Source organism: Muntiacus reevesi, chromosome 8 (genome assembly GCF_963930625.1).
Source record: "Muntiacus reevesi chromosome 8, mMunRee1.1, whole genome shotgun sequence".
NCBI lineage: Eukaryota > Metazoa > Chordata > Mammalia > Artiodactyla > Cervidae > Muntiacus > Muntiacus reevesi.
In genome coordinates, this window is record NC_089256.1 from 19774084 (window position 1) to 19918262 (window position 144179).

Consider the following 144179-nt stretch of genomic DNA (forward strand, 5'->3'; position numbering starts at 1 on the left):
TATCGAAAAAAAGTGAGAGAATTTCAGAAAAACATCTACTTCTGCTTTATTGACTACGCCAAAGCCTTTGACTGTGTGGATCACAACAAACTGTGGAAAATTCTGAAAGAGATGTGAATACCAGACCACCTGATCTGCCTCCTGAGAAATCTGTATGCAGGTCAAGAAGCAACAGTTAGAACTGAACATGGAACAACAGACTGGTTCCAAATAGGGAAAGGAATACATCAAGGTTGTATACTGTCACCCTGCTTATTCTACTTATATGCAGAGTACATCATGAGAAATGCTGGGCTGGAGGAAGCACAAGCTGGAATCAAGATTGCCAGGAGAAATATCAATAACCTCAGATATGCAGATGATACCACTCTTATGGCAGAAAGCGAAGGAGAACTGAAGAGCCTCTTGATGAAAAGTCAAAGAAGAGAATGGAAAAGTTCGCTTAAAGCTCAATATTCAGAAAACTAAGATCATGGCATCTGGTCCCATCACTTCATGGCAAATAAGTGTGGAGATAGTGGAAACAGTGGCTGACTTTATTTTTGGGGGGCTCCAATATCACTGCAGATGGTAACAGCAGCCATGAAATTAAAAGACGCTTGCTCCTTGGAAGAAAAGTTATGAGCAACCTAGACAGCATATTGAAAAGCAGAGACATTACTTTGCCAACAAAGGTCTGTATAGTCAAAGCTATGGTTTTTCCAGTAGTCATGTACGGATGTGAGAGTTGGACTATAAAGAAAACTGAGCACTGAAGAATTGATGCTTTTGAACTGTGGTGTTGGAGAAGGCTCTTGAGAGTCCCTTGGACAGCAAGGAGATCCAACCAGTCCATCCTAAAGGAAAGCAGTCCCAAATATTCATTGGAAAGACTGATGCTGAAGCTGAAACTCCAATACTTTGGCTATCTGATGAGAAGAACTGACTCATTTGAAAAGAGCCTGATGCTGGGAAAGATTCAGGGCAGGAGGAGAAGGGGATGACAGAGGATGAGACGGTTGGATGGCATCACCGACTCAATGCACATGAATTTGAGTAAGCTCTGGGAGCTGGTGATGGACAGAAGCCTGACATGCTGCAGTCCATGGGGTCGCAAAGTGTCAGACACGACTGAGTGACTGAATGAACTGAACTGATTAATTGAAGTAGAGTTGATTTACAGTGTTGTGTTAATTTCTGCTGTACAGCAAAATTATACATATATATACATATATAGGTATATACATATACATATAACATATACACATATACAATATATATACACATATACATATAACATATACACATATACATATACACACACATATATACACATATACATATATATAGTTGTTGTTTAGTTGCTCAGTCTCTGCCTTTTTGCAACCCCATGGACTGTAGCCTGCCAGGCTCCTCCATCTATGGGATTTTCTGGGCAAGAATACTGGAGTAGGTTGCCATTTCCTTCTCCAGGGGATCTTCCTGACCCAGGGATTGAACCTCTGTCTCCTGCATCTCCTGAATTGCAGGTAGACTCTTTATTGCTGAGACACTGGGGAAGTCCTATATACTTAAAAAAAAAAAAATCTCATCCAGAAACACTCTCAGAAACACACCCTGAATAATGTTTAACCAAATGTCTGAGCCAAGGGATGCTTTATTGTATGTTGACACATAAAATCAGCCATCACACCACACTTCCTTCTCACTATCCTTCTTGTTCACTGAAGGTTTGAACACTTAGTTCTTTCTTATTATCTGGGAAACTGTAGAAAAGATATTTTTACATTTTTGTACAGAGTTTCTTGAACAAATTTCACTGAAATTTGGGACCTGTGCTAAAGATCAATGCTTGGAAGATGAAGGGTGATGAGAAAGTGAAAGACTTTCCTGAGAGAGCTGCCTCCCTGGAGGGGTGTGTTTATTTCAAGGTGGGGTGAGAATTGGGACATTTGCTTGTCCCTGGGTTCTAAGGTTGGAGACATTCACTTCCTCTCCTCCTTGGAGTCATTTATTTACATTCCAAAGAAAGAATTCAGGACACATTCCAAGGTGAGTTTATTTCCCTAGGGAGTGACAAAGATCTTCTCCTTAACCATTTTTATTCAGACTCCTGCACCAGATTCTAGATCCATCTGTGCCCTTCTAGGAGCCAGTTTTGGCAAGCAACTTGCTAAGTTATTTTAACCAGAAGCCCCCCGCCTTGACATACGATCAGATTCCTCATCTTCCACTGTCCCCCAGATAATGCCTGATCATCCCAGACTGCCTTCAGCAAGAGTCTGAGAGGTTAATTTATTCAGAGCTCCCCTGGCCCCTGATGCTTCCTTTTAGTCATTATCCCTCCACTGCCTGTACCTGCTCCTTGGCTGTGACCCCCAATTGCCCGTGCTGTACTCGGAGTTGAGCCTGGTACTGAGATCTCCCTTTTTGTAATAGTTCTGAATAAAATCTGTCTTACCACTTTCCTGTCCAGGTCTTTGTTTTTCTTACAGAGGAGATGAGTTTTAGTTTTATTTTTCAAGAAAGGAAGAGGGCTACAATACAAGCCATCTCATTTAACTGCTTAGATGCGTATTTCCATTTGCAACTGCGGGATGTATTTAGAGACATCTGATGTAGCATTCTTTGTATCACCCCAAGGGCAAGGATTGGAATGTGAGGAGAGTGTGGTTATGATAGGTGAGTAAAATTAATTTGTTCTTTCTCTGAAAACTCTTATCTCCCACCAACTTAATATGAGCAAATATAGATACTGAACACTTCACATTGTCTTCATCTCTGCCCTAGGTTCTTGCTGATTCAACACTCACATCAAATCCTTACACAAAGGCTTCTTAGTGCTTTCTTTTCTTCACTGTTCACATGCAAGGTTTTCTGTGTCACCTCAGCTACTTGCTTCTTTGGCCATTTCTAAGACCTCTGAAAATTTAATTCTAAGCATATTCCTTTCAAACACCACACTTCTTATCTTTACTTGCTTGAGTGCTATGTCCACAATGCTGAGTCTATACTGGGACCATCCATTTATTTGTCCTCCTTTTTCACTGAGCATTACTCTTTTTTAAAAACCCAGTTTAGAGTTCTTGGTCCTTAGCCATAATTACTCCCTTGTGAACACCCTCAGCTCTTGGCCCTTCTTGGCTTTGCTTGGCAAAACTCCAGCCTTGGCTAAAGTAAATTTTCTGACTCTAACACCTGCTTCCAAGCAACCAAATGTGTGAGAAACAATTGTCAGCAGTGACAACTGGTCCCGCTTTGAATTCATGACATAACCTCACTAAATCCCTCAACGCTACCCAGCTACCCTGTTACTTCCTCTGGTCAATTCTTTCTCTCACATCCAGAGAGAACTATTTCATACTTTCGCCTCCCTCCTTGAAACTGCTGATATCTTTATGCATCAGTCAGTTTTTACTGTATAACAAGCGAGTACAAAGTCCCCATGGCACGCAGCAGTAAGAATCTGTGATTGCACCTACCAATCTCTGGATCAGCTTGGTTGCTCATTCCATGCGTCTCTTTTTGTTCCAGAGGACCAGGAAACATTTTTTTCATAACAATGGAAGAAGCAAAGAGATCAGGTCCAGCTGGGCAAGGTCATTTCAATGTTCTGTTCACCTCACATTCACTCAAGTTGCATTGGCCAAAGTAAGTCACAATGTGATGGGAAAGTCTATTCCTCAGATAAGGGGGCTCCCCTGGGGGCTGAGATGGTAAAGAATCCACCTGCCAATGTGGGAGACTCAGGTTTGATCCCTGGGTCAGGAAGATTCCCCGGAGAAGGGAATGGCTACCCACTCTAGAAATTCCACGGACAGAGGAGCCTGGCAGGCTACAGCCCATGGGCTCACAAAGAGTCAGACATGACTGAGGACTAACACACACACTCCTCAGATGGAGCTGTTGGGGGAAGTAAATATTTGCTGAAGGATAATCACTCCCAGTTGATGATCTTGCTTTGTTTCACAGAACAATCAGAAGAGAACTGCCTTGTATTTTCCCCAGTGAGTTGCCAGCCCAGCAGTAGCCTCTGCCTGACTCATGCCCTTGGCCTTCTTTCTTGTGATAAAGGGTCTGCTGTGTCTAAACCCAGCCTCTCCAAGATGCCCTGGATCCTCCCTCTTCTGGCTATGATGGGTGGCTTCCCTGCACCATCAATTTTTCCTTTTCTCCTGGATCATCCCCAACAGCAGACATGCTGACTGGCTCCCACACCAAAACATTGTCCTTCTTTGATTTGTTTCATCCCACTCTTGTCTCCAGCTCAACTTGCTGATCTTTATAGCAAAACTCCTCAAAAGAGTTGCCAAAATTACAGTCCTCACTGTCTCACTTTCTGATTCCAACAAGCTTTTATCTTCCATGTTAAGATTATGGTGGTCAAGGTCACCAACAACCACCATCTTCTCAAATCTAATGGACTCTTGCAGCCTTCACCTTGCTGGACCAGTTGGTGGGATTTGGTACATTGCTTACTTCCTCCTCATTTGGTTTCCATGAGGCTCCCTTCTCAACCTCCTGCTTTACTAACTCCTCTTTCCATGGTGTTTCTTATTTGTTGTTTACAATTCTTCTCTTTTTGTGATGTCTAAATGTTGGTTCATTTTGGACTAAGCTTTTGATTTCCTTCTGTGTCTACAATTGCTCCCTAGGTAGTTCACATTTCACATAGTCTTGTGGCTTTAAAAGACATGTATAAGCTGATTGTTCCACATTTTTATATTTGTCCTTGACTTTCCCCCTAAGCTTCAGACTTGTTATCCAATTTATTACCTGGCATCTCTCTTAGATATTGAATAGACACCTAAATCTACCAATCAGTACTAGATTTTTCCCTAAGCCCACTGCTTCCCATTTAAGTAAGTGATGCCACCTAGAGTCAGGTCATCTGGTTTTGGTTCTCCTCTTTACATCTTTACATCTTTCTTCCATTGTATTGTTGGAAATATCTTTCAACTCTATCTGGAGTCCACCTATTGTGACCACCGCTGTGATTGAAAGAATAATGACCTCTCTTCAAAGATGTCCGTGCTCTAATCTCCAGAACACATGGACACCACCTTACATGGCAACAGGGACTGTGTAAATGTGATTAAATTTGCAGACCCTGGATGGAAGATTATTTTAGATTACCTGGCAACCCAATCTAGCCATGTGAGCCCTTACAATTGGAAGAGGGAGGTAAAAGGGGGTAAGAAAGATGTGATGTGAGAAAGACTTAACCACAGTTGCTGGCTTTGAAAATGAAGAAAGGCCATGAGCTGAAATATGTAGCAGCTTCTAGAAGTTGGGCACAGCCCTCATTTAATAGCCTGAAGGAAACAGAGACCTTGGTTCTTTAGCCACAAGGAAGTAAATTCTGACGACTTAATTGAATAGGAAATAATTTCTTCACTAGAGCCTGCAGAGAGGAATGAAATGCTGCTCATACCTTGGTATTAGCATCATTAGACTATATAGGACTTCTGACCTAAGGGACAGTGAGGTAATAAATTAGTGTAGTTTTAAGGCACTAAGTTTATGGTAACTTGTCACAGAAGCAGTAGAAAACTAATGTGACCTCTCCTAGAAATATATCCAGAGAAAAACATGATCAGAAAAGATATTAATATACACACCTCAATGTTCACTGCAGCACTGTTTATAATAGCCAAGACATGGGAGCAACCTAAATGCCCACCAACAGGAGAATGAGTAAAGAAGATGTGGTGTGTTGTGCGTGTTCAGTCACGTCTGACTCTTTTGTGACCTTATGGGTTGTAACCTGCCAGGTTCCTTTGTCCATGGGATTTCCCAGGCAAGAACACCCGAGTGGGTTGCCATTTCCAACAATAGAATATTATTCAGCCATTAGAAAGAATGAAATAATGCCATTTGCAGCAACATGGATAGACCTGAAGATGATCATACTAAGTGAAGGAAGTCAGATAGAGAAGAAGAAATATCATATGACATCCCTTACATGTGGAATCTAAAAAGGAATAATACAAATGAACTTATTTACAAAACAGAAAGAGACCCACAGACTTAGAAACTGAACTTAATTACGGTTGCCAGGGATAGTTATGGAGCTCGGGATGGACATGTACACACAGCCATATTTAAAACGAATAACCAACAAGGACCTACTGTCTAGCACAGGGAACTCTGATCAATGTTATGTGACGGCCTGGGTGGGAGGGAGTCTGGGGGAGAATGGATGCATGTTCGGGTATGGCTGAGTCCCTTTGCAGTTCACCTGAAACCATCCCAGCATTGTTAATTGGCCATACCTCAGTACAAAATAAAAAGTTAAAAAAAAAAAAAAAAGAAAACTGGAACTTTCCAGGAGTCTGGTAGTTGAGACTCTGAGTTTCCAATGCAGGGAATACAGGTTCGATTCCTTGATTGGGGAACTAAGACTGCGCATGATGTGCAGTGCAGCCAAATAAAAAAAAGAAAGAAAACTGATACAACCTCTGTTGCTATCACCCTATCAAAGGCACCACCACCCAGTTGCTTCCACTTTGCAAAATAACCAAAGTAATATTTTAAAACAGAAACCAGGTCATGCCATTATCTTGCTCCAAAGCCATTCTTCTGCTCTAAAATCTTCTCAACACATTTAGGAAAAATCCAAATTGTTTGTCATGACATACACATCTCTACATATCTGATGCTGTGTAACTTAAGAGTCTTGAATTCTTTCATGCTTCTTCTTTCTCATTTTGCTCCAAACACACTCAACCTGCAATATTTAAAACAGACCAGGATCATCCCTGCCTCAGAGATTTTATCCTTGCAGTAACTTTTCTTTTAAATCCTTGCTCTTTTCCCAGGTATTCACCAGGTCTGTCCCTGCATTTTATCCGGTTCAGTGCCAAGAAGGCACCTGCCTGGGCAGGACTCTTGCTTGGTCAGATCTGTAATCATCCCATCTTCCACTCCTGCCACCTCTGTTTCTTCACCTGTTATATTCTTTTTGACAGCATTTGTTGATATTCAAAATGAGTTTTATAGTCTCATTCCTTTGCTGGTTTATTGCTTGTCTCTGCCACTAGAAAATAAACTTCACAAGGGGTCACAAAAGTTTGTCTTGCATGTTGCTGTTTTGTGCTTTGCTGGATAGAACACTTCTGGCACATAATAAGGGCTCAGCATATTTTTGTGATGACTTAGAAGGGTGGCATGGCGGGGTGGGAGGAAGCTTCAAGAGAAGGTATATGTTTATACTTATGGCTGATTCATGTTGTGCAGCAGAAACTAACACAACATTGCAAAGCAGTTATACTCTAATAAAGATAAAATAAAACAAATAAACAAAAAAGAAAAAAAAAACCTTAAAAAGAGTAAAGGGCAGATTGCAGCTAGAGCATCTGAGGCTTTGATTCAGTGAATTCATCTCATCTGCACCTCAAATGCTCAGAGAGGGAATGAAGACAGAAGCTCTCAACTTCTACATGATTACTTCTTTACCAGGCAGATCGGCATGTCAGTGGGCTCACTGGGTGAAGGGTCTCTGAAGAGCTTGGAAGGCAGTGGGGCTGGACTGGGCTAGCATGTTGCTTGTGTCTCAAAACAGATTCAGAGCCCAAGGGGAAAGGCAAACAGGCAGAGTATCTGATGTGTCTGATCAGCTGTTGTTTCAGAATTTGGGGACTCAGAGTTGCAAGACGTTATAGTATTTTGCTTGCTTCTTTAGTTTTCTGCTGAATGTACATAGTTTTTGAATATAATGATGACAGGAAGAAGGTTCTCTTCTCCTGTAGCAGAATGATCTGCTACCATGCTGTTACAGCCTGCGGGAGAGATCACAGAGCATGACCTACCAACTAAGTCACACATCTAGCATCTCTCATTTTTGATGACATTACTGAAGTGCTGAGATATCAGAACATGTGATATTGAAAAAAGGCTCACTCATAGAACAACTTCTTCATCTACAGAGATTAGTCCTTGGGTCCACCTGACCCACAGAGCTCCTCCAAATCACCGTGTGCTTCCTCCCACCCATGTTTTAGGACCCAGCTGACACAGCAGGACTCAAGCTTCTGTAGCTCCTTCTTTTACATCATGAGTCTTCTAATAGTTTTGACCAAGTGTTTCTTTTTTTCTTTTTAACTATGATTCAAAAATAGAAATTTCCATTTTTAAAATTAGAAGATATTTTGTTCTGGTCAAGTTCCTCTGCTGGTACCCATTTCCGGGATGAAGTAACATTTTGGAGTGCAGGTTAACTTTAGAATTTCCATCTGTAGCAACCTACAGCTTAGGAGTCACATGGAGCTGCACAGGAACCATGCTCTGTGATGGCTAATGACACATCCTCTCATTCACTAAAGCTTACTCTGTGCCAAGCTCTGTGCGAATAATAGCACTTTATAATCATTGTCCTTCCTCCCCAGGTCTCCTTTGATCCAGTCCAGCTTCTCTCCCCAGCACAGCAGGGAAACGGCTCATGGCAAGGTCACCAATGACCCCCATCTTGTCGAGATCCAAGAGATTCACATGGGTCCCCTCACAGGTCCTCTTGGTGGTGTTCGATCCAGTTGACCACTTCATTCTCCTGAAACTCTTTCTTCTCTGGTTTCCAAAATGATTCATTCTCTTGATTTCCACCTCCCTCAAATTGCCTTCGTTAATGCTGATTTTTACCAGATGACATGTTGGTGAACTCCTGGTGGTTGGCCTTCCTTCTTCCTTCACTTGAATTTTCCCCTTAGGTGGTTTGTTATGGTCCTATGACTTTTAAGTCCATCTAAATGCTAATGACTTCCAAGTTTATGTTCATCCCTGATTTCTTCCTTGAGCTCTAGTCTCATATATGCAACTGCCCCCTTGACATCTCTATTTCAATATCTTTTAGACTTCTAGACCAAAAAATCTGAAACAGAACTTTTGATCCCTCATTATAATAAGAAAAAACAAAACAAAACTAGAAGTAATCCTTGATTCTTCCCTTTCCATTACTGACACATCCAAATCCATCATCAGCTCCTGCCAGATCTACCTCCATAACGTACTTCCCCAAACTATCTACTGGGTTTGTCCCCACAGGTCCCATGCCGGTCCAACCACTTAATGGTTTCTTGGAGTTGATGAAGTCACAATGAATTAGAAATCATCACTATCTTTGAAGAAGTTGCAGATGAATAAATGAATGATCATAATAGTGTTTAGTAAGGGCTGTTTGTCATGGGCAAACACAGGGAATCTTCTTGGGCATATATTAAATCAGGTACGTCTTGGACTCTATTGCATGAGTCTAATAGGATGAGAAACGCTGGGCTGGAAGAAGCACAAGCTGGAATCAAGATTGCTGGGAGAAATATCAACAACCTCAGATATGCAGATGACACCACCCTTATGGCAGAAAGTGAAGAGGAACTAAAAAGCCTCTTGATGAAAGTGAAAGAGGAGAGTGAAAAAGTTGGCTTAAAGCTCAACATTCAGAAAACTAAGATCATGGCATCTGGTTCCATCACTTCATGGGAAATAGATGGGGAGACAGTGGAAACAGTGTCAGACTTTATTTTGGGGGTCTCCAAAATCACTGCAGATGGTGACTGCAGCCATGAAATTAAAAGATGCTTACTCCTTGAAAGGAAAGTTATGACCAACCTAGATAGCATATTAAAAAGCAGAGACATTACTTTGCCAACAAAGGTTCGTCTGGTCAAGGCTATGGTTTTTCCAGTGGTCATGTATGGATGTGAGAGTTGGACGGTGAAGAAAGCTGAGAACCAAAAAATTGATGCTTTTGAACTGTGGTGTTGGAGAAGACTCTTGAGAGTCCCTTGGACTGCAAGGAGATCCAACCAGTCCATCCTGAAAGAGGTAAGTCCCGGGTGTTCATTGGGAAGACTGATGCTGAAGCTGAAACTCCGATACTTTGGTCACCTCATGCGAAGAGTTGACTCATTGGAAAAGACCCTGATGCTGGGAGGGATTGGGGGCAAGGAGCAGAAGGGGACGACAGAGGAGGAGATGGCTGGATGGCATCACTGACTCGATGGCATGAGTTTGAGTAAACTCCAGGAGTTTGTGATGGACAGGAAGGTCTGGCGTGCTGCGATTCATGGGGTCACGAAGAGTCGGACACGACTGAGCGACTGAACTGAACTGAACTGAACTGAATAGGAGAATGTTAGATAATCAGAGATGAGAACCAGAACAAAGGGTATTTGCAGTCTTCATCCTAAAGGCATCAACTTCCCGTAGATTCTTCAGCTACAAAATGGTACAAAAAGTGTAGCATGCGCTTCACCAAGTGAACTAGAGTAGAGACTACTCAATCTAAATTTTTCTTGAGCACTTATATTGTATGCCTAATGCTGGGCTAAGGCAAGGTCAGAAAAATGCTCCTCTGATCTCTTCTAGGTCTGTCTTGTATGAATATTTACCTCCTAGTGCAGCACTGGTAAAAATATGGCATATGGCACCCATGGTGTCTGTTGCATCACTAAGGGAAGGTGTTCTTTTTCATCTTTGCATATGGTACCCGTGGCTCCAGGCAGACACTACCAGCCAATAGGAGTTGGTGTTGGAAACTAAACCCATTTGCTATTTGTTTGCTTCAGGTCTCTGCGTATAGGAAATTTAGGGGGTCTATTAGTGTCTGCTGTTTCGAGGGAAGAGAAATTGGGGGATAGGGAGTGACATCAGAGAGCCTGTCCTCTTGGGCTTAGATCCTGGTAAGTCAAGACTCCTACCTCTTTTGTTTTCCTTTCTAAGTTTATAACTTCTCTGTTTTCATACTATGTTTTGAGAGTAAAAAATTCAGTGTGCTTACCCCTGAAAAGAAAAATTATTGGAAGACAGGCTTTGATTTGCTTGATGAGCTCACACATTTGTTGGTGTCTTGTTCATCTTTCTATTCCAAGCTCCCTCCTGTCACAGCACCTGAGACATGAGAAGTGTTCAGAGAATGTGAGCTGGATGAACGACTGAGTTGATAGGAGGCCAGAGTCTGGAGCCTCCCCATTTGGTGAAATAACCGATGACCAGTCAAGGAGGAAGACTCTGAGCACAATGACTCCTCTGTGGGAACCAACATGTATTCATTCAATAAATATTTATCCTTTACTTTTCCATTTATTAGAAATAAATAGATTATTTATTTCATCTGATTATAGTTCCTTTACAATGTTGTGTCTGTTTCTGCTGTATAGCAAAGTGAGTCAGTGATGTGTATATGTATATCCCCTCTTTTTTGTATTTCTTTTCCATTTAGATCACTACAGAGCACTGAGTACAGTTCCCTGGCTTGAAACTCAATATTAAAAAGACTAAGATCATGGCATCAGGTCTTACCACTTTATGGCAAACAGAAGGGGAAAAAGTGGAAACAGTGGCAGATTTTATTTTCCTGGGCACCAAAATCACTGTGGATGGTGACTGAAACCATGAAATTAAAAGACACTTGCTCCTTGGAAGGAAAGCTATGACAAACCTAGGCAGCATATTAAAAAGCAGAGATATCACAACAACAAGTGTATATATGTCAATCCCAGTATCCCAATTTATCCCATCCTCCTTCTTCCCTTGGTATCCATACATTTCCCCCTCTACATCTGTGTCCCTATTTCTGCTTTGCAGATAAGTTCATCTGTATCATTTTTATAGATTCCACATATAAGCAATATTGTATGAATAAAGGTTAATCCTTTAGACTAGCAGCAGGATCCCCAGTCCCTTGGAACTTCCAGTCCAGTTGGGGAGACAGACAAACAAACACATAATTATAAACTGATTAATCAGGAAGGATGCAGCTTCGACGGTTCCAGAATTGGCTGGTGCGGAGGTGGGTGGGGCTCTGCACTCAGTCACTCACCCTGCCATCCTCCAAGCCATGTCACAGGTGCCCGGCGGGAAGAGCCCAGGGGCGCAGTGAGCAGGTGCTCAGTAGAGGCCCTGGATTCTGAATGTGAACTCCATGAGTGAGAGACCTGCTCTCTAACAGGCTCTGTTGGCACAGCCAGCGGTGAGAGTTAGTGTGCTTTCTAACACCATGAAAGTTTTATCTGCCCAGGCTTCAGTTCCAAAGAGGCATTACACTAAATATTTAAGAGTGCCCCAAATTAAAAGTGACAGATAGACCCAAAGAAGTCTCCTACTTTGTAATGATAAAAATTAGCATAACTTCTACATCATAAAAATGTACACTTACAGGCTTTATCGGTTTTCATTTTATGGTGGCTTAGCTAAATCTGAGCCTTTAGAGTTGGGGGTTTTTAAAGTTTTGTAAAAATAGTGACTTCATTCTCTTCTTTTTAAAGCTTTAATTTCTTTTCTCCTTCTTATGAAGTGATGGTCTAGCCTCCAAATCCTCCTAAGGCTTTAGAATGCTTATTTGGTTCGATAGGCTTCCTTTCTTGAGGGTTCGTCTCTCTGCAGAATATAAACTTTGAGTTCTAAAATAAAACTCCCAAAATCAAGCAGTTAAAAAAAACTGCTAGAAAATGAAGTAGTTAAAAAAACAGTTAGAACCTGTATTCTCTTTACTAACACATTCCATTAAGTATTTGGAGGATACTGCAAAGAAGACCGCATAAAGCCCTCTCTACCAATATGCACTGGAAGGACTGATGCTAAAGCTGAAGCTCCAATACTTTGGCCACTTGATGTGAAGAGCCAACACATTGGAAAAGGCCCTGATGCTGGGAAAGATTGAGGACAGGAGGCCAAGGGTCGACAGAGGGTGAGATGTTTGGATAGCATCACCGACTCAGTGGACACGAGTAAACTCCGGGAGATGGTGAAGGACAGGGAAGCCTGGCGTGTTGCAGTCCATGGGGTCACAAAGAGTCAGACACAACTTAGTGACTAAAGAACAGCAACTGTCAATAAGGATATTATAGAGACCAAGATGTTTAAAGGTTTTGTGCTAGTAATCCTCCCTTCTCAGACCATAATATTGATTTCAGAAAAGGAAATCAACATTGTTAGTTTTCCACCTGCTGTTGTATAGTCTTCTCTTGTTTTTCCTCCCTGATCTGTGAGGTCTGTGGCTCCTTTCCTGTGTCACTGGCTTTGAACAGTGTTTCCCAAATTTTCCTCTCAGAGTTCTCTTTGCAGAAGAGAAAGATATGTGTCCCTGAGCTTCTGGGGGATAACCCAGAAGGACTTGCCAAAAGCAGAGCATTTTGGGGTAATCTCCTACTTTATTTTATCTTGTTGCATGGCATGCAGGATCTTAGTTTACTGACCAGGGATCAAATTTTTGCCCCTGCAGTGGAAACATGGAGTCTTAACCACTGGACCACCAGGGAAGTCCCTGTAATCTATTATAGTTTCCCATCTACCCTTTTGATTTACATTCTTACCTTATTCCCACTTGTTTTACTACAAAAATGTGTATTTCCCCAAACTTGCAAGTCACATTGATGTTTATGGATATTTTATTGAGCACACGTGCCCTACAGCTGTGTGGGTGGGGGTGGGGGTACTCAGCCCGGATGAGACGCATAGTATCTGGGGATGAGTTTTAGTACCATTGAGCGCTCCATTCAGCAGGGTGAGGCCCAGACCCTGGCTTTCTCTTGTCACCCCAAGAAACTAGCAACAGTTTGCCTGGTAGTTTTTTCATTCTCCTCCTGCATCTCCAAATACCTTATCCTTCCTGAGTCTCCATTGTTACCCCAGTTAGAGGCAGAATCTCCCTTTCCTTCACATCCATGTGGCAAAAGCAAAACAGAACAAAATGAAAGGAGGAGACAGAATTAGATGGCAAATGATAGAACTAGGAAATCCTTATTCGGCAATTATCACTCTAATGAAATCAGGTGAAAGTCATGGGATGAAAAATTACAAGGCTATAGGATAGACACAAAGACTCAGAATAACACTCCTTGGTTATTCATTAATTGCAAGGGGAAACTTCCCTTCACAGCCCTGGCATCTATCAGCATCAGTGTCATGGGAGGAGCTGACATCATGGGCTCTTGCTCTGATGCAATAAGAAGGGCAGAGCATCAAATATTTAGCATTTCAGTTGGATTTATTTTAACCTGAATCTAACATTGGGGACACAGTCAGATTCAATCAGACTGTAGGACAGTCAGCACAACAATTGGCCTGAACTCAAAAAAGATGCTGCAAACAAAAACCAAAAATAAAAACATAGACAAAGGCTCTGTTCTAGGTGAAGGGTGGATAGAGAGGCACAAAGAATAAATACGCTGCATAATCCTTGACAGGGTCTTGAACTCCTGAGACATTTGAATATGGATTATATATTTGATGCTATTATCAGTATTAAATTTCTTGGATGTGACAATGAGAGTCAAGTTATGGGGGAAAATACCCTTTTCTTTAGAAGAAATATTTGGGGGATAAAAGATTTGGGAATGAAATATTATGAAGACTTCAACTTTCTTTTTTTTTTTTTTAAGCTGTTAAGTATTAACCTTATTTATTATTTTTTAGCTTTTTAAAAAATTTTAATTGAAGGATAATTGCTATACAGTTCTGCGCTGGTTTCTGCCATACATCAACATGAATCAGTCACAGGTATACATAGGGCCCCTCCTTCTTGAACCTCCCTCCCACCTCCTACCTCAACTTACTTTCAAGTGATAGATAAATAAGTAGGGGGAGAGAGAGAGCAGGAGAGGGAGAGAGGGAATGCCTATGTTGGAAAGATTTAATTGGTGAAATGGGGTCCAAGGTGTTTGTTGTAATCTTTGACTTTTTCTGTAAGTTTGAAGTATTTCTTGCTTCTGCAGAAAAAAAAAAAATCCACATAGTAATGTCCATCTATAAGTGTCATCTGGCAATTTTAATCTTGTACTCTAGTCGTTTGTGGGTCTTCTATTGTCTCTAATGAAAAGTTGACTTTCCTAGAATAAATACCCAACTTGTACATTCTATAGGCAACTCAGTTCAGTTCAGTTCAGTTCAGTCACTCGGTCGTGTCCAACTCTTTGCAACCCCATGAATCGCAGCACACCAGGCCTCCCTGTCCATCACCAACTCCTGGAGTTTACTCAAACTCATGTCCATCGAGTAGGTGATGCCATCCAGCCATCTCATCCTCTGTCATTCCCTTCTCCTCCTGCCTCCAATCCCTCCCAGTATCAGGGTCTTTTCCAGTGAGTCAACTCTTTGCATCAGGTGGCCAAAGTATTGGAGTTTCAGCTTCAACATCAGTCCTTCCAATGAACACTCAGGACTGATCTCCTTTAGGATGGACTGGTTGAATCTTCTTGCAGTCCAAAGGACTCTCAAGAGTCTTCTCCAACACCACAGTTCAAAAGCATCAATTCTTTGGCACTCTATAGGCAACTACTGAGGCTAATTCATGGCTTTCCACACCATGTGTGTTCAGTACATATCATATCATTTACATGAGTGCAGCACACTAATTCCTTGAAGACTGAATGAACGAATGCAGCTCTCAGCCACCCATCCTAGAGCAGTGCAATAGTCTCTGTTGGAGGGTTATGAAGATCTCATGAGTGCCTCCAGGATGCAAGCCCCACATTTAGGATGCTAGACTTCTTGGCCTTGAAAGCCTGACCTTTATCTATATGAGATGATAGGATGTGTGTGTGTGTGTCTTGTGTGAGGGAGCTGCCCAAATAATTTGAGAGCTTTGCAATAAAAATGCTTTTATAATAGAGCAGGATGGTATGCAAAGTTACAGATGATAAAGTTTTTATGAAGTGATGTTTTAAGGATATAGGGCATGAACAAGAGAAAAGAAGTACACACTGAAGTTACACTTTTCAGATGATATATATATATCTCCAAGGTCTGGGAATGCTGTGCTTTATCTCACTTTCATTTGATTTGGGAAGCCTTGGTTTATCTTCCAGATGGGTCTCAGAATTGGGGAAGAGGGGCTGTAAGCCTTCACATGGCCCTGACTATGTTTTACTGAAGCTGTAATGGATGGAGTCGCAGGTGGAGTGTCTTCACTGAAAGGTCAGGTGGATTTCAGGAGATGCTCCCTTCCCCTGAAGAGGTTGGTCTTTCTTAAGTGTGGTCCCTTCCTGAGGCTTGGATTCTGAGAGACTCCAGATTGATCTGGATGCTGGTGGAGAAGACTGCTGTTACTGAGGCCATGAGGGGAGGGTCAGCACTGTCCAGGGGGTGCACAGGAAGGCAGACTCCCCACCTCTGGTTCAGTCTGACCACCAGCCAGATGGGCAGTTGACTGCCTTCCTAGCTCACCTGTAAAGCCAGCACCCCGCCAAGGTAAGTGCTGTTTCTTCTTGGCGACAGCGTAGTTGGTCTCACTCAGTGACATCACGTCACTCCTATTACAGGACCTCCTCATGGCTTTTTGCAAAAAAATGAGCTCTGGCATCGCCGTGCCCAAGTTTGTCTGGCTTCTTCCCAGGACCAGCTTCCATCACAGGTGCCTCCTTGCTGGCTGTGAATAAGTCTCTCTTTGCTGACAAGGAGGAGGACGCAGCTCCAGTAAGATAGTTTTACCTCCAAATCTTCCCCCGTGATTGTGCAGAGGCAACTGCAGGGGACATAAAAAAGCGACACCATAGCCCCACACTATGTACCACTCTTTGTTCCTGTTTTTCCATTTTGATTCCATTTTGAACTGTTGGTTCTACTTTGGGACATGGAGAGAGTGCTCCCTTCTCTGCCTCCTTTGTAAACATGACGGGGAGGGGCAGATGGACATAATTCCACAAGTCACACTGTTGTCTCTCTCATACTGGGTCCCACTGTGTCCCAATGACTGACCTAGTTGAAAGTTTAAATTTTCCTTTGTATTAACTTGTTTGAACAGGAACTCCGTTTGCATGACTTGAATACCAAAGCAATACAGAAGTGTACACTGACACGTCTCCACTCAACCCACCTCCTGCCCACCCTGAGCCCTCCACTTGCCCTTGATGGTCATTCTCCACCCTCTGCTCTCTGCTCAGCCTGGAGGCTGCCCATGTAGCACACTCATTAGGCTTCTCTGCTCCGTTCAGCCAGCGGGAGATGCTGACACAGTCTCCTGAAAGGGCCCAGGTGGTTAACTTCCTCTGCTGCTTTGTTATTTGTGCCTACACTTAGGTACACCATCTCAACAGTAAGCCCTTTTCTGTTAAACCCATCCGAGTGAACCAAGAGCTTGTGGTCAGACCCAAACTGACTGAAGCAGGAGAGGCAGGGCTCAGAGGGGTCACTTGGCTCTCTCAAAGTCACACAGCTGACTTGTGGAGCAGAGTTCTGACATGAACTGGATGTTTGTGTCCACCCTTATACCTAATTCACATGTTGAAGCCCTAACCTGTGATATGATGGTATTGGGAGGTGGGGCTTTGGGGAGGTGATTATGGTTAGAGGGCTTCCCTGGTTGTTTAGATAGTAAAGAGTCTACCTGCAATGCAGGAGATTCAGGTTCGATTCCTGGGCCAGGAAGATTCCCTGGAGAAGGCAATGGCAACCCACTCCAGTATTCTTGCCTGGAGAATCCCATGGTCAGAGGAGCCTGGCCGGATATCATCCATTGTGTTGCAAAGAGTTGGACATGACAGAGCCAATACACTTTTAAAGTCATAAGACTGAGGCTCTGTGATGGGATTCAGTTCAGTTGCTCAGTCGTGTCTGACTCTTTGTGACCCCATGAACCGCAGCACGCCAGACCTCCCTGTCCATCACCAACTCCCGGAGTCTGCCCAAACCCATGTCCATTGAGTTGGTGATGCCATCCAACCATCTCATCCTCTGTCATCCCCTTCTCCTCCTGCCCTCCATCTTTGCCAGCATCAGGGTCTTTTCAAATGAGTCAGCTCTTCGCATCAAGTGGCCAAAGTATTGGAGTTTCAGCTTCAACATCAGTCCCTCCAATGAACACCCAGGACTGATTTCCTTTAGGATGGACTGGTTGGATCTCCTTGCAGTCTCAAGAGTCTTCTCTAACACCACAGTTCAAAAGCATCAAATCTTTGGCACTCAGTTTTCTTTAGGAAGAGGGAGAGACAAGAGAGTTCTCTCTCCACAGGTGTGCTCTGAGTAAAGGCCATGTGAGGGCTGAGAAGGTGCCTCTGCAAGCCAGGAAGCAGTTCTCACCAGGCACAAATCTGCCTGCACCTGATCTGAGACTTCCAGCCTCCATGCTGTGATGGATCAGTGTCCACTGTTTAAGCCCTCCAGTCTGTGGTGTTTTGTTAAGGTGGCCACAGTGACTAAAACAATCCTGAAAGCCAGGAAGCCCTGTGTGTTTGCCTGACTTAGGAAACTCTGACTTCCTGAGAAGGACATCGGGGTCAACAGGGACTTGGGGTTCAACATGAGATACTCTGGAATCAGGAAGAAGCCTGTGGCCTGTTGGTGGCTCTGTGGATGAGGGCCTCGGCCAGAGGATGCAGGGCAGAGTCCTGGAGGAGGTGGCGATGGGGGAGGTGGATGGGACACTCAGGCAGCTGGCAAGGTGAGGGGGCTGCTCCACACTGAAGGACCGGCTCATGGTTGCACACATTTCTCTTCCTTCCAAGGGAAGGAAGTGTCTTTGACCCCAGCGGGTGGCTGTCCTCTGGCTTCACCTTTGCAAAGCTTCCTCCTCAGCCCTTTGGTCTATAAAGCTTGAGCCCTGGGGAGTCCTCAGTTCTGTAACCTCAAAATGTGCTGCAGGTCCAGCAGAGGCACTAAAAAATGACCTACATTGAGGTCCAGCAAGTGAAAAAGATGTTTTTGCTATATTCAACCCAGGTTCTAATTTATTCATGGTGTGGATGGCCTCTCAGCATGTTGCCATTTGACAGGGCTCCATCAGCTTCACTGGAGAAGGCAATGGCACCCCACTCCAGTACTCTTGCCTAGAAAATCCCATGGATGGAGGAGCCTGGTAGGCTGCAGTCCATGGGGTTGCTAAGAGTCGGACACGACTGAGCGACTTCAATTTCCCTTTTCACTTTCATGCATTGGAGAAGGAAATGGCAACCCACTTCACTGCTCTTGTCTGGAGAATCCCAGGGATGGGGGGAGCCTGGTGGGCTGCCGTCTCTGGGGTCTCACAGAGTCGGACACGACTGAAGCGACTTAGCAGCAGCAGCAGCAGCTTCATAGGAGGGACTGGAAGTCTTTGACCTCTTTGTCTCCCCGCCCCCACCAACTTTCCATTCTCAGTGGCTGATTTACTCTATCAAATAAATGTTACCAATTCGATTTTTCTTCCCAGGAAAGAAAAGAAGAAAAGAAAGGGCTGGATCTGAAAAAATGGGCAGAATATCTCAGAAGGAGATTTTAGAGAGAAAAAAAATTAGCTCACAAATGTAAATAACTGGAAGAGCAATAGAGAAGCAACACTCTCCCCTGGGTAGCCCTGCCACGAGAGGACTATAAGGTGATGAGAGAAGAGCTGGCCTTGTGTTCCTATCTGGGAAGGTTTTTCTTTGAGCTCTAATAAGTTGGATGGCATCACTGATTCAATGGATAGGCACTTGGGCAAACTCCATAGTGAGGGACAGGGAAGTGTGCTACAGTCCATGGGATCATGGAGAGTTGGACACAAGTGAGGGACTGAACAACAACAATGACATCTTTATTTTTATTTATTGGCTGTGCTGGGTCTTCATTAGGTGCCGTGAGCCTGCTTCTTACTGAAGTGGCTCCTCTTGTTTGAAGCACAGGCTCTGGGGCATGTGGGCTTCAGTAGTGCAGCGTGGGGACTCAGTAGTTGCAGCGTGGGGACTCAGTAGTTGCAGCGTGGGGACTCAGTAGTTTTGGCTCCCAGGCACTAGAGCACAGGCTCGGTAGCTGTGGTGAAAGGGCTTAGTTGCTCCTCGGCATGTGGGATCCTTCCGGACCAGGGATTAAACCCTTGTCTCCTGCAATGGCAGGTGGATTCTTCACCACTGAGCCCCCAAGGACAGCCCTCTAGCAACTTCTGACTGTGGAGCTGACTGTGTGGCCTTCTAGCTGCATATAGAAAGCCAAGCTCTATGGGGAGCAAAGCAGGAATAAACTTTAGAAAAGAACAGTCTGGAAGGGAGTCTAGGTGGGGACCAGCTTCCTAAGGTGACCAGCCCACCAACAGCTTCCCTTTCTGCTGGGCCGGGGAGTGGTGCCCTTCCTCCTGAAGTTTTCTACAATGTGGCTCTTAAGAGCCTCATGATTTACGGCCTGAGCTAGCGGGTCACCACAGTGGGGTCTTTAAATCTCCAGCCCTCCACCAGGAGCTGGGAACGGCTGCCCTGGCACCCAGGTTTCCTGAAGCCAGAAGGAAAAAGTGGAGGCAGAGATATACTTTATCATCACCCTTTTCTAAAAGGCAAGAAATAATTATTGAGGCCTTTTTTAAACACATTAATTCCCTTGTCTGAATAGAGATTGAAATTTGTTAACCGATAATTAATGTCTTTTTTACCTTTTAATTAAAAGTTAACTGCCAGTGGAAAGTGCCAAGAAACATTCTCTCGCTGTACACAGGCAATTTATGCTCTCGGGTTTTCCTGACCTGCCGGTTAGTTGGAGGGCCATAAGGTGGCATTTGTATGCAAGTGATTAGGGACTTGGGGAGCTTGAGAAAATAGTTATTTCTTTTATGCAAACTGATGTGAAAGGTAAGGCTGAGACAATTAAAAATGAAGATCATCTCCCGATCCAGTCCCTTCGGCTACAATCCCAGCCCCGCTTGTCTGATTCTGGAGGGGAGAAGGCTTTATTTTGTCTTGCTGGGGCTGACTGCTGAGTCACCACAGATAATAGCTTCCTCCAGTATCTTCCATAAACGGAGGGCAGCTGGCCACCACGCTCTATGGCTCCGCTGGGATGCTGCCTCCTTGTCGCTCTTCTGAGTGTCATGAGCTGTCACAGATGGCATTTAACTACAATTTCCCCAAAGGGCACTTTCTTCCCACCACTGTTTATAGCTTCATGGGTTGTATTCTGTCCAAGGTTGGGGGATGGGGCACAAAGTCCTTACCTAGAAGTAACTTTTTAATTGTATTTGGCACAATCCAAGATTAATTTGCATCCTTGTAGGATTTCTATGTATCATTTATCGAGCTCTTGTAAGGTGCCAAGCATGGTACTAAAACTCTGGGATGTTGGCCTGAACCCTATGAAATTGCAGATATCCAACTCCACTTGCCAAAGCAGGAGATATGGGTTTGATCCCTGGGTCGGGAAGATCCCCTGGAGTAGGAAACAGCAACACACTCTAGTATTCTTTCCTGGGAAACCCCAAGGACAGAGAAGCCCAGCAGGCTATAGCCCATGGAGTGGCAAAAGATTCGGTCGTGATTTAGCAACTAAACAACAACTGAAATTGACCTACAAAACTAGACATTTCCCATGGTTTAATCTAATACTTAATTGCACTTAATTCTCACAATAAGTCTACAGGGAGGTATCATTAAATTGATTTTTTGGATGATGAGGAACCAAGGTTCAGGGAGGTGAGTGTATTTGCTTAATCTTGCAGAACCAGCAGGCTGGCAGAGACTGCTGTCTTATGCTAAATAGCTTGCAGTATTCTGCACCTTATTCTGGGGCTTGGGGACCATATCGGGTGTTTCAAGAAGTTTGGACTAAAATTCAGTGCTTTTCAATAGCATGCAGTGTTGTCCTCTGAGAAGGCATTTAAAACAAAATTTCAGAGTCACAGTGATGGGGGAGGTGTCCCTTTGGCATTTACTGGATGGGCCAGGGGTGCTAAGCATCCTATAAGGAGTGGGGTGGTCCTGACCCACATCAGTCATTCTGTTCCAAGGGCCAGTTGCTTCCTCCATAGGAACATGGGCTGGGGTAAACCCTAGGTTTCTTTGGCAATAGAACCCAATCATTCTGAGTCTTCAAAGGGAGTGTTTCTTTCTGTGCATAGCTGATGAGCTGTCTGAGCACCCCCTTAGGTTGTGCTGGTCCTGTCAGGCCCAGGGTGGGCTCCTGGGGAACATGATTCTGGTATGTGACTGCATCCTAGGCATAGTTAGTTCATCCAGGGGTGGACACCTAGACAGACTGATTCTGGGAAAGCTGAACACATGTACAGACAGAGACCACATGCAGCTGGGACCACTGCACATGAACCTGGGCTTGCAGTGGTCGTCTTCCATCCACATGGGCCTTCAGCAGCCAAGAAGCTCATTTTTTCCCCTTGAAATCCTTCTTTGAAATTAGTCTTGGTATTTGTCTGGAAATAGATCCAGTATTCACCTATTTGTCAAGTGGCTAATTTTAACAAAATGGACAAGCATAATTATAATTGGACAACAATTCAAAGTAAGAGCATGAATATTTTCCACATCAAGTGACTATGATCTGTGGGTGTTTTTCATCTCATTGATTTTATTGTGGGCACTGAGAGCACCTCTTTTCCTTGTATTTCGATTGTTACCTCTTAAGAATCCAGCTTAATTATCTTCAAGGTTTTATCTTCATAAAAGCCACTAAACTGCTTGGAAATAATACTTTCAGCATTATATGTGAAAGAGTTCTATCCTCAGACACTGAAAGGAATGATGACAGCAAAAGACATCTACACGATGCTTCTTTTCTTTTCATAATTATAAGTATTAGATCCCATCATTATGAAAAATAATATACTTAATTTATTTTTAAAAATGGATTGTACCTGTTACATAATGGGAAAGAGATTCTCAGCTCATCAGTCACTGGGGGAAATTCTTTGAGATATGAGAATTTTCTGGAGCTTTTTTTCTGGAGTTGACTTTCAAGGTGAATTGTCAGGATTTCAGATAACTTCCGGTGTTTTGGGACTGAGCCCAGCTCCTGCAGAGGGCCTGGCTTCACTCCAGGTCTTGATGTGGGATATTCATGTCTGAATCTACTTCAATCATGATCCCAAACCTCACCATGGCAGCAACATGTAGGAAACAATAGGGAACCAAGATAGATGGGTCACTTCAATTCTCTGAACCTTATGAGGTTGTTTTTTTTTTTTTGTATTTAAAATGGGTTAATTATGCCTAGATCGAAGTGGGATTAAATGTCATCAAGCAGGTGAATGTGCTTTGGAAATGAAAATAAGACATCTGGCAGCTGAAACCTTGTCAATCTGACCTCTCTGTGATACTGAGAGGTCATCAGCATGTAACCATAGAGCAGAAACACAGGCGTCCATTGCTTGACTTCTGGTTTTCATGCTGATGCTGTCCCTTTGGATTTGTGGGGCTTAAGTCTGAAAAGCAAGCAGATGAGGACAAGGGCAATGCACACAGACTCTGAAGATGAGCAGGCTGGCTGCCGAGGCCCCTGAGCCAAGGCAGAGTCCCACAGTGATGACCTGAGGCTTTGTAGAGGACTGCCCCGCATTGAACCAACACCCGCTGGCTCTGTTCAGTGGGCTGTACTCAGCGGTGGCAAGCCTCACCTTTCTATTCTTGGATGCTACTTACCTAGTGAGGATGTGGTGAGAAGTGAATGAGATTGTGTGTAGGAGAGCTGGTCATTTATTACCTGCTTCCTGGAACAAGCTGCCACTCCCACCCTGGCCCAGGGTAAATCAGGGATGGGGGTGTCAGGCAGCTGTGTGAGTGGGGATGAAATGGTCCCTTTATCTCTCTGGGGGATGTATCAGAGATGTGTCAGCTCCGGAAATGCGCTTTAGTTTTCTTGATTTCTCTATGCGAGTGACCCTAGCTCCTGCCTGGCTCCAATGATAACCACTGACCCATGCCCTGGATGGACACAATGGTTAGTAACTGAAGATGCATTCCTGGGGAGTGTTCTTTGGGTCAGCTCTCAGGCAGCCAGTGCTAATGCCCATGAAATCCCTCCTGGGCAACCCCTTAGCTCAGCCCAGTTCTCATCTGTAAGGATCCTCCACGAATAACAGGACAATCCAGTGTCTCAGAAGCTGCAACTTTTCCTCGTTAGACCAATGTCCAGAATCGCCTCCTTTCTCTACCTGGCTGCCTGTAAAGCAATTTTCCTTCAATTAAAAGATAAATAAATCAAAAAATAGTTTTGCTTTGTAGGCACCTGTTTGCAAAAGCTATTTTTCATCGGATGAATGAAACCTTTTATTCTGGTTAATTTCTTTACGTAATGAAGATGACCTTGCCTTCTGAGATCCAAGTATATGATGGCATTCATGCATTTTTTAAGCTTCCTTCTCCACAATTTTGCCTCAGTCAGAATATCTCATTTATGAGCTTAGTGACCCTGTGGCCACTCTGGTGGAAACATTACCCCCACTCCTGCAGCTGCTTAACGAGAGAATTAAATTTTTCTAAAGACTTTATTTCACTGAATTTAACTGACTGAGATTTTTTTTTTTCTAATTTTTGCTGTATCAGTATTAAGTTCTTTGGTGTGATTCAGTATTTGGAATTATTTAAAGCAAGTGCTTATATTAAATGGAGTGAACTTATCATTTTTAATGCTAATGTTTCACAGTCTTGAAATGATTAAAACGGCAGGAAGGTTTTGCAGAGGTCAAGTGTGAATATCATTTTTGTGTTCATTTTGAAAGATTTTAGCACAATTACCTGTCATCTATTGACATATACATTAGGCCCAGTGAGCGGGCACCATATATAATTCTTCCATGGCCCATTTAAATTGTGTTCAGTTTAGGTGGTACCTCTGGGAATATGTTATGATTGTGCACTTTCTGTCTTCCCTTTTCTCCAGCCCGTACCCTTCAGACAGACAGACAGACAGACAGACAGACAGACAGACACACCCACCCACCCAATATCTTTATTTTGTTGGCTGGACCAGCACAACCCTGGTAAAAGGAATGTACTCTATTGAGTTTTGAGGGGCTGAGACAGTGGGGTCCACAATTTTATACACTCAAGAAGAAAAACCATGATCAAATTTAAAAATTTTACTACCACATAAATTATTCATTTTCTCAAGGGCAAGTAGTTGAATGGTCTGAATACAGGGAATTGAAAGCTATATTGTGGCTGAGTAGCAACAATGAAGTGACCTATTCCCTGGTATTTAATTTCTGGATCACTTGGGGTTTCTCATGGAGACACTGTGTGAGATGCAAGACCCATTTCATCCCGTGTGACTCATGAGGATGTCTCCCAGGTACCCTCGTGACCATGGGCTGATCATGTAGTATTCACAAATCCTCCTAACTTCTCATCCCTGACAGACATTTCCCCGACCCCAGTGAATCTAGGCATGTTATCATATTTTGGACACTCAGCACACAGATTTCCGACTGGGCCAGCTCCCAGCCCCAGGTGAGTCTGCTTTCTCCCACTGCCCCCAGCACTTGTGAGTCAGGCTGTACCTGTAAGCAGACTCTGAGGTGGAGGTTAGAGTCCTCACAGGGTGATGGGATATGACAGGTGTCCTGTTACCACAGCCATGTGGAAATTGTGACTGATGTTTCCCCTGCCACATTGCTAAGCAGAGGATGCTGCAGTCACCAGCTCCTACAGCCACGCCATCGGTGAGCCCTGAGGGGACTCAGGATGAAGATAAACCGGTTGCCAAGCCCTCACCCCTGGCAGTCACCCTGACTGTGCACCCTGAGGGGATTCAAGATGGAGAAAAGCAAGATGCTGGCTCTAGATATTCAAAGTGAAAAGCAAAAAGTGTTAGTTACTCCTTCATGTCTGACTCTTTGCAACCCCCTGGGCTGTAGCCCACCAGGCTCCTCTGTTCATTGAATTTTCCTGGCAAGAATATTGGAGTGGGTTGCCATTCCTTTCTCCAGGGGATTTTCCGGACCCAGGGATCAAATCTGGGTCTCCTGCATTACAGGTGGATTTTTTTTTTTTTAACCATCTGAGCCACCTGGGAATCCCCCTAGATATTTAAGGTGCACATGAAAGGAGTGATCTCCATGAACCTACACTCTTGCATGTTCCCATATATACAAGAGTGCTAAAGTTATCGACCTGAGGTGTTATCTTTACTGAGCAGTCATCTTTTGATGTTCTGACTACCTGGTCTTTGTAGCAAAAACTCCTATTATCCTGGTTTCCCCCGTTACCTCTTCAGAGCAGTCTCTCAGAGCTATCTGAGATGCTGTGTCCCAGGCTTAAATGCTCAGCTTTGCTTGCCATGTAAAACGTAATTCTCAGTTTTTAGGTTGTGCACTATTTTGGGTCCACAGAGCGAAGGCCAGGGTAGGACTGGGGAGGAGGATGTGGGCTGTGACTCCAGCAGACTCACAGGAAGTTTCAGAGCTGGGATGGAGGACCCTGGAGAATTGTCCCGAATTGGGCAAGGGATCCAGGCCTTTGTTGGTTGTGGAGGTGTCATTAGAACAGCACTGTGTCTTTGGGTGAGGCAGCTCCCTTGGGCTGAGGGCAGGCTCCCAGGGGACTGAGGGCAAGGCTGGGTTCATCACCATCATTGACACTCAGAAGCTGGGGAATAAGACTTCAGTACTGGGAGGGCAGTGTTCTGATGGCAGCCACCCGAGCATCTTCCACAGAGAGAGCCTCTGCCGTGGTCCAAGTCTGCCTGGGCTTTCATGATAGAGGACCATGCAGAGGGTGGCTTAAACAGTAGACATTTATCGTCTCACAGTCTAGAGGCTAGAAGTCCAAGGTCAAAGTGCCTGCAGGCTCAGTGCCTCCAGGGACCTCTCTCCTTGGCGTGGAGATGGCCGTCTCCTCCCCATGCCGGCACGTGGTTGTCCCTCTGGATGTGTCTGTGTCCTGATCTCCTCTTCATAAGGACACCAGCCTCATTGGGCCAGGGTCCATCTATATGACTTCATTTTGCCTTCATCATCTCATTAAATGCCCCACCTCCGAAATATGCGGTGGGAGGAAGAGGTGGGTGGGGAGCACAATTTAGACTGTAACACCAGACAAGTGGGCTGGCTCTGCAGAACCACTGATGTGAAATTTCGAGGACAGTGTCTGGAGAGGGAACTGGGGGAGCTCACCTGTGGAGGAAGGAAAGACAGGGGAACTAATTAAGGGCTGAACAAAGCACAACTCCGAGAAAGTTGTCACTGTCGGCCTTAGAGAAAGGGCTCTTTGAACATAAATACCTACTGACCTTTCCAACAAAGAGTGAGCTGTGGGGGGTGGCACACCCGCTCTGGGAGCTTTCCAGGAGGCCTCACCCTAGGTGCTGACTCGCACATTTAATTGGGCGAAAAGGGACTGCAGGTTGTAAGATGACCTTTTCTTCTGTAAGCAGGAGTGACTTAGACCTTGAGAATACTAGTGGCTGCAGGTGAGATTGCGGCAATTGAAACTAGAAGATGAGATGACAGAGGTCCATGGAACCATGGCCGAAGGACTCAATGCGTACCAATCCCATTCCTCTAGAATCTCCCTTTTCTCCTTCTCAGGGAGCCTTTGTAAGGAAAGAGTGACCTCATCAAGGGTCAGGCAGGGTGGAAGTTTGGATAAGTAAACTCACGTTATTTCAAGTGAGACTGAGAGACACAGGGTGGGTGGGAGGGAAGACAAAGCACAGACAACAAACCTGCAAGGCCAGCATGGCAGCCGTGTGACATTTGCTAAAACACTGGAAGACCATGACCAGATATTTCCATTAATCTATTTTTTTTCTTTAAAAAGGCAATAAAACACAGGTCATGAAGGTTTACAACAGATTAGTCATGCCAGCAATTTATTTATTTATATTTGTTTATAGTAAGTCCTTGTTGGTTATCTATTTTATTTTTTTAATTAAACTTCTTATTTATATTGGAGCATAGCCAATTATGGGCTTCCTTGATGGCTCAGACAGTAAAGAATCTACCTACAATGTGGGAGACCCAGGTTTGATCCCTGGGTTGGAAAGATCCCCTGGAGAAGGAAATGGAAACCCACTCTAGTATTCTTGCCTGGGAAATCTCATGGACAGAGGAGCCTGGTGGGCTATGGTCCGTGGGGCTGTAAAAGAACTGGACATGACTTAGGACTAAATAACAACCACAAAAATTCAAGGAGAGACTAAATTTTTGCAAGCAACACACACATGAATGAAGCATCACGATTAAGAAATGCTTCCAGGAGAGGTTTGTCGAATAAGGTTGCATTTCCGCACTTGTAAATACAACAGATCAAAGGCAAGAGGAGAAGGGGATGAGAGAGGATGAAACAGTTGGATAGCATCGCCGACTCAATGGACATGAGTTTGAGCAAGTTCTGGGAGTTGGTGATAGACAGGGAAGCCTGGCGTGCTGCAGTCCATGGGGTCATAAAGAGTTGGACAAGATTGAGCGACAGAACTGACTGAGATACAACCAGGATAACCTCCTGGCTCTGGACCATGTGACATCTAGAGGTTGGAGATAGGTGGACTCTGTAGGAGGGATTGTTAATAAAATTGAAGGCAGCAGGAAACAAGGTGGGCGATCGAAGACTGGAGCGCCCTGGGGCCTCCCATTAAGGTGGAGATGCTCAGACTCTGGGTTTGGGACCTCTAGTCACCAAGGGACCATAGTTGGCTTGTGGTTGGGGAGCAGTAAAGGCAGAAGGAAGGTGGCAAACCAGTCACTGTTGTTGGGCTGGTGAATCGCTCCATCAGAGTGGCACATTTTCTGTCTGTCCTGAAACCTTCCATGGTTAGGGATTAGGACAGAGCTGTGACTGCAGATGGCAGTCACCAAAAGCCATGAAGGATGAAGAGGCAGAGAAGCGAAGGAGGAGAAATGAAAGAGGAGATAGATTTTCTTAAAGTCGTCACACCTCCTGCCATTGTATGCCCATGATGCATTGGGTATGAAAGTCTGATGAAAAGCCTTAGGTCATCAATATATATTCTCCCTATAAATAAGCCCAAAGGAAGATTTGAAAGATTGCCTGGCCCAACTCTGCACCTTCAGGCAGGCCCATGCTTCTAAGAAAATGAAAATAATCTGTCCATATTATATATTTTTTCATAAATTGCAGAACCACATGTCTGTATTTTAATTCAGCAAGGCTGAAGAATTCCTCCAGATCTAATATATGAAGCTGTAGATCTAATTCTCTTGAAGTTCTTTCAAAATTTATTTCCCTGCTCAATATATTTAGTGTATATATTTTTGCTTAAGTTGGCAGATGTGAGGTTTTAATATTTCTATATTACTAGTGCAGGAAATGAGACGCTGAGGAATGTGGAGGCTTGGCCAAGGTCGTAAGGCAAACAATTGCTCATGTCAAGGATTAAAGTTCTAAGCTTCTGTTTCCTGGATCCATCTACCATGTAAGATGGTGTTTGGTTGACCTAAGGAGAGTCATTGGATAAGGATGTGTTGAAGCTATTTAAATAAGATTGTTATTAATACATGCAAGAGTCAGCAATGACTATGCACATCCTAACAGGGGATAGGAGAAGTAGAGGCAGGTTGTAAGAGTGAGCCTGAGAAGTCGGGAAGGAGTGAGTGATGTGTGTGTGTGTGTGTCCTCTCACTGCTTCAAGCAGTGATTCTCAAACTTGACTGCTCATCAGAACCACATTATTGATGTTCAGTCACTCAGTCATGTCCGACTCTTTGTAACCCCATGGACTGCAGCATGCCAGGCTTCCCTGTCCTTCACTATCTCCCTGAATTTGCTCAAACTCATATCCATTGAGTTGGTGATGCCACCCAACCATTGCATCCTCTGTTGCCCCCTTCTGCTGCCTTCAGCCTTTCCTAGCATCAGGGTCTGTTCCGATGAGTCGGCTTTTCACATCAGGTGGCCAAAGTATTGGAGCTTTAGCTTCCGCATCAGTCTTTCCAATGAATATTCAGGGTTGATTTCCTTTAGGATTGACTGGTTTGATCTACTTGCAGTCTGAGGGGCTCTCAAGAGTCTTCTCTAGCACTACAATTTGAAAGCATCAGTTCTTTAGTACTCAGTCTTTTTTTATCGTCCAAGACCATACATTTATCATCTATTACCCTTGTCCTTGGGAAGTCCAAGTCAAGGGTCATGGAGCCTTTGCCATCCATGGTCTTATGGCTGGTTGTATTGGGGTGCCACAGCCCCAAGAGCATAGATGCGGCTGGCTGGGAGTTGTGGTCCAAGAGCCCATCTAGGGACGTGATGGAGGAGCACTCAGTGCCAGGGTGCTCATGGAGCTGGCCAGTGAGCATGATGGAGAGGTATGGGGTGCACCCTCAGATGTGTCCTGTGTCACTCGTGGGCACTGACTTCTCACGGATGGCTTAATTTTCCCTCTGTGGCCACATTCAGCATCTGCCTTGTGTCTTCTTAAACAGACACAACCTCACAACTCATTAACAAGAGATAACTATTTTACTAAAGATGCCCTGGGGAAATGGTGGTGGTGGTGGTGGTGGTTTAGTCGCCAAGTGGTGTCTGACTTTTGCGACCCCATGGACTGTATCCTGCCAGGTTTCTTTGTCCACTGCATTCTCCAGGCAAGAATACTGGAGCGGGTTGCCATTTCCTTCTCCAGCCCTGGGGAAATGAATAGTGTTAAGTTGTGTGCCATGTCCACACAATGAAATTCCCCATAAGGTTCTTCTAGCCATTCCTGGAGAGTCTTCCCCAAGTGCTTGCTAGGTCATCCATGTACTTGGTTGAGTCATCATAACAACATACCGCCGGGTGGGAGGCTTAACCAATAGAAAGTTGTTTTCTCTCAGTTATGGAGCCTGGCAGTCTGAGATCAAGGTGTGGGCAGGGCTTGTGTCTCCTGAGGCCTCTCTCCTTGGCTTGTAGATAGCCATCTTCTCCCTGTGTCCTCATGAAATGAGGACATCTTCTCCCTGTGTCCTCCTCTCTGAAATGGGACCGGGTCTAAATTTCCTCTTCCTATAAGGCGCCAGTCCTGTTGGACTTGAGCCCACCCATATGGTCTCAATTTGCCTTAGTTACCTCTTTCAAGACCCTATCTCCAAGTATAGTCACATTCAGAAGTACAAGAGGTTAGGATCTTAATATATGAATTTTGTGTCTTTGCTTAATTACTAAGTCGTGTCCGACTCTTTGTGACCCCATGGAATGTAACCCGCCAGGCTCCTCTGTCCATGGGATTCTCCAGGCAAGAATACTGGAGTGGGTTGCCATTTCTTCTGCCAGGGGATCTTCCTGACCCAGGGATCAAAACCACATTTCTTACATCTCCTTCATTGACAGGTGGATTCTTTACCACTGTGCCACCTGGGGAGCCATGAATTTTGGGGGGATACAATTCAGCCTTTAACATCATTCATCCTCTCTTTCAGTTCAGTTCAGTTCAGTCACTCAGTCATATCTGACTCTCTGTGACCCCATGAACTGCAGCATGCCGGACCTCCCTGTCCATCACCAATTCCCGGAGTTTACCCAAACTCATGTCCATTGAATCAGTGATGCCATCCAACCATCTCATCCTCTGTTGTCCTCTTCTCCTTCCGCCCTCAATCTTTCCCAGCATCAGGGTCTTTTCCAATGAGTCAGCTCTTTGCATCAGGTGGCCAGAGTATTGGAGTTTCAGCTTCAACATCAGTCCTTCCGATGAACACCCAGGACTGATCTCCTTTAGGATGGACTGGTTGGATCTCCTTGCAGTCCAAGGGACTCTCAAGAGTCTTCTCCAACACTGTAATCCCCTCTCTGGTTTGTCCCTAACAGTTGTAGGTTCTACTCAGTAAAGCCACAGCCCACAGTCGGGGCACCACAAATCCTAGCCCCTCTTCTTGGAAGCTGCAGCAGCGACGTACTCACTGCTTCTCCAACCCCAAGCTCTTGCGCTTCTGTACGTGTGTCTGCACTAGTCAGGGCAGCAGAACACAGGCTGGTTCTCCGTGGCCCTTCTCTTGTCCCCTCTGTCTGAACACAGCCTGCAAACCACGGGACCCGCCAAGACTGCCACTGGGGGAGCTCCCCTCCCCTCCAGGCACCGGGTGCTCAGAATTCCCACCCACTGAGGCGTCCCTGCAGAGGGTGTGGTTCTGCACCTCAAGGGGAGGACGGAGCCCTGCCCTCCCTCCTCCAGTCTGCAGTGCATCAGTGGGCAGCACTGCGGACCTGGTTCTTGACCTTGACCTTCCTCTTCCCAACTCCCCTTCCTAAGCCCTTGGGGAGTCCTAAAAGCAACCTGCTTGGGTTCTCCCATGTGTGAAATTGGGGACAGAATTTTGAGGAGTATGCTGTCAGGATGGACTGGCAGGCACACGCTTTGAGAACTTGAAAAATGCTTCGTGTGGTTAGGATATGTATGTATGTGCTTAATTTATATATTAAATCCATTTATCTTGCTCTGTGAAATAGGAATTATTATAATGAATGTACCAATTTTCCCACTGAAAGGGGACTTTTTATAGACACAATTCCCACGTAAAGTGACCTTAAATGAAGAAGGTGGGTTCACAAGCCTTAGAAAAGACTCCTGCTTCTTTCTTTTTCATAGTCCTGCTCACTGGTGTTCACAGGGCTCAGATGAGGGCTCAGACCCAGGGCTTCTGTGTCAGCCTCCTTGGGCAGCTTGAGCTTGATGGTTCTGAAGTTTCCATCCAGCACTCACACTGCTCATTGTATTTATCTATTCTGTTTTCATCTTGAAATGTGCATTCTGGCTCCAACTCTCTGCAAAAACCATGTACAAGCCTCTTCTTAGATGGAACCCAGAGGGGTTCTGTTTTCTCCATTTACCTCACTTTTATTCTTTGATATGAAGCTCATCAACCCTCTTCTTGGGAACTGGGGAGCTGCCAGCAGGGCCAGGACCAAAGTGGCCCAATCCTGATGCCCAGGGCACACAATTTAAGGGGGCACCAGCTTTCAGGTTTGAGCAAGTGCAGCGCTGGCATTTGCAGAAACCTGAGAGTGAGTGCCTCCTTAAATCTTGTACCTACCCTGCAGTTACCACTTTTTACTTCCTTCTCCAAACTCAGAAAGTAGCTTCTGTGGATCCAGCTGGTGGGGATTCAAACAGTAGGTCACCCAACTATTCCTAGGTCCCCCTAGGGTATCTGCATTTCAGGTCTCTGCTATGGGGCAGATTTGGGGGGACCTCACCCCCAAGCAGTCACTATGGGTCATCCCCAGGCAGTGAGTAAGGATGATAGGGGAAGAACTTGGAGAGGATTAGGGTTTACATGATTGTTGGGGTGGAGAGGATGGGGTGCCTGCTGGGAACAGAAAGTCTGGAGAAGGAGGGCATAGAGGTGGTATGAAAGCCCTCTGGGGTGTCAGGTGAAAGAGGGAGGGACTGTGGAGGGGATGTGGAGAGGTTGCTGAGGTGATGGCTGGATAGAAACCAATGGAAGAGAGTCAGAGACAGGGCTCTGATTAGCATCAATTCCATGAGCAACTGTGGATGGAATGTCTTTGCTCTGGGTGACAGGTGAAGCCCATGGAGCATCTGAGGATCATACTGTGGTACCCAGGTTCTCATTTATTTGTCTACACCAGCTGTTTGGTAGCCATCACTTGGATATGCTTGCAGCTCTGGTGGGTCCTTTGCATGTGAGGAGTTACTCTTATTCTTTGAAGTATTTGCCATAAGGCATTCTTGTTAGCACGCTGAGGCTCCTACTTGAATCTGGACCCAGTTGAAGCCAGCAAGTGGCAGGCAGGTGTCCTGACTAGTGATGGACCAAGGAGACAGGCAGCCGCATGTATCTCAGGTCTGAGGATTGGCTGCATTCCCTTCTGTAACATCTGCCTTGTCAAAGTCAAGGGCCCACACGGATGCTGCTCAGGATCTTAGCAGTTCAGTTCAGTTCAGTTGCTCAGTCATGTCCGACTCTTTGTGACCCCATGGCCTGCAGCACACCAGGCTTTCCTGTCCTTCACTATCTCCCGAAGTTTGCTCAAACTCATGTCCATTGAGTCGGTGATGCCACCCAACCATCTCATCCTCTGTTGTCCCCTTATCCTCCTGTCTTCAATCTTTCCCAGCATCAGGGTCTTTTCCAATGAGTCAGCTCTTTGCATCAGGTGGCCAAAGTATTGGAGCTTCAGCTTAGCAGTCCAGACCTGGGCAAAAGGATCTTCACTGTCAGGCTGGATGGGCAGATTCCAGGGTCAAAGCCAAGTCTTCTCCAGCACTGGTGAGGCTATCACACCCACAGGCATAGCTGGGGAGAGGGGGATGCTCTCCTCTGAGGAGTCACAGTGTGACTCTCCAAGTCCTTGACCCTAACTGCTCACTTCCTCCTGCCAGAGATAAGTACCTGGGGCACAGGCAGGCTGGCAGATTTGGGGTTGGAGAAGGAGGAACAGAAAATGTAACTCTGAAAGCTGAGATTGTGCTACAAAGCGCAGGCGCCTCCCAAGCAAACCTGGGGGTTGTTGGGTGACTGGCATCAAGATTTTCAGAACTGCTCTTCCTTCCAAAAACAAATCTTCTGCTCGCTGACATTGAAAGTGCATTTTCCACATATCTAAATCCTGTACCCCTTGGAATTATGAACAGTGACAAATCTGTGATGATCTCTGTGCTTCCTACTTCGACTATCTTGTCATCTGTCCTTTCTTTCCCTCCTTGGCGGGGCTTGGAGCCCTGACCCAGCCTGCCTTTCTCCTTTGCTCCACTAGGTGGCCCTGGGAGCTCTCAGATATCTGCCAGGCGTTCAGACAGGTGAATGAATCTCATTGGCTCAGAGGAAGCATGATGCCACCCGGCAGCCCTTTTTAAGAGAAAAGCCAGAACGGGGAGCAGCGACCCCTGAGCAGTGCTCTCTGTGTGGCCGGTGGGGATACGGAGCTGCCCGTTGTTACAGCATCATGAGTGAGGTGAGTGGGGCTTCCACTCTGGGAGGGAAACCTGGGAGTGAGATGGGGCAAAGTTACACTCAGAAAATGTGAAGGTTTTCCGAGTGGTGAGAGCACGTCGACCCTGGAGCTATTTACCTGGAAGACTGACTCTGTTCCTATCTGGGTTTGCATGGCAAGTGCAAAAATTGGTTAAGTTGCAACTTTTACAAATTCAAAATGAAAGGGATTCATTGTTTGCTTCTGATTGAATCGTGAGTTGGAAAGTGCTTTGGGATTTAGACCTCAGGAGAGAAGGCTGAGTGAGTGCTTTTAGTCTCTTGCAAAGATTTGTCCTCTTGCGGTGTGTGGGTCTTTACATGTCTTCCTCGATGGGTACCTTTCAGAATGTGAGCAGGCTGGCCATCTGGTGAAAGTCAGCCTCGGAAGAGAAGCAAGGGAAGGTTTGCATTGCTTGGTCCTGTGGAAGCCTTGCCTGTACAAACTACATCTGCAGTTAATCAGAGTAAAACCAGGAGAGAAATGCAAGTCCAATGAACCACGAAAAATCTGTGTGTATGGGTGTGTGGGTCTAACATGGGAGAGACCCTGGGGGAAGAGGGGCTACAGTTTTCAACTGAAAGTCACTGCGCTGCATCTGTTTACGCAGAGGAGAGTTTGTTGGGGGGCAAACTGAATGTTCACTGTATTTTTAAAAAGATTGTATTCTCTGTCTTTCTAAAAAGGCAGATTTGGTATTGTATAGCATCACCTTCTAATTTGCACTTGGTAACCAAGACAAATCCACTTTCATTTCCTTTAGGTTGGCACTTAAATCGTTACTTTTTAGATCTTTTATTTTGTCTGTCTTCTTTTTTTAACAGACGGGTGAACCTTTTTTGGAAATCTACAGTAAAGTTAGCAACTTCAAAAATAAAATGCCTCTTTCCTGCTTTCATATGTTTAATGGGTGACTTTTGATATAAAGGATTGTCTGCAATGCAGGAGACCTGGGTTTGATCCCTGGGTTGGAAAGATCCCCGGAGAAGGGAATGGCAACCCACTCCAGTATTTCTTGCCTGGAAAATCCCATGGACAGAGGAGCCTGGTGGGCTACAGTCTATGGGGTCACAAAGAATCGGACATAACTGAATGACTTACATATATATACATACATATATGTATACATATACAGTAAAATTAGCAACTTCAACAATAAAATGCCTCTTTCCTGGTTTCATTTCCCTGATGGGTGACTTTTGATATAAGCATGACAGGAAGACGGAGCAGGCAAAGCGTTATGAGATTTAGGAATTGGGTTTGGGATGGAGCCAAGGGCAAGGAAGAGGGCAAGTATGAGTGGAAGAGGGGAAGGCAGGGTTATTCCAGTAGCAACAATGGTGACCGCATGGCAGCTCCTGTTTGCCCAGCATCCTTAGAACCAAGCGGGGAGCTAGTTGTCTTATTTGAACTCCCTTACAACCCCGTGAATTAGAAAAGAAATACCATGGACGTGCTAAGTTGCTTCAGTCGTGTCTGACTCTGCGTGACACTATGGACTGCAGCCTTCCAGGCTCCTCTGTCCATGAGATTCTCCAGGCAAGAATTCTGGAGTGGGTTGCCGTGCTCCCCTCCAGGGGATTTTCCCGACTGAAGGTCTTATGTCTCCCTCATTGGCATGGGGGTCCTTCACCACTAGTGCCATCTGGGAATAAGTGGGTGCTGTTATGATTCCCAACTGATGGATGAGGAGACTGAGGCACAGGTCAAGATCAGTTGGCTCAAAGCTACCAGCTCCTGAAGGGTAGAGTCAGGACTTGGGTGGGTCTTGATGTCCAGACGGCACACGGAGTTTCCTGGTCCATGTGAACGATGGGTGCCAGAGAAGGAGAAAGAGGTGGAGGGTGGGGGTGAGGGTGGGGGACGAGGCCAGGAAGCTGGGCCTTCTGGTCCTGAATGCTCACATGAGGGGCTTTCTGCAGACTCAACGGAGATTCCAGAAGCTTCTCTGCACCAGCTCATCTTGCTTGCGAATAGCAGGAACAACTGTGTGGAGTGGGGTTTTTATATACAACTTAATAGGTTCATGTAGAAGGGCTTGGAAACCTGTGCAGCCACGGTCCTCCCTGTGTTCGATCAGGCTGGCTAAAGGGGACTCTTCAGGAGTGGGGAACTTTCCTCTGGTTCTCCCCTCTGGCTGTCACCCCATCTTCAGCAGGGTCTCCTTGCTCAGCATCTGGAGCTTTCTAGAATGCCTCAGCTTGGTGGTGTTCACTTAACTGTGGGTCCTCAGGGAGACAGCAAGTATCCCAGAGCTCACCCATCATTAGGATCACAACCTCATTTCTGCTGAACCTGTAATTAGGGCAGTTCTGCAGCCACGGCCCTGCCCCCCAGCATCCGTCAGATGCCTTGCCGGGCTGGTCCAAGAACTCTGCCTCCTTCCTTTAATGTTGATAAAATCCCACAGCGTCTCACACCTTGACCTCCCTTTGCTGCCACCTGCCTCAATCCAGCTCCCCCACCTTCCTCCTTCCCACGCGGGTTCCCTGCTCGGGTCACGTGCAGCCCCGTCCTCTGCGTGACCAGCTCCCTAGCTCATCTCCCAGTTTCTCGGGAGTGTTCTCTTCGGAGAGTGGGAATTGGTCCTTTGACTCAAACTTAAATCTACTTAACACGTTTAATAAAGTTGAACAGAAGCTCCTTTATGGGTAGAGGACTGGATCTCACCTCCCTTCTCAAGCTTGTCTTTAGTTAGATGAATTTCATGTGGCTCCCCTTTTAATAACTCTCAGGCGGGTGTGGATTTCAAATGATCATTTACTTACCCATGTAACTAATTACCCCAGAGAGCCAAAGCAGTGGATTTTCTCAGACTTTCCTATGACTTTGGGTTTTATTTGAGTCTGATGGGCACCTCATTCCTGCTCCAGATGTTCAGGTTTATCTCCTGCTCTAGAAATTCTGAGGTTCACAGCTGGGCTGGGAGGAGAGGCTACCCAATGGCTAAATGCTCCCTGGAGTGGGCTCTCTGAGTTTTTGCAGCCTTTCATGAGGGGATTGAGCCTACAGCTTGCTTCAAATTGGGTGACTTTAGGACAACACAACATCTTCTTTTTCCCTTTTGACAATGCTTTATGGGGGAAATGGTGTGTGATTGAAAAGAGCAGCTCACGTGTAGCAAGGCAAGTAAAGTCCAAATTTAGGGCAACGTGACAGAGTGGAGGTGGTTGGCGGGGGTGTCTAATTTGCATTTCGGTATTAAAGTGTGTCAGAGGTGCCTAGAGCAATCTACGAGATGAGCTGCAAGATCACTTAGCAGGGATCAAGATGCAGGCTTAGGTACATTTGCTGGATCAGAAATCCTAACCACCACGGCTGAAGTTTACAAAATGCCTTCTCATCTTTCCCCACCGGATTTCCCACACGGGGGAAGAAAAAGGCTCCCTTTGTTTAGTGACCTAATAATACCATTTGAAATAAGTTCCGCCAATGATGACAGTCAGTCCCATTTTCTCATGCAGGTGTCTTTTTAAGTTGCTTTTCAAAAGAACTGATTTAGTAGAGCCAGGAGCAAGAATGTAACGTATAACGGCACATGTTTGGAGAGTGGCTTTGCAAAATGACACGTTCTTTTTGTGAGGCGGTAGGGTGTTCCCCATTGCATAATACATTCTTGATAGCTGTGAATTAGACTTGAAACCCCTTTGGGAAAGTGTTCTCCTGACCCTTTCATGTTGCTGTTCACGGTCTCTTTCCTAGCATCGACTTTGATGGGATGTTGCAATTTGGTGCCAGGTTTCTGGGCTTTTCTCCCATCCAGACATTGGCCACGAAAAAAGGACTGCACTGTCCAGGCCTGGTTTGAAGACAATGAGGAATTAAAAGGGCAAATCTTTAAACCCTCATGTGTATCCCAGGTGGCGCTGGTGGTAAAGAACCTTCCTGTCAATGCAGGAAATGTAAAAGAAGCAGGTTCGAGCCCTGGGTTGGGAAGATCCCCTGGAGAAAGAAATGGTAAACCACTCCAGTATTCTTGCCTGGAAAATTCCATGGACAGAGGAGCCTGGAAGGCTACAGTTCTTGGGGTCACAAAGAGTTGGACCTGACTGGGCAACAGACACACACAGTGTATCCTTAGCACTGAATCAGAAGCTACTTGCCTGGTACACTAAATCTCTGAAGCAAGAAGCAAGCAGTGAACAGCACTGTTTTGGAAAGAGACTGCAAGGGGGACACTATGCCACTTATATCAGGGGTAAAGAGGATGGACGAGACATGGCTTTATTTTTCAAAGGTAGCCATTGGTTTAAAATTTGCATATGACACTGGCTTAGGGTTTACCTAACCAGCATTCAGGGTAATTAATCCTTTGGAGAGAGAAATAGTAAGATGAAACAGGTCTAAAGTGAAAATTAGCATAGTTGTGTGTTCCCTATGATGTAATAGTAAGCTGAAACAGATGCCAATGTGTGAGTAATAGATTTGCAAGGAACTGTATAATTTAGACCAGCTAAGTACAGATATGGGGATACCTGCATAAAATGTGGATTTTGCAACTGGCTCCAAAGGCTTAACAAGAAAAGGCCAAATGAAAATTCAACCTCTTAGGCAATTTTAAGCTCATTTGGGGATGGCCCTGCAACTGAGATACAGGAAGACCCAGCAAGATGCATATGGTTTTGCTAGATCATGGAATGATAGATGTTCTAACTGGGGACATTAGGTCTAGAAAGACTCCAATTACAACTTGGGTCTGAGGCTCAACATTTCCTAAGTAGGAAGAGGCCAGTGAAGCAAGAAAGTGTGTTTGTTGGGCTGATGATGGTAATGGATTGTTCTAAGATTGATTTCCCCAATCCTGCATTTCATTAACGGAGGCTGTGGGATTAAGAAGTCTCCTTGTTTTCCTCTCTTGAATTCTAAGAATGACAGAATACAAGATGTATGATATTTTTTAGAAAGAAAAATTGAATAAATGACTCACAATTAGAGGTTTAGTGGAATAATGTGATCAAGATGAAGAGGAAACATGGGCTTTTGTAATGGAAAGTGCCTTGAATTTATGATGAACACGTTCTCTGCATTATTTTTAAAAATTCTAATTTCTGCTCTCAGAACTCTGTCAGAAGTGTTGTCAGAGGTGGAAGGCATTCACAGCTTGTTTGGGTTCTTTCTGTCCTTGGTTCACTGGGCACACTGGACTATTTGAACATCTGAATAACACGAACCCAAGCTTGGGGCTTTCCATTAATTTAGAATGACTTTCTAGAAAAAGCTTCAGAGTGGGGAATAGAAAGATTTTAGGGGATGCATATGCACAGGTTTATATTGTATTTGATTGATATTTTTATAAAACAGTGCATTAAAGATCATGCTGTTAAAGTACTATCTTAATCTGTCTGGACTGCTGTAATAAAATACCACAGACTGAGTGGCTTATAAAAAATAGAAATTTATTGCTCACAGTGATGGAGGCTGGTAGCCTGAGATCAGGGTGTTGGCATCCTCAGGTGATGGGTCTCTTCTGGGTTGCAGATTTCCCACCGTATCCTTACCTGGTGGAAGGGGCAAGGGAGTCCTCTGGGGTCTTTTTGATAAAGGCACTAATTCCATTTATGGGCTTCCCAGGTGACTCAGCAGTTAAAGAACCCACTTGCAATGCAGGCAAGAATACTGGAGTGGGTTGCCATGGTCCTTAGAGCATCCCTATTATACAGGGGTGTTTAAATGTGGCTATTAAATCCTTGGGCTTCCCAGGTGGCACTAGAGGTAAAGAATCCGCCTGCCAATGCAGGAGACACAGAAGATGTGGGTTCTATCCCTGGGTTGGGACGATCCTCTGGAGAAGGAAATGGCAACCCATTCCAGTATTCTTATCTGGAAAATCCCACGGACAGAGGAGCCTGTCAGGCTATAGTCCATGGGGTTGCAAAGAATCAGACATGGCTTAGCACCTAAACAACAAACTGACAAAATCTCAAAATCTCATTCATGAGGGCTCCAACCTCACAACCTAGTCACCTCCTAATGCCATCACCTTTGGGTGTTATGATCGCAACATTTTGAATTTTGGTGGGGCACAAACATTCAGACCATAGCTAGTATGGGCTGCATTTTATGTATTAGAATTATCCTACCTGGACTGTGAACTTTCTGTTGTCATCCATAGACCCAGATCCTGGTTTGGCACTTGGGGATGTTCAGTTACTGGATGAAATCAGATCAAATGGCTTTTGGGATGTGGATTTATCAGTTATTATAACTAACAGACCAGCACCCTGTTTTCTAACTGTTGAGATTTGTGGTCTGGGTAGATTTGGAGAGAAAAATTTCTCTCTTTTGTTCTTTACCTCCAGGTTTGAAACCTGTGTTTGCCATTTAAATCCTTTCAAATTGGAAATGGGTGCATTGTTATACATGTCAAATAAATGCTTTCATGGCTGGCAAAGAAAATGAGAAAAAACCAGAAGAATCTCAATAGAAAGAACTCTTGACATTTTGGAAAATGTCAAGGAAAATAGGGAGCTGACGAAAGAATGGAGAATTCTAATATCCTTCAGTTTGGGGCTTTTCTCCATTGAAACTATTTTGCTGCAGATAAGGTCTGTGAAATTCAGACAAAAGCGATGATAGCCCAAGGTGGCAGAGCTCACTTCTACCTTGAAGAAGGCCCATTGTATTGAAATAGAAAACCAATTTGACAGTTAGGGGTTAAGGGTGAATAAGAAATAGTCCAAACTGATCTTTAGTAAGTTAGCTCCATATGCCCAATCATAGCCAAACCATAAATTCTGGAATATTGTTGAAGGCACAATATAGAATACAGAAAGCAAGCTGCGTATTTAAATACTATAATTAATACTAAAAATGAAGCCCCAATGTTAATACTAAATAAAATAAATAGTTCAATTATAGTTGCATATTCATACCATAATAGTTAATGGAGTGCCAATGTTAATATTCATTAAAACAAATATTTTAATTATAGTTGTGTGTTTACATTTTTCAGAGTACTTTATATTTGAAATAGGAATATAGGACAATTCATATGCAAAAGACATCAATTCATATTTGCTCTCCTGGAAGCTGAACGCTGAGTTGTGAATCCAGGACACTGTGCAGTCTATGGGGTCTGCATCCGTTTTCCTATATTCCTCACTCATAAACTACTTATCATTCTTCCAGTCTTTGGAATGAAGTGAGGTATAAATAATGAATGGCAAAATACTGTTCATTTGATTTAATATAGGTGCCTTTTGGGTATGGATACATGAATGTATCAGGTGGCACTGTGGTAAAGAATCCTCCTGCCAGTGTAGGAGATGCAAAAGACGCGGGTTCAATCCTGGGTTGGGAAGATCCACTGGGATAGGAAATGGCACTCCACTCCAGTATTCTAGTCTGGAAAAACCCACGGACAGAGGAACCTTGCGGGCTACAGTCCATGGGGTCACAAAGAGTTGGACATGAATGAGCACACACACGAGAATGTTGTATAGCTCATCGTTCTGTGTCTTAAGCCAAACAAGCTTGCCACACCCATCAAAGGTCCAGACCTTAAACCAGCATCTATTTCAGGGCTGTTTTACATGAACAGTGAGTTACCCATTTCAGGCATCAATCTGCTTGAATGTCATTTGTGCCTTGCAAATTGCCCTACATTTATGCTTCAGAATCTCACTGAAATATTTCTCATTCATTCTTGAAAGGGAAACGCATGGCCATATTTATAACATTGTCTGTGGAAAAAGCAATCACCCACTAAATGCCATTATTTTATATTTTACTCTCAAACTGCCACTTTATAAATAAAAGGAAGACAAGGTAGAATCATAAAACAGGAAGGTAATCATCCACAGATTGGAAATGGCCTTACAGGACATCTAAGGGGAAGAAGCCAAAAAGTATGAAATGATGGAACTTTCAAATGGGGCCGTTTTCATACCATAATGGAGCTATAACGGAGAACAGGGGGTCCTTTTCTCTGAGTGGTTTTCCCTCTCCAGTTTGAGGACATTGGTGGGTTTTCCAAGACTGAAATATGTCAAGTCATCCATACCGCAATCTTTCGCCCAATGGCCTGGAATGTCTTCTGCATGTTAGTTTTTTTTAATACTTGTTTATGATGATTTGACAGGTGAGTTTGTATCTGGGTTGACCAGAGACCGTGCTTTTCCAGCTAGTACAATCCAAAGCTGCTGTGGAATGACTCAGCAAAAGAGATGGTCATCTGCCCCCATAATACTACACCTGTGCCATGGCCAAAGTTCTAATGAAGTGGCTAGTTACTTTGCTGTTGTCTTTGGTTATCTATTTTAAATATAGAAGTATGTCCCAAATATAGAAGTCAATCCCAAATTCCCAATTTACTCTTCCTCCAACCCTATCCTCTTGGTAACCATTCAGTTCAGTTCAGTTGCTCAGTCCTGTCTGACTCTTTGTGACTCCTGGAGCTTGCTCAAATTCATGTCCATCGAGTTGGTGATGCCATCCAACCATCTCATCTTCTGTCATCCCCTTTTCCTGCCTTCAATCTTTCTTAGCATCAGAGTCTTTTCCAATGAGTCCGTTCTTCACATCAGGTGGCCAAAGTATTGGAGCTTCAGCTTCAACATCAGTCCTTCCAATGAATATTCAGGACTGATTTCCTTTAGGATTGACTGGTTTGATTTCCTTGCAATCCAAGAGACTCTCAAGAGTCTTCTCAGTAACCATAAACTCATATTATATTTTAATTTTATACAATGCCTGAGAAGAGAACACCAGAGATTGACACTAGACTACTCATTAACATTGATCTTAGCCAGACAGGGAGTAAAGATAAAGAAATAAGTTCTTTCCTATTCTCAAGATCTTTTTTGAAAATTTTTTTAGTCAATCACTTTTCTGTACACCATATGGCTAAGTTCCAATGTTTAAAAACTAATTTATAAATAACACTTATTTTAATTTAAGATTCTTAGGTATCAGTTCAGCTCAGTCATTCAGTCATGTCTGACTCTTTGTGACCCCATGGACTGTGGCACACCAGGCCTCCCTGTCCATCATCAACTCCTGGAGTTTACTCAAACTCATATCCATTGAGTTGGTGATGCCATCCAACCATTTCATCCTCTGTAATCCCCTTCTCCTCCTGCTTTCAATCTTTCCCAGCATCAGGATCTTTTCAGATGAGTCAGCTGTTTGCATCATATGGCCAAAGTACTGGAGTTTCTGCTTCAACATCAGTCCTTCCAATGAACACTCAGGACTGATCTCCTTTAGGATGGACTCGTTGGATCTCCTTGTAGTACAAAGGACTCTCAAGAGTCTTCTCCAACACCACAGTTCAAAAGCATCAATTCTTCTGTGCTCAGTTTTCTTTATAGTCCAACTCTCACATCCATATATGACCACTGGAAAAGCTATAGCTTTAACTAGACAGACCTTTGTTGGCAAAGTAATGTCTCTGCTTTTTAATATGCTGTCTAGGTTGGTCATAGCTTTTCTTCCAAGGAGCAGGTGTCTTTTAATTTCATGGCTGCAATCACCATCTGCAGTGATTTGGGAGCCCCCAAAATTAAAGTCTGCCACTGTTTCCACTGTTTCTTCATCTATTTGCCATGAAGTGATGGGACCGGATGCCATGATCTTAGTTTTCTGAATGTTGAGCTTTAGGCCAACTTTTTCACACTCTTCTTTCATTTTCATCAAGAGGCTCTTTAGTTCTTCACTTTCTGCCATAAGGGTGATGCCATCTGCATATCTGAGGTTATTGATATCTCTCCCAGCAATCTTGGTTCCAGCTTGTGCTTCATTCAACCCAGAGTTTCTAATGATGTACTCTGCATATAAGTTAAGTAAGCAGGGTGACAATATACAGCCTTGATGTACTCCTTTCCCGATTCGGAACCAGTCTGTTGTTCCATGTCCAGTTCTAACTGTTGCTTCGTGACCTATCATTTCCTTATTAAGTAGTATTCACTGTTTCCTTGATGCTCACTCATGGTCTAGTGGTTAGGATTTGGGTCTCCCACTGCTGTGGCCAGGGTTTGATTCCTGATCAAGGAAAACTATTTTCCTGGGCTTCCCAGGTGGCACTAGTGGTAAGGAACCCACCTGCCAGTGCAGGAGACATAAGAAACATGGGCTCAGTCCCTGGGTTGGGAAGATCCTCTGGAGAAGGAAGTGGGCAACCCAGTCCAGTATTCTTGCCTGGAGAATCCTTTGGACAGAGGAGCCTGGTGGGCTACTGTCCAAAGGATTGCAAAGAGTTGGATACGACTGAAGAGACTTAGCATGCACTGCTTAATTATGAGTTGTTAGGAAATTATCACTTTATTTGCTTGAGCATGGCAAGATGGCTAATTGTACATAGGCTTTTCTTTTTCACATTTCCTCATACATGTTTGAGGAGCAAAAGATTCCCTGAGGCCATAAATTGGTCAAATTATGAGCCTGAGAACAACCAATATGGTGGTCTCCTCATTTGGGAGGGTGAGACATCACTAGTAGACAAGTGTTGACACAAACCTGCCTACATCCAAGATGGAGGCACATGTTGAGTCCTCTTTGAGAATCCTCTTATTTCATATGTCTCAAAGAGCTATAGATGGAAATGTAACAAGCAAAACTTCAAACCATTATGCTATATGAACTCCTTCCTGTCACAGTTCAAGCTGGTTTTGAAGTGATTCTGTTCTCTCCCTAGTGAAACTATTGCTATCCTGTCTTTCATTTCTTTGACTTTTCCACCATTAGCTGTTGGTATTCTAATAATAACCATCCACAAGTGTTTAAAGTAACATTCAAAGCTTATCAACTTCTGGGAAACCATCTCTGCAGTCCTCCTGTGGATCCATGACAGAGCAATGGAATGGTGTCCATGGTGACCGTGGGTATCCATCCTCAAGGAGGGTAGGCTTCAAAGATTTTGACAGTGCATTCTCTCAGGAAAAAGGTTGGAGCATGCATTCACAATAATTTGTTACTTACTTATTTTATAATAATTTATCCAGTATTCTTGCCTGAGAAATTCCATGGACAGAGGAGCCTGGTGGGCTACAGTCCTTGGGGTCGCAAGAGTCGGACATGACTGAGTGACTTTCACTTCACTGAATGCATGCTTATGTGCTCATATAGTTAGTGCAGCTATAAAACATACAAAAATAAACCTTAAAATGAACAAGAATATGATGAGATAAACTAGATATTTTGTTAATCATGATGGATGGCTTTATTGACCCTAATCAGGATTTCCAAGTACCATATATACTTGTGAGAGGTAATTGCTGGTGGAAAGTATAAAAATCTTTAATTCAAATAGTGTTGTTAACTGCACTTCTTTTGAGTTGAATTTGTTGACTGTGTTTTTAAGCTCGTGTTGGCACTTGTGAAGACATTGTGATAGAAGAATGGTTAGGTAGCAGTTCCACTGTTTCCTTTTGTTGGCAATATCAATATTATCTTCAATCTGTGAAAATTTTATGTAGGAATTTTTTTTATTCTGGTAGAGAATATATATCATAAAATTTACCATCTTACTTGTTTTCAAGTATATAATTCTGCAGTGTTGTCTATTTACATTATTGTGAAGCAGATCTCCAACTTTCTCATCTTGTAAAACTGAAATTCTACCCTTTAAACATCTCCCCCTTTCCCTTCCTCTCTCCCCTGTTAACCAGCTTTCTGCTTTCTGTCTGAGTGAATTTGACTACTTAAAGCACCACGTAGAAGTGTAATTATACAATGTTTTTTTGTGACAGGCTTGTTTTACATATCATCATGTCCTCAGGTTCCTCTATGTTGTATGGTGACTATGCAGGAATTTTTAAAGACACTTACCCACTATGGGGAGGTTAGGTTGGTTAAAGATAAACTGTATAAATATAAATCCTCTTACCAGAGCACAAGGAGCTGCACTGCAGCACATAGTGATATTCAGAGAGCAATTCAAGAGCAAGGGTGTTGTCGAAAGCAAACTCATGGTTACCAGAGGGGAAAGTGGAGTGAGAGTGATAAATTAGGAGCTTAGGATTAACAGACACACACTACTATATATAAAAGAGGTAAACAACAAGGTCCCATTGTATAGCACAGGGAACCACATTCAATATCTCATAATAATGGAGAGATTCTGAAGCAATATAACAGACACCCCCCCCCACACCCACCGATCCCCGCCCCACACACACATGTAATATATATAGTAGTGGTAAAGAACCTGCTCCTCTCCAGTACTCTTGCCACTCCAGTACTCTTGCTTGGAGGATCCCATGAACAGAGGAGCCTGGCAGGCTACAGTCCATAGGGTTGCAAAGAGTCAAACCTGTCTGAAGCAACTTATGTCTGAATCATTGTTGTACACATGAAACTAACATAACATTGTAAATCAACTATACTTCAATTTGGGCTTCCCTTGTGGCTCAGCTGGTAAAGAATATCCCTGCAATGAGGGAGACGTGGGTTTGATCCCTGGGTTGGGAAGATCCCCTGGAGAAGGGAAAGGCTACCCACTTCAGTATTCTGGCCTGGAGAATTCCATGGACTGTATAGTCCTTGGAGTCACAAACAGTCAGACACAACTGTGCAACTTTCACTTTCACTCTTCAATTTACGTACCCCGATATTCATTGCAACACAATTTACAGTAGCCAGGAAATAGAAGCAACCTAGATGTCCACAGACAAATGAATGGATAAAGAAGATGTGGTGTGTGTGTGTGTGTGTGTATATATATATATATCACTCAGCCAATAAAAGGAACAAATTTGAGTCAGTTGAAGTGAGATGGATGAATGGGTGAAACCAATGCAACATTATAAAGCAATTATCCTCCAACTAAAATTAAAAAACCTATACTTCAATTAAAAAAACAGGATGGGGGAGGGTGAGGTAGTTCTGAACAATCCTTAGTTGTGGGATTCCCACTCTTTCCCACACACAAATGATGATGTTGGTATCAATCCAGGTATTAGTTATTTGACAAAATCTGATTTCCTTCTTACTGAGCTTAGATCCTAAAGTGATATAAATAGACATTCTAGAATTCTCTTCACCATGCATGGTTGTAAGTGTTGAGCACCCTACAACCCCGGAGGGGCTACTCACACCACACTTCATGCCAATGGCATTCTCTGGATTTGCACAGTGCACAACCTGTGCGGCTGAACATGGTGGCTCTGCCTTTCCTGAGGTGCGACCAGCTTGCTTAAAGACTCTGGACCTAGAGAAAGATGATCATTTCTATGGCCTTGCTTAGAATTCAGAGAATTAAAGGAGGCCCTATATTCATTTCATTCCAAATAGTCATTTAAAATAGGGAACTGAGTGCCCCTAGGCTAATTTTATTCAAAATCACAGAGCTTCTTAAGGAAAAGTCAGGCTAGGTTTCACTTACACATTTCCTATCCTATTAAATTTCTCATTTTCTGACATATCCTAGATATAGCCCAGTTTCTTTTATACCTGTCCCAGTTCCATTTAGGACTTGGGCATGAAATATATTAAAAATAATATTGTCCTTTCCCCTCCCCCCCCCCCACCCCGGTCTTGAGTTAAAAAAGAACAACCACAGAAATCTTGAGAAAGTCATTCTTTCCTTCACTGGGGCTTCTACTTTGCTTGTAGAGTTTCAACTTTCCACTCCAACCCCCTCAATCCTCCCACCCCAGTCACACACGAAGCTGGTAAATGTCAGTATTGCTACTCTTGTGCAATATCATGGAGGTCTCTGCCCACAAAGTTTTCTTCTGCGTCACCTGGCAGAGTTTCCCTGACTTTGAGTTTATACCAGTGGCCTTCATTCCTTACCTTACCTCCCTAGCTCTGTTTGAATGTGTAAGACCACTCTGAACTCTCTATAAAAACTCTTAGAAAATATTTGTTCAGGGAACAGAGTCCCTTTCTATGGTCAAAACTACTGCACATACAGGCAGTCCTTGGAGGTATTTTGGGTTCAGTTCCAGACCATCGTGATAAAGCAAAAATCTCAATAAAGCAACTCACAGAAACATTTTTGTTTCCCAGTACATATAAAAGTGATGTTTACACTATACTGTGGTCTATTAAGTATGTAATAGCATTATGACTAGGAAAAATTGCATACCTTAACTAAAAAGGTGTTGGTAAAAAGATGGTAACCATTAACTGAGCCTTCTGAGAGTTGTAATCATTTTGCTATACTCACATCAAGGATGACTGATCACAGATCACCATGACAATATAGTAGCAGTAATAAAAAATTTGAAACATTGTGAGAATTACCAAAATGTGACACAGAGACACAAAGAGAGCAAATGCTGTTGGAAAAAATGATGCCAATAGATTTGCTTTACGCAAGATTGCCACCAACATTCCATTTGTAAAAAGTACGATATTAGCAAAGCATAATAAAACAAGGTATGCCTGTAGTCAGTAACCACTTATCTTGTCAAATTTCTGTCTGCCTTCTAGATTATAAACTTTTAAAAGACAGATATTGTATCTTCTACACTCTTTCATCTCCCCAGCACATACCATTCAACCACACTGATGAAGAATTCATTATACGTTGGACATTATGCTGGGTGAACGGACCCCACTCCTCAAAGAGTTTATAGGCTAGAGGGGGAGATAGGATCACATAAAGTTAACTGGATGAAAGGGGCCATACAGAGTATAGGTCTACTCACTGTATAAACCAAGTGCCGGGGAAGCATTGGTTAAGGTCATCGTGGTGGCCTGGGAAAGGGAAAAAGGACGTGATCAGGAAAACTTCCCCAAAGACAAAAGCAGGGGCTCAATACATATTGGTTGAATAACTGCCTAACTAATGGTTCATCTTAAAAGTCATATATGTTAGAACAGTCATGAAGTCCAATGAATAGATGCACATCCATTAGGATATTGTTCAGTTATCCCTAGGTATCCAAGGAGGATTATTTCCAGGACCACCCTGTGCACAGATGGTTACCAATCCAAAGATTCTCCTTATATAAAGTTCCTTATATAAAATGACTTAATATTTGTATATAAGCTACACATATCCTCCCATGTACTTTATATTATTTCTAGATTACTTATGACACCTAATAAAATGTAAATGCCATGTCAATAGTTATAATATAAATGCTAAGTAAATAGCTGCTGGCATATAGCAAATTGAAGTTTTGCTTTTGGGAACTTTCTGGAATTTTTAAAAAGTATTTAAAACCTGCAGTTGGATGAATCCCAGATTTGGAACTGTTGGATATGAAGGGCTGATAGTAGTTGATTTCTAACTCCTGCTTAGTGATATAAATTGCTTTAAACATGTTGGAATTTTCCCCATCCTTATCAATAACGAGTTAGGTTCTATTGACTTATCGCATCTTCCTTTAAAAGTGTGAAGTGAAAATAAATCTGTTCAGTAATTTAGAAGCAGATTACATGAGGACAGTCAGTAAGATTTTTGCAATTGTGACTAATGTGTGTGTGTTTTTTTTAAGTTCTGTGTTCTAATTGTTAGAAATGCCCACGTAAATTTAGACATTCCTGTAATCTACCTTCCGTGAGGGTATTAGAGTTTGTGCATGGCAGAATATCATTATACACTTTGTATCTGAGCTCCTGGTGACCTTTTATTTTTTGGCCACGTGATGTGGCTTAGTTTCCTAATCAGGGATAGAACATGTGCCCTCTGTGGGGGAAGCATGGAGTTTTAACCACTGGACCGCCAGGGAAGTCCCCCCTAGTAACTTTAACCATTATTATTTTCTTGTCTTTGGAGTTTGTTCAGGGCATGGCTCATGCCTGTATTTATAGCTCAGTTTTCACATATGCACAAATCTTGTCAAAATATCGAGATAATACAGTGGCACATCGCAAATATTATTTCTGGCAATGTTCTATACTTCAGAAAGCTATTTTACTTCTTCTTTGAGATATCCTCTTAAAATAGATAGAGCAATTTGTCAATTTGTATTGCCACCAAATCCTTCCTGCAAGTTCACTGTTATTTTTTCCATCTAGATTTAATCTTTCCCAGCTTCAAAGAGGATTTGGTTAATTTTGGGGGCACTATTTTGTGAATTTCCATGTCATCCTTTTTCTGCTGCATTCTTGCTGAGAACCAGATTTGGCTGATCTACATTTGAGAGCGCCCTCACAGTTGAATTTTGGATGAAGAGTTGGGGTTCTCACCTGAAAAAAAAATGAATGCAGTGTAATGTAGCTGTCGGATTGTGAGCAGCCCCCTGAGGGGACCCCACTCTGCTCCTGTGTCCCTTCAGTGTTACGACCAGGAGACAGGATGAGAGCAGAGGAGTCGAGCAGATCCCCATCAGAAATGAAAAAATCTAACGGCACCCACTCCAGTACTCCTGCCTGGAAAATCCCAAGGACGGAGTAGCCTGGTTGGCTGCAGTCCATGGGGTCGCTAAGAGTCGGACACAACTGAGCAACTTCACTTTCACTTTTTACTTTCATGCATTGGAGAAGGAAATGGCAACCCACTCCAGTGTTCTTGCCTGGAGAATCCCAGGGACGGGGGAGCCTGGTGGGTTGACGTCTATGGGGTCGCACAGAGTCAGACACGACTGAAGTGACTTAGCAACAGCAACAGCGCTCCAGTATTCTTGCCTGGAGAATTCCATGGACAGAAGAGCCTGGCCGGCTACAGTCCATGGGGTCACAAAGAGCGGGAGATGACTGAATGACTAACACTTTCATTTTTAAAAACAAGCCACAGCCCTGTCATCACTTGCTCCCATCCACTTCTGCCATTAACCTCTTTCAAGGTGACCGAAACTCAGAAATGGGAGGCCCAGGTGAGCCTGCGATGGGGCGGTGGGGACAGGACCATGGACACAATTTGGGGGACAGTGAAAAGTAGAAATGTGGTGTTCCATGTTGAAGGTGGTGAAGAGTTTTGAGAGTATGACACCAGTGCGGGCCCTGCTACGGGAGGGACCCTGGCTGAGTTGTTTGGCCACAAGGCTAGCCCCGTAATGTGGGGGCAGGGACGTGCGGACATGGGGGCTGCCTGACTGCTTTTTAGCAAAAAAAATCAAACCAAACCAAACTGAGAGACAGAGTGATAAAATGTAATTCCAATAGTCCTCTGTCATGCCTGGAGCCTTTTACATATAATTTCTCTCCATCCAAGCAGTGCTTTAGGAATGGCCCACGCCTGACCGTGGAAGCAGGTGGCTTGCGGGTCTTACCCAGGAATCAGATGGAGTTTTCAGGCCAGTTCAGAAGAAGCCCACTCAAGGACACGCTTGAACAAGAAATCAGTGATGCTGGCTGACCCCACAGGACCGTTCTGAGGATGGAGTCATAAAGCTGGTTCAAAACACTTGGAAAGCATACATTTTTAAAAGATCATATAAATGCTAAGCTATAACCTCAGTGTGGAAAATTCCCTCAATTAGGATTCCAAATATCTTTACTGAGTGCGGTTGTTGACTCTGATCAATACTCCTAGCTGCCTATTTTGTTCAGAGACTTTTCCTACGCTTAAGCCCTCTGTCCTCACCCTTCTCTCCTTTCTTGTGTGATGTCAGGGGATACAGAGGACAGATGTGTCAAGGGTCAATTAAAGGATGGTGTTTGCACTTGGGAAATAAAAGTTCTCACCATAGTAGGATCTAGGGTTGGTATGTGCAGGCATGAAACAGTTTGGCAGCATCAGTTCAGTTCAGTTCAGTCGCTCAGTCACGTCCAACTTTTTCGCGACCTCATGAACTGAAGCACACCAGGTCTCCCTGTCCATTATCAACTCCCGGAGTCCACCCAAACCCATGTCCATCAAGTCGATGATGCAATCCAGTCATCTCATCCTCTGTCAACCCCTTCTCCTCCTGCCCTCAATCTTTCCCAGTATCAGGGTCTTTTTCAATGAGTCAGCTCTTCACATCATGTGACCAAAGAATTGGAGTTTCAGCTTCAACATCAGTCCTTCCAATGAACACCCAGGACTGACCTCCTTTAGGATGGACTGTTTGGATCGCCTTGCAGTCCAAGGGACTCTCAAGAGTCTTTTCCAACAGCCCATTTCAAAAGCATCAATTGGCAGCATCAGTTTCCTTCTTTTGTAACAGCCCCCTCCCTGGAAGGCAACCTTCAACTCAGTTACATCTGGGCTAGTTTTCCAGCAAATTAAGTTGTTCTGGATTTCTGAGGGACTTGAAAATAAAATTTGCAGCAATATCAGATGTGAAGGAAGTGGAGGCGTTAGACTGAGTTGGTTGGTGCTGCTGGATGGTGGGGGCGGTGTTTTAAATGGAGAGTGAGCTAGAATTTTCAGCTTTCCAGAGGGCAGCTGATCCAATGGTTTATATAGCTTTTTTTCTTTTAGTCATTGTATGTATTCATTTTGTATTGAAGCATAATTGATTTACAATGTTATATTAGTTTCAGGTATGCAACAAAGTGATTCAGTTATATATGTCTTTTTCAGATTCTTTTCCCTTCTAGGTTATTACAAAATACAGAGTTTGCTGTACTATATAGTCAGTTCTTACTGGTTATCTATTTTATATATAGTATAACTTTTCTACCATTTTCTGATCTCTCTTGATTCACTTTTTTTTGTTCATTCTCTTATTTGTATTTTATATCTATGTATATATACTCACAGACTTCCCTGGTGGCTCAGTGGTAAAGAATTTGCCTGCTATTGCAAGAGAAGTGGGATTGGGAAGATCCCCTAGAGGAGGAAATGGCAACCCATTCCAGTATTCTTGCCCAGAGAATCCCATGGACAGAGTAGCCTGGTGAGTTATAGTCCACAGGGTTGCAAAGAATCAGACATGACTGAAGCTATTAAACAGCACCAGCAATATATACTCACACATGCATATGTAAAAATTTATTATTTGTAATTATATTGTTTACTCTATTTTTGCCTGCTTCCTAGATTTTCTTACTGTGCTGTACTAAATCTCTTCAGTCATGTCTGACTCTTTGAGACCCTATGGACCGTAGACTACCAGGCTCCTCTGTCCATGGGATTCTCCAGGCAGGAGTACTGGAGTGGATTGTCATGCCCTCCTCCAGGGAATCTTCCTGAACCAGGGATCAAACCTTCATCTCTAACATCTCCTGCATCGGCAGGCAGGTTCTTTACCACAAGCACCACCTAAGAAGGCCCAGATTTCCTTACTATAGGTCCTCAAATATTCATCCAAACTCACTGAAGTGGGCTAGGATTCAGTTCATTTCTTGAGCCATGATAGCTGATTTAGGACAAAGCCTTGCCCTCTCTTCCCAAAGTACACAACCTCAGTCGTGTATACCATGTTCTGAAACTATATTTGTTTTAGTTGAGTTGGGGGGGAAAAAAAAACCTGGCTGCTTCTTTATTACCAGAAAAGAAAGACTCTAGCTCTTAAAGCCCAGGACAGCCACTCTCAGAGAGGCACGCGGAGTAGTGGATGGGGCTGAATCAGCATCGGTGCTTCCTCATGAGAAGTCAATGCCTGGACACTAAGCTTTGCCTTTCTTACCAAGTGTCCAGGCAAGAGTCTGTGAAGTTAGTTAAACACAGGACAAATAAGTCCTGGACTTAAAATAAGTCAGGACACCCGGACAGAGTGAATTATGGAGAGAGAGCTGTCTGAAGGGTCCCGGAGCCCCGTTCTAGCATCCTGCATACCTGTGGGGTTTCCAAAGGCGGCTGAGTCAGGTTGAGTCGACCCACATGTCCTTTTATTCAACCTCAGACTCAGGGAGAGTCTGCTGATCAGGTAAGAGGCACACGTGTCAAAGGGGCTTCCGTCCACCTTCCTTATTTGATCATATCTACTCTCTTCTTGCATCTTCTCTTTCTAGAAAAAAATAAAAGCAGTGATTTATACCAAACACACAAACACATGCACAGCAGAAGCAGAGGAAGATTCAACTGAAATTCACAATCTAACGACTAGCAGATGAAGGCTGCATAATTTATGGAAAAAAAAGATCATAAATACCAATATTCTGTCTTTGGATTCTCACATAGACATGTGAAATACACGCTTAATTTAGTCATATTTATTTGAATTCTCCATGAAGAGGAAACTGAACAGGTGCAGAAAAAGCCAAGGGAATCCCTTTTTTCAGGGTTCATCTGGCTGCACACGAAGGCTGGGCTTCCTCCTTCCTCAAGTTTTACTGAGCTTCCTCCTTCCTCAAGTTTTGCTGAGCTCCTTGGGTCGCTGCAAGAAAAATACAATGGGGACAAAGAATCAATTGTCTTTCCAAGCCTCTTTTGCATTACTTTGCAGGCTGACTTTTTTTAGGGTTCTCCTCCAGGCAGTGTGAATGCTTTAATCTCATTGAATTCTCACAACTTGATGATGTGTGTGTATTATCATCTTTGGCTTATAGAAGCAGAAATTGAGGCTCAGAGATGTCCCGTGTCATGTACAGGGTCACACAGCTGCTAAGTGAAAGGCTTGCAGAGCCTGGTCAGCCTGAAAACAGGACACTCTTTTCTTTCTTTTTTAAAAATCAATTTTATTAAGGTATATTTTATATACAGTAAAAATTATCCTTTTTAGTTGTATAGTTGGTGAGCCTTGACATGTTTATAATCTTATAACTGAGGTTTAGACTATCCTAAAAAAGAACTTCTGAGGGTGATAGGATAGTTAACATAGATTAACTCCAAACAGTTGGGTTGCAAGTGTTTTGCTTTCTTCCTTGTGTATTTATTTTCTAAGATTTTCGTTATGGCCCTATCTCACTTATATAAGTAGAAAATAGTATTACTGAAAAAGAAAATGGGCATGGAGAAAGTTTTTAAGGGTAGAAAATACTCATTTAAAATATATAGCTCTAGGATAAAGTATAAAGTGAATTTCAATAAAACAAACTGCCAATCCCTGAAAATGAGGGATAGATGGCCTGTCTCACCAGAGCCATGCTAATTGCTTCTATTAACATAAAGGTCAGGATAAAAATGCTCCGAGCTGAATGTAGTATCAGAAGGCAGAAGAATTAGGAAGAATTATAAAGGTTAATGCCTTTGTCATGAAGATCCCATCATTTTCTTTTTAATCAACTTTTTGACTTTCTTTGAAATCCTTCCAGTTGAAGTTCTCTTCTGACCTTTAGGGATTAAATTGGTGGATTTTTTAAATGTTCAGTGTTTGGAGTACTACCAGGAGAATCATAGATGATTTTAAAATGAGCAGTCCTAAGAAATTACATCAATTCTGTTCTGATCACACAATGTTGGTAGGAGGGTCTCTTCTGCTCTTCAGACAAATTCGGGGCCTTTGCTTTAGAAGCGGCCTTTCATGGTGTGCCTTTCATGTCACTGAGAAACCACTGATTTCATGATGGTGGTGGCCCCGAGCACACATCAGCTACCTGTGCTGGCCAACCCAGCTGTTAATCTTACTTCACTGTGTGATCTCCATGTTTCCCCATCACTGTCCATTTAAAATCTGATATTTCATCTAAAAGACTCACAATCTTTCATCAATAAAAAGTTAAACATAATACCATAGAAACACTTCTGTTTCATTCTTTATAAACATGGTCATCAAAAGACATCTTCGAAGGATGGAATGAGAACTCTGGGGCCCTTTCTCCATTTTGCCCTCTCTTCTGTGTGCAGGTTGTCGATTCTGCAAAGAATATTGCAATTATCTGAGCCTTCATGCTCCCTGAGAGTCTTCTAGCCCCCAAACACACAGATTGTCATTTTCCCCCTTATTTATGACCCATTTGAGGATCTTCTTGTCACAATGCTAGCATTTAAGGGGCGCCAGAACCCGTGAGCCACTAGCAATCTGAATATCAGGATGCAGCCACACAAAAGGAAGACAGAGTCTTGGAGAAAAAACAACTTCAGAGCAAAGTCATTACCAGGGGATAGAATGTGTGAAGGAGCACTTGCTGACAAGGGCTTCTAAGCAACTCAGGGGGTGGGGTGGATGCTTCTTTCATTCTTTTGCCAAATCTCTGTAACTTCTTGGTTATTGTTGCTTAGTCACTCAGTTGTGTCTGACTCTTGGAGGCCCCACAGACTGCAGCACATCAGGTTTCCCTGTCCTTCACCATCTCCCAGAGTTTGCTCAAACTCATGTCCATTGAGTCGGTGATGCCATCCAACCATCTCATTCACTGTTACCCACTTTTCCTCCTACCCTCAATCTTTCCCAGCATCAGGGTCTTATCCAATGAGTCACCTCTTTTCATCAGATGGTCAAGTACTAGAGCTTCAGACAAAGTCCAACAGAAGTCAGACATTGGGGACAGAGGGGAAAATGTTAAAAAATGCCTTGAAACACATACTTTCCTTTCCCTTGAGACAGTGATACCATCCACTTGATAATGCCAAGTAATGTCTCTTTTGGAAGACGTTGTCACTGATGGGTGGATGGGGGAGCGGACTTGCTGCATGGCAGGTCCTTAATGTGACAGCAGGAGCCGGAGGTCACCGTCTTTCCTTCTCAGGAGGGAACTTGGTAAGGCGTTTCCCCAGCTCTGCCCAGCTTGTGGGGTCACTGTGACTCATTCTCCCTCTCAAAATGTGGAATTGTCCTTGACCCCCTACTCACTCCAGTGTGAGCTGGGGGACCCTAACCCATGGCGCTGAACTTGGTCATCTTGGGTCCTATCTTCCCCACCATCTGAGATGGTTGGTTTAGTATCTCTCCCTCCTGGCTGTGACCAGCCAAGCTCAGAGCATATCCCCCCTCTCCTGGGGACCCTTAGGGCCTGGCCCACTGCCTGGCCCAAGGAAAGAGGAGTAAATTGTGAGTCCAGGAGCCAGTCATCCCCTGAGTTGCTCACAGCCTCTGTCTGGCTCTGAATCCATGACTTCACTGCTAATAGTTTTGCACAGTGCTGAATATACCTAATTTTTTTTTTTCTGTAAATAATGTTTTATTGGAAAACAGCTGGTGTTTGCATATTGTCTATGGCTACTTCCACATTACAACTGCAGACTTGAGTATTTGCAGCAGAGACCACTTGGCCTGTGACTCTAAAATATTTACTACCCAGCCCTTTAACAAAATTTCAGCGGGTTCTTTCTTTAGGAAGTTATTTTTAGAGCAATTAGGAAGTGTTAATTTAGCTTTCTTTGGAAACTCTCTGGAGCTTCTTATTTTCTTATTGTGGATCTGAGCTTCTGTGTGGTACCATCTTCCTTCTGCATGAAATCTTTTATTTCTTAACTTGGGTGAGACCAAAGTCCTCTTACAGGAATTTTCCTAATGCAGCAGCATGGACAAGCTGACCCCAGGGCTGTGAGGAGCTCACTCACATCCTCTCCTACACTGATGGCTTGATAAGGAGGATGAGAAGAAATGCCTTCAGGAGCCAAAGACTTCTACGGGTCCTTCTGTCCTTTGTCCCCCTTGGATCTGGTGCCATGAGGGTGGTGGTCTTTTCTCCAGTGTTGCCAAAGCAAATTCATGCATGCAGCTCTTTCCAGAATTTTGTGGCACAATGGGTGAGGTGCTTTGGGAGATGGAAGAAGGGAAGGAGAGCTGGAGGACTCTGGGAACCCTGGAGACCCTGGGGATGCCCTGGGACCCTTACTGCTGCAGAAGGCAGTTTGTTCCCCAACCCTAAGGGGTCTTTGAAATTAGTCACCCTCTAGTTGAGTCTTTTGTTGTTCAGTTGCTCAGTTGTGTCTGACTCTTTGTGACCCCATGGACTACAGCACGCCAGGCTTCCCTGTCCTTCACCATCTCCCAGACCTTGCTCAAACTCATGTCTATTGAGTAGGTGATGCCATCCAGTTATCTCATTCTCTGTCATCCCCTTCTCCTCCTGCTTTCAATCTTTCCCATCATCAGGGTCTTTTCTAATGAGTTGGCTCTTCATATCAGGTGGCCAAAATATTGGAGTCATAGCTCATCAAATTAAGGAACAAGCCAAGTTTTTGAAGACAGGTTTATCCACTTAGTGGGTGCAGATTCAGAAAATATTCTTGAACTGTCATTTGTGCCCCTCTGGAATTCATTTCACATTTCATTCTCTCCAGCCTTCTGAAATGAAAAGCAAATGTCTTTTCATGGGAACTTGTGTTTTATCCTAAAGATGAAAGCAATACATACTGGCTGAATGGATTTTCCAAGCAGACATAATCTTTCCAGGGTTCTGGGTCTGCTTTATTGAGGAAGCAGGTTTTAGTGATTCTGGGTCCTATACAACATATGATTGGCATGACTGATTTTATGGGTATCAAAAGCAAAATATGAAAGGCGAGACCCTCCACTGCAGTATTCTAGAAATCATAGAATAAAAACTTGAAAAATGACAGCATGAATCATACCCCACAGTCTTGGCCCTTGAGAGAGCTGTAGAAGAAAAGTTTCAAAGACCATATTAGAATAATTGTATAAATCCATGAAATTACTCAACTTCCTGAGTGTTTTATTTGCTTTAGGGAAACATGGCCAGCACCTGGGAGAGCCACGCAAGAGTGTGGCAAAAGGAAATGTCAGTGGTTCCCATCTGTCTCATCTTTGTGCAAAATGTGTGTATTTTGTTTATCATGACTTCTTGCAGTAGTTTTGATTTTCTAAAATATTGCATTAATATTCGCCTTTTTTCCAGTTTTGTTAAAGTATGTTGTTTAGTTGCTAGGTCATGTCTGACCCTTTGTGACCCCATGGACTATAGCCTGCCAGGCTCCTCTGTCCACAGGATTCTCCAGGCAAGGATCCTGGAGTGAGTTGCCATTTCCTTCTCTAGGTGATCTTTCAGACCCAGATATCAAACCCACATCTCCTGCACTGGCAGGCAGATTCTTTACCACGGAGTACCTGGGAAGCCCTTTTTGGTGTATACTTGACAAATAAAATTGTAACATGATTTAAGTGTACAACGGGAAAATTTGACATACCTGTACACTGTGAAAGGAGTCCCATTATCGGTTTAATTTCAACACCCAGCACCTAAAATTTTTACCTTTCTTTTCTTTTTTTTTTTTTTTTGCTGAGAACTCTTAAGTTTCATTCTCTTAGCAAATTGCAACTTTACAGTAGAGTGTTATTAACCATAGTCACCATGTAACACATTTGATCTTCTAACCTTGCTCATAACTAAGTCTGTACCCTTTTACCAGCTTCTCCCCTTTCCCCCACCCCAGCTCCTGGAAACCACCATTTCACTCTCTGCTCCTATCACCTTGACTTTTTTTTCTCCTTCAGATTCCACACAAACATGATTCCAGGCAGTGTTTGTTCTGATTAACGAGTTTCTTGATGCCATCTTAAATTCTGTGCCCAAGGCAGGTGAACACTTCACTCTCCTTAGCCAGTGACTTGATAAATACTCAAAGAACACAAAGGTTTTGTGATAGATCTCACAAGGAAGAACAGAGGACGTGGGGGCTTGTGATGGTCATGCAGTAGGATTGGGCTTCAGTCTGTTGGTGGTGTTAGGATGACAGCACACTTTCTCTTCCAACCAATGCTGTTGAGATGGGTCTTACTGATGTGTGCATGGCCCCTGTTGTTCAGTCACTTAATTGTGTCTGACTCTTTGCAACCCCATGGACTGCAGCACGCTCTCCTTCACTATCTCCCGGAGCTTGCTCAGATTCATGTCCATTGAATTGATAATGCCTTCTAACCATCTCATCCTCTGTCGCCCCCTTTTCCTCCTGCCCTTAATCTTTCCCAGCATCAGAGTCTTTTCCAACGAGTCTCAACCCTTAGATATAGCAAAAAGTGACTGCACACACTCTGAACTCAAAATACAGGAAGAAGTGGCTCCAGTGCTAGTTATTTACCAGAAAATTGATGTGACTTGTTTCACTAGTGAAGTTTCCAATATGAAAGGACTGTCTGTGAGCTTGCAACTTGGTTGAGAAGACCCACCAGCCAAGTTGATGTGCTGAGTCAGACACCTCTCCTGTGTCACTTCAGGTCCCACCAGGGAGGGCCCTGTGGGTGGGCAGCCAGCGTGGGCTCTGCAGGCTTCAGGCAGGTTTAAGTGATGGTATGTCACCTCCTGCCCATGCCTTGTGTCTCCATCTCCTTCCCAGGGGTGTCCTCCTTTTCCTTGGGCAGACACCATGTTGGAGGCATGGCCCAGATTAGAACCATTGGGAATTAAGCCCTATAGTGCATTCTTGGGCCAGTGAGAGATGGGAACTGATAGATCTTGGGAGTCTGTCCTTGAACAGAGTTCGCGCATCGCTGGAGGGCGCAGCTCGAGGTGTGGGTGCCCCTGGCAGTGCCTACCAGATGCCGTTTCCTTGCATGGCTGTCTGCAAGGAGGACTACCTGTCCTCCCCACTCATTCCTGGAACCTCCCTCCCCAATTAAATTATAGCACAAACAGCTCTTGCCTTGCACTTTGCTTTCTGGAAGCCAAGCTAAGACATGTTCCTTGTCATCTCCCTGTAGCCCTTGGTGTCAGGGGACTGACAGGGAAAATCACTTTAAGAATCATACTTTTGAAAACCAGTCCTGCCTTTTTATGAGTACTTAGTATTATGTTGAATTGTAAGAAGGAACTATATACACTTATTCTTCATTTAGGCTCCTTTTTAAAAAATCATTTAGTTTTAATTGGAGGATAATTGCACTATAGTGTTTTGTTGGCTTCTGCCATACATCAACATGAATCAGCCAGAGGCATACATATGTCCCCGCCTGCTGGTGTGTTGGGTGGAGGTGGGGTGGGCTCAGAAGGATACTAGGGGATATGCAGGCTCAGTGGTTCAAAGGTCAACTAAAGAGCCAGAGCCTCTGGGTTGGAGCTCAGGCTCTGCCACTTCCCAGTTGTGTGACCTTGAGCAAGTCCTCTGTGCTGGGGATACAGTATGTAGAGTGATGCTGATGAGGACCATGGTGGTATCTGCCTGGTTAAGGATGCTGTCATAATTCACTGAGCCTGTAACGCCCAGGACCACTTGGAGCTTGTCTGGCCTCAGCACCCCGAGCCCCAGCCTGACTCAGGCCCCCTCCAGATACTTGGTTCAGGGGAGTTTCAGCTCCCCCCCTAGTGATAAAACAATCACAGGTGATGGCCCTGGAGACCCCTGGAACGGGAACAAGAGCCCTCTTGACCGCTCCCCTCACTGTTCTCAGCCTTATCTTAAAAATGTCGCCAGGTCTGAAAGAATTCTGAAACAAGATGTTTTGGATGACTAGTTCTTTTTTGTAGGGATCATTCTCTGATGCGAGACACAATCTCCTTATGACATCTATCAGCTTCATTTTGCCTCCATCGAATAAGACCTGACACAAAACTCCTATCTTAGAAATTCTTAGAAAACGAACCCCTTTTCTTCCCCAGTGCACATTTCATTTTGGTTTCCTTCAGGTTTCTTAGAGGTGATCTTTTATGGAATGAAGTATTCAGGACATTTGAAAGGTGTCAGTGTTTAAAGTATTTAAAGATAATGGAGCTGGATGTGCACCTCTTTTGCACTTGTATGCCATTGAATTTGCTTTATTCAGCTCTAAAACCCTGTCCTTTTATTCTGTGGAATTTGCCATGTCTTCTGAGGCTTCTATGAACTGTGTGGGGGGAGAATGGAGGGTTTAAACCTTGGAGAGGTTCAACCCCTAACTGGCTACTGTGTCATTTTTGATCCTTCACAATGGTGACCAAATTTCCTTCCTGTGCAGCAAATTTACCAGCTTTCTGTTTAAGAAAAAATGAAACTGAGTAAACACAGGCAAGAATAAAGTGGCATTTTCACTTACAAATCTACTGTATTTAAGAAATGTGTAATTTGGTTTAAATCGAGATGATGATGTGTTACAAGTTGAGTGCGTCAGATAAAAATGCTATGATACAGAGAACGAAATGGGAGAAATTTATTGAAGATCAGTGGATGTTTGGCCAGTACCACAACCTTCTTCTTCCATGGGATCATGGGCAGGTCTGGATTCTGAAAAAATGCTTTAAATTAAATAAGAAGAAGGAACCCATATTTATCTAGGCTTTCCTTCCACTTCCTGCCAGAAAGAGTGGTTTTTCTTCTTGGAATGAAGCAGAGTACTCTCCTGACCCGGGTGGGCATTTGCACTTCTCATTGACTGAGATGGAGTCTGTGTGCACATGGGTGTGTGTGTGTGTTTGTGTGTGGCATGTGTGTGGTGGGATTTGTAATAAATGGAAGGCTTGACTTCTCCTCTCTCTGGAGTTATCATCTGCACCAGGTAGTAAGCATACACAGGGATGGTTAAATTTGTTCACATAAGTCTCTATCATTCATTTGCCATATTTATTTACACTAATCAGAACATGCAAGCAAGATTTTTCCAGATGATCCAGCTTCTGTTAATCAAGGGTTGGCCAAGGGCCTGGGAATTTCTCATGACAACATTGGACAATAATAGGAACTAATAATTTTTTTAAATATTGCTTTAAGCTGAAGTCTTGGACTCAAATATAAATTTTAAGTTCATTCTGATCCTTGATAGGAGTCACCTATATTGATTTTCTCCTTGGTCAGTGCCTGTTTCTCTTTCCAGGATCCCATCAGAGAGTTACATAATGATGACTATTCCTGCAAGGTACTAACCTTGGCAGGAAGTCCAGTCTCCAGTCTTGACTGTACCACCAATTAGCTTCGTGAACTTTGACAAATCAGCTCCCTGCCTGGCCTCTTTTTCTGCACCTGAAAGCTAGAGACTTTACAATCACTTTGTTTTTCTTAACTTGAAGCATGTTTTCTGATGATGACCAGAAAACTAGACTGACAAAAGACTTCTCTCTCCATGGACTAGAACAATTCTGAACAGCATGTTATTTAAAGGTAGTCACTGGATAAGCTTTGAGGAAATATGCTTAAATGCTTGCATGTGCAATACATTGCACATAGCTCCCCAGGCCACCTATTCAGAGAACCTTGCCCAAAGATTCAAGACTAACCATAAGACATTCCTTTTGGTCAACCTGGTAAATTGAAAATACACAAGATAGGCATAAACATGGACAGAAAAGTAACCTAATGATAGGAGAGATTCTGACCATTGACATGAAACTTTTAAAAATTGATTGCCTTTTATTTGAAGATGAGACATTGAACATAGTGATTGGAATAAAAATGTGGCAGTGTAATCATTGACAAAAGTGATAGCTCTGATCTTGCCACAGTTGGGCAAACTCTTTGCTGCTTCCCTGGTGTTTCTGTTGATGCTAAGTTCCATCAGCAGTCTCCTGTCTGCTATCCCTTGTGACTAGTGAACTGAATTCATAGAGCAGTGGATCTGGTTCAGGGAGGCAGTCTGTGACATTTCAAAACATCCTGTCTTGGACTGATCTTTTCCTGGTCTCACAAACATCATGCCTTAACCATCTTGAGCTAAAGTGACATAGAACTTGATATGATGCAAGAAGTATTGGAAACAATGAAAGAGACAAAAAATAATCCTGAAAGTGACTGATAACAATTTCTTTCTTTTTTAATGCCTTTAGCGACAAGGAGCTGGGACGACCAATGGAAAAGATAAGCCATCTGGTGAAAATGGTAAGACCCCATGAATAGTCTAACTACTTACTTATGTCTGTAGCTTTGGGCACATGGCAGGTGTGGATCATAACTTTCAGCCAAATCGGCCACTATCTACGCCTGCACTTTGGTGTAAAGTGGATTTTAGCAATTCAAAGTGGGCACCATGGTCTGGTTTTAAAAAAACAACAACAAAAAACCCTGAGCTAAACGCAGTGGATAAGATCAGTTTCCTTCTCAAAGGAGGACGCCCATTCTGGGCAACATGATAATTACGATGCAAATATAGTTCTCTGCTTTCTTCATTAGGGTGGTGAGAATCACCCGTGTTGTTGTGAGGATAAAATGAGATCAAATGAGAGAAGTGCTTTGAAAACTGTGAAGCGCTCAACTTCACAGGAAAGGAGGTTTAAAACTGGATTTGCTCTCCCTCGTACATAGAGCAGGGTGCTGGTTGGGGGAGGTCCTGGGTCGGTGTCACTGCATGGACTCACAGAAGATAAAAGTAATAACAGAGGGCAGAGCACGTATATTCTCCATTCCAGTCTCCACCTCAGCTTTAAATTGTAGGAAGGATCATTAAATTTTATCGTTGAAACACTGGCAGGCGGAGGAGCTGGGATGTGGCCGGGAAAGGGAAGAGCATGGACTCTGAAGGCAACAGAGCTGGGAAGAAGCCCAGCTCCCCACCTTTAGTGGTTGTAATGGTCACCAGAATAAAAAGCCCAGGGTTGGGGTTGTGGTCCTGGTGAGGTTGAGTTCTGGGTGTTCCTGTATGTGACTCAGTTGTGACTCAGTCACTCAGTTGTGTCTGACTCTTTGTCACCCCATGGACTGTAGCCCACCAGGCTCCTCTGTCCATGGGATGCTCCAGGAAAGAATACTGGAGTGAGTTGCCATTCCCTTCTCCAGGGGATCTTCCCCGACCCTGGGTGTTCCAACATTTCGTTTATTACAAAATGAACTCACCTTTCATGGGAAACTACTCCTTACTTCCTGCTGGATAGAATGTAAGCTGATGCTGCTCATCCAGTTGTAGATAATGTCAATCTCAGATCCTAGCTGTAAAAACTCCTTAGGGCTCTGAAAACCACTTAGGAACCTCCGTTTCGAATCTGAGTGGGGCCTGAGCAACTCTAAAGTTCTAGAATATTTCTTGGTGGGCCACTCATCTGTGGCTGCTGACTCACTCGCCTGTTTTGGGCCTTTGTCCTGGAGAGGGACTGTGTGGTGGTGACCCCTGGGGTGAAAAGTTCGTTGTCTTAGTAAAAAGAGGGACTGGTACCCGGGAATGTCTTGATCAGACCTGGGGGCTTGGGGAGGGTGGGGGAGGAAATGCGCTCTTTCGCAAACCTTTACTGATGCCCACAGCTTTTCCCATTTTCTCTGTGTGGGTGTGGGTTGGTGGGTTTATTAGCAAGGCATTCAGAGAGAAGAGAGGAGCAAAATGAGAACCGCTCAAACAGAGAAGGATGGAAAGTCTCACAAGAGTTTCCTGATTATCTGGGTTCATAGATTCATGTCCATCTTGTCAATGGAGTTAACATCCATGGAACCTGCCAACCTTGGTATCATGGGATTTAGTGTCAAAAGGCTTCTCAGAGATGCCCTCATGAAGCAGTTTTCAACCTTTTGGCTCTCACAACTTCTTTTCATTCTTAAAAATTCTCAAAGACCCCCAAAGAACTTCTGATTTGTTGGCTATATCTACTGATGGTTCTCATATTAGAAATTAAAATGGAGAAATGGTTAAAGGGTTTACTTTTTTGTTCACTAAAACTAAAGTGGCAAACCTAAAATATGTTGACATAGATAACATTTTAAAAATAAAAAGTAATATTTTCCGAGACAGAAAAAAATACTTTTGCAAGACAGTGGGAGAGTTCTGTATTTTTGCAAATAGCTGTAATGTCTGGCTGGCTAGAAGACAGCTGCTTCCACATTCAGTCAGTTGTAATATCATGTGTTGTGTGGCCTCTAGAAAGTTCCACTGTGTACCTATGAGAAGAGGAGATTTTAAAAAAGCAAATAATACCTTGCTGTTGTTGTTTGGTGGTACTAGTGGTAAAGAACCTGCCTGCCAGTGTTGGAGACATAAGAGACGTGGGTTCGGTCCCTGGGTTGGGAAGATCCCCCGTAGAAGGAAATAGCAACCCTCTCCAGTATTCCAGCCTGGAGAATCCTAAGGACAGAAAAGCCTGGCGGGCTACAGTCCATAGGGTGGCAAAGAGTCGGACACAACCGAAGCAACTTCGCGTGCACACACGTTGTTGTTCCGTCCCTCAGTCATGTCTGAATCTTTGTGACCCCACGGCCTGCAGCATGCCAGCCTTCCCTGTCCTCTACTATCTCTTGGAGTTTGCTCAAATTCATGTTCATTGAGGCAGTGATGCTATTTAACCATCTCATCCTCTGCTGCCCTCTTCTTTTCCCTTCAATCATTTCCAGCATCAGGGTCTTTTCCAATGAGTCAGCTGTTCGTATCAGGTAGCCAAAGGATTGGAGCTTCAGCATGAGTCTTTCCAATGAATATTCAAGGTTATTTCCTTTAGGATTGACTGGTCCTATCTGTCTAAGGGATTCTCAAGAGTTTTCTCCAGGACCAAAATTTGCAAGTATCAGATAATATAATACCTTAGTACCATAAAGGTGATTTTGATTTTGTGGGCTCCCTGAAAGGAGGAAAGTCCCCTCAGGGTAACCAGTCCGCTCTTTGAGAATGGCTGCCTTAGGTAACTCATGGCTCACACGGGAGGAGACTGGAATCTGGGTTCTGGCAGAGTGGTGGTCAAGGCAGGACTAGGTCCCTTGTGCTCAATAGCTCTGCAGACTGGCTTTCCCTTGGCATCCACAGGTCCTTCAAAGCAAGTCTATGTGCTCAGTGCTTTGCACCAGAGGGGATTATCAGCTGTTACAGAAGATACTGCTTTCTGGTATTATTAAGTATAAAATTCATTTCCAATAAAAATTGATTCACTCTAGTGAAAAATGCATATGTCTTTTCTGGAAGTGTAAAAGTAAACAAATGAAAAATTCAAGATGCTACAAATAAAGCTTTTCTTTATATAATCCTAGATATTAGAGGATATTCATTTGACAAAGACTATTTGATAGTGAAAGATTATTTTATAGTTAAAAACTCATGGCTCTGTATACATTCAAATTGTTATTAACATATTCTATCTTAATTTCAGATCTAACTGCTCATGTGTGATATACATACATGGTATTTTATTAAAATATTGAATTTGGGGTAAAGTTTTCTAGAAGTAGTCTAAATGTTTTCCTAAAAATCTAAGCTGCCTAGTTCCTTATTTTTAAATATGCAGTATGAGAAGATCATCTTGGAATTTCTGTTTTAACCTAATATTACATCCCATTGAAATTCAATTCATTTTATTCTGTCATCATGGGTATCTCAAGAGATCTTTTATCTTAATGTATATTTCCTGTTAATACAAATGAAGCTGTCTACATGTTTTGAAGAAACAGGGACCCATGAGAGTAGAAATATGAAGTACAGACTATCAAAATGTTATGAGATCGGAATAATAGTCAATTAATTGTAAAATGAGCATCCCAAAATATCATTAGTTGACTACAATTTGAATATTATAAATTTACTTGAGGTCTCCATTTAGCACAAAGCAATGAAGACTATAGGGGGTTTGCTGGTGGCTCAGTCGATAAAGAATCTGCCTGCAATACAGAAGACTGCCTGCAATGAAGGAGACATGGGTTTGATCCTCAGGTTGGGAAGATCCCCTGGAGAAGCAAATGGCAACTCACTCCAGCATTCTGGCCTGGGAAATCCCTTGGACAGAGGAGCCTGGTAGGCCACAGTCCATGGTGTCACAAGACTCAGACATGACTTAGCAACTAAACCACCACCACCAATGAAGACTATAGGGCTATGGGCTTCCCAGGTGGTGCTAATGGTAAAGAATCTGCCTGCCAGTGTGGAAGACATAAGGGATGTGAGTTTGATCCCTGGATCGAGAAGGTCTCTGGGAGCAGGAAATGGCACCCCACTCCAGTATTCTTGCCTGGAAAATTCCATGGGCAGAGGATCCTGGTGGGCTACAGTCCATGGGATGCAAAGAACTGGACACAACTGAACAGCTGAGCACAGACATACACGTAATGAAGACTATAGGAGCGAATTCTGGGTGCCTTGAAATTCTAATCTGGATTACAGGAGACACAAGTCAGATACATTAAACCCCAGTGGGATCTAAATTCTTGAGCTCTGTTGAAATACTGTTAAATATTATCTCAAAAGGGTCATTGGCTAGGAATCTGGATTCTTCTAAGATTTTTTTGTGTCATTGTTGTTGTTGCCGTGGTATTTATTGATGTGAAATTTAACATAAATCCACCCCATACAATACAGAACAACCTTGAACTTGTCCTTATTCTCCAGTACACCAACCTCTGGATACACAACCCAGATGGTCCTCATCTTACCTGCAGTGTGAAGACATTTTTTTTCCCCCAGAAATACTAGAGTTGTATTACTTTTTAATTAAAAAATAAATTCATTAGTATCTTGATAATTCAGAGATTTCCATTCTTATCTGAACGAAGTACCTTTGTGATTGAGTAGTCTTGGCCAAGAACTTCATCTGTTTGCACATAGGACTTCCCTATGTGCGTATGTTAGTGGCTCAGTCATGTCCGACACTTTGTGACCTCATGGATTATAGCCTGCCGGTCTCCATTGTCCATGGGATTTTCCAGGCAAAAATACTGGAGTGGGTAGCCGTTTCTTTCTCCAGGGGATCTTCCTGACCCAGGGGTCAAACGTGGGTCTCCTGCAGTGCAGGCAGATTCTTTACTGTCTGAGCCACGAGGGAAACCCCTATAACTCTCCACTTGAGTGAAACGCCACTTCAGAGCTCCGGTTACAATTCATCTGCTACATTCAATTCAAACATGACACAATCATCTGAATCAGGTTATTCCCCACTAGTCACCAGTTTGCTGTTGTTGTTCAGTCCCTTAGTTGTGTCTGATTCTTTGTGATCCCACGGACTGTGGTACACCAGGCCTCCCTGTCCTCTGCTCTCTCCCAGAGTTTGCTCAAAACCATGTTCATTGAGTTGGTGATGCCATTCAACCATCTCATCCTCTGCCACCCCCTTCTCCTTTTACATTCAATCTTTCCCAGCATCAGGGTCTTTTCCAGTGAGTTGGGTGTTTGCCTCAGGTGGCCAAAATACTAGAGCTTCAGCTTCAGGGTCCTTCTAATGAATATTCAGGGTTGGATACAACCAAAAGGTTTCATTTCGTAAGAATAATTTGGCTGTGTCTCTTGATTTATATCTTGATGTTCATTGTTCAGAGAGACTGTAAGAGTTAAATTTCTTTATTGATGAACAAAAGTGGGAAAATACTGGAAGGAGAGTGGCTGCTGGGTGACTTCCAATCTGAAGGAAAGATTTATGAGTAATAAACTTCTGATGGAGCTTACTTTTAGCGCTTGAGGGCTTACCCAAGCTAGATTGAATTTCTAAAACTGGAATGGATTTCTCTTGACTTAGTGAGCTGTGATATATTTGTTTCCAAAAGTCTGCATTTGGAGGTGAAAGGCATATGGACATACCTGAGTTTGATAAGAGAATCCCCCCACCCAGTCCTGGCTGTAGGTAAATACCCAGAAGGAAGCTATGTTTCTGAAATACCTGTGGGGCTCACCCCAGCTGTCGTCTCTTTGAAATGTGAGTTGTTGTGTTGTGTGCGTGCTTAGTCATGTCCGACTCTTTGTGAGACCACGGACTGTAGCCCACCAGGCTCCTCTGTCCATGGGATTCTCCAGGCAAGAATATTAGAGCAGGTTGCTATTTCCTTCTCCAGGGGATTTTCCTGATCCTGGTATGGAACTCATGTTTCCTGCATTAGCAGGCGGATTCTTGAGTATCTGAGCAAAAATACAGCACCATACTTGGATAGGTACTGCTTCTTTGGAAAAGAGGTCATGGCTTGAGAAGTTTCTAGTAGGTGTGGGATTGTACTAGAAGCATCCAAGATTTAGTTTGCTTTGATATGATTATAGTTACTAACAACGAATAAGGTCAAAGATGGTGGTACTGGGTACTCTCCTTTCCTTGTTTTGAATAAAGTTAAAAATCACAAGTTTATCTCATCTTTGATTTTGAGGGACTACAGACACACACATTGCAATTTTATTTTTCTGTTATCAAGTATGTGGAGAGAGAATCTGCCTGAGAAGGACCTACATTCATAGACATAGAGACAGATAGAGTAGCATTAATTTGAGCCTGATTTTTCAAATAAGAACTAAAATTCAAATATTTATTCCCAAAACAACTTGCATGCTGCCCACACCCACCCCCTTGCTCCAGGGCACCCAGCAGATACCCCATTTTTCTTTTGGTATATTGTTGACCTTTCCATGACCACAAATTGACATGGGCAGATTTTGCCTGGGCTATGTTTCCTCTGTCTCCTTTCCTTGGTTTGTGAAAGTGTGTGGGGCGAGGTCTTGTACACAGGATGGATGATCAGCCTGGAGTAGGGAGAGACAGCTTTGGAACTGGGAACAAAAGGGAGCTGACTGAATGCTCACTACCAAGCTTAAGAGAGAAGGTCAGTTCTGGCAGGAGATGCTGCAGGGCTGGTCTGATTCCTTGGTCCGGGCAGGTTGAGCTGGAAGGCAAGAGGAGGAAATGCAATTTCCAGAAAGGCTATGGAGGGATCATGTGCTGTTACTGCCTATGGCAGAGATGTGACTGGTTCTGCTTCAAATACGGGATGTGATGGTGCCTGAGGCTGGGTGGAGGGTTTTGGACGTTTCAGCAGGCTGCTGTTCGCGGGGATCTGGAAGGCAGGGCTCTGCACATTTCTCCACTACTCTGAGGGTGTAATACGTCAATTCTGCATGAATTTCAAGATGAGTTTAGGTGAAAGCTCAGCGTGCAGAGCCTCTAAGCCCTTTGAAACAGGGAAAATGGTTACTTGGAATGCTGAGCTGCCAGGGTCTCAGAGACGTGCTGGTTAAACTGCATCTGGCTATGGGAAAAACATGTCTCTAAATAATCAATCACTGAGGTGTGCAATGATTCCCAGAACAGAAAGTTCTAAATCTGTTTTCTGTTAGAGCAGTAAAACCTGCAGGAAGCCCTGAATTCACCTGGACTGATGCACTGTGCGTGCTGCCCTGAACGCCGCAGAGCTCTCAGGGTGAAACATCAAATCACTCTGGTCTCCAACAGGGGTCCCTTGGCCCTTTCCTCCTCCTTTTTCTATATTTGAAGTAACCAGAAAAAATTCAAAACAAGAATGGATGAAATATTGTACTAACATGGCTCTCAAATACTATTAACAGGACGTGCCCTTTGTATTATGAGCTCGGAATGCTCTGAAGCTTCTCTATTCCAGAAGGAAGCTATGGATGGATACACAAGGTTGCTTCTGATATTGATCCAGATGGGGAAAGAATGAAATTAAAATTGCTTAGGCCTTTAAACCATCAGGGTATCCACACAGACCTGGTCAATGGGTAATATTGTTCAACAAGTGAATCGATTCTTTGCAAAGGTTATTTTAGGGATTAGGGATGACAGGGAATTTATTACTGCAATCTCAACTGAGTGACTGATTGATTGGTATTCCCCCCCCACCACCCTGCTTCAGGTTGAGTCTTATAATAACTTCAGTGTGCTAGTAAATACCGTGGATAAACACGATGCTTCTAATCCACTGTCTTTGGAGTAAACGTGCTTGAAGCATTGTTAGTAGATGTGGAGCTTTTTACCTACTTCTGGTTCTAGTTATCTACATCTGTGGGTGTTTGTATAGCCTAAAACGCTCTCACACGCAACCAATTCCATGGCAGACTTGGGAAGGGAGATGGGGAGGCTACGTCAGCCCAAGTTCCTTGGGGAGTCAGGAGATAGGCACCAAGGTTGCATAAATCACAGGAAAGATGGCGGGTCATCTGGCCTGCGGTCCAAACGTGCCAGCTTGTCCCCACGTTCACGCTGTCCTGAGTTCTCTCTTGATTAGGGGTCTGGGGTGTAAATGGGCAACTAGGTTGGGCTGTGGTCTGAGTCCATAGCACTGAAGGAGGTTAATAGACTGACATCTTGGCCAAGCTGGAAACCATGGTCTCAACAGCAGTATCATCTCATCAATTTAGTTAACTAGCTTCTGGCACGTAGGTGTGGTCACAGACTATTATAGGGACAGCCTGTTAATTTTCAAAAGTAAAACACTGAAGCAGTATTCTAATTTGTGGGCTTATCTGTATTTCCTTCCTCCTTCCCTCTTGGCTTCCTTTCTTTTTTTTTTGAGATTAAACTTTAGATAGCTTTAGACCAACTGAAAATAGAGTTTGGAGAAGGCCCATGTGTTTTAGTGAAAAAAAAGGAATTTATAAATTATGCTGAAAGAATTCCCACTGAAGATCTTTTGAAGCCTATGAATTATGAGTTGTACCAGGAGAGTGATGATCTGTCTATACTTTGCCCTCATCAGGAGACAGGAATGTTTCTTATTCTGCTTATCAATTATTTGTATGAACATAATACTTCTCAGGTACTTGAATATGTTTTGCTTTCTTAAGCAGGTAATACATTCATAATTTTATGTATAAAATTAATTTGCACAACAAGCAGCTTTTCAGAAGAGAGAATCCACTACAACTGCAGCCTGAGCTCCATGATAAGATGTTGAAATTTGTAGGGTTCCTATCAGAGCGGTGCATCTGTGATTGCAAAGGCATTAGCGAAGCTCACAGCTCATGTTCCTTCTTGGGAGTCAGTGTGTTTAGGCAAGAGAGTGGGCTGAGTTGCCTTCAGGCACTGGACTTCCTCTTAGGCGGGACCTGCTCTCCTGTCCAAGCTGTGCAGAACAAGGAAGTCCCCCATCCCTGTGACAGTCTGCAGGTGTCCTCAGAGCAACCACAGACTCACCCAGACCTGCAGGCAGACATCTCCCTGGTCTCACCTGAAAACTGCGATCCGTGGCTTTAGGGAGAGCCCCAGAGGGTTGTTGTGAGTTTCTGTAAAATCCACGCAACACAATTGGTTTCTTCCAACGTTCTTAATCAGTAATGAGTTGGCGTTTCCAATCAATAATAATTAACTGCCAAGATTTGGCTCAATTTAGACAATTCAGCCAGGAAACGGTACTATTTCACTCCAAGTACAATTTTTATTCTTTCCTAAGTGGGTCTCTCATACTCAGGAAGTGACCACTTTTTATTCACTCTGACAAGCTGAGAACAAATTAGCTCTGAATCCTCTTTAAATTTTTTTTAATTGAAGTAAAACTAGTGTACAATGTTATGTAAGTTACAGGTGTACAAAATAGCAATTCACATTTTAAAGGTTATACTCCATTTATAGCTATTATAAAATATTACCTGTATTCCCTGTGATGTACAGTATATTCTGCAGCTTATTTATACCTAATAGTTTGTACCTTCTCATCCCCTACCCCATGTTGCCCCTCCCCCTTCCCTCATCCCACCAGTAACCACTAGTTTGTTCTCTATATTAGTGACTGTGCTTCTTTTTTGTCACATGTACTAGTTTGTTGTATTTTTTAGATTCTACATAGAAGAGATATTTTACAGTATTTGTATTTCTCTTTCTGACTTAATTTCATTTATCATAACGCCTTCCATGTCCATCCGTGCGTGCCTGAGTGCATGCTTAGTGATGTCTGACTCTTTGCAACCCCATGGACTGTAGCCCACCAGGCTCCTTTGTCCATGGAATTTTCCAGGTGAGAATACTGGAGTGAGTTGCCATTTCCTTCTCCAGGGGATCTTCCCTACCCAGCGTTTGAATCTGAATCTCCTGCATCTCCTGCACTGGTGGGTAGACTCTTTACTGCTTCGCCACCTGGGAAGCCCTCCCAGTCCATTTGTGTTGCTGCAAATGGCAAAATTTCATTTCTTTATACGGCTGAATGGTATTCTTCTGTGTGTGTGTGTGTGTGTGTGTGTGTGTGTGTGTGACATCTTCTTTATCTGGAATCCTTTTTTTAAGAGTGACTTCAGAATGTGATAGTGGATTTTGTTGGCCCTGTGCTAAAACCTCATCTAGAAAACAGGCTGCATCAGTGTGGCTTTGCCTCACTGAGGGCAGGTGCCTTCCACTTCAGAGGCAGACAGGGAGCAGAGACCGCATAGCTGAGTTTGTCTCAAGGTTGGCACATCACCTAGCCCCGGCTCTGGAAGACAAGCCCCTACAAGCTCAACCTTAGCTCTTCTTCAACTGCTGCCTCCTGGCCTCACTTGCTCTCTACCAAGGACCAAGGACAGGGCAAGCTGTATCAGTTGTAGGGTTCAGGGGAAAATTGAGGACCTGGGCTCCTGGGATTTGCCTGGTGGTGCAGTGGATAGGAATTCAACTGCCAATGCAGGGGCGCGGGTTTGGTCCCTGGTTCAGGAAGGTTCCATATGCCTCAGAGCAACTAAGCCCATGAGCCTCACCTACTGAACCTGTGTTCTAGAACCCTGGAGCCACAACTACTGAAGTTTGTGTGCCTAGAGCCCGTGCTCTGCAACAAGAGGAGGCATCGCAATGAGAAGGCCTCTCTAGTTTCACTACAACTCGAGAAAGCCCACGTGTCGCAACGAAGACCCAGCACAGCCAAGAAAGAAAGAAAGAAAACCTGGGCTCCTTGTTAAAAATTATTAAGCAGATCATTCAGTCAAGCCTGGTCACTTCCTAGGGTCCCTGCACATATTGTCTACCGAGTAACTGGCCTGAGTGGTACCACATACAAACTCCTATTTAAAAACAATTCAATATTAACTTCCCTGACAGTCCAGTGGTTAAGATTCTGCACTTCCCCTGCAGGGCTCATGAGTCAGGGAACTAAGATCCCACTTGCCATGCAGCATACCCCCCCACCAAGAAAGTCAATTCATTATGTATTATTCATTTCATAATATCAATACATTTCACCCCCAGCACTTTCTAAACTGCTACCCTGGTTTAAGCAGAGCAGATAGATCATTGGGAACTTTTTAGGCATGAAAATTTGCATCTAAGAACTTTTCCAAGACAGGGGTTTAAAACCTCCCTCTCTTTAAAGTTTTCCTTACTTTTTAATGGCCTTGGCACATATTCCTGGATCCCTTTGTGTGTTGGTTGTGATTTTGTATGATTCCTGGTTTGGGGTCAGACTTGAAGAGGATGGAAGATTGCTGCAGACTTTCTGGCCCGTGGAGGGAGAGTTCTAAGTTCCTCCTCTTGCTTCAGGGCAGCTGAGGCTCCTCAGGCCAACAGCCTTCAGCAGAGGAGGACCTATGAGTTTCCTGGCTTGGACCTTAGGAAACTGGAAGCTTCTGCTTTTTCCCTCTGGGAATGTTTGCTGTGGGATAAGCCAGTTGCCACTTAAGAAGTTCCAGTATATGGGAAGGAAATCCAAAAAAGAGGGGATGTATATGCATGTATAGCTGATTCGCCTGTCTGAACAGCAGAAATATCACTTTGCTGACAAAGGTCCGTATAGTCAAAGCTATGGTTTTTCCGGTAGTCGTGTGCTGATGTAAGAGTTGAACCATAAGGAAGGTTGAGAGCCAAAGAATGGATACTTTTGAACTGTGGTGCTGGCGAAGACTGTTGAGAGTCCCTTGGACTGCAAGGAGCTCAAACCAATCAATCCTTAAGGAAATCAAACCTGAATATTCATTGGAGGACTGATGCTGAAGCCGAAGTTCCAGTACTTTGGCCACCTGATGTGAAAAACTACTCATTGGAAAAGACCCTGACGCTGGGAATGATTGAGGGCAGGCAGAGAAGGGGGCGGCAGAGAATGAGATGGTTCGATGGCATCACTGACTCAATGGATATGAGTTTGAGCAAGCTCTGGAAGTTGGCGATGGACAGGGAAGCCTGGCGTGCTGCAGTCCATGGGGTTGCAAAGTGTTGGACACAACTGAGCGACTAAACAGCAGCAACAAGAAACTAATACAATATTATAAAAGAACTGTGTTCCAATAAAAATTTAAAAAATAAATTAAAAAAGAAGAGCCACTACCTTAAACTGCCATACTGTAAGGAAGTCCAGCTAGTCCACGGGCAGTGGCCTGGAGAGGTGCCCACCCAGTCAGACTCTGCCGGCTCTCCCCTCCCAGATGGCAAGAATGTGGGTGAAGGTTCTTGGGTGACCCCAGCCCTGGGACCATCTGGCTGCACCTGTGGGAGGCTCCATCAAGAGAAGAGAAGCTCAGCCAAGCGTGCTAACCTATCGCACTGGGGGGAGAGAACACTCAGTTCTTGTGCTGAAGCTGCTAATTCGGGGTGATTGGTTCTGCAGGAATAGTTATCTGGGACACAGGTAAATTGCTCCTCTCTGCTAACCCCTTGGTTCCTTCTCCTTCTCTCCACTATTCTTCAAGAACATCCTGGATCGCTTTCTATTCTTTGCTGGCTAGAGTAGGATCGCTTCAGGATGCAGACTTTTGGGTCCTTAACTACCAGAAATGGGATGCTGCAAAGCACTCTGGACTCGAGCTTGGCTGTGCTCATTCGTTCATCCATTCATTCAGGAAATATTTGCTGAGCACCTAGTATGTGCTACCCCTGGGTTGGGAAGATCCCCTGGAGGAGGGCATGGCAACTCACTCCAGTATTCTTGTCTAGGAAAATCCCATGGACAGAGGAGCCTGGCAGGCTATAGTCTTTGGGGTTGCAAAGAGTCAGACATGACTGAAGCAACTTGGCATGCACATACACAGTATATGCTACAGTTGGTCGTCAGAGCTGAGGATGGGAAACTTTAAAAAAGTGATGCTGGGAGAGTGAAGCGGGATGCCCTTAGTGATGAATGTATCAGTCATGATTCTGAGGGGAACCAGAAGACAACTTCCACAGGAGTCGTTTGAAGAAGGTAAACTCCAAAGGACCGTTTGCAAAGGTGCCTGCAATGCCGGAGACCCCAGTTTGATTCCTGGGTCAGGAAGATCCGCTGGAGAAGGGATAGGCTACACACTCCAGTATTCTTGGGCTTCCCTTGTGGCTCAGCTGGTAAATAATCCACCTGCAATGCAGGAGACCTAGGTTTGACCCCTGGGGTGGGAAGATCCCCTGGAGAAGGGAAAGGTTACCCACTCCAGTATTCTGACCTGGAGAATTCCATGGAGTCCATGAAGTCCATGTAGTCCATGGGGTCGCAAAGAGTCAAACCTGACTAAGCAACTTTCATTTTCATGCAGAGTTTAGGGAAACCCACAAAGAACAGTGTAGCATCTCACACTAGGAATAGCAGAACCTGCTTAGAGGCACCAGAAACCAGAGAGGATGCTATGTGGGGAGCAGCCTGACAAGGTCTGTGGACTTCTGTTGAAGGGTACAGCTATGCTTCAGGCTACTTATTTATTTGGCTGCACCGGGTCTTAGTTCTGACACGCAGAATCTTTAGTTGCAGCATGTGGGATCAAGTTCCCCAACCAGGGATCAAACCTGGGCCCCCTGCACTGGGAGCATGGAGTCTTAGCCACTGGACCAGCAGAGAAGTCCCAGACTCAGGCTGTTTTACAGATTTTCATGGTTGCCACATTTCAGCAAATAAAAATTCAGAATACTCAGTTAAATTTCAATGTCAGATAAGCCAATAAAAAAAACAGTGTAAGTATATCCCATGGAATATCTGGGTGCATAGTTATACTAAACTTTTTCTTGTTGTTTATCTGAGATTCAAACTGAACTGAACAGTCTGTGTTTTACCTGACAATCTGAGCAGAGAAGGAGGCAAATGAATACCCAGATCTTGTTTCTTTTGTCTTCTGATCACCTCTAGTACCACCTATGGGGTGAATCCACTAAAGCCACAGCACGATGTTGAGGGAAAGGGTGGGTGGTGAGTCAGGAGGGGCAAGAGGGGAGGACTGTCTTGCTTTTTCCCCTGCATGTCTCCCCCTGGGCTCTTGGCCAGGCCCTGAGTGTTCCTCTCAGCCTCCCTAATTAAAAATGTCAACTGTTAAGACTGTACGTGATGGCAGCTTTACAAAGATGGTGAAGGTGTGATTTTTGAACCCCGATACTGCATTGGTTTCAGGGGAAAAAAAGAAAGAAAAGCAGTGTATCAGTATCATCCTTTTATTTTAACTGCCATGTCATTGGTTGGTTTCATATTTTTTAAAAAAGGAAAACTGTCAGATCTTTTGGGAAAAGTGAAAATGAAAGTCGCTCAGTCCAACTCTTTGTGACCCCATGGACTATACAGTTCGTGGAATTCTCCAGGCCAGAATAATGGAGTGGGTAGCCTATCCCTTCTCCATGGGATCTTCCCAACCCAGGGATTGGACCCAGGTCTCCCACATCGCAGGCAGGTTGATTACCAGCCGAGTCACAAGGGAAGCCCCTTTGGGAAGGAGGACATATTTGACATTCTTGGAGCAATTAGGCTCTCCCTGTAAAGGTTAATGTGTGTTCTGAAGTCAGTTTTAGCCCTCCAGCCCAACTTGGGTGTCATTCAGGAGGTGGCCAGAGATACGGGGTACTTAACTGGGGATGTGGCCAGAGCGGTGGTACAGGTGGACACAGGCTGTGAGCATCTCAACCCCATCTGAAGGGAAACCCTGGTGGATGCAGGCCAGCCGGAAACGGGGGTGGAGGCAAAGCAGGTCAGTTGCCCCCAGAAGTCCGGGTTATTAGAGCAGGAAGGAGAGGGTGGCAGCTTCTGCCTCCTGGGATTTGGGGCCACCAGGGTCCAAACATGGATGGGGCGGTGCAGGCTCCCTTTAAGGAGCTGGCGCTGGAAGCCACACGGGTTTCCAGAAATGCTACTTTCTATGTGTGGAGTCCACTGTGTCTCTGGATAACTCACCCAGCCACCCTGGCCCAGAAAGGTCGGAGATGGGGAGCCACCAGGGTTCCAGGTGTCCCTCCAGGAAGCCTGGACAAGCTGCTATCTGGCCTGGGGCCAGGGCTCTTGATCCGGGATGTACTGTACTTTGCTCTCCCAGCCAGTAATGCAGGGTAGAGATGCTAACTTTTGCTGTCACTGTCTTGGGGAGATGTCAAGGAGCACATCTGCTCTTGGATTCCTGGACCCCAGAGCTTTGAATTCAACTCTGGACTCATGACTGTGAGATCAGCTGCTTAAAAAATATGAGAAATGACCATTTCTTTCCTTTGATGACGTACAAATCAGGAATCGAAATCTTCATCTCTCTGCTACTTCACACAACCAGGGGAACTGTTCTTTGGCAACCACAGTGAAGATAGTCCCCAAAGAGAAGATAATTTGAGCCCCTTTAATATAAGCCAGGCTTTGAAAGTTCAAGAGGGAAGAAGATTAACCCATGCTGTGGGATCATTGAATTTAAAGGGCAATTATTTATAGACTGGGCTTCCCTGGTGGCTCAGATGGTAAAGAATCTGTCTGCAGGGCAGGAGATCTGGGTTCGACCCCTGTGTCAGGAAGATCCCCTGGAGGAGGAAATGACAATCCACTCCAGTATTCTTGCCTGGAGAATCCCATGGACAGAGGAGTCTGTTGGGCTATAGTCCACGGGGTTGCAAAGCACTAACACTTTCACTTTCATTTACAGACTTGACTTTTTCCAGCATTAATGTGACAGAGTATTTACTATTACTCTTCATAGGGTTTGCTACCTATGAGTGAGAAGCCTAATTACTTGCAGATTACTAGATTTAATTCAACAAGACATGAAAAAATTATGTTTTTCTTGAAGACTACCCCTTTCTCTCAAAAAGTGAACCAAGGAGTAGATGCTTCTTGTCAATCCTCTGGTTTTCTTTTGGGTTCTTGCCACAGCTGTGCTGTCCCAGCTGCCACGTTCCTTTTGCCTGTTGGGATCTGAAATTGAATCAACCAACAATCAGCTGAAATATGTATTGATTCCATAGAGCCAGACAGTTGGGGGATGGGCAGGGGAAGGATGGGAAATGGACAGACAATGGACGAGATGGGCTCAGTCACAGTGTTTATGGGAACACTCCTTCCAGTAATTTGTGATTATGTGAAATGAAAGCTTGCTGCTATTTTTGTGCTTGGCTTCTTCAATAGTTCCAAAGCACCGCTTCCTCTCTCTACTCTCCCCCCATCCAGACCCTGAAGATAATTGAAAATTGAACTGCACTCTGGCACTCATTTAGAGAGCGGAGTCTCTCATGTCAGAGAGATGCTTTCGTGGCTTTGGTGCTGATGCGAGGGAAGTCATTCTCCCTTTGGACTCACCCAATCACAATCAGCTCAGACCCAAGCATCCTACATGCAGAACCCACTTCTCACAGCACACTGATTGCTAATTGTGTTCATTGCAGTGAGACGAGGATTCTTGCATCCACCTTTTCTTAGGCTTCAGGGTTTCAGGGTTTCAAGGCAAACATTAACCTTTTGACAGCTTGAATTGATGTGTGCTCACCAAAATTCCATTTTCCACCAGTCCATAAAGACCTTGCTTTTATAGTAAGCTTTAAAAATGGGCTGGGTCGTCAGAAACAGCTCATGAAGATGCCTACTGTAGATGATAATACATTTCTTGGCCACGGAAAGCACTCTAAATGTTCCTACCAGGTAGTCACACTTGATAATTGCTTCCTAGGAATTCTGAAAGGAATAGGGAAATGTTTAGCATCCAATTTTCACTGGATCTACCCTTGGAAGAGCTGACACCTCACTGCCTCCTCTGGAGAGCTTTGTCATGTCTGACTCTTTGCAACCCCATGGACTGTAGCCTGCCAGGCTTCTTTGTCCATAGGATTCTTCAGGCAAGAATACGGGAGTGAGTATGCCATTCCCTTCTCCAGGGGATCTTCCCCACCCAGGGATCGAAGCTGGGTCTCCTGCATTGCAGGCAGATTCTTTATCATCTGAGTCACAAGGAAAGCCCTTTTCCATCTTAGCTGATTGCTTTGAAGGTTGTTTACATTTTAGCCATTCCTCTTACTGCAGGGCCTCTGGGCCTCCTTGCCTGTCTGGTCTGCCCAGAAAACCCCTCTGAGTCTCAGCTTCTTCGTCAAGGGTTGGGGGGAAGGATGAACCCCCAAAAGTTTCTGGTCCTTGTCCTGTGGTTTGGCCATTTGCTGGCGGTTCACTCGTGGTGAATCATTTCACTCTTGGGGTTCCAGTATCCTCTTTGTGGGACATCCATGTCTTCAGACTCTTTCTCTAATCTGGACACTCTCTGATTCTCTCTTTCTCCCGGAACACTACAGAACGCTCGATTTCTCTTGATTTTACTGTCTGTTCACATCAAGGGAATGCTGCCTGTGAGTTCAAAGGAGAAAAGGATGCTATTTCTTGGTGGAGGCAGTAGAGGGGAAAGTAGGTACAATGGACAGAATCAGAATCAGATTCTCACCAGCTGTGAACATGTGATAACAAATAAAGTAACTATTTCCAAAAAATGGGTGAAAACGGAAAAATTCGGCCTTTTATCTGGACAAACTGCATTTCCAAGTAGCTGACTGGCAAACATGGAGAGAGGGCTTATTTCCCTGGATATTTCTGTGGTGTGTATTCAGGCTGATGGTTAGGCTGCCTGGCCGGGGACCGGCCTCCATGCAAGGACAGGTGTAGATGAGTCTGTGCGTGACAGGTGGGGGGCCTCCTAAGGCTGAAACGGGCACACCTGTGCACATAAAGAGGCTGCTGTCAGCTCCCCCCTTACCTCCTAAAACTGAATTGTTATTGTGCTATTGCAGCCAGAAAGTATTCTGATTTTCTTTTGAAACTTTGTAACCCTTTCCCTTCTGGTGCCCTGCGTATTTGGGATGATGGAACCTCAGATTGTCAGCCGGTATCCTCTCTGGTGCCTTGGCAATTGAATATTGAGTTGCAGCTACTTCTGGGAAAATGTCTCATTCGCATTTTCGTTCTTCTTTTAAATATCTTTTTCTTTTGGCCACATTACATGGCATGTGGGATCTTACTTCCCCAACCAGGGATCGAACCTGTGCTCCCTGCAGTGGACATCTTAACCACTAGACCAACAGAGAAGTCCTCACTTGCATTTTCTATGCATCCAGGCCTTGACATCTTAACTGACAGCAAGGCATCATTTAATAAACATTCCAGTTCTTGCTGGGAAAGATTGAAGGTAAAAGGAGAAGGAAGTAGCAGAGGATGAGATGGTTAGATAGCATCACTGACTCAATGGACATAAATCTGAGCAAACTTTAGGAGATAATAAAGGACAGGGGAGCCTGGTGTGCTGTAGTCCGTGGGGTTGCAAAGAGTCAGGCATGACTTAGTGACTGAACAGCAGCAAAATTTGAAATTATGAGCCAGGTTCGTGTCAGGAAGGCTAGCGTAGGATCTTTGAAGACATTATGAGCAAGTTGCAGATAAAATGTTCAGTCTTTTCCTGTTCACACATCTCAGAGGTGAACAAAACAAAGCACATCTTTCCAATTAGGTATCTGGGCTGTAAGCAGCCTGCTGGGTCTCCCTGGCCATTTGCAGCTGGCAAAATAAAAGTCCCTGCTGTGCCAGTCATCAGTTCGGAAATGACTTTAGCGAAAGGTCAGATGCTGTGGCTCTGGGGAGGACTTCCGTTCTCTAACAGACTGACGTTAGACCCTTTCTCCCCGCTAACATCCTATCCAGATGGGTTTCCTTCATCAGGTTCTTGTCACAGGCCTCTATTTAATGCTCCCTTGAGCCGCTGCCCCCCAAAATGGATATTTTATCACTGCTTCCATGCGTGATCTAGACAGTAATGCTTCTACCACCTCTGTTGATGATTAGAATGCTTCAAGGGATGATCGGTCAGTGCGGATCCTTTGAAATACGTTTTGTTAAAACTTTATTTCAAAATTGAACACTTTTCGATCATGCTTCCTGACACTGGAAATTATTTCCTTTTTGGAATTCTTTTTTAAAAAATTAATCAATTAATTTTTAGCTATGCTGATCTTCCCTGCTATGCAGTATTTTCTCTAGCTGCAGAGAGAGGGGCTACTCTCTAGTTGTGGTGCAAGGGCTTCCCAGTGTTGTGGAGCACGGGCTCTAGACCTCGCGGGCTTCAGTAGCTGTGGCACATGGGCTCAGCAAAGTTGCAGCTCCCGGGCCCTAGAGCATAGGCTTGATAGCTGTGGTACCCAGGCTCCGTTATTCTGAGGCATGTGGGATCTTCCCAGACCAGCGATGGAACCTATGTCTCCTGCATTGGCAGGCAGATGCTTTCTCACTGAGCCACCAGGGAAGCCCTAGTTTGGAATTCCTGAAATAAAAATATTCTGCTTCTGGATGGGGGGAGGGGCCAGGTGGTCTGTTTGTGGAAAGTGCTTTCCTGTCCCAGAGCTGCATAAAGGTCCTGGTTAAACACTCACATTGGCTCGTGGGACCAAGCACAGCTCATGTCTGATTTCATCCCAGATGCTCTTCACCTCAACCAGGAGGAGAGGAGCCTGGAGCTTTAGCACTTTTCCACCTACTTGGCAAGCACTTCTCATTCTATTGCTTCTTGGGACTACTTGTCAGAACACCACTACTAAATAATGCTTAAAAGTAAAACCCAGGCTCTACCGTGAACTAGTCCTTGAGAATCTGAGATGCTCTATATGGTTGAGTTACTTCACCCAGAAATCACATCACTTTATCCTTCCTTGGGTGTTCAATTTTGTTCTCTTTTTACAAATATGTGAGTCCATCTTCCTGATAGGGAGCATAACAAAGCCCAGAACTTAAAATGGCATACCTCCAAAACCACTCTTTCCAACAAATCAGCAGGTCCTTGGCTATGGGCTCTCAAGATAGTGTCACTTTAAAAAAACAAGTAGAAGGGATATAGTTTTGCCTAAAACCTACAGAAGGAAGAAAGGCAGGAAGAAAGGAAAGGAGACTGAGGCTGTGGGGTCAGGAGATGGAGTGCATGGAGTTAAACCCTCGGGCCAGCAGTTCCTGGAGCTGAATGCATGTCTTTGATGACACATATATAGACATTTATGACCAGAAGCACACACCTCTGTGAAGAGCTGGTCCCTGTCATTAGGACAGTCAGGAAGCACAAGACGCATGACCAGATGGGGAAATCAAGGCTGATCGCACCTAGGTTTGAGATGGTGAGCAGAAATGGGCATATGTCAGTCTGGCTGCAGCTGGACCCATCAGGATCCAGGCTCTAGTTTGGCTTCACAGACCCCCCCTTTCAAAACTTTGCACCCAAATTCTGAATACACAGTGGATGCATCTGTCCAATACTCTTGTGTGTCTAAGAAAACTTGTAATCCCTGAAAATCCACATGGGAAAACATCTGTCCGCCTGGATTAGAAGTGTAGGGCTGAAGAGCCCAAGTGGGATGTTTCTGGGGAGATAATACAGCCCCTTGCTCAGCTGCTGGCGGAGCGCCAGGAAGGATGCAGACATGCCTGCCACGCTGCTGGAGACAGGCATCTCTAATCAGCCAGTGCCTGGTGCAGAGGGCAAAGGGGAGGAGAGGAGAATCATGGTCCTAAAGCCTGAAACAGCTTCGTTCCTTTCTGGCATCTGCGTGATGATTTTTCAACTGACGTTGCTGTTTGCTCTCCACATTTTTCATAAAGCTTACCTAATTCCATGAGAGCCCTAAGGCTTGTCTTGGCCTTTCTCCTATTCAGTCTTCTTTCTCCTGCACAGAATGGAATGCATTCCATCTGCCTTAATGCCTTCCTTTCCCTTTTAAAGTCAAACTGTCTAGAATGATGGAGCAATGGAAGTTAGATACTCAATGGGCTCAAGTGAGGTTTTTAATATTGTTGTTTTTCAGTCACTAAGACATGTCCGAATCTTGGTGGCCCCATGGACACACCAGGCGTCCCTATCCTACATCATCTCCCAGAGTTTGCTCCAACTCATGTCCTTTGAGTCAATGATGCCTTCTAACCATCTGACCCTCTGTTGCTCCCTTCTCCTCTTGCCCGCAATCTTTCCCAGCATCAGGGTCTTGTCCAGTGAGCTGGCTGTTCACATCAGGTGGCCAAAGTATTGAAGCTTCAGCGTCAGCATCAATCCTTCCAATCAGTATTCAGAGTTGATTTCCTTTAGGATTGACTGGTTTGATTTCCTTGCTGTCCAGGGGACTCTCAAGAGTCTTCTCCAGCATTACAATTCCAAAGCATTAATTCTGTGGTGCTTAGCCTTCTTTATGGTCCAGCTCTCACATCCATACATGAATACTGGGAAAACTGTAGCTCTCACTATATGGACCTTTGTTAGCAAAGTGATGCCTCTGCTTTTAAATATTAGATGAACTAATACTTTGAGGCTTCTTGAACATGTACTGTGATTATGATTGTATTTGACTTTTCTCTCTATTTCAAACTGGGGAACTTTAGAGAATTCTCCATTGTGGTGAAATTTTCAGAGTTTAATCCTTTAAAACTAATATTTTGAAGTTTAAAAGCTGGGGGAAAAGAGACTGAGGAAATTCCTCCCTTCTGAAATGGTAAAACCAGGTAACATAAAAGAAAGGAAAGTACTCAAATTTTTCCAAAACTCTGAAAAGAAGGAAAAAAATGAGCCTGGAATAGAATGGAAGGAGTGAGCTAAACCCTGGTGGGGAAATGCATGCCTAGGAGCCACACCTCACTCAGGTTCATTTCCTAAATTTTAGGGAGTGGAGGGAGGAAGCTGATGCCCCAGGAGGAGAAAAATAATAAATGAGTCAGGGATACCTGAGGGTGATGGTTGTCAAAGGTTACTACATATGCAGGCAATATTTCTGTAGAAATAAAACCTGAGGTTTTAAAAGTATTAAGTGCTATAAGGAAATGGCCATCCATATCAGAAATTGAATGGATGTGTATATCAAAAAAACAAGCGTATAGTTAAGTGAAGCCAAACTATGCACAGGGATGTATATTTGAATTTTTATTATCAGCTTGAAACAAAATGTTTTCAAATGAACTATACACATTATTGTGTATGTGTAAGTAGATAAGGTTTATCTGTTAGAAGCTGAAAGCCTTAAAATAGAAACAGCTTAAACTATACTGTCTATTCCTCACTCTTATAAAAGGATTCTGAAGATAGGTAGCTGATAACAATCAAGATGATTTCAAGGTGCATTAAGCATCTGTATTACTGCTTTGTCATCCTTAGCATAAGACTTATGCTCCAGAATGGCTGCCTGAGCACCAGCCATTGCATCTGCATTCCAGCTAGTAGAAAGCAGATAGTAGTAAGTAAAAATGGCCAAGGGTTAGCTTCTTTCTTTTCTTCCTTTCTTTCACTCTCTTTTTTTGACCCTGCTGCTTAGGATTTTAGTTCCCCCAGCAAGAGTCAAACCTGGGCCTAGCAATGAAAGTGCTGAGTCCTCCCAACTGGACTGCTACAGAATTCCCAGGTTAGCTTTCTTTTAATGAGATTTCTTTCTCCCACATTGTATTGACCAGAACCTAGGTCACCCAATTTCAAGGACCATGGAAACCTTGTTTTGGGTAGTCACGTGCCCAACCCCAAGTCAGGGGTTTTATAACTAAGAAAAAGGGGGTAAATAGAGGCAAGAAATAGACCTGACCACAACACATTTCTGCTGATGGAATTTCTTTAGCCGTTACTTATGTGGCTGGCTTGCATGGAGAGCAGGTCTAAGGTGTCAGATGACTCTTTGGTCCTCCATCTTCCCAGTCATTTCAAAGTCTTCAGAGTGTGAAGGAAGGCAAACAGTGGCTTTTCTGAGTGGTTCACTGTTAAGGAAGTTAGGTGTTAATCCCTGGGAAGGAATTTTCATTTTTTCCACGTGCTCTGAAGTGGAAAGGAACATTTGGTGTGTTATCCACATCTCCCAGAGGTTTCTTACTTACCTACTTTCATTCAAGTTGCTCTCCAGTGCATACTAAAGAATCTTCTATGCAAATGAAACGGAAGTCTGCTATCTGATCCCTAGATGCACAGGATCATCTCTTTCATTACCTAACACTGCTCTCCTCCCATAGCCCCAGGTAAGCCAGGCATGCCTGCAGGAGATAGCAACATGGACCACAGACACCACTCTTGCAAGATTCAGCCGAAACGGGTTTATTATAGGTGATCCATGTATTACAGAATTTCTGGGAGGCAGGGAAACCAGTCCTGGCCGTTCACAGCCAAGGACGATGCACACGGAAACACGCAGGCACAGGGCAAGTTCTTCCAGCAGAAGGTCTTCCAAGAACTGTTGCTGTTGCTTGGTCTGTGGGTCCAGACACAGGACAGGGGGTGTCTGCTGGCTGCCCGGGGAAGCCCTAGTAGGCGTTTCTGCTTCTGGGCCTGCAGAGGGGGCTCTTGCTGTATTTGGTTGCCTCCCTGGTGCTCACCTGTTTTCTCAGACCCCGCCACACTGCACCTGTTTGCACACTGCCTTACATCTGGACTTAGGGCTTCCCACTTGGCACATTGGTAAGAATCTGCCTGTCAAAGCAGGAGACGGAGGTTCGATCCCTGGATCATGAAGATCCCCTGGAGTAGGAAATGGCAACCCACTCCAGTATTCTTGCCTGGAAAATTCCATGGACAGAGAAGCCTGGTGGGCTACAGTCTATGGGGTTGCAAAGAGTCAGACATGACTGCACACGCGTGCATGCACACCTGGACTTAGTGGCTAAACAATAGCAACGATAGCTGGGCAGCAGAATTCTACTCCCAGGACACCTGCGGTGGAGGGAGGAGGTGGCAGGAGGGGTACTGGGGGAGCCAATCTGCAGGCCCCCATCTATTACCACCAGGGAATAACCCTGCATTTGCCTTTGCCTTTTATACATTATGAAGCAGCCAGGTACACTCTCTGGTAAATATCTTGCAAGAGAAACAAGCCTCCATTTATTATTATTCCCATTTCAAACACAGGGGAGGATGCGAATCCCAGAAAGGCAAATCTGACCACACAGAGTCAGTTGGGATTTGAATCTGAGGCTTCTTTAGTGAAGCTGTTTCTCATCTTAACTCATCGGCCTTTCTTTATTTTTATGCTAGGAAATGTAGGCATTCTGGTTAGTGTCACGGGCTGAATTATGTATCCTCCTCAAATGCCTCTGTTGAAGCCCTAAGCCCTGGTGCTTCAGTATGTGACTATATTTAGAAATATGGCCTTTAAAGAGGTAATTAAGGTAAAATGAAGTCATTAGGGTGGGTCTTCATCCAAGTTGTCTGCTGTCCTTATAAGAAGAAACCAGGACACAGATACACAGAGGGATGAGCGTGTGAAGACCTGGGGAGAAGACGGCCATTTGCATGCCAGGCAGAGAGCTCGGAGGACCCAAGCCTGTGGAGACCTTGACCTTGGACTTCCAGCCTCCAAGACTGGGAAGAAATAAATGTCTTCCTCTTAAGCCGCACTGACTGTGGTAGTTTGTTACGGCAGCCCTAAGCAGGCTAATGCAAATAGGAGCTGAGTTTGCCTTTCCAACAGAAAAACTGTTTTCAACAATAGTTATATCTTTTTGTTTTGTTTTGTTTTTCTCTTCCTAGACTTAATGAGTTTGGGGAAATTTTTGATCTCACCAGTGCTTATTCTTTTCTATTGAGTCCCACACATGTGCACTTATTTGATTACCTAAATGCCACAGCTCGGGAGTAATCTTATCTGAGCAAGGTGCATCCAGGTAGGGGTCAGAGAAATAAGATAATGAGATCGAGAGAAAGGAGGGGTGGGGGGAGCTTTGCATTCACCAAAGCCTGAGGTGAGCATTGGAGACTGGGATTCAAAATGCCTCTATTTTAGGACAAAAGAGAATTTCTTTCTCTTGCAAAAAGCTGTGAGGACCAGAAGGGTGCTGACTTGGTAACGGGAAAGTTAGGAGAAATGAGAACCGTGTTTTCATTTGACGCAAGAGGGAACATGGTGAATGCAGAAAGCCCCCCTTGCCGGCTGCCACTAATGCCTGACCTTGCTCATTAATCTCTGCCGCTTAGCAGAGACCTGGAAAATTGCAATTCTCCGCGCCAGCAGCGCTTGTTCAATAAATCCGGAGCCAGCAGGCAGAAGCAAGAAATGGCCCGAAGCTCGGAGCTGGCTTGCCGCATTCCACGCTGCCGCCCAGCAAGGGAGACTGTTTTAACTTGGGAACAACTGGCTGAGGAAGCTGGGGCCTCTTCATGTTCATTTCCAGCTTTTAAAAGAACGTGTTGTCTTTGTTTTTATTAGCGTCTCATGGGATGCTCTGTGCCAGCATTGTGATGAACTACGTATACTAATTTATTTTTATTACTACTTTTTTTCCTCAGGAGGAGCTGACCTTTTCTCTAACACTAGCTGCCTTGTTCTCTGGGTGTATTTTGATCCAAATTTGAGGCTTAAGGGATAAAAATCCCAATTCTTGCTTTTCTTATTTGTGGCTCTGTTTTCCCTGCCTGGAGGGCTGGGATTGGGTCCTCATGAAGGAAGGCACCTAGCTGTCTGCTTCACTCTGGAGCCCTGGTGCTGGAGAGGGTCAGTGGCCATTTCAGAGGCCTCTGGAGCCCAGGTACAGTCCCTGGGTATCAAGGGCAGCCCAACTGACAGATGTTAATTCTTTCCCAGTTAACATTATACTTTGAAAGAAGGTAGGACATTCTAAGAAACTTGGCATTGAAATACCCCATTTGCAAGGCATACTTATGTTAAATGACTGTTATTTCTTGATGGCGTACTAAAATTTAGGTTCTTTTATAGTACACTCTGTGCTTTGCCTCCTAATCAAGGCAAACTCCCACTCAGGACAATTATATCCCAATTTACTGCTTATGTGCAAATTTCTGATCTAGGGGATTAGGCCTTAGGAGGTAATTTGTTTCTATAAAATAAATCCTAAAATATGGAGAGTTATAAATGTGTAAACGAAAGACTTTACATCTGTGTGTGTGTGTATGCGTGTGTGTATATACACAAGCCCCTGTGCTCATGAATTAGTGCCAGTATCTCTAGGCAATGACTTTGCACCATCACAAACTCAGAAATAAATATAAGGGCTCTTCTGATCAAGCGTGGGGGCTCATACATTTTGGAATGAGGCTGAATTTCAAACTTTTAAAATCACACCCGGAGCTGTTGCAGGATCCCTGAATAGCTCTGTTTTGCCCCGGATGACTGCGTGTCTTTTAATTTTGGAAGAACTCATGCTAAGTGAGTGAAGTCTGCCACTTGGATGGGGACTGGGCGGATGAAGAATACTTTTTCAACCAGTGAAGAATAATTTTTCAAAAAGTGTTGTATTTGCCACGCCTCTTGTCTGGGCCAGGGAGTGTGAGGCTAGTTTTGGGGATGGCCTCCCCGTCCCCTTCCTAGAGGCCTTTGCTGTTGTTGAGTTATCTCAGTTGTGTCTGACTCTGTCACCCCATGTACGGTAGTGCACCAGGCTCCTCTGTACATGGGATTTCCCAGGCAAGAACACTGGAGTGGGTTGCTCTTACTCCAGGGGATCTTCCCGACCCAGGGATCGAACCTGATTCTCCTGTGTCTCCTGCATTGGCAGGCGGGTTCTTTCCCTCTGAGCCACCTGGGAGGCCCTACCCAGAGGCCCACCAGGCACATTAAAGCAGCCGCATTCCCTCTCCCACTCAGCACCCTGTTTTATTTGAGGAATTTCTGAAATTCTATTGCTTATCTATACATTTACTTTTTTATTTTCTGTTTCCCCGGAAGAGCAGGGTTTTGTCCTCTGTTCTCTCCCAGCCCCTAGAACAGGGAGAGGCCCGCAGGAGGCCTTCTGGGCCATTTATCAAACGACTGAATTTGGCATATGAATTCTCCTGGAATGCCTGGTAAACAGACACATTTTTTGAACTGGTAGACCGAACCATGTGTTTAGACTTGGGCTGTTTGAGACTTCTTTTTCCTCCCTGGGCAATAGTAACTGGTCCATACAGCTGGCTGTCATCTAGGGATCTGTCTAAGGAATTCAAGGTAACAAGACACCAGGGAATAAAAAGAAGATTTGGAGCAAGACCAGGATTCTGAATCAGCCCATGGCCAGCACTCACCGAGTGCTCTCCAGTGAGGCAGGTTATGGTCTCTGAGCCTTTGTAAAGTGAGGACCATGGACGTTTCCTGCAGCTCTCCTAACTGGTCAAAGAAGCCAGACAAGGCATACAACATGAAGCTACTTTAAAACCTAGCACTGGATGGGAGAGGAGTTTGGGGGATAAAGGACACGTGTACGTATGGCTGAGTCCCTTTGTTGTTCACCTGAAGCTGTCTCAACATTTGTTTGTTAACTGGTTATACCCCAATGCAAAATAAATAGTTTCATTGAAATATTAAGTGGTTATTAACAGGTACATGCTAAGTTGCTTCGTCATGTCCAACTCTGTTTGATCCATGCATTGTAGACCACCAGGCTTCTCTGTCCATGGGATTCTCCAGGCAAGAATACTGGAGTGGGTTGCCACGCCCTCCTCCAGGGGATCTTCCTGACCCAGAGATCAAATCCACATCTCTTATGTCTCTTGCATTGGCAGGCGGATTCTTTAGCCCTAGCATCACCTGGGAAACTCGTTGATAGGTAACAGAAGAAATAATAAAACCTAGAGAGCCCCAAAGTTAGATCGGGTGCTGTTATGTGTTGAATTGTGTCTGACCCCAAATTCAGATGCTGAAGCCCTGCACCCCCAGCCCCCCCACCACACCATCCCTCAGAATGTGGCTGTATTTGGATATAGGCCCTTTATAGAGGTGATTCAGCTAAAATGGCTTAGCAGGTAAAGAATCCACTTGCAATACAGGAGACACAGGAACCTCGGGTTCAATCCCTGGGTTGGGAAGATCCCCTGGAAGAGGAAATGGCAACCCACTCCAGTATTCTTGCCTGGGGAATCCCAGGGATAGAGGAGCCTGGCTGGCTACAGTCCATGGAGTCGCAAAGTCAGACACGACTGAGCGACTAACACACTACTACAGGTTAATACAGCTGCTCACCAAGAAACTTCGATGGGCTGGAGGGCTGATCTGTGTTTTATCAGAATGAATTCACACAAAGGGAATTTTTGTCTCTCAAACCGTTTTCCTATTCGCTGGATTTTCATGACCATATCAGAGGCTTGTAGTATCTATTTGGGATTGTCTTCACCTGGTAGCAGTTCCTTCCTTTTATGTTTATGATTCTCAATTTTCCATTTGCCATCAAATGATCTATAAAAGAAAATCCACTTACGTCTATGAGGGAGAATCCATGTAATGCTTGGTGAAGACTGGTTCTTATTACAATAGCATCTTCTAGAAGGGCTCCCTCAACAATTCTCTGATGGTGTAATAAAATGCAGACAGCGGGGCCATTCCCTGTCTCAGTTTCTGCAAGGAGAAGGCTGTATTTCAGGAAAAGAGTGTGAGAAATGCCTTGTTATTTGTTTCAGTCACTAAGTCGTGTCCTACTCTTTGCGACCCCATGGTCTGTAGCTTGCCAGGCTCTTCTGTCCATCGCATTTTCCAGGCAAAAATACTGGAGTGGGTTGCCATTTCCTCCTCTAGGAGATCTTCCTGACCCAAGGATCAAACCCATGTCTCCTGCATTGGTAGGCGGATTCTTTACTACTCAGCCACCAGGGAAGGTCTAGAGTCATGCAAAGTGTAGGTCTGAATAGAAGGAGGTTCCTTGCTGGTGGGGAGGTCACGGAAGAAGCCTGAGCCGCAGGGAGCATTGGCTCTTCATCAGGCTGGGCCATCAACAGCGCTCTGTGCTGTGCCTCGGTTGTTCGCCGATGTTTCTGCCTAGGGAAAAGAGTATAATTGTTTGGGATGGTTTTACAGCTGTGCCTTTCATTCTAGAGAGGGAAGATGGATGGGAGCACAGACAGACGGGTGTCACAGATAGGTAGATACTGTAGTTGAGACTGCTGCTGCCTTGCCTGGTAGACTGTGAGCCTCACCTCCTCAGACTTGCTCGTGTCTCTGAGACCCGGTGCTCCAGGTAACAGACCTGACAGCATTTGGGTGAAGTCTGAAGGGCTCATGGGGAGTCCTGCTCACACTTCTTGAGCTCCAAGATCAGGAAGGTGGTTTTTCTCTCCTGCCCCAGGGGAGTTGGCAATCAATATCTTTTTCTATCAAACCAGTGGATTGGAATGAGTCATCTGTTGACCATTCTTCTATTCAGCTTCAGAGCTCCTTCCTGGAGGACACACAGAAATGCTAAAATTCTAGGACCCGGAAGAGAAACAAATGATAAGAACTGCACAGTCCCGGGCAGTTTACACGGTGCTTTGGTGAAATGCTGCCCGCTCAGGCTCAAAAGCTACTGTCTGGAGCCGGGTGGGATGTGTGCTGTCCACTCCAGGCAGTGGGACTGTAAATAAAAATGCCAGGTGCAGCCCACCCAGTGCAGATGTGAGCGGCAGATGGTCTTCATGGAGCGGCAGCGGGCAGAGGACATGAGAGGAGGGGTGGCTGGAGGGAGGTCTGGAAATGAGGGTGGCGTCGGTCCCCTGCGTGGCTTGCCCGAATCTACTGTCCCTTCGGGTGGAGCAGTGTGCAGAGCCTGATGCCCCCAGGGCCTCCCAGCCGTGGGGACTGCTGGCACCCTTCTCTTGTACTGTTCTGGGTGTGTATTCACAGGACCCAGAAGTCATCTTTAGGTGGAGGACTCTGTGCCTTGCCCTGCTGAGTGAGGACCATCCCAACACAAGCCAGCAAAGGCCACCTGCCACCCCAAAGACTGGGTGGGGTCTGATGCCCTGGGGCTCCCGCCTGGCTGTGTTTGGTGGTCACGTGGCTGGCCCTGCTGGAAAGCATCCCCTCCGTCTTTGCATTGGGGCCCAAACATCCCTGAGTCTCACCACTGAGCAGATGGCCAGGCGGAGAACCACATGACTGCCCACATCCTCTGCTGACTTAGCAAGTCCTTCCCCACCCCAATGGGTCTCAGTTTAATTTACACCATGGCCTTGAATTTGCTCGTGACTAGCTGGAGCAGCCTTTGACTTTTAATTATTTTTTTTTTTGGCCACGCCACACAGCTTGCAGGATATTGGTTCCCGGACCAGGGGTGGAACCCAAGCCATGGCAGTGAAAGCTGGGAATTCTAACCACTAGGTCACACTGAATTCCCAGGGCAGGCTCTTCAAAAAACAATTTTGCCTCTTCATTTTTGAGATGTGCAAACTGAGGCTCAGAGAAGCTAGGAACCTTCCTGAGGGTCCCAGAGCAGGCAGAGACACCCCCAATCCACCCTTATCTGGACCTATACCCCTGCTTCTGCTGCAGCCTTATTAGAGGTGGGAGGGTCTGGGGACTGGGAGACTGTCAGCCCAACCCCATGGCAGGCTGGAGGTGCTGTCTGCCTGCCTGAGATCTTTCATTATTCCTCTGGACTGGTGCTAGGAACAGGCACTGTTCCGGCACATTTTCCATTCAGGAGAGAAACCTTGCCTCTTTTTCACCATGCTGCTTGGGTCAGTGCCCCATAGAGGCTTTGTCATGCCCCACTGCCCAGACCCCTCCTTAAGAGCACTGGGGTGGAAGAGGGGGCTAGGGACTTCATGCCGCATGGAAATGAGAGGCCTGCACTGGACAGCAGCCTGGCTTATCAGTCAATGGACTCATTTGCAACCAACCATTGGTTACTTGTGGAATGCCTGCTATGTGCTGGGCCCCGTGTGAGCCACGCAAGAAGGATGAAGTCCCCAACCTTAGGGAGCTCAGATGGGATGATGGGCCACCAAACAGGAAGTAGAACAGGGAGTAGAATAAGACAGAGGTCGCCCCATGAAGAGTAGTAATGTGGGGGGAGTGGGTAGGGTGTGCCCCGGAGGGAACCCACTCCTTGCAGGGCCCTTCCTGTCCCCCGCAGGCAAGGCCAAGTTCCTACCTTTGGGTTTCAGCTGATGCTGCTGGTCGGCATCTCTCGTCTGCCCTGGAGTGATGGCAAAGGGAGGTTTCATATAGCCCTCCTGCACCCTTCCACTGTCACCATCACCCAGGTCAAGGGAGGGAGCCTTGGCATCAATGAGGGGATGTCCACTGGGCGCCGGCTGTGGTCCCTCAGTTGCCCTTCTCCATCATTCCCTCACTCCTGCGGAGTGTGGGGTGCTTACAGCGCCTTTTTCGTCTAGCTCCCAGGATGACATGGACCCATTGCCAGGTCCTCACATCATTTGCATTGAACCCTGTGTCCCCAGTTCTAATTGTTTCTTTTCCTCCACAATCTGGGTCCTGGATGCTCTGCACATCCCTGGGCAGCTCAGTGGAAGCCCTAACCATGGCAGATCTCCAAGAAATGCTGGACTCTACAAAGTAAAGACTCCTGAAACATCAGTGGTTTTCTTTTTTAAACACTGGAATATTTTTCAAAGGGGGGAGGAATCTATAAATCACTTTGGCTGAAGATATTAGTCGAAGATATAATTGCGAAATCCATTTTTATGATCCGTCTTTACTGTCTCATTACATATTCCCTAAACATACATAATTTTCCACATCTTCATTCATCATGTGTCAAAAAATAATATTGCTGTTTTCTTCCGTTATTGTAAGAGGGAAAAGACGAACCAGGCCTCTCAAAAGCTTCAGGCTGCAGCAGCATTTTAACTCTGCAAGAGAAAATCTCCCATCTTCTTTTGAGTCAGATCTCATTCTCCCCCTTTGCAATCAGGGTACAGTAGATAACAAGGGTTCCTCTGGGAGGAGAAGCACCTGGGACTCCATATCTTCTGGTGATGATTCTCGGTGCACAAGACACTGCTTCTGCTCCCTGCCGAGGACAGACAAGCTGGAGCCATCACTCGCTGGTTTGATAGATGCTTGCACTCCAGTCACAGGCTCTTGTGATAATCATTTTTGTTTTTGTTTAGTTGCTAAGTCGTGTCCAACTCTTTTGCGACCCCGTAGACTCTAGCCCACCAGGCTCCCCTGTCCATGGGATTTTTCAGAGAATACCAGAGAGGATAGCCAGTCCCTTCTCCAGGGGATCTTCCCAACCCAGGGATGGAATCCACATCTACACTGGCAGGCAGTTTCTTCCCACTGAGCCTCCTGGGAAGCCTGTGATAACCTCAGTGAAATGTTTTTAAAGGATGAACTTGAGCCTCAGGAAACTCCTATCCTTCCTGATGTTTCTGCTCCTTAGAGAATCTCTGAAGAAAGGGACTTGGAATGGGGATTAAAATGTGGATGACTACCCAACACAGTAAGAGACAATCCCACTATTCTCTGTATCATCTGGGATCTCATGGGTTAAAAAATATCACTCCCAAATAATCCGTGGACATCAAGCTGCTCAAAATCTCAGTGGTCAATCTGAGATAGAGGGAAACAATTTTACTGATTTCGGTCATGGACCAATCAGTCCAGTAAGGCTTACAAAGCCAGCATCTTCCCCTCCCAGAAGGAGGTGTGATTGGAGGGCTCCGGGCACAACCTGCTTCATCTCTGAGAAAACTGAGGGGAGACTGCTTAAGGATCTACAAAGGAAAAGTTATTCAAGCAGACACGTCTCTTTCTCTCTCTCTCTCTCGCTTTCTCTCATCTATCTACCTATTCTATCTATTGCTATCTATCTATCTAATCTATGGGCTTCCTAGGTGGCTCAGTGGTAAAGAATCTTCCTGCCAATGCAGGAGACGAAGGTTTGATTCCTGGTTCAGGAAGATGCCCTGGAGGAGGAAATGGCAACCCACTCCAGTATTCTTGCCTGGAGAACTCCATGGATAGAAGAGCCTGGCGGGCTACAGTCCATGGGGTCACAAAGAGTTGGACATGACTGAGTGACTGAACACACACACGTCTATTTAACCTATCATAGTTATTTATCCACATATCTAAACTATCATCTAACATCATCTATCTGTCTATCTATGAGAGAGAGAAAACAGAACAGAGTAAGCAGGAGAGACGGGACCTGTGTCACTTGCACGTGACCCCAGCATCCCTGACTCTCTGTGCTGGGGATACTGACTGAACACTGTCATCCAAGGGCACAAAGTAAGACAGATGGAGAAGGGCTGGACCATGCTCAGGTTAAGTGATGAACTCAGGATGCTGGTGATAAGGTCAAGGAGTAAAGCCCTGGCTGTGCTCCCTGGGTGGGCTTCCTGTCCTGCCTCCTATGCTCCCCGTTCTCCACCCCCAAGCTGGATGTGCTCCACACGCTGTCCTGACCTCTGCTCCAGGTGCAAGCCCAGGATGGCGGGGATGTTCTCAGCCCAGGTGTCAAGTGGGGGTTTCTGCCTCCAGTTCTTTCAGGAGTTAACCCCAGGGCCTTATTTGTTACTTCATCTTAAGCCAGGTAGCTGGATCTCAACCCTAGCTGCATCTGGAAATCACCTGAGAGCCTTTTTTAGAAAGTAAGGCTGTCTGACCCTATGCCCAGGGATGCTGATTACTCTAACTTGGTCTTGTTTGAAGGAGTGCTTCCGCTGTGGCCGTGAAGAGGCACCCTGAGTCTGGGGTGGATCCTCATGTCTCTATTACAAAATAGTGCCTTTGATGATTCTGATGATCAGCTGTCACTAAACTGAAGGAGTATTAACGGATTCTTCTCTTCTGTGACTAGAGGGTTTGTTTATTTATTTTTCTTATATTTGGCTAGAAGTGTACACAGCACAAAGGCAGCCTCAACACAGGTGATCACTTCACCATGGCTCCTATCCTATTTTCAAGGATCTTAACTGTGAATGAGTTCAGCCCCCTGCCACAGCAAACAAATGCGAAGCCTACGTCACTGAAACAAATTGTTAAGATGTGCAAGTCCAGCTTGATTGTGAAGGTCGGATGGTATCATCCACCTGTAACAATGGTAGAAACAGAAGCCCTCATTCAATCAGTAAATCTCAGGTGTGTGTGCATGGAAGCTCAGTGCCTCTGTTAGTTGGAGCTGTTCTGAGCAAGAGCTACCGCTTGGTCTATTATCTGCAGCACTATTTAAATTGTATCTCGGGAGGTTCAAGAAGGCGGGGAACATATGTACACCTATGGCTAATTCATGTTGATAAATGACAGGAATCAAACCAATATTGTAAAGCAATAAGCAATCAATTAAAAATAAATATAATCAAAGATAAAAAAATAAATACAAATCAATAAAAACATAAAAAAGAAAAATTGTATCTACATGAGAAAGCAGAGGAAAATAATAGCACTGTTAGTGTTTTAAATTTTTTTAATTGAAGTACAGTTCTGCGCTTGTTTCGGGGTAAAGTACAAACGCATACACGTATATGTATATTCTTTTTCAGATTCTTTTCCATCATAGGTTATTGCAAGATGTTGAGTAGAGTTCCCTGTGCTATATAGTAGGTCCTTGGCATTTATTTTACATATGGTGGTTTAGTCACTAAGCTGTGTTTGACTCTTGAGACCTCGTGGACTGTAGCCCACCAGGCTTCTCTGTTCATGGGATTTTCCAGGCAAGAATACTGGACTGGGTTGCCATTTCCTTCTCCAGGGGGGTCTTCCAGGCCCAGGGATCAAACTTGGGTCTCCTGTATTGCTGGTGAAGTCTTTATGAATTGAGCTGCCAGGGAAACCCTATCTTATATATAGCAGTCTGTGTAGGTTAATCCTGATGTTAAATGGGGCCCCAAGGAACAAAGGCTGGTACAGAAAGTGTCCACGATGCTGAGACTGCGTTTCTGACTTTCCTTGTCCCTCCCTGGCAGGGGTAGCGATTCGGCAGTCAGAAGACGGTTGCTTCTGAGCTCTGAGGGAGCCCAGGACACGCTCTGCTGGCTGGTACCTTGCAAATTAGGTCTCGTGCTGGGGGAGGTGCCACGTGGCGCTCAGAGCCTGGCTTGATCCAGAGGCGCTGTCTTCCTGCTGGCTGCTCAGTGATCGCCTTCTGTTTGTGCTTTTCTTGCTCCAGATGGGCAGAAGAAGGTTCAAGAGGAATTCGACATCGACATGGACGCGCCAGAGACAGAACGCGCGGCGGTGGCCATCCAGTCTCAGTTCAGAAAATTCCAGAAGAAAAAGGCCGGGTCCCAGTCCTAGCGGGAAAGTCCCTTCCTAGTCTGCCAGGAGACACCAGCTTCAGCCATCATCCATCAAGAAATTGAAAAGGAACAGCGCCCTCAAGAGAAGTCCTCATCACATGATACCCATGTGCACCGCAGTCCCGCAATGCATGCACAGAGACCCGTGATATTTATACCCTTGTAGGAAGGTGTAGACAATGCAGTTGTGAGCAGCTTAATCTCTGTTTATCTCCAGGATCATTCCTCCTGCAACTAATTATTTTCCTTGATGTTGTAATAAAATGGAGTTAAGATGCGTGATTAAAGTGTCTGCCTCTGTCTCCCCTTTTACATTAACTTGGAAAGTTACTGCTGTTAGAAGGGGCTGCAGGCTAGATGCCTATTTTCCTCTCCCTCCAAGAGTCAGAGCTGAAATGCAGTGCCTTCTGTGAGCAGTTTTCCTGCTGAGAATGGGAGATGTGTGCTCAGCTGTGCCCGTCTAGTTTAGAGATGGGCAATGAATTTTCTTCTTACCGTGGGGTTAGAGCCCTGGATCCTGGTGAGTCAAAGAATCAGAGGGCTCCCTGGGGAATTGTGACTCATGCAGAAGAACTTGAAGTGGGAGGGCAATACATCTATTTGGGTGTGTTACCCAGGTTTAGGCAGCAGGCACATTTCAGTGCCCTGGGGGGGATGTCCCCACTACTGAGAGCCATTCCACCACTCACCTGCCTCTCCCCACTCATGTGGGACTCCATGGCCAGCTGATCCCCCGCCCCCCAACTCCTTACACTCCTCAGGTAGTAATTTGCCACCTGTTAAGACTATTTAGCACATCCTGCAAATGGGAGAAGCTGTGAGTTCTCTCACGCCCCATCTCTTCCCCTGCAAACCTTGCAGATGAATTGCTTCCCACACCCAAAGGGTAGGCAGGAAGGAGAGGGCTGTCACATGCAGAGGACACTCCTCCGAGTTGAGAGTCAGGTGTGTATTTGCCTTGGGGCCTCGGGAGGCAGGCGCCTTCAGCCCACAAGTCTGGTGTGGTTTGGACTTTGCCATGTGAGACCCTGATCTGGAAGCTGCATCTCATCTTCATCCCGAGATGCTTGGGGGCAGCACAGGGTACTGCTGTGGGCCAATCGGCTTCTTTCCTTTGCCAGCAATTAACCAAGGATGGAGGCAGAGAGTGGGGAATAGTGGAGAGAGGAGGAACCGTGGTGTGTGTGTGTGTGTGTGTGTGTGTGGGTGTGTGTACATGCTCTCTCACATACGTGCACCTGGGATTGTGTGTGTGTACAAAGTACAACGCATGGTGGGAGCAAGCAGTGGGCAGGGCCATGACACGTAGTTTCTCTGGCATGGCCCCATTCGATGTCCCCAAGTACAAACTGAGAAAGACTGTCTGAAAAACTCATCTGCAAATGTGTTCATTCTCTTGTGTATGCAAATCCCTTTTACTGGACACCTTCTGGGGCTGTTATGGTCCAGGAGACTTGGGCTCCTCTGATGTGTTTCCAACTAGAGAAGCACAAGTTGGGATCATTGTGGCTTGCCCAGCAACTAGCCAGGGCCCTTTGGGGCTCCTGACATCCTGTGGTCTCCACTGAGAGGAGGACAGTGGGTTGAGGGGACCCTCCATAGAAAGTGTCATGGAGACAGTGGATTATGAACGTGACCCTGTCTTCTCTGGAGTCACAGCACGAAGAAAGTTGGGAGCAAAAACAAGTGTTTAAGTCATTCACATGAATTCCCTCTACACCTGTCCTCCCAGCAATCCCACTGCTCCCTCATTCTCTGAATGTTTTACATAAAGGAAGTGGGGTTCCCCCTTACTAGATGAGTCTGGACTTGATGGCCAACACTCTCTCTGGCTCTGAGAAATCTAGAAACAGGACTTCCCTGGTGGCGCACTGAGTAGGAATCCGCTGCCAATGCAGGAGACATGGGTTCCATCCCTGGTCTGGGAAGACCCCACATGCCACAGAGTCACTAAGCCTGTTGTGCCACAACTACTGAGTCCTGCAGGCCCTAGAGCCCAGGAGCCACAACTACGGAGCCCACAGCCTGCAACTACTGATGCCTGCCCATCTAGAGCCTGTGCTTTGCAATAAGAGAAGCCACCTTAATGAGAAGCCTGAGCACCACAACTAGAGAGTAGCTTCCACTCACAGCAACTGGAGAAAAGCCAGTGTAGCAGTGAAGACCCAGCACAGTCAAAAATAAATAAATAAAATGCAATAAAAAAAAAAGAAATCTAGAAACTGGTTTTATAGTGAGGATGCTCCCCCTAGAGGGGATTCTCCATGCACAGTGGGGAGTCCTAGGGAGGGACTCCTGGACCGGAAACACTCCTTCCACACTGACAAAGCCCCTGGAGGCAAAAGGAGGAGGGTGGGGTGATGACTGGAGAGGCCCATCAAGCATTTTGATTCACCTTCTTGGTTCAATCACAGGATGAGGGTGTATGTGACTTTCTATGAGTCACAGGAATGAATTTAATTTACTTCCCAGGTGGATTCATGAGAGTCTGAAATGCCAGTCAACAGCAGTGCTGCTGCTGCTGCTAAGTCACTTCAGTTGTGCCTGACTCTGTGCGACCCCATAGACGGCGTCCCACCAGGCAATGGGGAGACTCCAAAATGCCCCACTCTGTTTGGGAGTTGGGTGCATTAAGCCTATGGCTTCGTAGAGCCAGGGGAAGGAGCAGAGGCTCGTGGCTCCAGCCTCTGGGAACCTTTCTACTCCTGAGGCTGCAGTGTTCACCACAGGGAGGAGGCGGGGGCTATCCCTTCCCAGGCTGTGTCCAAGTGGGGCAACATGTGGTGTCAATTTCATTTCACACATGGTTATTGAACTCCTAGTATATGTATGTACTTGGCACTGTCACGGTGGTGGCAGACTGGTGGGGAGGAGGCAACAATAAGTAGATGGTAAAATGGAGAGATTTGTGCTCCAGTGGACCAGAGGAGAGACAGCTCATTTGAGCTTGGAGAATTACTGAAGCCTTCCTAAGGAATTGCTACTCACAGCAGTCATCTGAAAAATAGTGGGAGCCACTGTATTTACCAGGTAATAGTGTGGGTGGTAGGCGGGTGCAGGAGAGTCAGGGCAAGGCCTAGGAGGAGAAGGGGTTGAGCTCTGCAGACCCAAAGATTCACTGGATTAGTACACCCGAGCCTAGGGGCATGCTGTGTACTCAAACTTGTGCAAGCCAGGAGGCAGGACTTGGAACTAGATTCACATCTGACCTACAGGCCAGCCAAGTGACCACAGAGAAGCTATCTACCTCGAGCAGCTTGTTTCCATACCATCTAGGTGATGATAAAGTCTACTCGGCAAGGTGGATGGGAAAATGTTAGAAATTTAAAATGTTTCCATGTGGGTATCTGATAAGTGAAAGATTATTAATGGTAGTGCACGTGTGCATGCTAAGTCATTTCAGTTGTGTCTGACTCTGTACCACCCTATGAACTGTAGCCCACCAGGCTCCTCTGTCCATGGGATTCTCCAGGCAAGAATACTGGAGTGGGTTGCCATGCCCTCCTCCAGGAGATCTTCCTGATCCAGGGATTGAACCTGTACCTCTTTGCCTCTTGCATTGGCAGATGGGCTCTTTATCACTAGAACCACCTGGGAAGCCAATGGCAGACCATGAAGTAAAGAGTCAGTCTTCGCCTCCATCACCAACACCCTTTTTCCTGACTCAACCTAATTCATGGGACTCTGCTTCTTTGGGTTGTAGCCATTTGGGTAGGTGGTGTGTGCTTGACTCAAGAGGTTCAGTTCAGTTCATTTGCTCAGTCATGTCCAACTCTTTGTGACCCCACAGACTGCAGTATTCCAGGCCTCCCTGTCCATCATCAACTCCCAGAGCTTGCTCAAACTCATGTCCATTGAGTCGGTGATGTCATCCAACCATCTCATCCTCTGTCATCCCCTTCTCCTCCTGCTTTCCATCTTTCCCAGCATCAGGGTCTTTTCCATTAAATCAGTTCTTTGCTTCTGGTGGCCAAAGTACTGGAGTTTCAACTTCAGCATCAGTCTTTCCAGTGAATATTCAGGACTGACTTCTTTTAGGATAGACAGGTCTGATCTCCTTGCTGTCCAAGGAACTCTCAAGAATCTTCCCCAACACCACAGTTCAAAAGTTTAAGACTTGTGAGTCTTAACCAATAGCCATGGACCTGAACCAGTTTAAAAGAAGGAGAGTAAATGCTGAAGCTGGTTAAAGCTGACCCCAAATCTTAAATCTTTTTTTTTTTTGGCAAGAAGCTGCAAAAGTTCATTTGGAGAGAAATGTAATGGGATGCCTATGAGGACCCAAAACCCAAAATGTATGAGCCCACAAGAGATGGAAGGGTAGCTTAGGTTGACTCATTCGTTGAAAAGAGCAGAAAACCATTCTTTGTTCTTATTCAGTCACCAAGTTGTGTCCAACTCTTTGTGACCCCATGGACTGCAGCACACCAGGCTTCCCTGTCCTTCACCATCTCCCAGAGTTTACTCAAACTCATGTACATTGAGTTGGTGATGCTAACCAACCATCTCATCCTCTGTCCAGGGGGCTCTAAGAGTCTTCTTCAGCATCATCGTTTTCTCTAAAAAAAAGACTTACTAAGGTCTCACAGACATCCAAGAATAGAACACCTAAGTTATCTTGAATGCCATGGACAGGCAGAATTACATTGAATTTATGACCACACTGGGGCATAGTGAGGGAAGAATGGATTTCTTTATATTATTGTCTTTATAGCCTTTTATGACTTTCAGTCAAGTCTTACAGTTTTCTTCACATGGGTCTTGCACATTTCTTTTCAATTTCCAGGTAACTCATAGTATTTGTTGTCCATTCAAATACAGTCTTTCCCCACAGTGATCTCTAGTTGGGTTTGCTTTTTTTCTAGGATAACTACTGATTTCTACATATTCAACTTGTTCAGTTCAGTTCAGTCACTCAGCTGTGTCTGACTCTTAGTGACCCCATGGACTGCAACACTCCAGGCTTTCCTGTCTATCACCAACTGCCAGAGTTTACTCAAACTCATGTCCATAGAATCGGTGATGTCATCCAACCATCTCATCCTCTGTCTTCCCCTTCTCCTCCCGCCTTCAATGTTTCCCAGCATCAAGGTCTTTTCCATTGAGTCAGTTCTTCGCATCAGGTGGTGAAAGTATTGGAGTTTCAGCTTCACCATCAGTCCTTCCAAAGAATATTCAGGACTGATTTCCTTTAGGATGGACTGGTTTGATCTCCCTGCAGTCCAAGGGACTCTCAGGAGTCTTCTCCAACACCACAGTTCAAAAGCATCAATTCCTTGGTACTCATCTTTCTTTATAGTCCAACTCTCACATCCATACATGACCACTGGAAAAACCATATCTTTGACTAGATGTACTTTGTCCATCTAGTCCATCTAGACCAAAGTAATGTCTCCACATTTTAATATGCTGTCTAGGTTGGTCATAGCTTTTCTTCCAAGGAGCAAGTGTCTTTTAGTTTTATGGCTGCAGTCAACATCTGCAGTGATTTTGGACCCCCACCCCCTCCCCGCAAAAATCTGTCAAATCATATGTAATATCTGATCATTTTTCAGTGGATTTGTTCAGATTTCCAAGTAGACAGACCTGTCTATCATCTGTAAATAACAATAACTTTCTGTTCTGTGTTTTGAGCTACTTTCTTTATTCTTATCTTGTATTATTTAATCTCTATCCTTGTATTTTGAGGGAGGTGTAGGGATTTTTTCCATCTCAAGTGACAGCAAGAGACCATCTCATGCATGAGGTGAGCATCTCCATAGGTCATGTATGTATATATTAATATACATATATATTTTTCTTTTATATATTCTTGAGAGTCACTTGGACAGCAAGGGGATCAAACCAGTCAGTCCTAAAGGAAATTAGCCCTGAATATCCATTGGAGGACTGATGCTGAAGTTCCAATACTTTGGCCACTGGGTGCAAAGAGCCAACTAATTGGAAAAAACCCTGATGCTGCGAAAGATTGAAGGCAAGAGGAGAAGGGGACGACAGTTGGATAGCATCATCAACTCAGTGCACATGAATTTGAGCAAACTCTGGGAGATAGTGAAGGACAGGGAAGCCTGGTGTGCTGCCGTCTGTGGGGTCACAAAAAGTCAGACAGGACTGAGTGACTGAACAACACAACAACATATATTCTTTTCCATTGTGGTTTATCACAAGATATTGAGTAGAGTTCCCGGGCATACATAGTAGCACCTTGTTGTTATTCATTCTCTATATAATAGTTTGCATCTACTAACCCGAAACTCTCACTCCATCCCCCCATCCCTGCCTTGGCAACCACCAGTCTGTTCTCTAAGCAGGCCTCCTCCTGCTTGCTGTGACCTCACATGGTAGAAAGAAAGTTCTAGTGTCTCTTCTTCTTTTTGTAAGAGCATGGATCCCAGACTTCCCTGGTGGCTCAGTGGTAAAGAAACTGCCCACCAATGCAGGAGACACAGGTTCGATCCCTGATCCGGGAAGATCCCACATGCTGCGGAGCAGCTAAGCCGATGTGCCATGACTATTGAGCCTGTGCTCTAGAGAGCCTGGGAACCACAACTTCTGAGGCCACGTGCCACAGCTACTGAGGCCTGTGTGCACTAGAGCTTGTGCTCCCCAACTGGAGAAACCACTGCAATGAGAAGACTGCACACCACAACGGGAGGGTCGCCCTCGCTCGCCAGAACTAGAGAAAATCCCACATGCGGCAATAAAGACCCAGCGCAACCAAAAGTTAAATAAATAAAAAGTTATTAAAAAAAAAAAACAGCACAGATCCCATCATGGGGTCCACCCTCATGACCTGCTCTAAACGCAGTTACTTCCCAAAGGCCCCATTACATGAGGAGTTAGGGTTTCACCCTATGAATTTTTGGTGGGTCATAAACATTCAGTCTGCAGCATTCATCGTCTCAGGAGCAGAGCTCACCAGTTCTGAAAGCCCTTTACTGCAATCTGAACAGACTGAAGAACTCGCTGGACTGGCTCCACAACTCCGCTGATCGACTGCAGGATTCTGAGGTGTCCTTACCACCTCTGTTTCTTCTCGGCTACTGCTCTGATGTTTTCCTCGTGGCTGTGGCACTGGACTCTACTGCCTGTCACGTTGCCCTTTTCCAAATAGTCTGTCCTTTCGCTAACAGATGCTTAACTGAATATGAGTGAAAGCTGCTCTGCTGGATGTGACCTCCTGGGAGGCAGGGGTCCACAGGGCAGGGATAATGACGGGACTTTATCAGGATTGATGGATAAAACAACCAGAGGCTAGTCAAGAGCACGACACTGAACATGTCCACTTTCTGCTCCTTGCCCTGTGAAATCAGACCTGACGATGGAGATTTCTCTCCTTATTTCCATGTGCCAGTGTTGCAGGGGCTCGCTGACTAAGAGTTTAGAAAGATGCCATCACAAGAGTTGTGATTGCTCACAAAGGGGGAGTGGAAGGAGGTTTCTCTGTTAGTGCTTTTGGGGCTTCAGGCGAGGTTTTTCTTCTTATAGCCCCTCAACTAAAGAGAGCTTCCCAGGTGGCACTACTGGTAAAGAATCCACCTGCTAAAGCAGGAGACATAAAAGACGAGGGTTCGATCTCTGGGTCAGGAAGATCCCCTGGAGAAGGAAATGGCAACCCACTCCAGTATTCTTGCCTGGAGAATCCCATGGACAGAGGAGCCTGGCGGGCTGCAGTCCATGGGGTGGCAAAGAGTTGGACACCACTGAGCGACTGAACAACTAAGGAATCTTTTCCTAGCCCACCTCTGGGATGAACTACACAGGTCCAACAAGATGACTGTCTTGTCCCAAACCAGGTTGTCATTGACATGTGTGATGGACTGCTGCATGGAGACACCTGAATGGAGATGAAAGTACGTTAGTCAGTAAGACTGGGAGGAATCTCCACCTCTGTGTCCCCATATGAACTTCACTGATGCCAGAAACATCACCCTGACCACAGGTCTCCCTCTTCTGCTGCCATGGCCACCCACGTCCTCTGTCCGTCCACTCTGCCCTGGAAGCCACACAGAGGAGCATGGCCAGTTTGAGACAGGAGACTCGTGCTGCACCCTCTAGTGATCTACTGGCCCAAAGGGCTAGATTAAGCTGTTAATTGGGAGGGGACCATGCCACTCTACGCTGGGATCAGCTCATTGTTCCTCCGATTCCTCCACTTTGTGCCCACAGTCCTTTCTCGAGAATGTTCCCCTGTAGCAGCCAGAGCATTCTTTTACAAATGTGGATCTGACCATGTCACCTTGTCTTCCTGCCCCCACACTTGAAAACTTACACTGGCTTCATTGTGTTCTTAGGAGAAAGACAATCTCCTTGATGTGTCTTGGGGAGACCTGCCCTCTCTCCCCCTTGTTTTCTGGATGTTTCAGTTCTTTAAGCATACTTTCCCACCTTCCATGTCAGTGCCCCTTAGTCTTTGCATTCGGTTATCTCCTATCACAAACTTCCTTCGTGGCTCAGATGTTAAAGAATCCGCCTGCATTGCAGGAGACCTGGGTTTTATCCCTAGGTCAGGAAGATCTCCTGGAGAAGGGAATGGCAACACACTCCAGTGTTCGTGCCTGGGAAATTCCAAGGACAGCAGAGCCTGGTGGGCTACAGTCAATGGAGTCACAAAAAGTCACGCATGACTTAGTGACTAACACACACACACACACACACACACACACACCTCCCGTCATGCCTTAGTTCTGAGCTGACACATTCCCTTCTGGAGCGATTGAGATAAAACTAACTGCTGGAAGAGATCAGCCTCCAATGGTGGAGGTCGCACCTGAGGGAAGTTCATTTTTCACTCACTGCAGAGACCGATGCAGGGGTTCTGAGCCAGTCCTCTCCGTGTGGAAGATGGCATCAAAGGTGTGTAATGGGCCAGGTCAGAAGTGACTCACAGAAATTCCTCCAGTCTGAACACAGGCAAGTGGCCACACCTGTTTTCAAGGGAAGCAGGAAATGTGTCCACCCATGTGCTCAGGAGGTGTAGGGTACACACCACCGTTTCTGCTGCAAGCTCCACCCCAGCACCCCCACCCCTCTGTAAGGTCCTACTCTTGAAAGTTCTTATTATAGCTTCAATTTCACATGCATTTTTGTGCTTCTGTGATTGGTGTCTTCACTCAGCTCCGAGGTCAGGGATGTCCATTTAATGGCAGGTCAGCTGCTCAGTAAATATTTGTCAGGAGAGTGAATGAATAAATACGTATTCAAGTTGTGAGCACTCTGAAGAAATCAGCTCCCATTGTATCTGAGGACATGGACATCCACATTTGAGAGACATAAATAAATCTTGTGTCCCCATTCAGTCAACAGCCAAGAAAGACTGATCCTGATTTGGTCAGAATTCAAAATCAGCCCATTTTTTCTTTTTAAAGAGGGTTTTAGAAAGGTGTTTGCTGGATTTTTTAAGTCATTTCAGCTGACAATGGATAGATATACAATTGAATCAGGACAAATGGGCATCAAGACATGTACATTTCTAAGCCACCTCTTTCCTAAAAAAAAAAGCAAACAAATCCCCAAGCCCATGGTGGCCACAAGGACAGCAGGTGTCTGAGCACTGCAAATCCAGGATCCTGCTTATAATATATTTTTGTCCCTACTTCCATGTGAAACAAAGTTCCTTCTTTCAACCTAACCTCCCAGGAGCACCTGTCGTCAGGAGAGCCAGGCTTGGGCTCTGACTCAGTTACTACCACTGATGCCATCCTGGGCAAGAACCATAACTTCCATTGGCCTCACTCTCCTCCTCTGTAAAGTGGGTCTAATAAGCTTCCCAGAGTGGTAGAGAGGGAACAGAGACCTTTCTGTGTGTCAGGCTGAAGCAAGCCACTGAGCACTTTATATATATATATAAAATATGTAGTGTCTACTTTATAAGATTATGATTAAATGAGGTTATATATATAGTCTATATATTACAGATTATATTAATCTATATAATATTTATAAGATAATAATAGTCATATATTTAATAACAATCTTATATATAACATAATAATCTTATAATAGTCATATATTTACAAGATCATTAAGATTAAATTAGATTATATATATGTGTGTGTGTATATATATACATATATATATATATTATTATCTGATGATTCAGCAGGTAAAGAATCTGCCTGCAATGCAGGACACACAGGAGACGTGGTTTCAGTTTATGGGTCAGAAAGATCCCCTGGAGAAAGAAATGGCAACCTACTCCAGTATTCTTGCTTGGAAAATCAAATGAACAGAGGAGCCTGGTGGGTTACAGTCCATGGTGTTGAAAAGAGTCAGACACGACTGAGTGACTAATACTTTAACTTTTGTATATTTTGTATATTAACCTATATAATCTTTATTATATACTAATCATTAATTAAATGAGATTATATTATTATATATTATTTTTTTTAAATTAATTTTTATATATGATATAAAAATTTATCTAATATGGATTTATATCACTGCAGATGGTGAGTGCAGCCATGAAATTAAATGACACTTGCACCTTCGAAGAAAAGCTATGACAAACCTAGACAGTATATTAGAAAGGGGAGACATTACTGTGCTGATGAAAAGTGATGGTCTGTCTAGTCAATGCTATGGTTTTTCCAGTGGTCATGTATGGATGTGACAGTTGGACCATAAAGAAAGCAGAGCACCAAAGAATTGATACTTTTGAACTGTGGTGTTGGAGAAGACTCTTGAGAGCCCCTTGGACTGCAAGGAGATCCAACCAGTCCATCCTAAAGGAGGTCAGTCCTGAGTATTCACTGGAAGGACTGATGCTGAAGCTGAAGATCCAATACTTTGGCCACCTGATGCGAAGAAATAACTCAATGGAAAAAACCCTGATGGTGAGCAAGATTGAAGGCAGGAGGAGAAGGGGACGGCAGAGTATGAGATGGTTGGATGGCATCACTGACTTGATGGACATGAGTTTGAGCAAGCTACAGGAGTTGGTGATGGACAGGGAAGCCTGGCGTGCTGTCGTCCATGAGGTAGCAAAGAGTCAGACACTACTAAGAGACTGAACTGAACTGACTAGTCTATATAGCATAGGTTATGCAGATTAATATATATATATATAATATAATATAATTTAATCTATAATATAGATTATATTTTGCTGGTAGCTCAGCTGGTAAAGAATCTGCCTTCAATGCAGGAGACCCTGGTTCGATCCCTGGGTTGGAAAATTCCCTGGAGAAGGGATAGGCTACCCACCCCAGTATTCTTGGGCTTTCCTGGTGGCTCAGATGGTAGAGAATCCACCTGCAATGTGGGAGACTTGATCTCTGGATTGGGAAGATCCCCTGGAGAAGGGAATGGTTACCCACTCCAGTATTCTGGCCTGGAGAACTTCATGGACAGAAGAGTCTGGCAGACTACAGTCCCTAGGGTCACAGATTCAGACAAGAGTGAGTGACTTTCACTTCCATTTTTCATAGATTATATATATTAATATGTATATTAATATATATATAATACATATAATCTCATTTAATCTTAATAATATTATAAAATAGGTGTTTTATCTCCATTTTACAGGCAAGAAAACTAAGGCTCAAAGAGGTAAGGAAAAGTTTAGGGTCATGCAGCTACTGAGGAGTGAAGTGGAGTTTCTCATCTGGGTCTGACTTGAGAGCCTGCAGTCTTTGACACCTGAACCCCCCAGGCATTGAACACCAATTATCCAGATAGCGTGCCTTAGGGTTCTACAATTTTCAAGGGTCCCCATGATGCCTCCCTCATCCATTCAATCCCTTAGGAGTCTCTTTTGCCTCTGAATTCCAACAGGGATGATCAGTAAAATAATTGTTCCCAAAGATGTCCATGTTCTTGTCTCAGAAAATATAAATATGTTACCTGACATGGCAAAAAAGCCTTTGCAGACGAGATTAAGTTAAGGGTTTTGAGGTAGGGAGATCATACGGTTTGTCTGGGTGAACCCAGCATAATCACAGGGTCCTTATTAGAGGGAGGCAGGAGGATCACATCAGAAAATGACATAATTTAGAGGTTAGAGAGGTTGGAGTGATGTCTTTTGAAGATAGAGGAAGCGGCTGTGAGCCAAGGAATGGCGGTGGCGTCTAGAAGCTGGAAAAGTCAAGAAAACAGCTCTTCTCCCAGGGCCTCAAGAAGAAACTTAGCCTTGCCCAAATCTTGATTTTTCAATCCATAAAATGCATTAGGGATTCCTCACCTCCACAACTGCAGTAGTAAATTTGTGTTGTTTCAAGGTACTGGTTTGTGGTATCTTGTTACAGTAGCATAGGAAACTCATAGAGTGATGTTTTCTGTGCTGTTTCTTCCAACCCTTAGCACTTGGTGTGGTCTTGTAATTTACCTACTATGCATGTGTTAATTATTATCACCCTAGCTAATGGAGATGACTGAAGTACTGAAGTACTGATGCTTTTGAACTGTGGTGTTGGAGAAGACTCTCGAGAGTCCCTTGGACTGCAAGGAGATCAAACTAGTCAATCCTGAAGGAAACCAACCCTGAATATTCATTGGAAGGACTGTTGCTGAAGCTCAAACGACAATACTTGGGCCACCTGATGCGAAGAACCAACTCGTTGAGAAAGACCTTGATGCTGGGAAAAATTGAGGGCCAGAGGAGAAGGGGGTGACAGAGGATGAGATGGTTAGATAGCTTCACTGACTCAGTGGACATGAATTTGAGCAAACTCTGGGAGATGGTGGAGGACAGAGGAGTGTGGTGTGCTGCAGTCCCTGGGGTCACAGAGAGTTGGACACAACTTAGGAACTGAACAACACAGCAACAGCTAATGGGGAATCTTTTGGGAGAGGGAGAGGGAGACCAGAGCTTACGCTCCCCAGAAGGACAGGGCAGACACATAAAAGCATCGAGTAGAAATCTGTTGAGGTTCAAGACTGTGACCCAGTGGTGAGGCCCATTGAGCCAACTGGCAGATCATTATGTCACCAGGGCAGTCTCTGGGATGGAAGCTGCATGGCAGTATCACATCCACCCCCTCCTGGGCACCCCTCCAGGTGGCAGATATTGGCTAAAGTGAGCTGGGAGTGGCATGGCATCGGCGTGCCCACACAGCCACGCACATAGTCCACACCCAGCCATGTCCTGCTGCAGAGGCTGGTCCGGGGCCAGCACTGGTGTCGCCTGGATCTTCTGGGGTTCAGGGGTCACTTGTTGTGTGTGATCTGTTTGCCAGCCAGCCAGCATCCTCTGCTGCACCAGGGCACCAAGCCAAGTCGATGAACACAGCGGCTGAGGGAATGGCTTTGCGGCTGCAGGGCTGCAGGTGGGGAGGGGGTCAGTGCAGACTGCATCGTTTGTAATCTCCCCAGCATCGCTGACCTCCACTGCAGTCAGTTCTGAGTGCATCCTCCTTGTGGAGATGAATGGTGGATGGGACAGCAGGAATGAGGATCCTTTGTGAATTTGCTAACCTCCAAGGTGGGTGTGTGATGGTGACTCCAGGGAGTTGTTTGTGGAGCGGTTTTTGTGACTGTCTGGGTCTAAATGAACTCTCTGGTTCTTAATCCAGCACTCGCTTACTCGGTCCTCCCACGCCCAGCTACAGCTTCCTGCTTGTAAATCAGAGAGCATTCAATGTTTCAAGCCTCCACAGGGATCTCAACCATCCCTGCATTTCATAAACAAATAAAGCACAGACTCCAAGACACGGAGTTTTTGATCTGTGACTCCATGGCCAGGTCCAGAGTCTTTCAGGGCCAGTGCATCCCCTGATGAAGCTTTACCCCAGACACAGATGATGTAACCCATGCTCAACTCCGCATCATAGACATGGGGCTGTGCCAGGCCCCAGGAGGCCCCTCGCTGACCAGGTTGCACAAACTTTTGCTAAAATTCCCTGGGGATGGAAGCGGAAGAAAACTCAGAAGCAAACAACTATAGGGCAACTTCACTGTTACTTTAGTCCAGGTCTCAGAAGAGCAGAGGGGAGGGTGGGTGGCAATCAGGATTTCAGCTCAGCTGCTTTAAGAAGACCCCCAATAAAAGTGGCTCCAACCAGAGGCTTGTCTCATGCTGACAGTCTAGGTGAAGCCTCCTGGGGTGCTGGGGGAACAGCTCCTGCCATCAGAAACATGTTCCTTCTGTCTCATTTGCCTCTACCCCAAGGTTTTGCCATTTTTCCTTCCTGTTTAAGATGGATCACCATGGTGTTCCAGTTCCAGGAAGGATACCTGGGAGGATAGATGTAGAATGCACAGTCCTTGCCACAAGGATCACCTAACTAGAGAGACAGACACGTCTATGGCTCAAGTTCCCCAGACAGTTGGCCTTTGTCTGCTTCCCTTGGCGTGTGTGGCATGGGGAGGTGGGACTTATGTGACCAGACCGATGCTCTCTCTGCCTGTCTGTGTCTCCCGGCACAGGTCACTTAAGTTAATGCCTATGGCCTCCTGCAAGCCTCTGCGACTCCCCAGGGGCTTCTCCCAGCCTACATGTAGCTCCTGGCGTGTCACTGCTGCCCAAGGCAGTTCCCAGCCAATGCCCAATGGACCTTGGGGGATAACTCTGCCCATCTCCTTGCTCCTCAGGTGGGATCACTAGGAGCATGTACTGTCCTGCTTTCTGGAGATCCTGGTGGGGATGAATCCCAAATAGCAGGTAATGACCTGCTCAACTACACCCTCTTTATTGGCTTTTTTTCCTTCCTGTCTCACGTCCTCACTTCCCTGCCCACCTTCCCTTGGATAACCTTCCCAACAAACCATTTTCCTCCAAATCTTTGTCTCAGTATTTGCTTCTGGGTGAATCCAACCCAAGACATATGGCAAGGGAGACGTGGGCATTTTTAGCCAAAACTCCAGGTTTCAAGAATTCTGAACCATATGGACGATATGTTTTGTTTACATCGTATTTGTCACAACCTCCTTGCTTGAAGAAATCAGCTTAAGGTTTAAAAAGGGGGAGAATTGACTTTTGTTTCTGGAGCAACCTCACCAGCTTCATCTCCAGAACTTGAGCCAAAAAACTCTCCTTCTGGTCCTTGGGAATTGCCTGCGAACATGCCTCTGCTTTTTCGGGTCAGAGAGCAGGAATTTCAGGTTGTTTCAGGGACACTGCTTTCTTTGTTGATTTGTTGTGACTGGATACTCAGGTCTCTGGGATGCACTGATGTCTGGGGCTGGCCTCTGGATCTCAGGATGAGCAGGGATGGGGTGCTCTCTGTACAGGAGCATCCATCCTTCCCCCAGGGAGGCTCCCCAGGGCTCCCTTTCCCTCTTCCTTTCAGACGTTCACTTCTTTGCTTTTTTGTGGAGGCTCTCTCGGCTTTCTTACCCTCAAGGCAGACTGTTCTCCAAATGGCCCTTGCTCCCTCGTGTTTGGTCCAGTATTGTGCCCTCAAGGGTCTCTGCCAGAGGGTAGCTGCTTCCCAGAAGGGTCCTTGATACCTATAACGATACTTCTCTGATGGACAAAAACTCTAGGTGTCCGGGATGCCAAGAGCACAGCCAGTCTTGAACCTATGCTGTCCTTGAAAAAAACTATTCCAGTTCAAATCTGTTCTTTTTGGGATGATATGGATTGCAGGATTGCACTGTGACTTCTCAGAATTTCCTGAGCTCCATCTCTCTTTCTTTCCCCCTGATAGTTTCTAGGTCCCAGGCTATGATTCCTCAGTCTTCTTAATAAGGGATCTGAAAAGCTGAGTTGTTTTCCAGACAGATTATACTGTACCATCTTTCTCTCACTTTAACCTGGACTCCTGAACCAGATTAGCTCAGTCCTTGGGTGAACTCCTGGGTTGAATCTGGCCTGAGATCATACTCCTTCTCCATGTGAGGGCTGCCCAGGGCATCATGTCATGGGAGGACTGCCCAGGGCTTCTCCATGGGAGTCCTGAATTTTACAACCCTGATATGTAATAAGGGGTCTGACTGTGTCTCTGAGCCAACAATAGCTCCAGCAGATTTTAAAGATAAGGTGGGAGCAGCAGAGTTTTGTCTGTGTCTGGATGAGAAAGACCGAGAAATTTTTTTGGTCAGTGAAAACTCAGAGTCTTGACCACTGAACCGCCATGGAATTCCTAAGACCCTGGACTTGATACACCACTGAAAGTGAAGAGGAAGAACTGATTGCTTTTTCTTATTTCCATTTTTTTCTGCTCTCAGGATTTCTTTCTCTCTCATCTGGATTCCTACTTTTGGCCTTGTCATCATAATGGTTGTATTAGTCAGTGTAGTTAATGCTAGCTGCTATAACAAGCAACCCCACATTATAGCAGTTCAGTACACAGGAAGCATGTGTCTCACTCCTGTACATCTAACAAGAATTTTCAGCTCTCCTGGGCAGCTATCCACCAGGTGACTCAGGGATTCCGGCTCCATGTCATGGGGAACTTTGCTCTCCTTGGGCCATTTGCTTGCAAGAGAAAGAACTTGAGTGATTCCCTGATGTCTTGTTTCCTAGTGAAAGTTGCTCAGTCGTGTCTGACTCTGCGACCCCATGGACTATACAGTCCATGGAATTCTCCAGGCCAGAATACTGGAGTGGGTAGCTGTTCCCTTCTCCAGGGAACCTTCCTAACTCTGGGATCGAACCCAGGTCTCCCACATTGCAGGCAGATTCTTTACCATCTGAACCACCAGGGAAGCCCAAGAATACTGGAGTGGGAAGCTTTTCCTTCCTCCAGTGTATCTTCCCAACCCAGTAATCAAACTGGGGTCTCCTGCATTGCAGGCGGATTCTAGGGCTTCCATAAAAAAATTTGACACAAGCTGGGGGCTTACAACAGAATTCTATTGTCTCACGGTTCTGAAGGACAGGCTCAAAGATCAAGGTGTTGGCAGGGTTGGTTCCTTATGGAACTGAGGGAAATTCCATTCCATGCTTCTCTCCTAGTGTCCTGTGCTGCTGACGATTCTTGAGTTTCCTTGGTTTGCAGAACACAACTCTAATCCCTGCCTCCATCTTCACTTCAACCTCTTCTCTGCATATCTGTGTTCCCCTCTCTCTCTACTTCTAGAAATACCTGTTATTTGACTCAGAGTCTACCCTAAACTCCAGATTATCTCTTCTTGGGATCTTTGACTTCATTACATCCGCAAAGACCAACTTTGCCCAGATAAGGTCACCACCTTGGGTTCTAGGGGTTGGGACTTGGGTCTTTTGGGGAGTCACTCTTCAACACGATACACATGGTTTGTTTTATTATCAGGTCTAGAAGCGGCTCATGAATCTGCTCACATTCACTGCCCAGAACTAATCGTATGCACAGCCCTGATTGCAAGGGAACCTGGGAAATACAGTCATTCTGTTTGCCCAGAGGGAGGAGGCAGAGGTGGTGGGCATCTGGCCAGTCTCTGACATTGGCTAATACTCAAGGAGTGTGTCTTCTGTGCCAGATGTCTTGCTAAGGACCTTGCAATGACAACCTCATTTTGATCATTTTAATACTCACAAGGGACTTATGAGGTCGATGCTCTTTATTATCCAAGTTTCAGTTAAGTAAATAGAAGCAGAGAGTCCTCTGAACAATGACCCACATCATTTGTAAATGGGGGAGCCACTGTTTTCCTCTCAGCAGACTGTTTTCAGAACCTGTGCCTTTAGCTCCTGTGTGATGCAATCTCTAACTGCCCTGACGCCTGGCTACTGGTCTCTGTGGGGCACGATTGTTACCCTCCCCCAGGTATCCCCAAATCTATTCTCAGAAATGTACTCATCACTGGGCACTGACCTGGCTGGAGCAAAGTGCTTACAGGGTGACTTTCCTTCACTCTGGAAAAGGTTTCATCTTTCTTCTCCATGAAATGACTTGTTCAAGGACAACTCAGTGGACGATGATGAAGCAGCCAGCATTCTTACCTCCTAGGCCTGTAATCAGAGGACACCAATCAACAGGGATGACAATGCAGACACCCCAAGTTGATTGAAGTAAATGTTATGTTCATCTGCCAAAGAAGACGAGCTGGCTTATAGAGTGTGATGCATTCCCCCAGGCACAATGATTGATGTTGGGTGAGAGGACGCGGTGAGTTTATTTCTATTTTGACCACTCACAGAACTGCATTTTAGCAGCTCTAGCATCATCTGCATCAAGCTACAAAACATCAATTGGCAGCTTGTTTGAAGTGGATCCAAGCTATCTTGTCTGAATAGAGTGACGCAGAGCGTTTGTAAGCAAGAAAGCCTTGGATTGACAGCGTGTGGGGAGAAGGGGACTGGAGTTGCTTTCTCTCTCCCTGTTGCCCCTTCTGTCCTGGAAATTTTCTGCTGACTTGCAGAAGTCCAACGAAGGAAAAACACGCTTGTGTAATTTTGTACTTCATTATGATTATTGATCCAGATCTGTCTTGTACACATTGAGACAAATAAATAAAAGTGTTTTTTTTTTTTAAGGAAATAAAGTCCAGAAGAGAGTGAGATTGGAAGAAGGGTAAGATGGGGAGGAAAAAAATAATCTGAAAAAACATGGAGAGAGGCAGGAAATTGAGAAAAAAAAAAAGTAGGAAAGAAAACAACTTGCCTCTAGATTGGTTTGGATGTAAGAGATAATGTTTCTCACCAAGTCCTTGACAAGGGCATGTATGTGTATATGTATGTGTGTGTGTGTGTGTGCTCAGTCATGTCCGACTCTTTGTGACACCTGGACTATAGCCCATCAGGCTCCTCTGTCCACGGAGATTTTCAGGGAAGAATACTGGTGTGGGTTGCCATTTCCACTTCCAGGGGATCTTCTGGACCCAGGGATCAAATTCATGTCTCATGCATTGACCAGGAGGGTTCTTTACCACTGAGCCACCTGGGAAGCTCTAGGTATTGTTAGGGGACATTCTTGCTAAAAGTTCTGGCAAATCTGTCCTCAGCTACTGCAGATGCAGTAGATCTCATCCTTGGTGCTGGCGTGCATGGTCCACCCATGGATGGAGAAAGGGGACACCCGAGGGCCTGAGTTGGCACCGGTTTACTTGGTACGTGCTACACAGGAGGCACTGTATCAATTCTCCAGGCACAGAGAGAATGATGTAATTAGGTATGACTCTTTCAGGTCTGCTTTGATAAAACACAGTTTGAAGACATGACCACCTGTCTGCAAAGTGCTTGATTTTTTAATGGATATATGGACATATCCACAAAGAAGGTAAAAGCGGCATGCTCTGTGGCAGATAGATAGATGAAGACTAGGGAGGGACTGAGATACATTTCAACCTAAAGAAGGCTTCATGGAGAAGTACCAGTCTTGAAGAGAGCATAGAAACTGAACATGTGAAGAGAGGGAGTGGGATAGTCCAAGGGGGCAGTCACAGAGGCAGGCAGGAGTAACAACAGTTTTTTCAGTTTAGGATATGCAAAGGGAGCTCCGAGTGGCATGGAGCTGCAGATCCCAGGCTCTAGAGTGCAGGCTCTATAGTTGCGGCACACGGGCTTAGTTGCTCCTCAGCAGGTGGGATCTCCCAGGATCAGAGATAAGACCTGGGTTTCCTGCCCTGGCAGGCGGATTCCCTACCACCGAGTCACCAGGGAAGTCCCCAATTTTCTTTCTACAGTGGCTGTGATATTTTGAGTTCCCATCAGCAATGTATGGGAGTTCTTGTAATTCCAGATCTTTGTTAACATTTGGTAGTCTCCTAAGATTTTAAAAAATGTTATTATTTTATCAGTTCCATTGTTGCTGAAAATAAATCAAACACCATTATGATATCCAAACTTCTGTCTGTTCTTCAATTTTTGTTTTTGAGCCTCTCTTTATTGCTGTTTACTGACAATTGAGTGATATGCTTTGAGGTGTTTTGGTCGAATGTTTATGGCCAAGATCCCAACTGGAGTCTCATGTCCTTCAATTCCACAAGCTCATTCTCTATATCAAGCTTCCCTTGTGGCTCAGCTAGTAAAGAATCTGCCTGCAATGCAGGATACCTGGATTCGATCCCTGGGTTGGGAAGATCCCCTGGAGAAGGGAAAAGATACCCTCTCCAGTATTCTGGCCTGGAGAATTCCATGGACTGTACAGTCCATGGGGTCACAAAAAGTCAGACAGGACTGAGCAACTTTCACTTTCTTCACTTTCGTTCTCTATATCTGTGTCTCCATCCTTCCCTTCAAATAGGTTCAGTACCATTTTTTAGATTTCATGTATATGCATTAACATACAATATTTGATTCTCTCTTTCTGACTTACTTCATTCTGTGTAACAGGTTCTAGGTTCATCCGTCTCATTAGGAATTGACTTAAATTTGTTCCTTTTTATACTAATTTTTTTAGCTTTTGTCTTTCAATACTTTTATTATCTTTTCCATTTTGATCTCATATCTTTAATTGCCAAGACCTAGCTTTTTTGTTGCCCCGCTGTACTTGCTTTTAATCACATTTTATTCTTGTTTTAATGAAACAGTACCTACCTGTATTTATCAGGATGCTAATTGCAGTTTTTTCTTTCCAAAGATGTATTTTCCTCCTTGCCTCACCCTAGTTTGCCTTTTCCTGTTTGTTTTAGGATTCGCCTTTCCTATTTACTATGTCAATGACTCTCCATTGAGCCAATGGGCTGGAAGGAGGAAGACGTCACCCTTAGGGGATATTCGGCAACATCTGGAGATATTCTAGTTGCTCCCACTGCAGTAGGGGTGCTACCCTCTCTGGTGGGTAGAGGTCAGGGATGTTGCTAAGCATTTTACAGTGCCTAGACTACCCACACCTTTCCCCACAACAAAAACTTATCAGGCTTCAAATGTCAGCAGTGTGGAGGGTGAGAAACCCTGGATGCTTGATGCTTCTGTCAAATGTCTCCCGATTGGCTGTCAGTTCATACTTGAAGTGCAGTTCATTAAAAAGTATCTTTATATGGTCCATATATACAATGGTATACTGCTCAGCCATGACAAAGAACAAAGTAATGCCATTTGAGCAACATGGAGAGTCCTCAAGATGATCTTACTAAGTGAAGTAAGTCAGACAGAGAAAGATAAATACCATATGATATCACTTATATGACACAAATGAACCTATCTATAAAACAGAAACAGTCTCAGAGACATACAGAACAGGTATGTGGTTGTGAAGGGGGAGAGGGGTGGTGGGGTATAGATTAGGAGTTTGGGGTTAGCAGATGCAAACTGGTGTATATATAATGGATAAACAATGAGGTCCTACTGTAAAGCACAGAGAACTATGTTCAATATCCTGTGATAAACCATAAGGGAAAAGAATATGAAAACAAATGTGTGTGTGTATATATATGTGTGTGTGTGTGTGTGTGTGTGTGTATGTGTGTGTGTGTATATATATATAATGAGTCATTTTACTGTATAGTGGAAATTAACAGCATTGTGATTCAACATTGTAATTCAACTATGTGAGTGAGTGACAGTCACTCAGTTGTGTCTGACTCTTGGTGACCCCGTGGACTATAACCTGCCAGGCTCCTCTGTCCATGGAATTCTCCAGGCAGAAATACTGGAGTGGGTTGCCATTTCCTTCTCCAGGGGATCTTCCCGACCCAGGGACTGAACACAGGTCTCCTGCACTGAAGGCAGATTCTTTACCACCTCAGCCACCAGGGAATTGAACTATACTTCAATAAAAATAAAGAGTATCCATGGGCAGAGTTCATTGACTGGGGGATTCAACTAAGAGAAACTTGGTGGATTCTTTTCATTGCTATATGTAGATCTTTGTCAGAGCTGATGAGAAGTCCTCAAATTCCCCTTAAAGTGAGGATGAGTCTAAGTGTGGCAACCCATGTTCTCAAAACTAAGGTGGGAAAGGAGCCCAGAGTCTTAGCAGCCATTGTGTCAACTTTGATTTAATTTCCATGATTCAGTCTGTACTATGACCTCAGCTCTATATACTCTCTGTTTCAGTCTCTTCATAGAATAAGCTTCATGGCAAATAGAAGGGGGAAAAGTGGAAGCCGTGATAGATTTTATTTTCTTGGGCTCTTAAATCACTGTAGATGGTGACCACAACCATGAAATTCAAAGACACTTGCCCCTTGGAAGGAAAGTTATGACAAAACTAGACAGCATATTAAAAAGCAGAGACATCACTTTGTCAATAAAGGTCCATATAGTCAAAGCTATGGTCTTTCCATTAGTCATGTACAGATGTGAGAGTCAGACCATGATTATCTCTAGGTCCATCCATATTGCTGCAAATGGCATGATTTCACTCTTTTTAATGGCTGAGTAGTATTCCACTGTGTATATGTACTGCATCTTCTTTATTCATCCGTCAAGGGACATTTTTATTGCTTTCATGTCTTGATCCTTTTTTGAATCCTCAATCTCTCCCTCAGTATAGTCCCCTTTTCCTGTATAAAATATCATTAGGTATGCCCTGTCTTTAAAAATATCATGACCTTGGTATTTCTTAAGACCTGTCCCTTCACAGTCATATTTCTTTGTCTAAACTTTAGTTGTCTAAACTTTTTGAAAGCACTTACTCACTTGGCCTTTGTGAACCAGCCCTCACTCCCACCCCTCCTCCTGTCACTGATGAGGATCTTGCCTTGGGTTCTCTCAGAGATATTCCCAGAGGAGATATATGCTCCTCTGTCCCATTGTCCCCGCTCCTCCTCTCTGCTGATTTCTTCTCTTCCTCCCCCTCCTCCCCCTTCCTTTTCCTCCCACACACTAACAAATGGAGGAATTGCTTCAGGATAATCTTTTATATATCCAGGGCATCTCTCAGTTGGCTCCCAAATCTTCATAACAAGTTAGGCTCCATCCATATAAGGTACACCTGAGGGAAATGATCCTTTGATTTTAGATTACGGGGGGAAAAGATGGTTGTCAACACGCTGCTGCATTGTCTGGAGACACACGGGCAGAGGACAGCATCTGTCCACCGGCTGTAATTCTCTAGTGAGCTCGCATCACCAAGTATGGGAAATAGCCTGCACCCTCACTAAAGATTCATTCTTGGGCTTCCCTGGTGGCGCTAGTGGTAAATAACCTGCCTGTCAGTGCAGGAGACATAAGAGACTCAGGTTCAGTCCCTGGGTTGGGAAGATCCCTTGGTGAAGAGCATGGAAACCCACTCCAGTATTCTTGCTTGGAGAATCCCATGGACAGAGGAGCCTGGCGGACTATAAGTCCATTGGGTCAGACAGAGTTGGACATGGCACGCATGCACTGGTCAAAGATTCAGTATGTCTGCTCTTCTTGCATGTTAAATCCTTACCTTACTCTGTCTTAACTTGGGACCCTTTTCATGCCTAAACTATTCACATACTTCTGTTTACGTTGAATTACTCTGAAATTATTTTTCATCCATCTGTAGCAGACCAAAGAAATATGGTCTATCAGTCTTTTTACGTTCAAAAAGAAAGTAGGATTTTGTTTATTCTGTGACTTGGAGCACAAAGGGGCTACTGGCAAACCTGCTCTGAAGCCCGCACTTACACATTCATTATTGCTGCCTCTGGATTAAGTCTTGTGGCTGAGGTTCTTGGCCCCTGCTCACACTGTAATCAGCTGGCGTGTTGCTGAAAAACACCATTGTTCAGGTTTCACCCTGGACCAATTATGGGGCTTGGGCATCAGTGATTTTACATCAGTACTTTTCATGTGATTCAAAGGTGCTGCCAGAGCTGACAGCCACAGTTCCAGTTAGCTTTTTTCCTTTGCCCAACTTTTGGCCAAGACTCAAATCTAACTCTAGTGATTCTCCCACATTAGTGTATCTTAAAATCAACCTTGAGCCTTATTAAGACAGATTTCTGAGCCTCACCCTCAAAGTTTCTGATTCCATGGGTCTGGGGTGGAGTCCAGGAATGATGATGATGATCCTGGTCTGGGGGCCACGCTTGCAGAATCACTGCCCAATTCTGCCTGAGGATTTTCATCTTCTGAAGTCTGCCTCTCAGAGTGGGGTAACTGGCCAATCTCCATGCTATGTGCTGAAAGTCCCAACTCTTGGAAAATCCTTCCAATTCAGGAAAATGGGGACAGATGGCCACTACAAAGCTATATCATGTCCTAATCCTTAGAACCTGTGAATGAGTTTATTTTGGTCAGGGGTCTTTGTAGATGTAATTAAGTAAAAGGTGCTGAGATAAGGTGATTTGAGTGGGGTGGGGGGCAAAGCCAGTGATAAGGGTCTTTATTTATTTATTTATTACATGAAGACATCATCTTTACATTCTCTAAGGACATAAAAATAATATAAACAGGATAAAATGACCAGATAGTGTCAGGAAAATAAAAGAAGTATAGCATAACCATCCAGAAAAGAACTGACAATTTGGTAATATTATAGTTCAGAGTCAGAATACAGCTGCATTTATATGATAGAAAATCAGTAAAATCTTGTATTTTAAGGGAGAAATCCAGATGTTTCACACCTCCCATGTCAAAAGTCTTGAATTCAATTTTGTGATATAATTGCTTTGGTACATGTAAGTAGGTCTACCTAGCATGAGTCATAGCGAATCATCATCTAAAAACATAAGAGTAGTATCCCCTACTTCATGTGTGTGTATGTGTTCTCAGTTGTTCAGTTGTGTCTGACTCTTTGCAACCCCATGGACTGCAGCCCACCAGGCTCCTCTGTCCATGGGATTTTCCAGGTGAGAATACTGGATTGAGTTGCCATTTTATTCTCTAGGGGATCTTTCCAACCTAGGGATCGAACCTGCATCTCCTGCATTGGCAGGGGGGTTCTTTACCACTGAGCCATTCTAACCCTAACCCTGCTTCACAAGATAGTTTGAATAATGAAGGAAATTGATTGTCCTTAAGAGAATGAGGCTGTGTGAGATTATACAGATAGAAGAGGAGAAGGCCATGTGGTCATAGGGGCAGAATGTGGATTGATCCTGTCATAAACCAGGGAGCTCCAGGAGCCACCAGATGCTAGAAAATGCAAGGAATGGATTCTACTAGAGCTTCTAGTGGGAGTGTAGTTCTGTCAACACCTTGATTTTTTTACTTTTCCAGAATTGTGAGAGAAAAATTGATTACAGCAGCCACTGAAATTTTATACAGTTGCCCCAACACTGCTCTTCTGTTGTGGGTGTTTCTTGTCTCTGACACCTATCAAAAGGGAGATTCAGTTCAGTTCAGTTCAGTTCAGTCACTCAGTTGTGTCCCACTCTTGGTGACCCCATGGACTGCAGCACACCAGGCCTCCCTGTCCATCACCAATTCCTGGAGTTTACTCAAACTCATGTCCATTGAGTCAGTGATGCCATCCAACTATCTCATCCTTTGTCATCCCCTTCTCCTCCTGCCTTCAATCTTTCCCAGCATCAGGGTCTTTTCCAATGAGTCAGTTCTTTGTATAAGGTGGCAAAGTATTGGAGTTTTAGCTTCAACATCAGTCTGTCCAATCGATATTCAGGGCTGATTTCCTTTAGGATGGACTGGTTGAATCTCCTTACAGTCCAAGGGACTCTCAAGAGTCTTCTCCAACACCATAGTTCAAAAGCATCAATTCTTTGGCACTCAGTTTTCATTACAGTGTGACACTCACATCCATACATGACTACTGGAAAAACCATAGCCTTGACTAGACAGATCTTTGTTGGCAAAGTAACATCTCTGCTTTTTAACCTGGACAGCAGTGTAGGTTGGTCATAACTTTTCTCCCAAGGGGCAAGCATCTTTTAATTTCATGGCTGCAGTCACTGTCTGCAGTGATTTTGGAGCCTAAAAAAATAAAGTCTGCCACTGTTTTCACTGTTTCTCCATCTATTTGCTATGAAGTGATGGGACCAGATGCCATGATCTTTGTTTAGTCTCCTGTAATAAACCACAATGGAAAAAGAGTATCTATTTATCTCTATATCTGGCTTCCCAGGTGGCTCAACAGTAAAGAACCAACTTGCCAAACAGGAGATTCGAGCTTAATCCCTGGGTCAGGAAGATCCCCTGGAGCAGAAGATGGAAATTCACTCCAGTATTCTTGCCTAGAGAATCCCATGGACAGAGGAACCTAGCGGGCTACAGTCCATGGGGTCGCAAAAGAGTTGCACATGACTTAGTGACTAAGCAACAACAACAATAATCTCTCTATCTCTCTAGATAACTGAATCACTTTGCTGTATACCAGAAACTTAGCACAACGTTGGAAATCAACTATACTCCGATCTAAAAAAAGGAGAGATATTCTGATAATACATTTCCTCCACAAGACTGGGTGGTTGACTAATGAGTCTGTAAAAATGCTTCTCAGAAAGAACAGGCTAGAAATCAATGGAGTACAGCTAATCTGATATATTAAAAGTTCTGAAGATTATCTGCAGTAGGTCATTAAGCAGCAAATGAGGTAACTAGAAAATCTATTCATATTAAATGTGCCACTTTGTTATGCAGGATATGACAGTTCAATTAGGGTGGGCTTCCGGTCAGAAATGTCCCAGAGCAATGGTGCTCTGGGTACCAAACAGAGACCATGTAGAGACTTTGGGGGCGTGTTCGTGCTCTTGACCCCTGGGGGCTGCTGTGTGGTGTGTGTTGCTTGATCGTGTCTGACTCTTTGTCACCCCCTGGGCTACACACTGTCAGACTCCTCCATCCATGGAATTTCCCAGGCCAGAATACTGGAGTGGCTTGCCATTTCGTTCTCCATTTGATCACTGGGAAGGCACTTAAATCTCAGGGTCAGGGATTGAAGAGTTTTCTGTGTTCTGGGAATCTACTGTCACCTTCACATTATTGGACCACAAAGAAGCAGAGCTGGGCCATCCCAAGGGAGGTACACCCTGTCAAGTCTGGGTCACTTCTGGGGCCAAAACTGGTGGAAAAGGAAGGATAGGATACAATTAAAAAGCTCTAGAAATAGCAGTTTGCCCTGTAAAAATCTTTGAATTTTATGCCTTGGGCTGGTTCTGCTCTAAAAAATCAGATGTGGGTCTACCTGGGCATCCTGACGGGTGTCCTCTGTTTTCTCCATCTGTTCTGGGCTTTCTACTGGCTGTTCCTCATGGACCTTGGGATCCTATGTCCTTGCTGAGGTCTGAGTCATGGCTTTCTCCTGATAGTCAACGTCTGGACTATTCTATGAATGTACTGCTCTGTAAGAGTTGGATCATAAAGCAGGCTGAGCACCGAAGAATCGATGCTTTTGAAAGTGGTGCTGGAGAAGACACTTGAGAGTCCCTTGGCCTGCAAGGTGATCCAACCAGTCAATCCTAAAGGAAATCAACCCTGAAAATTCACTGGAGGGACTGATGCTGAAACTAAAGCTGCAATACTTTGGCCACCTGATGTGAAGAGCTGACTCTTTGGAAAAGACCTTGATTCTGGGAAAGACTGAAGGCAGGAGGAGAAGGGGACGACAGAGGATGAGACAGCTGGATGGCATCACCGATTCAATGAATTTGAGCAAACTCTGGGAGATGGTTTAGAACAGGGAAGCCTGGAGTGCTGCAGTTCATGGGGTTGCAAAGAGTTGGACACAACTTAGTGAGTGAACAACAACAGTAAACACTGTGTGAGTTACCTTGTCTAATTTTCCCATACTTAGTACATATCCAGCATAGACTGTGACATATTTGATTTTTTTCTGTTTTTTTTTTTTTTTTTCAGATTGCTCATATATTGTCTCAGGTACACACTTCTCGATGCTGAGACAACTAATTATTTAAAGACCAGAACTAGGCTATCTGCCTTTCTGCCAAGACACCCAGGTCTGGCGCTGGCCCACAGTAGGATATTATCTGGTACAGATATATTTACAGTTCCCCTCTATTGTTTCTATTATTACTAGATCTAAATATTAATTAAAAAACCCTTCTGGTTCAGATGTGAATTGAATGGGGCATCCCCGAATGGGCCTCAAAAAGGGGCTAAATGTTCCAGAATTTGAGGACAGAGGGCCAACACTGAAGACCTGGGAGAGGGTGGTGCAACTGTGGGCACAGCTTAGTACCTGTCTCTTTGCAAGCCCTTAGTGAGTTTTTGCTGAATGAACACTGCCTGACAGGATTAGTTGTGTCCAACATCTTGTAATAGGAAGCATTGGAAGCAGCCCCAAGCAGCCCCAAGCATGGAATTCAAAGACCACTGCAGGCAGCCTATCTTTTCTGGAACTTTACAGAGGTATCTTAGCTTGGGGTGTTTGCATCATGGAGAAAATCTGTTTTAAAAGTCAAGTCCTCCAGTGGCTGTTCTGATTAGACTTAGTTTCTGAGATCATAGAAAACTCTAAGTTAAATTTAATGTCATGTCCAGCCCAAGGCACAACCGGCCTAAAGGCCCAGATGTGTTTGAAAGCTATTGTTCTGGCCCCCAAATTCACATGAATGTTTGTTCTACTCCAGTGTTACACTGTAAATTACCCCTCAGGGAATACAGTCAATCTATAGAGAAGACAAATGTGGTGCTTTATCCCTTTATTTTCCACTCCCTCTGAAGCTTGAGTTCAGGGTTCTCATCCATAACTCTTAAACATGCCTGGTTCAGACTACAGTTCTAAGGAACTGTGTTAAAACTGTGATTTTCAGGGGCTTCCCTGAGGGGCTCAGTGGCTAAAAAAAATCTGCCTGTCAATGCAGAAGATACGGGTTTGATCCCTGACCCAGGAAGATCTCACATGCCATGGAGCAACTCAGCCCATGAACCACAGCTACTGAGCTTGTGCTCTTAAGCCTGGGAGCCACAGCTGCTGAAGCCTGCACGCCCCAGAGCCGGAGCTCCAGAATAAGAGAAGTCACCACAAACAGAAGGCCACACACTGCAACTAGACAATCTAAACTAAGCTAAACTAAAGAAAAGTCTGCTTGCCAGCACAGCCAAAAAGAAATAAAATCCAGAGGAAGTTTAAACAACCTAAAGATATAAGAGTCAATACTTAGTTCTCCTAGCTTTCTCTAGCTATGGAGGATGATCTTAGAGAAAATTTAAAGTTCTTATTGCTAAAAATAGAAGCAAGCAGTCAAGATGCAATGGGCTAGTGGAACAGACCCTGCAACATTTTCTCAAAAAAGCAGAATTGCTAGTAAGCTAACATGCTGTGAGATTTTAACTCACAGGCTTACCGTTGAAATCTTTGATGTGGGAAGGGCACATAAGAGAAGCTTTGCTTGCAAAGCCATCAATAATGTAGGTGGTGGTTTCTTAGGGATGTACTCACTGATTTTATTGCGATTTTGCAGTGGGCAGAAGAGAGACTGTTTTTGAATATTGTTGAAGTTATGCCACACAAAGGCTCTAAGTTAGAGGAAGAAAAGCTTAAAGGGACCCTAGAACAATCTATCTCCTATCAACGGGGAGATAATGATTTAAGAAAACAAAAAATTGTGTATTAGTCACTTTGGTGCAAAGTTAGGAAAATGTTTACATAAGCCCTTATAAATTTCCATTGGATTTGCTTTAGCATTATTTAGCACAAAGTCCTAAATCCAAGGTGAATTTTGTAAAATGAATTTATTATGCTACAAAAGAAAAAGAGTATGCAAGGATAGTCAGGTTTCCTGGTGATAAAATGTGGTCATGTTATCTCAGCTATTGTTCAAGGAACTATTTCTAGCAGCTTGCTAATGTCTTTAAAACTTAGAAGTGCAGGCCAATGTCATGGAAATGAAATGAAGCCTATGAAAAATTAGTTTCTTTCTAGTTTTAGCACTCTCAATAAACACTGCTTTTATTTTTAAAGTAAGTTCTGACCTTGGGGAGTTATGGCACCTGAAAGAATAAAACAAGTTAGAAGTAATATTTAAAAAAAATTATGTGCATCCATGGACTCTGTCCTTGGCTCTGAAGGTGGATTTTCATGGACATAAAGAATAGTCTGGTGGTTGCCAAGGGGGATGTGGGTGGAGCAGAATGGAGTGGGAGGTTAGGGTTAGGAGATATAAATAAACTTTTATATATAGAATAGATAAATAACAAGGTCTTACTGTGTAGGACAGAGAACTATATTCAATACATTATAATAAATCACAATGGAAAAGAATATAAGAAAAAATAATGCATACATATATGTATAACTGTATCACTTTGATGTATAGCAGAAATTAACACATTTTAAATCAACCATAATTCAATAAAAAGAGGGGTAGAAAGGTCAATTTTGCCTATAAGCACTCAATTTAAAGAAACAAGGGTAAGAAACTAAGTTTCATGAAAAGAAGTGACACTTCTGAGGTTCTCAGAGTTGAGTTCATCTGAGGAGCTCAGTGGTAAAGAATCCCCCTGCCAAGGCAGGAGATACAGGAGACATGGGTTTGATCCCTGGGTTAGGAAGATCCCCTGGCTGGAGGGCTACAGTCCATGGGGTTGTGTAGAGTCAGACACAACTGAACGACTGAGCATAGGAGGATTAAGACATCTCTATGGATGTGTGATTAAATCCTATTTGAGAGGCATCTAACATGCCTTGGAGAGTTAACTGATGCTCCAAGTACCTTACAATCACCACACGTCCATAGAATATCTCCACACTAAGCTTCACAAAGTATCACTGGTAACTCCACAGGGCATAGGAGACAGGGAGCATTAACTGTCTGCTTCTGTGCATGTGTCCTAAGCTGCTTTAGTCATGTCCGAATCTTTGCGACCCCATGGACTGTAGCCCGTCAGGCTCCTCTGTGCATGAAATTCTCCAGGTAAGAATACTGGAGTGGGATGCCATGCCCTCCTCCAGGGAATCTTCCTGACCCAGGGACCTAATCCTGGCCTCCTGCATTGGTAGGCAGCTTCTTTACCACTAGTACCACCTGAGAAGACCATTTGCTTCTGTCAGTGTGGATGTTTAATGGATAAGCTGAGCTGTTAGGTTGATCAGGGTGGTCTTACCTGCTTCTTTTTTTGAAACGTGCTGATCTGATGTTTGCCACCTCAAATTTCAAGAACCAGGTGGATTTTTTTGAAGTTCAAATTCTGTAAGTTTGCATGTTATCTTTAGCTGGGGCTCAGAAGGGAAATAGGCAAGCATTTATAAAAGGGTGACTTTTTAAAGAATGCTATTTCTCTATTTTTATTTTTAACAGTTTGAGTAGACATTTTAAAAGACTGCTTCATGTCAGTAAGGAAGCCTGCAGAATGAAACTTTCCTTTACAATTGAAACTTAACTGAAAATTCCAGTAAAAACACTACATTTTAGTTCAAGGTAGGAAACTGCGGGGTGCGATAAAATGCAGGGAAGAGTTCTGGAGTCTCACCTGGGTTCTTTCCTCAGGTCTAGGGAAATGAAGCAACTTTCAGCTTCATAGTTTTTCAATTGTTTTGACATTAGCAATCTTCACGTCCGTTTCATTTCAAAAAGTGTTATTTATGGCTGTTTTCTGGGTCTTATAACAACCAAGATTTACTCTGCCTTCAAAGAAGGAAAATTCCTCACCATGGCTACAAACTTTGTTCTCTTCCACTGTCTCACTCTGAATGTCCTTGTTTTTCTCCATCAGATCAGCAGTCCTGCAACCTGCCCTGGTTCTCCCCGTTTATCAATCTTTTTTTTTTTTTTATCTTAGTTTCCCCACTTGGGATGGATTAGATGATCAACCACTTTCATTGTCACTCTTCTCTTATTAGGGTTCAGTTTCGATTCCTGTTTGATTTCGTCACCTCCAATTTTGTTTCTGCCTAACATTGATTAAACGTGTGTGTGTGTGTGTGTGTGTGTATGTGTGTGTGTGTGTGTATGCCTGTGAGCATGCACATGTTTTTATGGTCTTAATGTGGAGCTTTTAATGCTATTAGAAAAAGACACTCAGTCATATTCATTGCTCTCATCACAAAATTATTTTATATAACCTTCTTGCAAATTGATATTTCTTGTAGCTTATTCTAGTTAATTCCTTACTGAATTGTCTCCAGTGGCTGATGTACCCTTCTCTGTTCTCTTTAGGTTTTACACTTACTCCTGTAAACTGCCTCACTCTCTGAAGGTGAACTTGTGTCCTGCTTCACTGAGAAGATATGGCTTCTTACACTGCAACATCAGAATTCGTCTCCCATCTCTCTTCTCTTTTGTTGACCAATATTTCAGAAGATAAAATAAATCTATTACTTTTTCATTGCTGGAAAATTCTCAGCCATTATTTCTCTGTTACCTCTACCCAATTTCCCCTCTTTCTTTCTCCTCTTTACAAAATACATATGTTGGACCTTCTGAGAGTTTCCTGCATGTAATTTATACTCCTATTTGTTTTTCCCACTGTTTCTCTTTCTGTAATGCATATGGTTTCCATTGGCTTCTCTTCCAACTTACAAATACTGTGTTCTGTGTGTACAATCCGCTGTTAAACCTATTCTCAACTTGAGATATTTTACTTTTTTTTTTTCAATTTTAGATATTCATTTGATTTTTTATGAATTCAAATTCCTTGGAAAAATTCTTCATCTTTTGACCTATATTGTGTTTCTTTCCCTTCATTTAAAGAAACATATCTTGTTCAGTTGTACAGTAGTGTCTGACTCTTTGTGAGCTCTTGGACGGCAGCATGCCAGTTTTCCCTGTTTAAACCATCTCCTGGGGTTTGCTCAAACCCATGTCCATTGAGTCAGTGATGCTATCCAGCCATCTCATCCTCTGTCGTTCCCTTCTCCTTCTGCCTTCAATCTTTCCCAGAATCAGGGTCTTTTCCAATCAGTCAGCTCTTTGTATCAGATGGCTAAAGTATTGGAGTTTCAGCTTCAGCATCAGTCCTTTCAATGAATATTCAGGATTGATTTCTTTTAGGATTAACTGGTTTGATCTCCTTGCAATCCAAGGGATTCTCAAGAGTCTTCTCCAAAACCACAGTTCCCAAAAGCTCAAAAGCACAGTTCAGTCACAGAAGACTAACCAAACTGATCACATGGATCACAGCCTTGTCTAACTCAATGAAACTATGAGCTATGTCATGTAGTACCACCCAAGATGGATGGGTCATGGTGGAGAGTTCTGACAAAATGTGACCCACTGGAGAAGGGGATGGCAAACCACTTCAGCATTGTTGCTTTGAGAACCCCATGAATAGTATGAAAAGGCAAAAAGATATGACACTGAAAGATGAACTCCCCAGGTTGGTAGGTGCCCAATATGTTACTGGAGAAGAGTGAAGAAATAGCTCCAGAAGAAATGAAGAGGCCGAGCCAAAGTGCAAACAACACTCAGTCTTGGATGTGTGTGGTGATGAAAGAGAAGTCTGATGCTGTAAAGAACAATATTACATAGGAACTTGGAATTTTAGGTCCATGAGTAAAGGTAAATTGAAAGTGGTCAAACAAGAGATGGCAAGGGTGAACATCGATATTTTAGGAATCAGTGAAATAAAATGGACTGCAATGGGTGAATATAATTCAGAGGACCATTATATCTACTACTGTGGGCAAGAATCCCTTAGAATAAATGGAGTAGCCCTCATAGTCAACAAAAGAGTCCAAAATGCAGTACTTGGTTGCAATCTCAAAAAGACAGAATGATCTCTGTTCATTTCCAAGGCAAACTATTCAATATCACACTAACTCAAGTCTATGCGCCAACCACTAATGCCCAAGAAGCTGGAGTTGAACATTTCTATGAAGACCCACAAGACCTTCTAGAATGAACATCAAGGAAAGATGTCCTTTTCATTATAGGGGATGGGAAAGCAAAAGAAACATGTCAACTACTTCAAAATCCTTGTTTGCAATTTCCAATATCCAGCTCATCTGTGTTTCTACTTCTATTGAATGGTTTTTTTTCCCTATTAATTATTAGTCATATTGCTGCAGGAAAATGGGGCACAGAACATGGTCATGTCCCAGGCCTTGCTTGAGTCCTGGGATGGGCTGCCAAGTGAGGGTCCTTGGCTTCACACAGGAAAGAATTAAAAACCGAGCCACAGGAAAGTGAAAGGATTATTCACAGTGATACACACCCCATGGACAAAATGCAGTCTGTCTCAGAAGGGAGAGTGGCCTTGAAATATGGGGTGGTTGGTTTTTATGGGCTGGGTAATTTTTCTTTTTTTGGCCATACCACATAGCTTGTGAGAATCCTAGTTCCCTGACCAAAGGTTGAAGCCAGGGCCATGACAGTGAAAGCGCTGAATCCTACCCCTGGACTGCCTTGGAACTCCCATGCAATTTCATAGGTTAATGAGAGGGGGGAATAGTCCACTATTTTGAGGAAGGGGGTCGATTTTCAGGAATGAGATCATTCCTACATTTTGGCCTTTTATGGTCAGCCTTGGCACTGTCATGGTGCTGGTGGCTATGTCATTTAGCTAATGTATTACCTGCTCAATCACTAAGTCATGTTTGACTCTTTGCGACCCCATGGACTGTAGCCTTCCAGGTTCCTCTGTCCATGGAATTTTCCAGGCCAGAACTGGAGTGGGTAGCTGTTCCCTTCTCCAGGGGATCTTCCCAATCCAGGGGTTGAGCTCATGTCTCCTGCATTGCCACCTAGGAAGGCAGAACCACCTAGGAAGCCCTATGTTTTACAATGAGCAAATAATGAGGCTCAAAGTCTACTGGAAGTCAATTCTTCTACCATCTTTGATCTAGCTGGTTCTAGCCTGTTTATGTTTTATGTTTATGTTTATGTTTTATCCTCATTGGTATGTCTTTTTTTTTTTAAAAGGTTGTGCCCTGCCCCTTCCCTCCTATTTCAATATGACCTTCCCTCTTTGCACATCTAATTTTTTAAATGCATATTACATGTAAAAGAACAGTAGAGATTTAGGTGATGCTGTCTTTCACCAAAGTACTTGCTTTTCTTTTTTGTTAGGCAGAGAAGAGACTGATCACCCTAGTTTAATGAAGAGTGAGTTGAGTTAGCTGCTGAGCTGCAATTTTAGTGAGACTCAGCTTAGATCTGATTCACCTCTGTTTCAGGCTTCTGATCAAGAGCCCAGAAATCTTTATCTCAGCCCTGAAAAACCAGAAAGTTCAGTTCTTCTCTTCGCAGGCTTTCAATTTAGCTCTTTTCTTTCCCAGATTCAGGGTCTTTTCCAATGAGTCGGCTCTTTGAATCAGGCATTTCAGTTTCAGCATCAGTCCTTCCAATGAATATTCAGGGTTGATTTCCTTTAACATTGACTGGTTTGATCTCCTTGCAATCCCTGATGCTGGAAAAGATTGAAGGCAAAAGGAAAAGGGGGTGACAGGATGACATAGTTAGATAGCATCACTGACTCAATGGACATGAATTTGAGCAAACTTGGGGAGATAGTAAGGACAGAGGAGTCTGGAGTGCTGCAGTCCATGGAGTTGCAAAAAGTCAGATATGACTTAGTGACTGAACAACAAGTTTACTTATGTATTAGTTATCTATTTCTGCATAACTAATTTATCCAAATTTAAAGGCTTAAAACAATCAGTGTTATTATCTCAGTTTATATGTCATGAATTTGGGAGCAGTTTAGCTTAGTAATTTGGCTGAAGGGCTCACAAATTTGTAGTAAAAGCATCGGCTTCAGCTTCCTTCAAGATGAAGACTGGACTGGAGCTGGAAGAGTTCCTCATGAATTTAGTTACTTGGCTGTTGACCTGGGCTCTCCTTTTTTCTCTGACTGTTGTTCATTTCCTCAGCATATAGCCTCTCTATAGGGCATTTGTGCATCCTTCTGACATGGCAGGTGATTTTCCCCAGGAGTGACTCAAGAGAGAAAGCAAGATGGAAATCACTGTCTTTATGACCTGGTCTCAAAAATCACACTCCATCATGTCTGCCACATTCTCTTCCCTGGAGGTAAGTCACTAAGAGGAATTTGCTCCACTGAAGGGAAGAATATCAGGGCATCTTTGAACATGTTTTTAACTGCCGCACCTCCATGCCCATTTTTCAAAATCCGACAACATCTTCCAGAAAGATCTGCTTTGTGTTTGAGGCAGACTCTCTGAAAGCCCTTGTCTTTTAAGCCCAAGAGAATACAAGTGAAGCCACTTCATTTTTTATAGATCTTGACCTGTCTCCACTGTCTCCAGTACCCAGAGACCATCCTGAGGCCCCTCTCATTTCCAGTTCAACACAGCAGCTTCTTTTGCCCTTAGGCGCCTTGCTGCTTCTCTTTGTTTCAGCAGAAGCCCTCTGCTTGTGTTATCCTCAGCACCCACCGGAAACAAAAAGTGCCCGAGGGAAAATGGATGGCCACCATCATTTCACCTCAGAATGGTTGTTTTCCCATATGTGGAATCTCAGTTCCTCTAGTCCTTATCGCTCGCAGAGTTCTGCGATGCCTGGCAAAGATCACTCTGTAATTTATCCACCTTTTTGTGGCTGTTGCCACAGGAGCATTGGCCTGACTACATCCTACCCTGAGGCACAAGCAGACACTCTTCCTTTTAAAGGAAACATTCCGTTTGATCTCGTTTCTGAGTCCTTGGACGCCCTGCTCATGAAGTGCGTGCCCTTCCCTTGGAATCTACCTTAGCTGCTGTTCTGTCTCTTTGGTTTCCAAACAGCTCTATGTATCTGCTCTTCTAAACAAATCCATTTTTTTCTTTCAAATCTGACAACCTTTTAAAGTCACCCTCTCCATCCCCTTTCACACCAGCCTCTTTCCCGTGTTTGTCCTTTACAATCTGGTTTCTGAAAGCTCCCGGTAAGGTCCTCAAGTGACCTCTTGACAAAACCCAGAGGCTTTTTCTTAGTTTTCCCCACACCCAAACATCCAGCCATGTTCACTGCTACAAACTCCCCGCTCTCTTCTCTCCTTCACTGTTTCTCTTGAGGGACCGTTTTTCTGGCATGTCTTTCCCCACTCACTGTGCTCTTTTCTTCTGTTTCTGGGTGCTCTCTCCTAATTTCACTAAAACCCTGGGCTTCAACATTCTCTTCTATTCATGTGACCCCGGAATTTTCAGGTGCCTACCAGACACCTCCGTACGATTGGGTCATTACTACTCTAAAAACAACATTTATCCCTGAAATTTTATTTTCATGATATACATTTATTCTTTAAGGCTCAGGTCCTGCTACCCTTCCATGTGGTATCCACCTCTGGTCCCTCAGGCTGCAGGGGTCAAGGTGGGGGCAGGGCTTGTCTGCATGTCTCCATCAGGCATCACCGCCACCATTGCATCCTCTGCTGTCTCTTTTTTTTTTACCTAGAGCAGTAGTTCTCAGCTGTGGTGGGGGGTTGGGGGGTGTTGCACCAGTCCCTGAAGCCAAGGGAATTTGACAGTGTCTGGAAACATTTTATGTGCTCACTCTTTGAGGGCCCTGCTTATGGCAGCTAGTGAGAACAGACCATGAATGCTGCTAAACATTTTACAATACACAGGATGGTTCCCCTCAGCAAAGAATTCTCCAGCCCCAAAGCCAGTTTCTGGTGTTGAGATACTGTACTAAACTGTGAACCTTTCAGGAAGTAGTGATGTGTTTTCCTGATCTGTGAGCCTGTATTGCTTGACTCACTGTATGCACTCAGTAAATATCTATGAATAGTAGTACTATACTACTGTATAGTACAGGGAACTTATTTAATATCTTGTAATAAGCTATTCCCTGGTGGCTCAGATGGTAAAGAATCCACCTGCAATGCAAGAGACTTGGGTTCGATCCCTGGGTTTGGAAGATCCCCTGGAGGAGGGCATGGCAACCCACTCCAGTATTCTTGCCTGGAGAATCCTCAGTGGACGGAGGAGCCTGATGGGCTACAATCCATGGGGTCACAAAGAGTTGGACATGACTAAGTAACTAAGCACATGCACATCATGGAAAAGAATGTGAAAAAGAATAGATTTATATATGTGTGTATAACTGAATCATTTTGCTGTACACCTGAAACTAACACCACACTGTAAATCAACTCGGCCCTGATTCAAAAACAAAGAAAAAAGAGAAAAAAAAATCAACTCAAGCTTCATAAAAAGACTGTTAAATGTCTGAAAGAAATGAAATTCATGAAATACACTCACTTGCCTTGCTTCTGTTCTAGATTCTGTAATACTTTTTTTCCTCTTTGCTTACTAAAAGCTTATGCATTCCTATGGTTCGGCTCAAATACTGGCAGCATTTCAAGAAGTCTCATATGATTCCTCCTAAGTCCTTCTCTCCTTTGGGCTTCCACAGCAATTTGCTCTGAGCACTTATCCCTTTTTCTGGACAAGTATATTTATTTGTTTCCATGGTGACCTCTCTAAGTGACTCAGAAGTCCTGTGAGAGCCATGTTGGCTAATTACTCTTTTTGGGACATTCCTTAGGGACCAGAAAGGTGCCTCAGGATAGCAGGTATGTTTCTCATGGCTAATGAATTGGGTCCTCAGTGGCTCCCAATCCAGAAAAATGTGTGTGTGTGTGTGTGTGTGTGTGTGTGTGTGTGTACCAGGCTGTTTCCCATCATTCTAGAAGGATGCAGAAACCAATGGTTTATTTGAACTTCCTGTTTGGTGTCATTTGTTATCTGATGATAGATACCTAATTGAGAACCTCTGGTGGACTGATGATGCCCTATAGTATTTGCTAAATAAATTCCAACAAAAACACTTCTAAAATCTTCCTGCTCAACCACAGCACCAATGGAATTAATATATATTTTTCCATAATAACGTACTTTTTATATCTATATATTTTTGTTTATATATATATATATGTTATTTTTATATGTGTCTGACTCTTTGTGACCCCATGGACTACAGCACATCAGGCTCCTTTGTCCTCCACTGTCTCCCAGAGTTGGCTCAAATTCATGTCCGTTGTGTCAGTGATGCTATTTAATGATCTCATCCTCTACCACCTCTGTTTTTACATATTGAAATAAAAAAGAAATCAAGCACGTCACTACATAGACACACTTGACTTATTGCACAGAAGGGCAGCAAAATATGCCACCCACTACTTCAGCACAAGCTGTGTTTTGAGCTGAAGATAGAGTAGATACAAGGAAAGTTCTCTGCCCTCCCCCTATTTGCCTAAAAGCAGTACATAAGTTTGTAAAGGTGCCCCTCTCTCACCTTCCCTCACTATTAGGAAGGATGAAGTTAATCCTTGAAGACAATTTTGGATGCTTAACAGACCAGATTTAGCCCTAGAAGAATCTACATAACTCACTTTACCAGGTAGCCCTTTTCTTCTGTTATTGCTCCCATATATTCACCTGCTCAGAATTTGCCTTCCCTACAAGTTCAAAGTCTTTTTTCTATGTCTCATCACTTCTATAAAAATGTGTGGTCTTTCATTAAGATGCTATACGCACCTAAGTTCTAACCAACCCCCTGCAATTACTCATTGCTGGGTACTCTCTTGTATTTGGTGAGGAGGGCATGACAAACCACTCCAGTGTTCTTACCTGGAGAATCTCCATGGACAAAGGAGCCTGGCAGGCTGCAGTCATGGGGTCACAAAGAGTTGGACATGACTGAGTGACTAAGCACACACTCTTGTATGTGGAGGCTGCATGTATCAATAAACTTCCGTTTTTCTCTTGTTAATCTTTTGTGAGTCTAATTTTCAGGGTTCCAGTCAAAAAGCCCAAGATGGTAGAGAGAAAAATTGTCTTCCATTTGTTGGGGGTTCTAGTTTTGCAGAAGAGCTTAAAGATGTTGTCATGTGTGTCCCTGGAGGTGGGACCAGGACCTGTCTAAAGGCTGCACTTTTGTTTCTTGGGTCTCCCTTCCTGCCTCTGCATCCTCTCCCTTCTCCGATGAGCAGCTGTTCAAATCTGCCCTCTGGGACTCAGGGAAGATCATGGAGGCTGGAGTCTGTTCCCTACAAATAAGAAACCAGGGAAAGAAAAGCTTTCATGTCCAGGAGCCCCACAGGGTCCTCCTCAGTTTCAATAGTCACATTGAGAGGGTAACAGGCAGGAAGGCCAGGGGTCTCCAAATGGAGGAAAGAGGCTGTAAGTGCCAGACATTTTTCTCTCTCTTAACCGGCAGGAAAGAACAAACCAGCGATCTGGTTTTCCTTCTCTATACAAAATTAAAAGGAGGTGTCTCCTAACATTCTGTGTGGCCATGACACCTGGTCTCACCTAAAGCTAACAACTCTCAAACCTTGAGTTAACCAATACATTTCTTTTTCGTATGGAAATGTTGTCTTAAGCTATGTTAATGAACCCCAGACTCCATCTTCAAGTTGGTTCCGCCAAAGGGCCTAACTTACTTATTCAGGTATTGTTCCCCTAATCTATGTAAACGAAACTATTTGTTGGTACAAGATGCAAGTCAATAGTTTTATGGCCTGGGATGAATTATCTGGTGCCATTCTAGATTTTATGACATTCCTTTCTTTTCATTAACAGACTGTGACTATATAACATACAGCTAAAGACTAGGAGGGGGGTTCTCTTTTGCCCCCTTCTGATGCCTATGTCAGAAGCTTTCTCTATCTCCTTTATACTTTAATAAAACTTTATTACACAAAAGCTCTGAGCGATCCAGCCTCGTCTCTGGCCCCGGATTGAATTCGTCTCCTCCGGAGGCCAAGAATCCCGCGTCTTATCGTTCAGCAACAACCTTTCATCTTGGGGGCTCGTCCGGGATCCTTCAGGACAAGGTAAGGATGCTTGGAGCTCTAGTTCTTTGTTCTCCTAGCGAACACGTTTTCCGCTGTACTTTACTAACTCTACGGTGTGCTTGTGTGAATGAATGAAAGGCCCTGCTCTGCGGTTCCTCGGCGACCTCATAAGGCTTATGGCAAAAACTTGTCAGGGGTTTATACCGACCTGCCAATGCCAAGAGGCAACCAATGTCCCCTTTGGGAACCGACCAGAAACGGGCAAAGCATGTGGACCGAACTCTTTTTTTTCTCGGTCAAACTTTCCGGTCTCTTTGACCATTTCATAACTCCTTGGGAATTAGAAGTACTAACCTTATCTATCGGATCTTAGGCTTTCAAGAGACTTGTAACCTATGTTGCTACTCTACTGTGGTCTAGGTCTCAAACTTGGATTGGTAGTCAGGAAGCGCCTAGCCTCGCTAGGCATGGAAAGTTTGGAAGCTAGATGGAGCTCTAACTCCCAGAGCATCTCTGATGTTAAAGGTTACTTGGATTGGAACTGCAATGGTTTTTTTCTTTTGGTAACACTGGCTCTTAGTGGAGCAGAGGAGGCTCTTATACCGGTGTGGTGACTCTTGGAAGGAACATCTCAGTTTCATGTTTGTATCAGTCTTATTGTGGTCAGGAATATACTCCGGGTCGTGCACAGGCACTCAGGTGATGAATGAGTCCCCCAGAGGTCTTGGCTTGGGAGGCATTCCGGAAGGTTACTCTGATTGCACCCTGGGTGGCATCAGAGGCAAGCGAGGTGAAGAGCTGGACGTCAGTCAGGGATGCCATCAGGTCTACCCCTGGTGCATCCCCACCCCGTCTCGGTGGTAGAACCGGGAGGGACGAGTGTGACGCCTGCGTCGGTAAGGGACAGACTAAGTCCGACCAGGAAGGAAAAGCTTTTGGTGTAATGTCTGTCTACACCCCCATCTAGAGCAGGGAGGGACGCCTCCGGTAGAAAAATGGCGCTGGTCGCTTTTTTTCTCTCTTACAGATGGGAGCTAACAATTCCAGCCTCACTCCTTTGAACTGTATCCTGAAAAACTGGGATAGATTTGATCCCCAGGGCTTAAAGAAGACACACCTGGTCTTCCTATGTGATACTGCATGGCCGCGGTACCCACTGGAGAACGGCGAACGGTGGCCAGTTGGAGGGTCTCTTAAGTATAATACTGTTTTACAATTAGACCGGTTCTGTAAAAAGCAAGGGAAATGGGTAGAAGTAGCGTATGTGTTGCCCTTTTTCTCTCTGCGAAATATGCCAGACTTATGTCCTAAGGGTGTAGATTTGGGCGTGAAACCTTCCGCTCCCCCCTGTCCTCCTACTTTGCCTCCGTATCCCGGGCTCCAAGCTGAGGTTCAAACTGCTTTGGTCTCAGTGGAAACACAAACTGAGACTCAACCTGCTTCGGTCTCAGTGGAAACACAAACTGAGACTCAAAGTGCTTCGGTCTCAATGGGAACCCAAATTGAGATTCGAACTGCTCACGTAGAGGTCCAAACAACTCCTGTCTCAGTACGACTTCAGACTACTCTGGTTTCAGTAGAAACTCAGACTATCAAAGTAAGAGATGAGATGGAGGACAGGAGGCAAAGAGATAAAGAAAAGCAGGTTTCTCCAATATATCCCTGGGATATGCACAGAACAGCCAGAGAGACTGAGGGACAGCCACTCATGCTGTTGCCTCTTCATGAAGTACCCACCGGGAGAAATTATCAGTCTATGAGAGTTAATAAGCCTTTTTCTTATCAAGAGATACAAAGAATTAAAGAGGATCTGGGAGACTATTTAGAGGACCCAGAAAAATATATTAGAGCTTTTAAAGGTGTTACTCTACATTATGACCTTACTTGGAAGGATGTGATGTATATCTTGGGACAAACGTTGACTCCTGACTCAAAAGCTCGAGTTTTGGGTAAAGCGGTTGCTTATGGAGATGAATGGCTTGGTAATGAATCAGTGGGAAAGAGGGAGGACGAGATAACTGCCCTCCCCACTGGGAGTCAGGCGGTCCCAGCTACAGAACCAGACTGGGACTCTAACACTGCTAAAGGAAGATGGGATCAGAGTCATTTTGTCAGATGTATTCTTGAAGGACTCAGGCAGGCGCGTTCTAAGCCTTTAAACTATGGCAAACTGGCAGACATAGAACAAGAAGAGAAGGAAGCTCCTGGTAAATTCCTAGACAGACTGAGAGAAGCCCTTCGCAGATTCACTGAGATTGATCCCGAAAGTGAAGAGGGGAAAGTGATCTTGAAGGATAGATTTCTCACTCAGTCGGCTCCAGATATTCGCCGTAAGTTATCAAAACGGGCGTATGGACCAAATCAGTCTTTAGATAATCTGTTACAACTGGCTCAGACAGTCTATTATGGTAGAGAATATGAGGAAAAGAAAGAAAGGCAGAGAAAGACGAAGGAAAAGGCGGAAGCCCTCGCAATGGCTATGAAAACCGTTCTTAAACAGCCTGAGAAAAATGCCCAGAGGGACCCAGGTGAAAAGGGATGGGCTTGCTATGGCTGTGGAAAGGAGGGGCATCTCAAGCGGGATTGCCCTCAGGCATCTAAGCCGCCCCCGGCTCCATGTCCGGTCTGCAAGGGACCACACTGGAGGAGAGACTGCCCCCAGAGGCGTAGGTCTCAGGGGTCTGACTCTCAAGACAATCAGGACTGAGGGTGCCCGGGGGTCCCCACACAAGCTCCCGTCCTAATTACACCTGAGGAACCCCGGGTATTGATAACGGTGGGAGGCCAATCCGTCAATTTCCTTTTAGATACTGGGGCAACTTACTCCGTGCTTACTGAAGCCCCTGGCCCACTTTCTTCCCGATCCGCTTCCGTAATGGGACTGTCTGGACGAGCCAAAAGGTATTACTTCAGTTATTCTCTATCGTGCAACTGGGATTCTGTGCTATTTTCACACGAGTTTCTTATCGTGCCAGAATCACCCTCACCCCTTTTGGGGAGAGATATACTGAGCAAGGTCCATGCCTCTGTTTTCATGAATATGGAGCCCTCCCTTTCTCTCCCTTTAGTTGAACAAAATGTGAATCCTAGAGTATGGGCTGATGGAAAATCTGTGGGTCGAGCACAAAATGCTATTCCTGTAGTTGTCAAGCTCAAAGACCCCCACTTATTCCCACATAAGAAGCAGTATCCACTAAAACCTGAGGTTAAGGAAGGGTTAAAACCCATCATTGAGAATTTAAAGGAGCAGGGACTATTAGTTCCCTGTAACAGTCCATGCAACACTCCTATTTTGGGTATAAAGAAATCAAATGATAAGTGGAGATTAGTTCAAGATTTACGAATAATAAATGAGGCTGTGGTTCCTTTACACCCCGTGGTGCCTAATCCTTATACGCTACTGTCTGAAATTCCTGAACGAGCCAAATATTTTTCAGTAATTGATTTAAAAGATGCCTTCTATTCAGTGCCTTTGGCAGAGGAAAGTCAATTTCTATTTGCCTTTGAAGACCCTACTCAGCCAGCTTCTCAGTTAACCTGGACAGTTTTGCCCCAGGGATTTCGTGACAGTCCCCACTTATTTGGACAAAGTTTGTCACGGGATCTACAAAATTTTAATAGCTCTGAGGCGGTAGTGTTACAATATGTAGATGATATTTTGCTCTGTGCTGAGACAGAGGAAGCTTGTTCACGAGCCTCAGAAGATTTCTTAAACTTTTTGGCAAGTTGCGGTTACAAGGCATCAAGAGAAAAGGCTCAGCTTTGTCAACAATCTGTTAGATATCTGGGCCTAATCATATCAGAAGGGACTAGGGCCATAGGCCCCGAGAGAATTAAACCTATACTAAATCATCCCCTACCTATGACTTTAAGGCAATTGAGAGGATTTTTGGGAATCACAGGCTACTGTCGCATTTGGATTCCGGGTTATGGAGAACTTGCCCGGCCTTTATATAAACTTATAGCTGAAACTCAGCAGGCCCAAACCGACAAACTGGTTTGGTCTCCAGATACTCAAAAGGCTTTTAAGGTTCTTCAGACTGCTCTCCTGCAAGCTCCAGCTTTGAGTTTGCCCACAGGGTCAGAATTTAACTTGTTTGTCACTGAAAGGAAAGGTATGGCCTTGGGAGTTTTGACACAACCCCGGGGGCCTCACCAGCAACCTATTGCTTATCTAAGCAAAGAATTAGATGTAACTGCACGTGGGTGGCCCCACTGCCTAAGAGTAATTGGGGCAGCTGCTTTATTAGCACCTGAAGCTTTAAAAATAATTACTGGACGAAACCTTACTGTACTGACTTCTCATAATGTGAGTGGAATCTTAAACTCTAAGGTTAACATTTGGATGACAGACAGTAGGCTTCTTAAATATCAGTCACTGTTGTTAGAAGGACCAGTAACTAAGCTTAAAGTTTGTGGAAATTTAAATCCTGCTACTTTCCTTCCTGAGAAGGAAGATGAAACACCTGATCACGATTGTTCCCAATTTCTAACTTTAAACTATGCAGCTCGGGAAGATCTAATGGATACCCCATTAGACAATCCTGACATGGAAATATTTACAGATGGCAGTTCTTTTGTTCGGGATGGAAAGCATAAAGCAGGTTATGCTGTGGTGACTGCTGAACAGGTTTTAGAAGCAAAATCTCTCCCCCAGGGAACCAGCGCCCAGTTAGCGGAGCTTGTGGCTCTGACCCGAGCTCTAGAGTTAAGCAAAGGGCAACGGGTGAATATTTACACTGATTCTAAGTATGCTTATTTGACTTTACATGCTCATGCTGCAGTATGGAAAGAAAGACAGTTTAAAACAGCAACAGGAGAACCTATTAAGCATTTCAGAGAGATTGAGAGACTTTTAACTGCTATCTATTGTCCTAAAGAAGTAGCGGTTATGCATTGCAAAGGGCACAGCAGGGATGGGAGTAAAATGGCCGCCGGTAACCTGTTAGCAGACTCTCAAGCCAAAAAAGCGGCACTTTATGAAACCCCCTCCCTACAGACGCCTTTGATATGGACAGGTCCTGTAGAACAAGAAAAACCACAATATACTGAGGAAGAATTAGAAAGATATGAGAAAAGAGGAGCAAAGATTACTGATAAAGGATGGTTACAGTCCGAGGATGGACGATTAATAATTCCTGAAAATGCTCAGTGGAAAATTCTTAAGGGTTTACATCAGAGTTTTCATTTGGGTGTAGAAAGCACTTACCAGATGACTTCTCGTTTGTTTGAAGGTAAAAATATAATGAAAACTTTAAAAAACATTATCAAACGGTGTGAGGTTTGTCAAAAGAATAACCC

The 144179-nt window shown here is 44.4% G+C and overlaps 1 protein-coding gene across 1 annotated transcript; it reads left to right on the forward strand.

The window, feature by feature from the left end:
* The first annotated feature begins 34396 nt into the window (after positions 1-34396).
* PCP4 (Purkinje cell protein 4) lies at positions 34397-98787 on the forward strand. The gene is made up of 3 exons (XM_065943715.1): positions 34397-34481; positions 63774-63825; positions 98488-98787. The coding sequence occupies exons 1-3, from the start codon at positions 34473-34475 to the stop codon at positions 98613-98615; spliced, it is 189 nt and encodes a 62-aa protein (XP_065799787.1). The 5' UTR covers positions 34397-34472; the 3' UTR covers positions 98616-98787.
* The last annotated feature ends 45392 nt before the right edge of the window (positions 98788-144179 follow it).

Excerpts from the sequence above, each read along its gene's own strand:
- PCP4 (XM_065943715.1), top strand. Across the intron at positions 63,826-98,487 it reads TAAGCCATCTGGTGAAAATG|ATGGGCAGAAGAAGGTTCAA; the intron begins GTAAGACCCCAT and ends TTCTTGCTCCAG.